The sequence below is a fragment of the Ochotona curzoniae genome, unplaced genomic scaffold (genome assembly GCF_017591425.1).
Source record: "Ochotona curzoniae isolate NIBS_2020 unplaced genomic scaffold, NIBS_Ocur_1.0 contig_2235, whole genome shotgun sequence".
Lineage (NCBI taxonomy): Eukaryota > Metazoa > Chordata > Mammalia > Lagomorpha > Ochotonidae > Ochotona > Ochotona curzoniae.
The window spans coordinates 3,026,080-3,169,825 of NW_024465384.1; the positions used below are offsets into that span (position 1 = coordinate 3,026,080).

At 44.6% G+C, this 143,746-nt stretch overlaps 1 protein-coding gene across 2 annotated transcripts; it reads left to right on the forward strand.

The window, feature by feature from the left end:
• Positions 1 to 6,970: 6,970 nt before the first annotated feature.
• Positions 6,971 to 64,759, forward strand: IPO8 (importin 8). Of its 2 annotated transcripts, XM_040972228.1 has the most exons (25): positions 6,971 to 7,231; positions 10,955 to 11,036; positions 12,715 to 12,871; positions 13,951 to 14,109; positions 14,964 to 15,120; positions 16,454 to 16,543; positions 18,214 to 18,308; positions 18,859 to 18,943; positions 20,970 to 21,104; positions 23,125 to 23,224; positions 25,592 to 25,668; positions 25,984 to 26,100; positions 26,482 to 26,571; positions 29,490 to 29,655; positions 30,566 to 30,726; positions 31,397 to 31,522; positions 35,582 to 35,648; positions 38,698 to 38,823; positions 39,378 to 39,475; positions 42,520 to 42,615; positions 52,942 to 53,162; positions 55,035 to 55,240; positions 59,164 to 59,358; positions 61,971 to 62,087; positions 62,910 to 64,759. In XM_040972228.1, the coding sequence occupies exons 1-25, from the start codon at positions 7,148 to 7,150 to the stop codon at positions 63,005 to 63,007; spliced, it is 3,105 nt and encodes a 1,034-aa protein (XP_040828162.1). In that variant the 5' UTR covers positions 6,971 to 7,147; the 3' UTR covers positions 63,008 to 64,759. The 2 variants fall into 2 exon arrangements, with proteins under 2 accessions (XP_040828162.1, XP_040828163.1); XM_040972229.1 differs by lacking the exon at positions 42,520 to 42,615.
• The last annotated feature ends 78,987 nt before the right edge of the window (positions 64,760 to 143,746 follow it).

A 143,746-nucleotide genomic window follows, 5' to 3' on the forward strand; every position in this document is an offset into this window, starting at 1 on the left:
CCCAAATGGAGCAGAACCAATCCAAAGCCAGAAGCTTTTTCAGCATCTCTCATGCAGGGATAGGGTCTGCTTTCCCAGGCCACAAGAAGGGTGCGGGATGGGAGGTGGAGCAACTGGGACACAAACTTTAGCCCTATGGGATCTTGGCATATGCGAGGCGAGAACTTCAGCCATTAGGCTACTATACTAGGCCCAGTTCACTTGCCTTTTTGATGAACATGTTGAAGGACCCTCATTTATTGTTCTCCAGAAAGAAGTCTGCAGAACTTTCTCAGCTGCTGGTAGGTATTTTGGGGGTTAGGGTTGTTAGTACTTAGGTTGGCAAATTAGATCATGGCTTTTCCTCCAGGATCTTCTGAATGTCATAAAAAGATGGAGGGACAAACCGCGCGGGTTTAAGAAAACTTGATAATCGAGTTCAAATGACATTTCTTGAGTAATTATGATTTCTGTAACATTGGGGCTTTTGTCTTGATTTTTCTTCCCACATGGAATTATTTAAAATATTTCCTACAACTTTTTCCCAGTAAGTGTCAGATAACATGAGATCAACTAAGTGATCAGTCATGCTAAAAGTCATGCTGTAGGAGTGTTCAAATGCTATTTTGCCAAAACTGTACTAGAAATTATTCTTAGACTTAAGAGGATGAACAGACAAGATCTTGTTTTCTGAAACACTATGGGTATTGAAAATAGTTCCGGAAAGTTTTAGTGAGGGTTATCTGCTTAGCTTCCCAGATGAACGTGTGGATAAACTGTGCCTGTATTTGGAGTTTTTTTCCTCCACCTGTGGCCCCAGTGTCCCATTCTACTCCTGACTGTTCCACTTCCTGTACAGCTCCCTGCTTCTACACTGAGAAAGCAGCAGAGGATGGTCCAAGTACTTGGACCTCTGTAACCACATGAGAGAACTAGAGGAAGCTCCTGGTTTTCAGCTTTGGATGAGCCCAGCTCTGGCTCTTGTGGCCATCTGGGGATTAAATCGGCAGATGGAGGATCTCTCCTCCTCTGTCTCTGTAGGTCTGATTTTGCAAGTACAATTAAAAAACAATTTTCTAAAAAACATGGCAAACGATAGTTAACTATGGAGTTGTGAAGAGTGTTTACAATGAAACTTGATACCTAGTAAACATTTAATGGCTTAAATGAGTTTATATTGAGAAGTTCCAACCTTGGCACACACACGTATGGCACAGATAGAAAGGAAATGAGGAATTAACGAAGCAGTGTAAATGTCAGGGAAACAGAACAATCTTTCAAATAACACAAGTAAGGCACTCCCAGGTCAGTTTGCCATGGTTCACACGGGTTGCACTTGGCTCTACAAGCCCAAGCTGCTCCACAGCTGCCCACAGGTAGGAAGCAGCCCCCTGCGGCCTCTTTGCGAAGAACTTGGCTTTTCCTGGGTGGTTGACACTGAAAGGCTGCATAGTTCCTTCTGTGTGCAGTTATGGGGCAGGCGGAGCTGGAGAGCAGATACCGGGATGCTGGTTTCCAGGTCATCCCCGAGGCCTGAGGGCTTTGCCCTCACTCCCCTTCTTCTTTTTTAATATTTTTATTTTGAATTTTGAATTATGTGGTACATTTTTGTATAGGCTGAGACCCCTCCCAAACTCCCACCCTGTCAGATTTTTTTTCCATTTTGTTACAATAGTGTAGTCCTTCATAAGGAATCATAATTCCATCAGTCTCTTATTTAAGTATACCCCGACACTGTTGGTACAGTGTCAGTCCAGCATCCGATCGTCTACACATGTCCAACAGTTTCATTGGGAATCCATCTTTCGTCTGGATGCAGGGATGCATGTTCCATTGTACCCCCACGTCTGTATATAATAGACTGTTACTCCATCACTGTACATTACCTAATAAACCTCACTCCCCTTCTTTCCATCCAGTCTAGGGACCTCTCTCCCGACCCCCTTTGAGGTGACTGAGGGAGCCCTTGTGGCTGTGTGAGCTATTGCTGTCTCTTCCCCACCCCCTGTGATCTGTGGGTTGCACGGGGTTGTTTTTTGCTTACGCAGCTCCATCACAGCTGTAATTTCCTAATTCTCTCACATCCTGTACTATGTTTATATATGATTACTTCCTGTCTGCCAGGTTAGATTCAGCACCTTGGCTAATGACCTGATGTTATGTATGAAAATACGATTTTGTGTTTTATTAGTTGACATAACTGTTGGTATGTACAAATTTTTCCATAGGAATTCTGTGCCCTTCAAGTACTTTAAAAAGTACTTAAAAGTTGAGGTTTGTGGGTCTATTTTCTGTATTTGATTTTGTACCTATTCTGGGGTGTTCATTCGTCTCATTGAAGATGAGGGCGTAATAGCTTTGTCCTCATTTTTTTGGTTTTGGTTAAGGTATAGTTCATCAGTTCCCAGTGTATGCTGATTGCTGTTATAAATTCCCATCATCCACCTTCAATACTTAGACTTACCATGCCTCAGACCTCCAAGTTCATCAGACATTGTTTTAGATATCCCATACCTTGCTCAAGATGAGTTCTGTCATTCCGAGCTTGGATGATGTGACTTTCAGATGCCCACGTGTCAGGTGTAACAGATTCAGCCTCTGAGGAAAAAAAAAAAACAAGTTACTTCTTTGGTGCCACTGTTCAGCATCTCTGTCCCTTGTCTCAGTTCTGTTTCTTTGAGTGGGAGATTTCCTTGTTTTTAATCTTTCTGCCATTTTACAGTGTGTTGAATTAGCATTGAAAATTTGTAGTATATCTTACATGTACCTGTGATCCATAATTGCATTATTTTCTCATTGCTCCAGGACAAGTTTTTTCATCTTTTTTTTTTTAAGATTTATTTTTTTTTAAAGATTTATTTTCATTATTTTTTTTATTGGAAAGGCAGATATACAGAGAGGAGAGACAGAGAGGAAGATCTTCCGTCCGATGATTCACTCCCCAAGTGAGCGCAACGGCTGATACTATGCCGATCTGAAGCCAGGAGCCTCTTCCGGGTCTCCCACACGGGTGCAGGGTCCCAAAGCTTTGGGCCGTCCTCGACTGCCTTCCCGGGCCACAGGCAGGGAGCTGTAAGGGAAGCGGGGCTGCCGGGATTAGAACCGGCGCCCATATGGGATCCCGGGCGTGCAAGGCGAGGACTTAACCACTTGCGCCACCGCGCCGGGCCCTCATCTTTTCTTTTTTAACAGGAGGGGAACTTGGGTCAGTTTTAAGTGGACTTTCTAACACAGACAAATACAACAGCAGAGGGGCTTGGGGTTGGCAAAGGACATCCTCAGACCTTCGCCCAGGGCCGCTGCTGCCCAGCGCCAGTGTCCAAAGATGCTGGAAGTCTGGAGCGTGTTCAGCTTCTGCGCTGGCAGCCTGTGAGGGCTCAGCCGTCTCGGGGGCGGAACCCTCCTGTACCCAGTTGCACGCATGCTCTTGTCTGTCTTCCAGGTGCTCTGCTGTAGAACTCTGCAATACAGTTACTTGGGCACCAGCCACACCTAGAAGTTAACATGGTTTAAAAGATATGAGGCTGCAACACTGGCGTCCATATGGGCACTCATTCATGCCCGCACTGCTCCGTTTGTGAGCCAGCTCCCTGCGAATGGCCTGAGAAAGCAGCTGTAGATGGCCCTTGTGCTTGGGCCCCTGTCACCCATGGGAGAGAGCGGGAAGAAGCCTGTGGCTTCAGCCTGTGGCTTCAGCCTGGCTCAGGCATTGTACAGTCTAGGGAAAGAACTGTGGGATGAGAGTTCCATCTGTCTCCCTCTCTAACTCGCTTCAGAGGTGAGAAATGAGCTGTGCTGATGGGGCTGGGGAGACTCTCAGCTGACATGCAGATCTCAGAGGCCACAGTGGCAGTGTTTGGGATAAAACTTGCTTCCTGCAGTTTGAGCTGTAACACAAGTTACACGTTGCTGGCTCCCAGGGGAGTGCCATCCACCTGTGTGACGCAGTTCCCCTGTGCAGTTCCCCTGTGCAGGCACTTGGCAGCAGTTCATCCCATCCCCGCGTGTCCCTCACCCAGCTCCCTGTTGACCGCGGAAGTTCACTGGGAGCCCCTGTGTGAGAACTCCAAGCATGTCCAGTTCACGTCCAAAGGTCAAGCTCATCTTTGTGCAGGTCTATTTTCCATTTGCTCTGGTGAAGAACTTCATCGGTCATCAGAGCCTGGAACTGTGCAACATTCTTGATTTCTAGTTAATTAATCATAATTCCTGTGATTCCACCTGGGACATATCCCATACCTTTCTCTCCTTCCTGCTGTGAATATCCTGTGTTAGACCCCTTACCCATCATTTGCATTCATCTATTCATTCATGGGTACTTGCACATTGCTTATTCTGTGCCAGGCAACGTGAGACTGTATCTCATTCTGTCTTACTCATCACAGGCTGACTAAGGTCTCTTTTCTCTCCTTTTAATAGCGCTTCTTGAGCATGCTCCATGGTAGAGAGCTTATTTTATGGAGCCCTCATAGCGATGGCTCTCAGAAGCAGAGGAGGGAGGTGAGGTGTCTTTACGGCATGATGTCACAGCACGATGCTAGGAGGAGCTGGTTCATGTTCTCCTCGTGAACAAGATGAGACTGTCGCTACAAGACCACATCCTCACACACACACGGTAATCTAGGCCTCGTAACTGGTAAACCTGAGGGCAGTCAAACTACAGTGTAGGGCAAGCCGCTTCGAAACTTGTCAAGGTGTTTGAGAGCAGGGTCTGTCGTTTGCTCCCTAATCTTCTATTGTTTTGAAAACCCCTAATTTAATAGCATTGCTTTTCTTTTTATCTTATTATTTTTTTAATAGGGAATTCAGCTATACAAAGAGGAGGAAGGAGAGAAAGATCTTCCTTCCACAGGTTCACTCTCCAAGTGGCCACATTGGCTGGAGCTGTGTTGATCCAAAGCCAAGAGCCTAGAGCCTCTTCGGGGTCTCCCTCATGGGTCAGTGTCCCAAAGCTTTGGGCCATCCTGGATTGTTTTCTCAGGCCGTAAGCAGGGACCTGGATGGGAAGCAGGGCCCAATGGGATCCTAGCCTGTGCAAGGGGAGGACTTTAGCTGGTAGATTATTGTACTAGGCCTGATAGTACTGCTTTTGGTAACTTGTCTTCACTGATGTCCAAAGCATAGAAGTTTTTCTGGGGACATTTGTTTATTTTCCTAATAAAAGATGATTGATTGATTGATTTGAAAGAGCTACTGTGGGGTGGGGGTGGTCAGGGAGGACTTCGATCTGCAGGTCAGTCCCCAGATGGCCACAACTTGCAGAGCTGGGAGCTCTGAAGCCGGGAGCCAGGAGCTGCTTCTGGGTCTCCTGTGGCTCCAGAGGCCTAAGGCCTTTGGCCATCCTCTGCTGCCTTCCCAGGCCATCAGCAGGGAGCTGAATGAGAAGCGGAGCAGCTGGGACAAGAATGGGCACCCATCTAGGATGCTGTGGTCCTGATGTTGGATCTTTTTTTTTAAACATTTATTTTTATTGGAAAGGCAGACTTACAGAGAAGAGAGACAGGCAGAGATCTTCCACCCCCTGAGTTACTTCCTAAATGGCTGCCATGTTCAGAGCTGAGCTGATCTGAAGCCAGGAGTTGCTGTGTCTCCCATGCGGGTGCAGGGTCCCAAGGCTGTGGCCATCCTCTACTGCTTTCCCAGGCCACAGGCAGGGAGCTGGATGGGAAGTGGGGCCGCCGGGATTAGAACCGGCACCCATATGGGATGCTGGTGCTTGGAGGCAGAGGCTTAGCCTACTATCCCATGGACCTGACCCCTGGTTCATTTTCTAAGTTGCCAAATGGAAAGTTAACTGATGGAAGAGTTCACCTACCATGTTTTAAAATAATCTGAAGCCAAGAGAGAGGCATTGAACAAAAAGTAAAAGTATGTATCACCCTGTCAGATATCAGAGGGACAGTAGGGAAACTGTCTCATGTGTTTAGTGTCAAAGTGACCAGAGCCAGTTAAGGAAGATTTTTTTTTTTTTTTAATGGGGGAAATGTTTTTAGGCTGAGGTTGACTCACAGGAGGGGGCCGCTGAAGGTGCGGGAAAGGAATGGCGTTTTTCTGGAAAAGGAGGAGAGGGGGACAGCTGGGGTGAGGCGAGGGAAAGCGAGGCAGAAGGAGAAGCAAAGTCGACTGGCGGCAGGTGCTTCTGAAGGGCAAGCTGGTGCTGAGGCCTGGAAGGTGGTGCCGATCAAAGACAGGGGCTTGCTGAGGGTCTATTTGTGTAGTGGGGCTCCAAGGAGGCTTAAGAAGGTACTTGGGGGTGTGGGGGCAGTATGACAGCAGCCAAGGCTGAGCGGTCACCTGAAGAAATGAGTTGGAGAACAGGTGTGAGATGACTGAGAGAAAGGGGAGGGAAGGAAGCAGGTAAGATTTCTTCAAGAGGTCCAGGAGGGAAGAGGAACAGGGTCAGGCTTCCTAAGCCCCAGGAGCTCAGGAGTTTGTACATCAGCTGGGACTGGTGGAGAGTCGAGGACCACTTGCTGGCCGTCTAGTCTTCCAACCGGGCTAGTCCGAAAGCGGCAAATATTACTCCAGCCGCACAGGCTCAGCTGGTGGGGCTTAAGGAGAACCCAGGCCCGCGCAAGAAGTCCCGCTTGGGAAGGAAGAGGCGGGAAGCCATGTTCCGTACAGCACCATGGTGGCCCTCTTTCCCTTACAATGCTGGCGACCGCTCGAGGCAGCTCGGGTTCACTGCGCTCACCCACACACCCAGAAAGAAGGGTTAGGGCTGTGTTCGGCACAACAGCAGGGCGATCACCTTTTGGGGCTTGGAAACGCCGTCCCAGCCCTCCAAGAGGCGATCGTCCTGTTTTCCGTACAGCAGTATGGCGCTCTCCTGCGTTCGCGGGCCCCGCCCCACGCCGGGAGGAAGGGGTAGCCGTAAAGGAAGCGCCGTTTCGTCTTCTGACTACTCCCGCCTCCCACCGGTTGTCGTAAAAGGGTGAATGGAGTGCGAGTTGTGGGGGAGAAAAAGGGAGGCCCGGGGGCACGGAGTCAGAGTGGCGCAGCAAGTGGCTGCAGGTGGCGGCGGCGGCGGCGGCCGGGGAGTGAGGTAGTGCGCGGTGCGCGCCGAGGAGGAGGAGGACGAGGAGGAGGCCAAGGGCGTCGGAAGTCAACCCAAGCTGCATCCCGTCCGGCGGGCTCGGAGGGGCCCGCGGAGCCCCCACCTTAGGACATGGACCTCAACCGGATCATCCAGGCGCTGAAGGGCACCATCGACCCCAAGCTGCGGATTGCGGCCGAGAACGAGCTCAACCAGGTGAGCCGCGGGGCCTGCGGCGACCCCCGGGCGGCCCAGGGGACGGCGCGGGGCTGGGCGGCGGCCCGCGCACCTGTTGGGCACCGGCGCGCGCCGCTGTCCTGGGGGACTCGGCGGGGCCGCAGGGAGCTCGGGGCTCTCCAAGGGACTCCGTGCAACGGCAAGCGTGCTGGGTTCCTGGCGTCGCCCTGGTCCGGCATTCAACACGAGGTCACGGGAAGGCGACCCCGGCGCCGCGGAGCGGAGCTTGGCGCTGACCCAGCCCTGGTCCAGGGCGAGTGTCCGGTGCGTCCCGGGCTGCCGAGCAGGAGAGGGACTCGGAGCTCGCGGAGGTCGCCGGTGCAGACGGCTGTGGCTCGGAGGGTGCCCGCCGGGGACGTGCTCCCGGGGCTGCGCGGGCCTGACCTTGGGTCCCGGGCGCGGGGACAGAAGTCTCAGGCCGCGCGCGACTCCCCGTCTTGCCCTTGTACAGCCCCGCGTCTACCCCGCGGCTTCTCGTGGCCTTACGCCGCATCCGGCGTCAGTGTTTCGTGGGCAGCGGTGCGCTCCTGTCGCCTAGTTTGGGGTGACCTGTGAGTCGAAAGCCCTTATGTTAGGTCGCTTCGCCCCGGAGTGAGCTGCGGTCGGGGTCTCCAGGACCTGTCCTTCCCCACGCCGTGGCCCTCTGCTTCAGGTGGCCGTGGTTCGGGGCCTGCCTGCTTTGCCTGGGAGGTGGGGCGGGGGGCCCTGCCGGGTACCTCTGCTTACATCGGGCAGCTGCAGCTCCCTGCCCAGCGCCCCAGAGGACGCACCCTGATTTGGAGTCCAGCTTTTCTCTCAGGCCCACATGCCTGCTGCTAGGAGCGGATCCTCTCCGGTGTCTGTGGGGAAGTGTAGTCCCGATTTTAGGCTTGTCTGTGGACCACAAGTCCAGTTGGTCGCAACTACCGGCAGTAGGAATGCGGGGCTGGCCCACCAAGTGTCTTGAATTAGCTGTGCTCTGCGTGTCCTAACAGGGTCAGAAAGGCTTTGCGTGCTGTGGCCGAGCTTGGTCAGGCTGTGTGCTGCCCACCCGTGCCTCTGCACGTGTCAGCTGGCAGAGTGGAGTCGGGCCCGGTGGCGTTTGCCTGCTGGTGGGGATGTAAACTGCAGCAGGGGTGAGGGGAGGGAGGCATCTGGAGGGCTGGGTTGTGCAGGGGTGATGAGCCGGGAGCTCTTGGCCATAGTAGAGTTGCTCCAAGTCCTAGCCTGGGAGGCCCTAGGGCCTTTGCTGTGAAATGAGGTTTAGCCTGGCAGGCAAAGAGTTGATTTTCAGAGAACTTGAAGATGCAAACATTCTCAAGAAATCTTCGGTTGGTGGACCAGACTGTGATGGTAGATGTTCAGTGTCCGCAGAGGGAAAGGCAGCAGGTGAACACTTGTGAGGGTGGGGCCGTGGAGGGGCTGTCCACCTTGACCCCTGGTTCTGTGGTGGCCGGGGGGGGGGAGACCAAGCTTCCCAAGGCCTTGAAAGTGCAGTGTCGGAGAGGAGATGCAAGCAGAGTGTTTCATTGAGCCAGGAGAGCTTGCCACGAAGCAGCCCTCAGCTATGTGTGACTTCGTGGTTAGGCATAGGAAGATTTTCCGAGAGTAACAGGTGAATTTTAATGATTGGAACGAGCTGCAGAGGTGTGTGTCTTTGATTTGCTGCAGGATTGAACATGTTGTAAACCAGAGTCATTTTATAATGTGCGTGTGGGAAGTGTGGAGCAGGGACTTGGGGAGTACTTGCGCGCACAGCTGTGGGGCCGAGGGTACCACGGGAGCCGCCGGGTGGTCGCCAGGTGCTTGGGAACTGCCAAGTGCGACAGCTGCTGCGGTGGCCCAGGCAGCTGCCGTGGGGCCACCCTTAGTACCTGTGGGGGCTGGCTCTTTCGCTTGCTCATGCCCAGCTGTGGAGCCAGCGCTGGCTGGCCTGCTTTGTCGCGGCTCCTGTTGTTGTAACCCAGGATTCCTGCCACGAAATGTTGTAGACGTAGCGCGAACAATCGGAAGGGATGCTGGTGGAGTACAGATCCAACTGAAGGTTTGCGTACAGTGTCGGATCTGTTGAGCATAAAGCAAGTATTCTATTTACCAAAGGATGAAGCGGAGTCAGGAATTTATGGAACAGATAGCCAGCAATCAGGGACACATGCAGCCTGCAGAACCACAGGGAGGTGCAAGTTCAAGTGCTGACGACGGGCTGCAGTTTGAGAGGAGTGGTGCTCCATGCTTTGCTTACACATGAGGGTGTATACATTGCCAAGTCCCTCTGGGGTGTGGGGGGGCATTTTGGCACTCTAAAAAGGCACTTGATAAAGTCTGTGGAAAAATGAAGTTAAAAAAACCAGGGGACGGCATGTTTTCCTGTTGTTCACTCGCCCCGGGTGTCCCTTGTTGGATGGCCTGGTTTGAGACCTGGCACCTCTGCTTCCCATCCAGCTTCCTGCCAGTGTGCACCCTGCAAGGCAGCAGTGGGTGCTCGAGTGCCCCGGTCTCTGCCACCCACGGGGGAGACTGGCTGAGTCCGGCTCTCCTGTCGCAGCTCTGACTGCTGCATGAACCGGCAGGCGGGAGGTCTCATCTTTCTGCTCCTTCCCATCTCTGTGCCTTTAAAATGAAATGAAAACGTACAGGTCAAATTCATTTTAATCTTGCCCCAAACTGAAATCCATACCTATATATGTGTATATTTTTGGTCAAGTTTTGTTCATTGGAAAGGAAGATTTACAGAGAGAATGTGAGGCAGAGAGGAAGGTTTTCCATCTATTGGTTCACTCCCCCAAATGGTCACAATGGACAGAGCTGAGCCATTCCCAAGCCAGGAGCTCCTGCCGGGTCTCCCACACATGTACAGGGTCCCAAGGCTTTGGGCCATCCTCTGCTGCTTTCCTAGGCCATAAGCAGAGAGTTGGATTAGAAGTGGAGCAGCTGGGATATGAACTCGTGCCCATATGGATGGATGCTAGGGCTTGCAGGAGAGGATTAGCTAATTGAGCCACTGCACTGGCCTCCCTTGGCACCTTTTGTTTTTTTTTAAATTTCTTTATAATACTTAATATTTTCATGCAAGTTTTGCAGACACCAGGCCTGCATAGTGGCTTAGCAAGCTAATGTTCAGTCTGCAGTGCCAGCATCCCATATGAGTGCCGACATGTGTCTCTGTTGCTCCACTTCCCATCCAGCTTGCTGCTTGTGGCCTGGGAAAGCAGTGGAGGATGGCCCAAGTCCTTGGGACTCTGCACCTGCGAGGGAGATTTGGAGGAGGTTCCTGGCTTCAATTGGCTCAGCTTTAGCCATTGTTGCCATCTGGGGAGTGAATCAGCAGATGGAAGATCTCTCTCTCTTCCTCTTTTTCTCTGTAAATCTGCCTCCCAAATGAACGTGAAGACATCTTTAAACAATTTTTTTGAAGACCTCCTCATTTACATGCGTTTCAGAATTCATTTGGTACCAGAATAAATGTATCTTTTAATTCCATTTTCTGTGCATTTTTTGAAGCACCCTGATATATCAGGAAATCTTTCAAATGTTTCATGATCTCATCAGTTTATTCTAAGGACTTTTTGTACTGGAAATATCTTAGTGATATTTATTTTGCCTTGGAGAGTTTCTCTAGAAGGTTTCCTTGTATTTGGAAGGTGACACGTTTAGTAAAAAGTTCTTACAGTGACTCGTTAATATTATCGCTGTACTTTATGAAACGTTTCTTTGTGATTTCAGTCCTACAAAATCATCAATTTCGCCCCCAGTTTGCTTCGGATCATCGTCTCTGACCACGTGGAATTCCCAGTGCGCCAGGCAGGTGAGTTGCTTTCCTAAGGAACTTTGGTAGATGAAGGTAGAAGGAGGGTGTGCGTTCCTTCCGAGGAACTGCCTGGAAAAGCTGGGCGGCCTACAGGAAGCATTTCTGATGATGTGGGAACTGCCCCAGCCCTGCTCCCGGGAATGGGGCCTGGGTGCTCTGTCCCCTGCTGTTGAGCCCCTCGCCTATAGCCCTCAGTTGCTTTTCCCCATCCGCGCAAACACAGTGCCCATGGCTTCATCTCCTGGCGCTTTGAACTCTGGCGGCTTTCCTTGTGGTGTGACTTGGGGTGCTCCTGAGGTGTCTGAGCATGGAGGTCAGTGGTTGGCTCCCTGCTGGTGCGCCTGGGAAAGCAAAAGAAACTGGCCCAAGTGCTTAGGCCCCTGTGCCCACATGGTAGACCAGTATGAAACTCCTGGCTTCTCTCTTTGTTTCTCCTTTCTCTAAAACACCAACTTTTATATAAATGAATAAGTCTTTAAAAAGAAAATGCAAGAGCAGCAGCTCAAAGGAATGAAGTCAGTGTTTGGTGGGCCGCCGCTTTGCTTACACATGAGTAACACACCTGGGCGTGGAACACAGCCTGCTCTGCTTTCAGTTGCATTTTCCTGTTCTGTTTTTTTTTAAGGATTTGAAAGGCAGAGTTACAGAGAAATGGAGTCATAGCTCCCCTCCCAACACACAGAGGATGGTGGTGGTGGAGGGGGCGGCAGTTTCTATCTGTTGCTTCGCTGTTCCCTCCCCCCCAAATGGTTGCAATATCCAGGACTGGGCCAGGTGAAGCCAGGAGTATGGAGCTCCATCTGGGTCTTCAGCATGGATGCCAGGGGTCCCAAGACCTTGAGCCATCTTCATTGCTTTCCGAGGCTCGTTAGCAGGGAGCTGAGTTGGAAGAAGAGCGATTGGGAATGGAACTGGTGCGCCAGTGTGATATGTGGGCTTTGTCTGTGATGTTTGAACTGCTGTGCCACCTCCCTGCCCCATCCAGCCCGCGAGTGCACCGTGTTTGGTTCAGCCTCAAGCTGGCACACTTGCAGACCTCGCCTTGCCTCTGCCAGTCCTGCGACCTTGGACCACCTTGTTTCTTTCCCAAGTCTTTGCGGCAGTTTGAAGATCATTGAGAAGCAGCAAGCAAATAATTGATTAGGTGCTTTCCTAAATACGGATGGAGAAAGTTTCTTGCTGTTTTTCCAAAAATATTTGAAGGGTGCTGTACATTTCCTTACTAGTTACATTTACTTGTAGTACATACTACAAGGTTTTTAAGTGAAAGTTCCCCAAACAGTCGAAAGTTTAGCTAACTTCAGAATGCTGGTGCGAAATGGTAGCTTTCGACCATCACCCAAAGGGATCCAGCAGCGGGGAAGGTGGGGTTCACCCACTGTCTGCTCAGGGTAGGCCCTGGAGGAGGGTGGTTTGGGGGTCTCCGTCCACCTCCTGTAGTCTCATTGAGGCCACCTGCGGCTCGCTGGAAGGGCACATGGGCAGTCGGCAGATCACTTTCATGCCAGCTCTGGGCTTGAAACATTTCTGCTGAGTTTCTGGCCTTTTGCTCTTCCTACCTTGGCTGCTTCAGCCAGTGAGAGGGAGACCACGCTGCGGTACCAGCCTTCGGTGCCCTGGCTGGCTGGTGGACTCGCAGACCCTGGTCTGAGCCTGCTGCTTTTCTCAAACGTAGCTGCCATCTACCTGAAGAACATGGTGACACAGTACTGGCCAGACCGGGAGCCTCCGCCAGGAGAGGCAGTATTTCCGTTCAACATCCACGAGAACGACCGCCAGCAGATCCGCGACAACATCGTGGAAGGCATCATCCGCTCGCCGGATCTGGTGAGGTGCGCTGTGCTCCGCTGGCGGGCAGGTGGCGGTCCCCGGGGGGCAGCGGCGAAGTGCATGCGTAGGGGTGTTCGGTTCTACCGCCAGGGTCCACAGTGTCTGTGGCATATGATCTCTCTGGAATAGGGTGACCCTCCTGCAAAATACAGAGCAAATAGATGTATGGTTGAACAAGTCTGAGTTCTCATAGGTGAGTCATAGAATGGAGACTAACATGCTGGGAAGTGAAGTTATGTTGCAGTAGGCACTCCTACTCCCAGTGAATCAGAAGCCTATGTGCTGTGTGACTCCCCGAAAGGGCACGATAGTATGGCCTGGAACACGCTGGAAGCAGGAGCCAGGAGCCCCGTCCTGGACTCCTGGTCTCCTGTGGAGTTGGCAGGGGCCTGGGCACTCGGCTCGTTGCTGCTGCCCTCCCAGGAGCATCGGCAGGAGTCTGGCTGGAAGTGGAGCATGTCCTTTGCTTCTCCCCTCTCTCAGTGGGCACAGGAGGGAAAACTGAATCACGTATCTCACTTACCTTCCCTCTGCCCCAGCCCTCTCCATCCTAATCAGAGATCCACATGGGTCTGCAGCCCCTCACCTTTGCATTAAATATTAAAAATGAAGTTAGAACATTAAGATTGAAAAAAAAAAAGTGGAGCAGCAAGGGCTTGAACCTGTGTTTTAATACAGGATGCCAACGTGGCAGGTGGCGGCTTAACTTGCTATGGCACAATTCCCAGCCCCGAGGCTGTTTTTCCATAGGACCACTCTTTCCTGTGCGCCTTCAGTGCATCTGTACACCACAAAGTGAATGGCTTTGAGAGCATGAACCACGTGTGCGATGATGGTCTCAGGGCTGTGTTGCCCTGTGATGCACAGTAGCCGTCTCTGGGTGTGTGCACTCGGGTACTTGCCGGGTGCCAAGATAGCCCGGCAGGTGCTTCGCAGAGCCTTGCCATCATCAGGTGGTGTATGACTGTCATGACACCATGTAGGTAAGCAGGAGCCGGACTAGGATAGCGGAATTCTGTGAAAAATGACATCGGCGTTTACTTAGGTTTCAGACTTTCCTCGCCCCTTTCTGGATTTACAGAATCCAGTTGACCATGTGTCTCCGCGTCATCATCAAACACGACTTTCCGGGTCACTGGCCGGCGGTGGTGGACAAGATAGGCTGTTACCTGCAGTCACAGAGCAGCAGCAGCTGGCTGGGCAGTTTACTGTGTCTGTATCAGCTGGTGAAGACGTACGAGTAAGTGGACCCCTGCGGCTGGAAAGGACAGCCTGCTCCCTCTGTGCCCAAGCTGCGTGGAGGGACTTGTAGGTTTTCTGCAGAAAACATTAGTTTGGGAAATGCAGTGCGGGCTTATTTGTTGCAGTTACATGCAGTAGACTTGCTCGTCTCTAAGGCAGTGATCCCACGCGCTGTGCTTCTCTAGCTTGTTTGTGAACTTACTGCTTCCTGGGAAATGCCCCCTTAGAGCTGCCGCAGCATTAGTGAAGTGAACATTAATGAAGTGCAAGGTGGACATCCTTTGGGGTGCTGTGATGTTCCTTTCCATAAAAGCTGCCCGGGAGGTGGAGGACAGAGCTGCTTAATTGAGTAGATTGGAACTATGTTGAAGGCCTCTGCGTCTGGTCTCAGGATTGGCACTGGCACATGTAAGATTCTTCTAAATTGCTTCGTCTACACGCTGTTAGAAACGTTAAGGTAGCATTTTCAATTTATGGCAGTTAAAGTGACCTAAAAACACCAAGATGTGTAAACTATTTCAACTTCTCGATTTTGGGTGGTACAAGAAATTGTCTTTCTACATTATATTAAACAGTGTGATTATTTTTTAAGCTGTAAGAATAACTTGTGTTTTACCAGAGTTTGAAGTTAATTCCAGAGCAATTCAATTTACGATAGGTGCGGGGTAGTCTTGGCTTCTCCTAGACTGTTCTCCACCTGCTGGAGGGAGTTTGGCGCTGTGCCTAAACAGGAGATAGCCTCCTGAGGTTCATGCCAGCTCCAGCCTGGCAGTGGTAGTTAAGCTCTGCTTGTTCACTGCTCCGAGCTGTTGGCGAGGGAGATGACTTTTCTCTCTTTCCGTCTTCGTGGAGATACAAGAAAGCGGAAGACAGGGAGCCCCTGATAGCAGCCATGCAGATATTTCTGCCTCGGATTCAGCAGCAGATGCTGCAGCTGCTCCCCGATGCCTGCCATTACTCCGTGTTACTGCAGAAGCAGATTCTCAAGATCTTCTATGCGCTTGTGCAGGTGAGTGTCCCTCGCCGGCTAACAGGACGCCAGCAGAGTGTGCAGCACATTCATGTCTCTACAAAGACTCCAGGAGACATGGGGTTGTAGAAATTGACCAAGGCAGAGAGAGAGAGAGAGTGAGTGTGTGTGTGCATGTGCGTGTGCGTGTGTGTTAGACACCAACATTGACACCTTTCATCACTGGTTCATTCCTCTAACGGCTGCAACAACCAAGGCTATGTCAGGCCAAAGCTGGAAGCTGGGAGCTCTTTCTGGGTCTTCCCTGTGGGTGGTAGGGACCCAAGCACCCGGCCCTTGCCTGCTGCCTCCCAGGACATTAGCAGGAAGCTGCATTGGCGGTGGAGGCTGGATTGCCTCTCAGCTATCCTAAGGTGAGGTACAGGTGATCCCAGGCTGTCTTAGTGCCCGGTGCAGGACTCTTCTGCCCAGTGTCTGAGTCCAGGGCAGGGGGATCTCTCGTGGCTCCTAGTCTTAAACTGGCCACAGTGCTCTGAGCATGCCCTGTCTGCTGGACGCGAGCCCTGATTGTTCACAGTGAAGTTACATTGATGGCAGTTTCTCCACATTTGACCCAACGTAAAACTAAGGCAATTTAGTCGTTCGTTTGCCTTGGTTTAGAATGATAATGTTTTTCTTATCCTATTATGGGATTCTAGAATGTAGTTAGACAGAACAGGCATATGTTTGGAATACAGAAACGTTCACTGTTGCACCCTCAGGAGGCTTGGCTGAGTGACTGTGAGCTGGGTGGAGGGGTGCTTGCCGTCTGCCCGAGCCGGGTGAGCCTGTGCTGCTTCCTGGCCAGGCTCTCCCTGTGAGAGGGGCCAGTGTCTGACTGCAGGGACACGGGTCTGCACTGTCAGGATATTTGAACACCTCCTTTTTTTAAAGTCAGAAGGGCCAGTGCTGTGGTGCAGCAGGTCAAGCTGCCACCTGGGACTTCAGCTTCCCATATGAGCACCTGTTTGAGGCCTGGCTGCACTGCTCCTGATCTGTATTCCTCCTCATTCAGCGGGGAAAGCAGTGGAAGAGGGACCAGGTGCGTGTTTCCAAAGATGCCTTTGGAATATGCTTCTGGATCCATTTTAAGTTCAACTTCCAGTTGAACCGTATCAAGTTGGTGTTTTCGTGTGCTTGTGTTAGTTGTTGCATGGGATGGCCCTTGAGAACGTTCACGGGGAAATGGAAGTACAGGCTATTTGTGCTGGTGCAGTAGAGCCTGAGACCTCCGTGCATTTCCATAGCGTTTCTAAAGGCCGCCGCTGCAGGTGGCACCGGGGTGTCCTCGGGAGGGGAGGCGTTACTACGTGGGTTGTTGCCTGTCTTCCAGTATGCACTGCCCCTGCAGCTGGTCAACAACCAGACCATGACCACGTGGATGGAGATCTTCCGCTCAATCATCGACCGCCCGGTGCCTCCCGTAAGCAGTCCTGGGGGGACTAGGGGTGGGATTCCAAGGTTGACTGAGCGATGGGGGCATGTCTGCTGCTTGAAAGAAGAGTTAGGTCTGAAATAAAAGAACTCAAGCTATATACCAGTTTTGAAAGCTGAGGTGCAAGAGTAAAATGCAAAAGCTTTATTTAATCCTACTAGTGGCAAAACACATTTTGCTTTTAATATTTACTAATAAAAATAGGTGTGTGTGTATGTGTGTGTGTCCGTTTGCTGTGATTTGAGGGGCAGACACAGAGGAAGAGGGACCAGGAGATCCTCCGTGTACTGGTTCACTCCCCACATCCCACAGCAATCCCATGGTGACGGCCAGGATCTGCCCTGGCAAGAAGCTGGAGTTATGAGTGGAGCCAAGGGTGAAGCCAGAACACGGCCATCTTAGCTGGCATCCTGCTAGGCCGAGTGCTTGCCCTCAGAAAACCACTTTAAAGCTTGATATTATCCTCTAGCTTTTTTTTTTCTGTGCATTTATGTACAGTAGTATTTTATTTATAAAAATACATGTAGGGGCCAGAGTTGTGGCATAATGAGGATGGCAGCATTCCATTTGGGTGCTGGTTCGAGACCCGGCTGCTCCATTTCTGATCCAACGTCCTGCTAATGCCCCCGGGAAAGTGGTGGAAGATGATCCTAGTACTGGGGGCTCTGCTGCCATACCGGGGACCTGGAAGGGCTCCCGCTCCTGGCTTTGGGCTTGCCCAGCTACGGCCTGTGTGGCAATTTGGAGAGTGAACCAGCAGATGAAGATCTCTGTCTCTTTGTATCTTTCTCTGTGATTTTTGCCTTTGATAGAAATAAATAAATGCCCTTCCTCTCAAAGAAAAAGTAGCTATTTTAAAATTCACTCTTCACTTAAAATTTATATGATTGAGTATTTTATGGTATCTTTTTGATGAATACATTATTTACTGGATAGAGTATTTGAAATTTTTTTGGATGTTTTAATGCTAAGGTTATACTTACACTTTTTTTTGATCATCCATTAGCCTTGCCTTTGGACAAATGCATGGAAGTGTGTGTTCGAGTTTTAAAAAATCTTGCAAAGCGTCTTCCAGAGAGAGCCCTGGTCTGTGCTTTCCTAAGAAGGCCTGAGAGTGCAAATTTAACTTGTTAGATGGTAAAAGATGGTGTTACACTCTGATTTGCAGGGTTTTTTAAAATCTCAAATGAACAGTGTTTTAAAATGTAAGCTTGTGTATAAAAAGGATGTTATTTATTCTGGGCCACAGTGTGGCTTGTGCAGGTGGGGTCCAGGAGGCAGGAATTCATCCAAGGTCTCACACTTGGGCCATCATCATCTGCTACTTCCCAGATGGATCAGCAGGGAGCTGGATCCACAGTGTGGAGTAGCAGAGTTGGAAGCTAGCACTCCCAAAGGTGGGCGTCCAAGGTGGTGGGTGGCTTTGCCTTTTAGGCTACAATGCCCACCCCAGAGCTCATTTTAAAATGTGCAGTATTTTTTGCATTGTGAACAGTTCGGGGAATCTGACAAGAATATATTTGCGTTAACCATCAAAGGTCAAAGTTCGGACCTTCCAGACAGTCTTCTTGGGGTCCCGAGATTCTGTTGGTTGCCTGTTGACTTGCTCATGAAAGTCCTTCAGGCGGAAGTTGTCCCTGGGTGTTTCTGTCCCTCAGGAGACCTTGCAGATTGACGAGGACGACAGACCGGAGCTGGTGTGGTGGAAGTGTAAGAAGTGGGCCCTGCACATCGTGGCGCGTCTCTTTGAACGGTAATGCTCTGCTCATCACCTCTGCTGTCTGACAGTCCTCTTCTCGTTGGGAGCGATGAGGCTGCAGGAGTCCGTACGTGCTCTACAGTATAGATGGCTTGTCCTTAAAGCCACGGCAGAGCAAGTGTAGCCTTCTGTTTAGAAGGTGGGCAGCCTTTCCTGCATCTGCTGTTGTGTGAGAAACGTGGAGAAGCAGTATTGTTCCCTTCATTGCACATATCCAGGAGAAGGCACTTGGCCACTCAGACCCTTCAAGTCACATTTAAAAAATTATTGAAAGCACTACCTTACCAGATGTAACAGTTGTATTCCCAACATTGGCCCTTGATGTACCCTTGGCTTAGTTGATGTAAGCTTCTCTCTGAAGCTTTAAGTATCACACAGAGGCGGAGTACAACTCATTTTGTGGCTTGTGGGAAAAGGTAAAAGTGTTGTTTTTAACTCCCACTGGAATTTCACTGAGGGAGGGATTGCATTTTAACGAGTGAGCATGCTTTGTTTTTAAACATCAGAGTAATTAAATATTTGTTTTTCCTCTTTGTATTTTAAGATACGGAAGCCCAGGAAATGTCACAAAAGAATACTTTGAGTTTTCTGAATTCTTTTTGAAAACCTATGCAGTGGGAATTCAGCAGGTAATCAGCTTATGCTCTTCGAAGTAGAACGATGGTTACTGAAAGTTTCTGTTTCAGCTGCAAGTTTGTTTTGAAGTAGCTTCAGATTGGCTCAGCTCCAGCCATTGCAGCTACTCGGGGAGTGGACCTGCAGATGGAAGATCTTTCTGTCTCTGTAAACTTGCCTTGCCAGTAAAATAAAGAAGTCTTCAAAGTGGTTCCAGACGTACTCACATGTGCAGGGAGCCTGTGCTGGCACCTCCGCCAATCTGACAGAGTGTAGTCAGTTTCAGAATTAGATGTCCTTGGGCAGCTCCGGTAGGGTGGTCCTTCCAGCTTCCGCGTCCTGGCTGCTAACCAGAATTGAGTTGGTTGATGCTGCTGGAGGAGTCACCAGTGTTAGACTGTGTCTTTCTGTTTATTCTCTCTGATCTTTTGAGTTTTTATTGAGTTTCATCTCTTTGGTCTGAGCTTTCTTATTAGAAGATTGATGCAGTGTGGACTGAAGTACTTCGAGAATGGATTGATCTGACGTGTTACGACTGTTAGCTGAGTACTTAACACATTTCTTTTAAAGATTTATTTATGTGGACTGTCTGGGTTTCAGGGAGCAGCAGAGGTTCATTCCCTAAATGGCTGCAAAGGCCAGGGCTGGGGCCTCTGCAAGCCAGGAGCATGCACTCGGTCTCCGTTTCCCACGTGGTGGCAGGGGCCCAAGCTGTTGGGCTGTTTTTGCTGGTTTCCCAGGTGAATCAGCAAGAAGCAGGATCTAAAATGGAGCAGCCAAGACTCCTACTGGCTCTCTGATAGGGGATGCTGAAGTTACAGGTGGCAGGTTAACTTGCTATACATGGCAACCCTGATCCACAAGAATGTATTCTATGGAACTTTGAAAACCATCTGTACAGTGAAAATGAGGGGTTTTTGAGAAACAATGCATGTTGATATTAAATTAAAAAAATTATTTGAAAGGTAGAATTATAGAGAACAGAGACAGAAAGATCTTCCGTCCACTGGTTCACTCCCCAAGTGGCCACAGTGGCCAGAGTTGAGCTGATTCGAAGCCAGGAGCTTCTTCTGTGTCTCCTGCATAGATGCAAGGTCCCGAGGCTTTGGGCCATCCTCTGCTGCTTTTCCAAGCCACAAACAGCTGGATTGTGCAGTGGAGCAACCAGAACTGGAGCTGGCACCCGTATGGGAGGCTGGCACCCTAGGCAGAGGATTACCTTTCTACACATGGTGCCAACTCCTTGAGCTGCTTTCCCAGGTTGTGCATCAACAGGAAGCTAGATCAGAAATAGAATTGCTGGGACTTGAACCTAGGCACTCCAGTATGGAGTGGGATGCTGATGTCTTAAGTGGCAGCTTAACTTGCTGTACCATTGCTCCAATGCCTGCTAGATACATGTTTTTGTTTTTTAAAAGATTTGCTTATTTTTATTGGAAAGCCAGTTTGCAAAGAGGAGAAAGATCCTCCATTCTCTGATTCACTCTCAAGTGTCCGCAAGAGCCAGAGCCAAGCTGATATGAAGCCAGGAGCTTCCTTCAGGTCTCCCACACGGGTGCAGGATCCCAAGGCTTTGGGCCATCCTCTACTGCTTTCCTAGGCCCCAAGTAGGGAGCTGGATGGCAAGTGGGGCAGCTGGGATATGAATCCGCACCCACATGGTATCCCGGTATGTTCAAGGCGAGGATTTAGCCACCAAGCTATTGCACTGAGCCCTAGATACATGTTTTTAATGGGAGTTTTTGTTCATTTTGGAGTGCTAGTAGTGGAATAGAATTTTGGTTTATTCTGAGTAGTTCCGTAAGCTAAGGCCTGCAAATTAACAGTGTGACATTTGTTATTTCAATATGATATATACCTGTTGAGTAACGAAAAGTTGACTGCATTTCATGCTTTCTCATGAATCCCTGATTTCCCCCTAGGTGTGTTGATTTTTGTGCTTGTCAATTCTGAATTTTATATTATACCTGAAATATTACACCAGTCACTTGCCCTGCTGCTTCTTGACCTAAAAATTGTTGATGCTCTTGTGTCCTGTAGGTCCTATTACAAATCTTAGACCAGTACAGACAGAAAGAATACGTAGCTCCTCGCGTTCTTCAGCAGGCGTTCAACTATCTCAACCAGGGAGTGGTCCACTCGGTGACCTGGAAGCAGTTGAAGCCACACATGCAGGTGCGTGTCTGGGAACAGCCCTGGTCTTTTGGCCCACGTGTCCTCAGTGCTCTTCAGTGAGGGTGCCGTCATCTCTCTGGTCTAGAGGACTTGGAGCTGTGAGCATGTGACAGAAGGGGGGCCTTCAGGTCTTCTGAGCTGATGACTTGAGCTCCTCTTTCCTAGAATCTGGCCCCACTTTTTCATCGCTAAAAGCCGAGAAAGCCTGTTACTCTGTTGACTGAAAGCTTGCTAAAACCAAGAAGTATGAGGGAGAAAGCATTCCAGCTAGTCGGTGGGACTGGGCAGAGCATAGAGCCTCAAGCGTGGTGGATATGAGCAAAAAGTATTTACTTAAAGGTAGAATTTAGCGTTGTTTCAAGAGCAGATCAGAATGGAAAAACATATACCAACAGAGTAAGTTCTTACTGCATCTAAATAACTTGGTAATTCGGTGATGTTGGGAGCGTGGTGCAGAGAAGAAATGACAGTGATGGGCTATAGGGACCATAGATAGAATTGTCCTTCCACGTTCATGTTTGTGGAGGAGAAAATTAAATTTTTTTTGCATTAGATTTACTATATCATACATATCAATATCACTTTTATACAGTATCACTTTTATATTCATGATAAAGTTAAATAGAATATAATATCATTTTAGCTCCCCAAAGCTCCCTGACACATTAAACATGTATTTGTTTCTTTAGAAATGCCAAACTGTGGCGTACATTTTAAGCTCAATATATTTCTTAGTATTTATCCCTCAAATATCCATTTTCTCATGTGAATACAAATGAAGTTCCAGTGAGTAAATGGAACTAGCACGTTTAAATAGTCACAAAGCACATCTACATGAAAAAGCCAACAGACATTATCTTTGGACATTTTAGATTCATGAATCGAAGTTGGTTTTATTGGCAAATTTTAAAATTAATTAATTAATTAATTATTAATATTATTATTTTTATTGGAAAGGCTGATATACAGAGAGGAGAGACAGAGAGGAAGATCTTCCGTCCGATGATTCACTCCCCAAGTGAGCGCAATGGCTGATGCTATGCCGATCCGAAGCCAGGAGCCTCTTCCGGGTCTCCCATGTGGGTGCAGGTTCCCAAAGCTTTGGGCCGTCCTCGGCTGCTCTCCCGGGCCACAGGCAGGGAGCTGGAAGGGAAGCGGGGCTGCCGGGATTAGAACCGGTGCCCATATGGGATCCCAGGCGTGCAAGGCGAGGACCTTAACCACTTGCACCACCGCGCCGGGCCCTATTGGCAATTTTTATCACCCTGCATAAGCATACTTGACAGGAAGGGAATCTTCCTAGATGGGTAAAAATGATTCTGGAGTTGGGAGAGTCACAGTAGATGCCAGCCAAAATGACACCATGCCTAACATGATGCAGGTGTCCGGAGGCGACTTCAAAGTTGCATGTCAACAATATGCTATAAAACATTGTTTGTTCTCAGGACTGCGGCATTTAGGCCCTTCAATGGCAGAAGGTACAATTCTAAAAACTTAGTGAAATATTTGTGGGGCTTTCGAATCTTCAAAGTATTAGGACAATATATTTCAGTTCTGAAACTATCTATCTTAGGTGGCAATAAAAAAAAAATGGGGAGATAGCCCAAAAATAGTTTCCCTAAAGTTCTGTATATAACATAGAAAATTGGAGTTTGAAAATGAAAACAAATTGTTGTTGATTCATTTATACTTAGGCCACAATGGAAATGTTACAATTTTCCAAAATAAAAAATAGTGCAGTAAATATAATCTTAGCTTGCTATGGGGGTAGGTATTTAATATTCATGTGTTATATCTTAATATCCTTATTGCTTCAGAGAAAAATGTTGCCACTTGCGGGAGTCCATTTTGAGCACAGCCTCCTCTCGGTCTCTTGCTTGCCACTGATGAAGGCAGATGCAAGAGCAGTTGCCATGACAGCTGGGTGAAAAGCATCCACAGGCGGCTGTGCATCACCACTGCTCTCCCCACGAGGGAGCAGGCCGTACCCACGTGCTGTTCTGTTTTTTCCATGTCTTAGAACATCTCTGAGGATGTGATTTTTTCAGTGATGTGTTACAAAGACGAGGATGAGGAGCTGTGGCAGGAAGATCCCTACGAATACATCAGGATGAAATTTGGTAATGGCCGTGGTTTGGGTCCCCTTCAGTCCCTGCACGTGGCAAATAATGTAACCCGCTGTGTGTGTGTGCAGCAGAGTGTCTGGTGGTTCCGTTTGCAGCGGTCCGTTCTGCATGGCGAACTGTGGAGCTTGCTGTGCTGCTGAAGGCCAGCGGTGGGGTGATGCGTGAGGGTGCTGCTGCCCCCTGGACTGGGTGTTACTGACCTGTGGGGACCCGTTGGCCGGGACACCCGTCTCTAAAGGGGGCCCTCTTCAGCACTGGGAAGTTCCCTTGGAATGTTGCACGTTTTAGGGGCGCCCAGTTCACTCTGCCTCCACACCAGGGACCAGGATTGTCCGAGGCAATAGAATTTCCCGCTGGCAGCCCCGCTGTGTGTGGCCCAGTTCTGCAGGAGTGCCTTCAGCGTGGATCTTCGTGGAAGTTGTTTCACTGGGCATGTTGCTGGAGTCATTCCATTCTGCCTCCCGGTTTGGATGAGTGGATTTGTGGATTATTTGAGCAGTCTGCCTAGCAATATTGATCTGTGTCCCTCTGTCAGCTGCGTGCCTCAGGCTCTTCCGAGAGCAGGCGTGTTGGTCACTGATTTCGTGTTGCTCAGCCCTTTTACATCTCTGCATTCCTCTGCAAGTGCCTGGCTCCGGCATCCTTGACAGGGAATGTCAAGTGACTGCCAACAGCAGCACTGTTGAAGGCACGTTGTGTCCTCATGGGGCTTGCCCTTGTCCAGCAGGTGTCTAGCTACCCGAGCTGGACTTACTGGAATACGGGCTGCGTTGCTGGAGTGTGCTAACAGTGTGTGCTGTTGGTGGTGTTGGTCTCCTCTGGGAGACCAAGTGTGGGAGGAGCCAGTGGACAGGCAGGCCCTCTGCTGTCCGCATCCCTTCTTCCTCTCCAAGTCCTCGCCTTGGTCTTTGTTTTCCTGATCCGACAGTGGTGAGCTTAGTCCTGAAGGCAGTTGTTCGCTGTTTACTTTTCTGTAAAGCTGATGTGTTTCATCATCTATAGCATATTCAGGGTGCTTCAGATGCCGTTGACTTCTTAAAATCAGATAAGAAAGTGTCTCCGTTTTGAGGTAATATAGATAAATAGAGATAAATAGAGTTGTGTGTTGATGGATGGGTCATTTAGGTTTTACTGATTTAAAAGTGAGTGAGTCTGGCTGAAATGCTTTTTCCTTAATCGTTTCCTTTTGTGGGCTAGAACGCAGTGACTGGTTTGATCCATGGATTTTGCTCTTGTGTTACTATTGGGAAGAGCAGTGTGCTCTAGGTTCTTGTCAGTTGTGGCCATTTTTATGAATGAAATGTTTCGAAGTGTGTTCGCTGATATCAATACTGATGTTTTAAAATGTGCTTTTTCTGTTTCCTGTTCCATTTAACCGACATCTTCTCATTTCCCCCAGTAGTAATGTTTTTAGTGCGGTACAGTTGATAGGCGCCTAGACGTCAGTGTGAAGGCTCCTACACGTGCCTTGCTGCTTGGTCTCTTCATCGTTGTGTGGCTGCACGCAGTGGTGTGGTTAGCAGTAAACGGGTAGTGATGACTGTCCAGGGAGGATTCAGTAGGACAAAATGCAGCAGAGAAAATAGGGGTGTGAAACAGTCAGGCACAGTTGGAGCCCAGGTTAGTTGTCTATGTTATTAGGGGTGTATTTTATGTTGTGGTTTGAAGCCTTGATTGAATTTTAATTCTTGTATTTAAATTCTTGTGGTTTAGCAGAGATCTCAGGATTTCAGATTCTCGCCTGAAAGTGCCTGTCGTGAAGCATGTGCCAATTGTCCTGGGAATGAGTGGCATGTTGGGTAGTGTCCTTGGGGTGCTGGATGCCCTCCTGCTTGCAGAGCTGGGTGCCCACCTGAAGCTGTCCCCCTTGCTGTGCCCTCACCCAGGAGGGCTGCAGATCCCAGTAGACTCTGCAGCTCTCACTGGCTGTCTCCATCCCTTCCACTGTTGTTGTTCCTTGCCCGTCCCATCGCGTGAGTGTTCATGGTTTCCAGTCGGTTTGCTCCTCTCACCACGTGGCTGCCATAAAATCATCTCTTTCATCTTGCCATCTCCAGAGCCTAGAGCAGAGCCTGGCAGAGTGAGCTCGGAAGAGGCGCTGGTTGTGTTTTCACAGGGAGCCAGCCCGTTTCTCGTCCCCAGGGAGATCAGGAAGTGGGGAGGGAGGGCCCCCCCATGCACTGATGTCTGCTGGTTCACGGGGGTCACCCAGTGATGGGTTCTGGGCTGTCTCCTGCTGCCAGCCAGTGCTGAGGGGACTGTTACACCTCTTGGTTTACGATGCTAGGTGGCCAGATTTAAAGTGTATAGCAAGTAATTATCTTTTTCTTACTAACATGGTTTAACCTTTTAAAATTGTAGATATTTTTGAAGATTATGCTTCTCCCACCATGGCAGCCCAGACTCTCTTGTACACTGCTGCCAAGAAAAGGAAGGAGGTACGTGTGGTTCTCCTCGGTGTATGCGACTTGCAAGCAGCCAGCGTGGGGCACTGTGACCGAGCTGCAGTGTTGGAACAATCATAGCGTCAGTTGCTGTGTGTCGACTTCAGAACTCTTTTTTTCTGTCCCAGAAAAGAGAAAATGTGAAGTACCCTGTTTGTTTTGTTTTCATAGTTGATGGTAAGACTGCTATTGAGGTAGTACTTTTTTGGACTGAACGCTGCAGACCAGCTGTGTTTTTGAAAATGTGTGCATGTAATGCTGTGGTGAGACAGCACAGGCTCATGGGAATGCGTTGTCCGGTTTCTTCAGGTGCTGCCCAAAATGATGTCATTCTGCTACCAGATCCTCACGGATCCGAACTTTGACCCGAGGAAGAAAGACGGGGCCCTGCATGTGATTGGCTCCCTGGCTGAACTGTTACTGAAGGTCAGTTTGGCTGCAGGTTTAATTAAACTGCCCAGCACAAGCAGAACTTGGGGTCACTTAAAACAGGGACTGCTGCATGGGGGAGCTGACATTGTAACCTCCTTCCTGCCAGTGCTTACTTAAATTAAGAATATTTAAGCCTTTTGTCAACTTTTCCTTTCGAAGTGATTGCTATACAAAATGGTTTTATTCTGCAAAATGTCAGTATCAGGCGGAGCTAAGGTAATAATTTTGGCATGTTGTATACTAAGCTGTGTGTCCAATAATTTTATAAAATTTTAAAATAGAAATACAAGTCATAATAAACCTGCTTGATTAGGAAGTGAATCTTATGTGTGAAAGGACATTGAAAAGTTGAAAATCTAATTTGTTTTTTAACAGAAGAGTTTATTCAAGGACCAAATTGAGTTGTTTCTGCAGAACCACGTGTTTCCGCTGTTGCTGTCTAACCTGGGGTATCTTCGCGCTAGAGTAAGTTTTCCATTGTTTTGCTAGGTGTCATAAAAATCTTCATCTGTGAGATAATCATTGAGTAAATGTTTTGGGATGAATTGGCCTACTACTGCTGGAATGTTCCTTACAATCAAATCACCTGATTAAAGAGCAAGCTGGCAAAGAAAAGGAGCTGGATGGGAGGTGGGACTTCCAGGACATGAGCCAGTGCCCCTATGGGATCCCCGCACTTGCAAGAAGACAGTTGAACCAGTTGAGCCATCGCACTGGGCCTGGATTTGTAGATTTCAGTTCCACCTGGTATCACGTTCCTTATCAGCCTAGCCTCTTGCTGTGTATTGTACAACAGGCAATGTGAGGGAGGATTTTATAGCGCTGCTATGATGTAAATTTACAGTTGACTGTTAGCATCTAAAATGGCAAGAAATCTAGTTTGGCTAAAATCTTTAGATTTTAAGACTGTTAGGCAAATTAATATTTCATGTAATTCTAAGTGTTATTTCTACAATCCACCTATTTTGTGGAGGAATCAAAGTACAAATTTAATCCTAGAGCGTAGAATTTATTTCTGTAAGAACATCAACACAGAGGGCCCATTGTGGTAGCCTAGTGCCTAAAGTCCTCGCCTTGCATGTGCCGGGATCCCACATGGGCACCGGTTCTAATCCTGCAGCTCTACTTCCCATCCAGCTCCCTGCTTGTGGCCTGGGAGGGCAGTCGAGGACAGCCCAAAGCCTTGAGAACCTGCACCTGTGTGGGATACCTGGAGGAAGTTCCTGGATCCTGGCTTTGGATTGGCTTAGCTCCGACTGTTGTGGCCACTTAGGGAGTGAATCAGTGGGTGGAAGATCTTCTCATTGTTTCTTCCTCTCTATGTATCTGACTGCCCCCCGCAAAATAGCATATTAAAAAAAAAATCAACAGAAAATGTCATGTTAACAATAGTATATTAGCATTGTCAGTATACCATTATGCATTTTATAAACACTGGGACAGCTGTCAGCTGACCTGCCAGGCCACCTGAGTGTCCCTGGGCTGAGGCTCCTGCCACTGCCTAAGTGGGGATTCTCTTCCTCAAGTCTCTCGAAACTAAAAATGCCTTCTCTTGTGTTTCATGCACCTAGATGATAAAGGGATGATGCCCCTGTGTTCTAAAAGCTTACCAACAGCTTCAAACTTGAGCATCCAGACAAGATAACCTGAAGAAAAAAATTATCTTCTACGTATGTGAGAAAAAAGTGTTTCATGTAAATGCGAAGCCAGCAAATCAATAGTTTAGAAATAATGAAACTACTTTTTCAAAAGAATGGGGAATTCAAAAGTTAAGAAACTAAATCGAGGAGCAGGTGTTCCGGCTGGTGCCGGACTGCCTGGGTTCGGTACCTGGCTCTGGTCCCCTATTCCAGGCTCCTGTTGGAGGCAGCTGTGAAGGCCTGGATGACTGACAGGGAGACCTGGATTGAACTGGCTGCGTCTGCACGTGGTTCAGTCTGTTCCTCGCCACGGCAGGCATTTCAGGAGTGAGCCAGCAGGTTGGAGTTCTGCCTCCCAAGTAAATAAAAATCTAAAAAGAAAGGAGTAAACATGTTGCTTGTGTTTTTGGCATAGCAGGGAAAGAGGTGCCTGTGACGCTGGCATCCCTGCTGGATGCTTGTTCCAGTCCTGGCTGTTCCACTGTGGATCCGGTTCCCTGCTGACGTGCCTGGACAGCAGCAGATGGCTCAGGTGCGCGGGCTCCTGCCCCACGTGGGAGCCCAGGAGAAGCCTAGGCTGCAGTCCAACCCGACTCTGGCTGATGGGGTCAGTTGGGGGAGTGAACCAGTGTGTAGAAGATCTGGTGTCTCCATTTTTTTTTTTTTCGTAACTATACGTCTCAAATATATAAAAATAAATCTTAAAGAAAAAAGGAAATTGAAGCAATTGTTGGTAAACTTGGTGGTATTTTATTAAGTTTTTTTTTAAGGTTTATATATTTTTCTTTTTATTTTATTTTATTTTATTTTTTTTTTTTAAAGATTTATTTTTATTATTTTTTCATTGGAAAGGCGGATATACAGAGAGAGGAGAGAGAGAGGAAGATCTTCCGTCCGATGATTCACTCCCCAAGTGAGCCGCAACGGGCCGATACTATGCCGATCCGAAGCCAGGAGCCTCTTCCGGGTCTCCCGCACGGGTGCAGGTTCCCAAAGCTTTGGGCCGTCCTCGACTGCTTTCCCAGGCCACAAGCAGGGAGCTGGAAGGGAAGCGGGGCTGCCGGGATTAGAACCGGCGCCCATATGGGATCCCGGGGTTGCAAGGCGAGGACTTAACCACTTGCGCCACCGCGCCGGGCCCAGGTTTATATATTTTTATTGGAAAAGACAGAGAAGGAGAGGTACACACAGAGAGAGAGAGAGAGAGAGAGAGAGAGAATCTTCTGTCCACTGGTTCACTTTCCAAATGACTGCAGTGGCTAGAGCTGAGCTGATGGAAGCCCAGTGCTCCTTCCAGGTCTCACACATGGATGCAGGGTTCCAAGGTTTTGGGCCATCTTTGACTGCTTTCCCAGGCCACAAGCAGGGAGCTAAATGAGAAGTGAAGCAGCCGGGGCATGAACAGGTGCCCACTTGGGATCCTGGCACATGCAAGGTGAGGACTTCAGCCACTAGGCTACTGTGCCAGGCCCAAGGCCAGGGGTTTTCATGGGTCTCCCATGTGAGTGCTGGAGCCCAAGGCCTTGGGCCATCCTCTCCTGCTTTTCCAGGCCATAAGCAGGGAGCTGGATTTGAAGTTCAGTAGACTGCACACAAATTGGTCCCCATAGGGACGGCCAGTGCCCAGGCAGAGGCTCAGCCTGCTTTGTCACTGGACACTGCAAGCAAGCAGTTCCTGTGTGTGTGAGGTCAGTGCAGATTGCCGTATTCTCAGTTGCTTCATATTTTCTTCTCATGATGCAGTCGTGCTGGGTACTCAATGCATTCAGTTCTTTGAAGTTTCACAATGAACTCAACCTAAGAAATGCTGTTGAATTAGCCAAGAAGAGCCTGATTGAAGATAAGGAGATGCCAGTAAAGGTGGAAGCCGCGCTTGCCCTGCAGTCCTTAATTTCTAATCAGATACAAGGTAAAGCGTCTCAAGTGTGTGTATGTTGGAGTCTGAGGGTTCAGGGTTTGGATTTCTCTTCCTTTGCCCCCTCCGAATTTTGTTAGGGCTCATCCTTGCTTAATTCAGAAATCCCTATAATTGTACTTTCCGGAAGTTTTTACACCAGGACCCAAGTTAGTAATTGCTGGACTCCAGAGTAGAATGGGAATCGGGAAGCTAAGTCCACTGCTAATTCTGCTGAAGTGAATTTGCCGTGTGTACTCTGGGAGGCACATGATTCTGCAAGGCTCAAGTTTATACACATGTTTAAAGTTAGGGACCAGATGGCTTCATGATCCTGTCGGTGCCAGGAGTGTGGGATTCTAGCAGTGCTGAAACTCAACAAGTAGTGTCTGTTGCGAACGATGCTACGCGTGCTTGTTAGAAGAATGTTGTGCTCAAATAAACTTTGAAAGTAAACTTGGTTGCTGGGCCTGCGTCACCCGGTACTCCCCTGGAGGATGGATGGTGGAGTGAGTGAACGAGGAAGGGAGCCTGGGCGCCAAGCGGCCGAATCCCGTGCCTGTGGGTGTAGGTCATGTTTGTGAATTTAACTTCTCAGACTTGTCATCACAACTGATGTAGTGTGTTTTCCTCGTCATGCTGGTGGCAGCATAGCTACTCCAATAATGAGAATTTTTCAGTGGGAGTTGTTAGCTTTTTGGACAGGGCAATTACTTCCTGTGCAGAACGACTTTGTCACTCGTGGTGAAATTGACCTAATGGAGGTTGTTATTTGGCACAGCTTTCTAACTTGTTCACCGTACAGCAAGTGCATATATAGCCCGTTATCTAGGTGTTAACACTGCGCCCCTTCAGCTGTGATCACGATTGTTGCTTTGGCTATCTACGAACGGATCATTTTTCTCCGTGTCTCCTCCTGCATTAGCTAAGGAGTACATGAAGCCACAGGTGCGGCCCATTATGCAGGAGCTGCTGCACATTGTCAGGGAGACGGAAAACGATGACGTCACCAACGTGATCCAGAAGATGATCTGTGAATACACCCAGGAGGTGGCCTCCATTGCCGTCGAGATGACCCAGCACTTGGTAAGCCTGAACACACCTGCTCGGCTTCGTATAGAAACTTGGAGTAAATGACATTAAACTCCGGAGCGTGGAGTTCAGCTTTATAACGAACTTACTCCTAAAAAAACAGTTCTGAAGTTCATTAGGCTTGGCAACCTGTAGGACAACCCTCGTCCATGTGTTGGTGGTGATGTGCCTCGACGTGAGCGTTCTGGGTCTTTGCCGTGTGGGATTTGAATCGGGAGGTCTGTTGGGCGTCTTTGATTCTTTGTTCCTTTAGGTCCCCCTTTCCTCGCGTGGAGTGCCGGGCGTGGACTGACCCGCCACTCTCCTTGACCTTGGCACTGCTAGTTTTCCAAATCTGCCCTTGATGTGATATTTTCTATGTGATTCTTGGAGTCTGTCCTCTAAACTTTGTATCACATTTTTCTCTTTACTCTTGATTTCAGCTTTCTAGATTTTGTTATTTCTTGATAAATTAGGAAATGTTAAATATCTGACTCTTAACAGCTAATGTGTGTTTTACTCTATTGAATAGATGAGGAAAATAGCCTACTTAAAACAGGTATTATAAGAGTTGATTCAGCCATCAAAATGTGAAACTTAAATGTGAAATGTTTGTTTCCTTTTTGATAACTTTTATAATGGGGTATGAGTGCTAATTGTTAATACTTTTATTTTGCTTTCACAGGCTGAGATATTTAACAAGGTTCTTCAAAGTGATGAATATGAAGAAGTAGAAGACAAAACAGTAATGGCAATGGGAATTTTACATACCATTGATACTATCCTGACAGTGATGGAATATCATAAGGAGGTGAGCTTTGAGTCTAGTCACAGTGCCAGCCTTGCAGTCCTTTTTTTTTTTTTAATTGGCAAGTCAGATATACAGAGAGGAAGAGAGATGGAGAGGGAGATCGTCTGTCTGGTGATTCACTCCCCAAGTGGATGCAAAAGCTTGAGCTGAGCTGATCTGATCTGAAGCCAGGAGCCAGGATCTCCCACATGATGCAGGGTCTCAAGGCTTTGGGCCGTCCTCAACTATTTTCTCAGGCCACAAGCAGGGAGCTGCATGGGAAGCAGGGCTGCTGGGATTAGAACCGGCGCCCTGATGGGATCCCAGCACGTTCAAGGCGAGGACTTTAGCCACTAGGCCACTGTTCCAGGCCCTGCGGTTCCTTTTTGTGTGATGTAGATTTAGGAAGCAGATGCCAGTTACATAGGTAGCAGTTGATCTGTTTGGCCAATTCTGTGTTCCTTGCATACTATTAGACTACTAGGATCTTAAAACTGGGTTCAATTCTTTTTTGTTATGTTTTTAAATTTATTTGAAAGATTGAGTGACACAGCAGGAAAACAGGATTCTTTATCCTGTGTGCTGGCTCCCTGTGCAAACGCCCGTCAGGACTGGGCCTGACAAAAGCCAGGAACTGAGAACTTACTCCCCCTCTCTCTGGAGTGAGGCATGAATCCAATCACTGGGGCCATTACTGCTGCCGACCACTGTGCACTGACACAAAGGTAGAATTGGGAGCCTCGTGTGATGGCTCAGTGGCTAAGCCCTTGCCTTGCACATGCCGGGATCCTATGTGGGTGCCACTTGGTGTCCCAGCTGCTTCACTTTCCATCCAGCTCCCTGCTTGTGGCCTGGGAAAGCAGTGGAGGATGACTCAGTGGCTTGGGCTCCTGAAACCACATAGGAGACCTGGAAGAAGCTCCTGGAACCTGACTTGGGATGGGCTCAGCTCTGCCATGGCGGCTACTTGGGGAGCGAACCAGTGGATGGAAGATCTTTCTGTATCTTGTTTTTTTTTTTTTTCCTGTGGATTTGCCTATGCATAAAAATAAATACTAAAAACAGAAGAAAAAGGTGGAATTGGGAGTTGGAGCAGGGAATCAAACTTGGGTATTGTAGTGTTGGATGTGGACATTTTTATTGTTGTATTTTTAAAGATTGACTTATTTGAAAGTCACAAGAGTTAAAGAGGGAGGGATAGAGAACTCTTTCATCGGCTGGTTCACTCTTCAAATAGCCACAATGGCCAGAGCTAGGCCGGTGTGGTGATAGGAGCCTGGAGCTTCTTTGAGGTCTCCTGTGTGGGTGCAGAGCCCTAAGGTCTTGAGCTGCTTTCCCCTGCCACAACAGGGATCTGGGTCGGAAGTAGAGAAGCCAGAATCTAACCACTGCCCTCAAAGGATGCTGGCCCTGCAGGCAGAGGATCAGCTTGCCACACTATGGCACCAGCCCCTGGATGTGGACATGTTACCTGCTGTACTTGGCCCCAAATGGTTCGGTATTCTCTCCTGAACAGCTTTTTCTTGCCTGAAAGGATTTAATGTGAGTTTTGTTTTTGTAGTCACAGTTTTATTTTTCTGTCCTACATTGAAATCCTGCGATCCTTGTGGTTAACTGTGAGATATTCCAGCTTAAATGGCAAGTGCATTTAAGGATAGTTCTCTCATCTCCTGTTTAAAGCCTGTATTTGGAGATACAGAAATCACAGTCAGATTTTTCCAACTGTTTTTATAAGGTTGTGAAAATAGGATGAGCTGCATGATTGATTTGAAAATAGTGCTTTCTATTTGTGCTAATTTTGGTCAATGTTCACTAATGTTAAAGAAGGAGGTGACTGTGTTGTGGTTTTTAGGAGAGGAGTGAGTTAACATTGAGAAATGTCGGTCCCATCTGGCTTCCTTAACAACTGATGAACAATGCGAAGGATTTGCCTAAAAGGCTTTACCAAGGTCAAGAATAATTAGAGACAATTATACATGGCATTGGAGCATGTATTCTTTTATTTTGAACTTTGACTTATCAAAAGTAAATTTTGAAGGTAAGATTTCCCTAAAAGGAAAATATTGGGGGCCAGTGTATTGTCATAGCTGGGTAAGCCACTTGTAGCCACACTGGCATTCCATATGAGTACCAGTTCAAGAACCAACTGCTACCCTTCTGAGGCAGCTCCCTGCTAATGTACCTGGGAAGGCACTGGAAGATGACCCAAGTACTTGGGTGCTTCACCCATGTGGGAGACCCAGAAGAAGCTCCGGGCTCCCAGCTGCAGCATGGCACAGTGCTGGTGGCTGTTGCTGCCATCTGGGGAGTACACCAATTGATGGAAGATCTCTCACTGTCAGGAACTCTGCGTTTCAAATAAATACCACAAGTATGTGCATGCATATTCAAATAATTGATGTTTGAAACGCAGTATTGAAAATCTGAAATAGGTATTTAAGCATACCTATCCTAATGGGTGTTAGTATATTGATAATTATATGTGTGTGTCTATATTTGAAAGGCAGAGCAGTGGCTGGGGGAGAAGAGTCTTGGATTCACTGGTTCACTTCCCAAATAGGCACAATGTCTGGGGCTAAGTGATGCTGAAGCCAGGAGCTAGGAACTACATCTTGATCTCCCACATGGGTGGTGGGGCCCAAGTACTTGGACCATCTCCTGTCTTCCCAGATGCATTGACTGGAAGCTGAATTGAAACACAACAATGGGACTCGGTGTGGCCCTCTGACAGGAAGTGCTGGTGTCAGAGCAGTGACCTGTGGTGCCGTGAAGTGGGCCCCCGATAGTCATCTCTTAAACTGGGAAGCTTGGGAACATTAAAACAGTAGTTTAAACTGAGAATTAGAGTATGTTCTTAGGTCAGAATAAGATATCTGCATGAGGGATGTAATCAGGATGGGTTTTGATTTTGATTTATGTAGAAAACGTTTAATGAAAACATGGTTGAAAATGTGCAGGAGTATGATGTCAGTGACATGTCACTTCTTACTCAGCTCTCACGTCATCGGATTCCTCACCCGCGAGGCGGCTGTTCTTACCTGCTGACGTTTCTGTCTGTCCAGAGATTTTTCCATTAACCTACAAGGAAAGAAGTGTATTTTTCTCCTAGGAAAACAACAGTACACCATACACAGTTGTATCTGCCATTTTTTTCCCTCAATAGAGTTTAGTTTTCCTGCCTTTTGTTTTTCCCCCAATAAACTTAACTATTCTTTGTGGTTGTATAATACTTTCTTAGATTGCAGCAATGAATGGGACTTGCTTGTCACATTGTGTGTGTGGTCAGTGGCTTGGTTGGTTTATTGCTCGTGGTGGAGTTGCTGGCCGGGGTGTGTTAGTAACTGGTCCTTTGTGGTGTACTGTGAGGCTTTGTACTTGCATAAATCGGTCAGCAACATGGCACGCTGCCCCTCGCTGCCCCTCGCTGCCCCTCACTGCCATGCCCAGCCGGGAAGGTCACAGGTGTTGGTGTTGTGTTTTGGATCTGGGCTGTTACCAGATTGGAGTGAAGTTGGTAAACTAAGGTCTGTTGGTATTTCTTTTTTATAACCTTTGTTTATTTTCCTGTGGGTCTGTTGATCTCGTGGCAGGGAAGTTTTAATCTTTATCTGTGAAAAATACCACTTGAGAAGATTTAATTATTCATCTTTGGCTTTACATTGTTCCATATAGAGATTTTACATTTTTAACAACTAAAGCTAAAATCTCCTCTTAAATGTTTCCAGATTTTGTTTGTGGGCTTTAAGTCTCTTTCCTTTTTCAGCATTATAAAGCAAGTTAAAAGTTTTTTTTTTTTTAATTCTAGTATTTTCATAGTCTGTTTCTTCACATACTCTGTTATTTTAGGAATTTATTAACATATGAGATAAGGAACTTGGTTAATTTGTAATTCCATTATGGGTTTATGACTTAATCTCCATTATCATTTATCTACTTTTCTAATTTCCTTGTTACCACATGTTTTGTTTTTCGCACCAGGTTTAGAATTAGCTTGTCATGTTTCTCTTGCAGAGAAGTCCTGTGGACATGTTTAATTGCGTATCCTGAATTGTAACCTACAGATGTTGTACTTGTCTTTAGATTCTGCAGCAGCTTGAGAATATCTGTCTGCGCATCATTGATCTGGTTCTACAGAAGCATGTCATTGGTAAGTTCAAAGGCTTCAGGGCTGAAGGTCTTCTTTTTTTTTTTAAATATTTAGTGAATTCCAAAAAGTGCATTTTTTAACTCTTGAAGTGTAGTATGGTGTACAGTTTTGAGAAAGATGAACTTGTGCTCCTTAGATTTTGGATGTATTTAAGTGTTCAGTATCTGCAACTTAAATATCCGTTAGAGAAATTTTGGCCTTAGAAGTTTTAAAGACAAGAGAGCTTGAGATTGTATATTTTGTGTTTTTCTATTTTTAGAAATGAAGAGCTGGTGTGAGGTTTAAGTGATAGCCACTTAGTATGGGACTGAATAAGGTTCACTACTCCTAGCAGACATGTTTCTCAGCAGAATTGTGAATTAACTGTTGCCTGATTCTCTATTGTTGTGCTTGACCTCTGAGTAGAATCAGTGAGTGATATGACAGCTAGAAATTAGAAGCTCTTGGGGAACTTTGTGTGAGGGCTATTTTTTGTAGTATCCGGACATTTGGAAGTTTGTGTCCCCATATCCTATGGGTGTGATGAGGTGCAGGCTGGGCAGATGTCAGGAGGATGCAGGTAAAGAGCTTTCACTTTTCATCCTTTAGGAGTGTGAATGATCTCCGAATAGATGACTAAAATATGGCATGGTATATACATAGTATGTATTTACGGGCATATACGCATGCTTGATGGGATACAATGGTGGAATACTGTTCAACTTTGAGAAGCAAATCTATTACTTGTGAAAAGGTGAACCCGTAGAACATTCTGCTGTGAAATATGCCAGAGACAGAAAGACAAACACTTACCTGCGTGCAATCTTAACAAGTTTAATTCATAGAAAGGCAAGACTGGAAGAGCGGTTACCAGGGCTGGGAGGTGGTAGCGCGTTAGGATAAGGAGATGTTGCTCAAAAAGATGGGTGCTGTTAACAGGCATTTATCATTTTCTTCAAAACAGTTGAGAAAGTAAATTTTAAGGATTCCAGTCATAGAACAATATGTTAATTAGCTTTGCTTGGCTATTTCACAAATATATAGTCTCAGTAGCACATAATCTTTTTACTCATCAACTAAAAAAAATAGCAATTTAAACACATAAGTCTTTGAGCAAGACCGTTGGATGTCAGGACTGGAACAGAGAGCGACGTGAATAGGTGGAGTGGGATTTTTAGAGCGGTGGAGTTTCTGTACGAAGCAGTCACAGCGGAGGTTATCTTGTCATTCATTTGTGAAAACAGACCATGCAGTGCACTGCAGCCACTGCCCAGTGTCAACCATGGCCTGCACTTAACACTGATAGAGTTTCTGAAAGTTCTGTTCTGCTGTTACGTACGTAACATGGTACCTTTGGGTGGGATTTCCTTCTTTTTAAAGGCTCAATAGTATCTGATCATACATCGTGTGTATTTGTGTGTGTTTTTGCACAGTCATCAATCACTTTTTCTATGTCTTGGCTGTCGTGGCCGATGCTACAGTTAACGTAAGTGTGCAGTTTCCTTTACACTGGACATATATCCAGCAGTGAGGTTGCTGGGGCTCAGGGTAGCTCTGTTTTTATCTCAGGAATTTTTATATTGTTTTCCACAGTGGCTGCCCACTACCAACAACTGTGGTTCTACCAATAGCTTTCCTCTGTCCTTCCCCTTTCCGTCATTTGTCTTTTTTTTTTTTTGCGGATGGCCATTCTTCTGGCTGTGAGATTATGTCTCATGGTAGTTTTGTTTTCCAAGTAATTGATTCTTTAGGCTTTCAGAGGTCTCTCGGCATCTGTACTTTCCATAAGGACCCCAGACGGTTCTAGGTTGTCATTGTAAGCACAGTGCAAGAAAGTAATTTTCACACACATCACCAAAGATCAAATCATAAGTCAAGTATTAGGACAATTTCCTTATATTAAAAGATGCCTAAATACAATATGGTTTTTAAAGGGAAGTCATGTGTAGTTTGAAGGTAAACCTGCTCTATCAAAAGCTGTACAACAAGGAGAAACATGTAAGGGAAATCCAAGCGCACACAGACATTCCTCTCACCTGGCAGGCTTCATCAAGCGTCAGAAACCACCCCGTCCCCTTGTCCTCCTCTTGTACAGTATTGTGTATGCACACTCTCTACATCCGGATGAATCCCTGGATTTCATCTCATTTTCTCTGTGACATTCTCCACGAACATAAATCATTGGCTGCTGTTTGGGGGGTTGAACATCCTTCCGGGTGTGCCTTGTCCCTGTGTGCCAAAGAATTAACCCAGTATCTCGGTCTCGTAGTTTCAATGTATATTTTGCTTGATAAGTGACGTTGAGCAATTTTTTAATATACCTTTTGACCATGTGTATTGTCTTTGGACAAATGCCTATTCAGACCCCTTTACCCAGTTTTTAAAATCAAGTCATGTTGTTGCTGTTGAGTTGGAGTTCCTTCTTTGAGTTGTAGTCTTGTATCACATGAATGGTTCACAGTTTTCTTCTTCCGTTCTGTAAGATGTCTCTTCACTCTGTAGCTTCCTTTGCTGTGCAGTAGTGTCTTAGTTTGACATCCTATTAGCCCAGTTTTGTTTTTGCACTTTTGCAGCCATGTCTAGGAAAGTCATTCCCTAGACTAATGTCATGGAACTTGGCCCTTTGTTTTTTCTGGTAATTTCATGATTTCAGGTCTCAGTGTATAGATCACCAATTGATCTTCATTTGATTTTTTTTTGTATATGTTAATGACGTTTCAGTTTTTTTTTCCTTGTACATGTGGATTGCTTGTTTTCCTAGTGTTATTTTAAACACTGAGATGTGTGAGAGATGTGTCATAATCTGTTCTTGCCCACATTTCTGATATAGCTTATGCATAAAACTGTATTTGAAAATGGAAAAAAAATATATATGATTTTCCAACATTAGAGGAACGTTGAACAGAGGGCGGGCCCATGAGAAGCAGGTGCAGAGGGCTGGGCCTGCGGATCCCCAAGAGGGGGCCTTGTCAGGGTGCCAGGCACACGGGCACGGGGTGTGCCAGGCTCATCCTTGCCCTTCGCTTCTGCTCCTTTCTGGCATTCTGACTGTTAATTTCCTCCCTTCCAGAGTTTTATGAAGAAATTCTTTCCCTGGCGTACAGTCTAACCTGCCACACCATCTCCCCTCAGATGTGGCAGCTCCTAGGAATACTGTATGAGATTTTTCATCAGAGCAGCTTTGAATATTTCACAGGTATGGCTTGAACATGGCTGTGTGTCTGTGTCTAGGTTTCTGAACAGGCAGGGTGTGTAACCGCGCTCTCCTTGGATCGAGGGTGGAGCTGCTCTCTGCTCTCTGCTGCTTTCCAGCCATGGGCCTCGAGGCAGAGGAGGGAGGCTGGAGGTCTTGCTGATTGCTGTCTGCAGTTCTCACCCGGAGCGTGTACGTGGATGGCAATGCCATAAGATTCTTAGAATGCCACCGCCTGATAGTCCAGGCACTGTCCTGAGCTCAGCAGTGAGCCCTGCAGACAGTGGTGGTGGGGCAGATGCTCGGGCCACCTGGCGGGAGAGCCAATCACAGGCGAGCAGGTGAGTGCGGGTGGGGATGCTGCCCTGGGCTGGTTCCGCTTGCCCCACGTGGGAGGAGGGCAGCTGAATCATTTCCGTCTCAGGGATGTTGTGCTTGTGGAGGACAGTCATGTGTGGGAGCTGCACAGGCTGCTTTCACAACTGCAGTGGGAGGAATTTATTCCTGCCCTTGTCACTGAAGTCTCACTAGGATTTCAATTTTTTTTTTTTTCCTAGACATGATGCCTCTCCTACATAATTATGTGACCATAGATACAAATACTTTCCTGGCAAATCCAAAAAACTTAGAAATCATTTTCACCATGTGTAGAAAGGTAAGCGTCACACTGGGTCATACCATGTGGGGTTTTACTTCAGACAGTCTCTCACTTGGTTTCTTAGACAGCTAGTCCTCTGTTACTCAGAAGCTCCCTTTCAGCTCTGTAGCTTCCATCATTTTGCGTTTTCACAAACTTGGAGCTTGGGGTTGTTGCAGTTGGGAAGTTGCATGTTGCCTTTTGGGGCCTTGGGGCATGTCAGCCTTGCTGGAGTTTGTGGGGTCCTGGGCTGTTGGAGCAGCTGTCCCTCAGGAGCAGGGATGCGGCGTTGGCATGGTGCGGTGTTGGCATGATGCTCCATTGGCATGCAGCCTGGGCAGGCCTCCCACAGACGGCCACTTCTTAAAGGCTTTATTAATTTGAAAGTCAGAGGGAGAGACAGGCAGGGATTTTGCATGTACATGTTCCCCCCTTTAAATGGCTGCAGCAGACAGGGTCGGATCAAGCCAAAGCCGCAGCCTGGAACCTGTTCCTCATCTCCCACGTGCATGGCAGGAGCCCAAGTACTTGGGTCGTCTTCTGCTGCTGTTTGTTAATCAGTGATGGGATGACAACTTTTTTTTTTGAATGATTGAGTATATTTGAAGTTACCAGATATCTGAAATTTTAAGCATAAAGAATATGAGATAAAAAATACAATAGTGGGTTCAGCATGATAGCCTAGTGCCTAAATCCTCGCTTTGTGTGTGCTGGGATCCCATATGGGCTCCAGTTCATATCCTGGCTGCTCCACTTCCCATCCACCTCCTTACTTTTGGCCTGGAAAAGCAGTGGAGGACTGCCCAAACCCTTGGGACCCTGTACTACGTGGGAGACTCAAAAGAGACTCATGGCTCCTGATTTCAGATGGCTTAGCTCCAGCCATTGTGGCCACTTTGGGAATGAGCCAGTGGATGGAAGATCTTTTTTTCTCTCCTTCTCTCTGTAGATAATAAAAAAAAATTTACAACAGTTGCAAAAAAAAAAAAAAAAAAAAACCACCTTTGCTCAATATATATAATGCATATAAGGGCAACCCTTGAATTTGTGCCCGGACATGATTGTCTGTTTCCACAGGTTACATTTAGCCCTATTTGATCCTATGCTGAAATCTGTTTTTTTAAAAAATTAGTTTATCTGGAAGGCACAGAGACAGGTTTCCTATCTTTGCTTCACTGGTTCACTGCCCGTGTGTTAGAGGGCTTGGGCCTGGGCTAAAGCTGGGAGTTGGGCTGTTTGTTCAGGTTTCTCACTCGGGAGGCAGGAATTTGACTGTTGGAGCCACCACCTTCTCCAGTAATGACTCATTGATAGGCAGCTGGCACCGTCAGCCCGAGTAGCCAACTCACACAGTCTTACGGACATGGTGTCTAAGTGCCAAGGCTGCATGGCCGCCCCTCAGAGCCCTTTAAATGACAAGATCTGCTTTCTTTTATTTTCCTGTTGGAAACTAAAACCAAATCAAACTATCACTAAGAAAAACCCAAGTAAGTGAAATTGTATGAAAAGAGAATGAGTTTCTCCTTATTCTGGCATACAACTTCACGCGGTAGATAGGTGCTGTTAGCGTTGTCGTAGTATCTACTATGGCAGAGTAGGATGGCACCAGGCTGGCAGGTGGCAGAGCTGTGGTCTTGCCGCTCATGCTCGGGAGCTGGACTCTGATCCTTGGTCCTGGAGGGGGAGTGTGCAATGATGCAGGAAGTTTGGTTCTTAGCTCTGTCCACTGTCAGTTTCAAGCTTTTGAAGCTATGCTCTCTCTTCCGTGCTTTTGTGAGTGTGTGCCTTTTAAATACCCTTACTGTTGCCAGGGAGGCCTTTTAGGAGGGGGAGAAGTTAAATTGAGAATGTGTGATCTGTCATCTTCACCTGAATATATTTTTTTGTTTGTTTTTGTAATTCAGTTTTTTTTTTTAAAATCACTGATTTGAAAGACAGAGTTACATAGCGAGAGAGATTTTTGGTCTGCTCTTTTACTGCCTCATGTCTACAATGACTGGAGCTGGGCCAGGCTGCAGCCAGGAGCCAGGAGATCCCTCTGAGTCGGCCATGTGGGAGCAGGTTTAGCGCTTGGGCTGTCCTCTACGGTTTTGCCAGGCATGTAGGCAGGGAGCTGGCTTGGGAGCGGAGCAGCTGGGACTTGAGTGGGTGTATGGGATGTCTGTGCAATGGGGGCTTATTCTGCACCACAGGGCTAGCCCTGCTAGTTACTTTCTTTGCTCTTTCTTTTTTCTTTCCTGGTCCTTTTCATTCTTTGTAAAATTCTTCTCTCACCTTTATTTCTTTATTATTCATTCAGTCCATTTTTTAAAGTGTCTGTGTTTGCTTCTAAGTATGTTAATTTTTCCACCTGTCCTAACTTGTCACACGAGCTTGTTGTGCGGTAGGCTCGCCTCTTCCGGGAATCTTACATAGGGTCTGTCTTGTGAGTGTGCCCACTGTAGACTTGTTTGTGCTGGTGACAGGACAGAATTGAGGGCAGGGAACCATCTGGTTACTTGTTATTGTCATCTGCTGTCAGACTACATAGTTCTCCATGGCTGTAATGCCCATGGGAAGTATTCTTATTTTTTTTACTTCTTTGAGAGACAGAGTTCTCATTGGCTGGTTCAGTCACCCAGTGCCTGCTAGGGCTGACATTGGGCCTGGGCTACACCACGGCCTGACCTCGTGGGAAAGCGTGATCTTACAGTCCGCTTAAGGATATTGAAAGGTGCTTAGTAACAAACAAACAAAAAAGCAAACAAAAAAGGTGCTTTGTTTTCTTTTGATTTCATTTTATTTTGGTTTGATATGTCCTGAGGGAAGCTTCATATGTCTGAAGAGTTAACTCGTATAGGCTGCTTCATTTATCTGAGTCAAGTAAGTGTGGGTTATTTTACCTTTTAAGGTAAATAGAGAGGACAGAAGATCTTTGCTGTCACTTCCTTTGCATGGGAAGGCAAACTTGCGATGCGTACCAAGCTTGGGTTCCTTTGACAGAATTTCTGTGGGCTTCATGTGCGCTCAGCCGCACTCGGTGCCGTGTCATTCACTGCTGGGCTACGCTGTGCTTGCTGCAGGTGCTGTATGGAGATGCGGGAGAAGACGCGGAGTGCCACGCAGCCAAGCTGCTGGAAGTGATCATCCTCCAGTGCAAGGGAAGGGGCATCGATCAGGTGACGCATGGGCGGGGAGCAGCCTGTCTGACATTGACATCTAAAACGCGTCGCCCAGTCGGCGTTCTGTCTACATGACAGTGACAGGAGCCAGGCAGCGTGGACCCTGGAGCTTGCGTCTTAGCTTAGAGAGGATATACATAGAAACTTTGGAGTCACTGAAGGGGCTGGCAGTGAAGAACGGACACACCGGTCTGTCTGCTCCCAACCCAGCGAGTTCTGTGGGGCTCTGTTTCGGTTGGTGCCATTTGCATGCTCCAAGATCAGCTTTCGAATGAGAAATTAAGATACTATGGAAACAAATTTCCCTTCAGACTAAAAAAAAAAGTTCATTTCTATTTCATAATTTTCATTATGATGCATAAGTTTATTAATTGTCAGATAAGTTCAGTTTTTGATAGTACAGTGGTATGATCGGTTACTTACAAAGTTTCGAAGCAACTGAGTAAGAGTTTTGCACTTTGGCCAGCCCTTCGGTATTTTCTGGCCCCCTGTGGTTTTGGTAGTAGGCTTGTTGAACTAGGTCAAGTGCTATCCACTGTGCTCATTTGAAGGTGCCCTCCTGTGGTTCTTAGGGTATTCATGAAGTTGTGCAACTGTTACCGCAGTTGTAGAACATTCTGTCACCTTCCTGCTCTCACCCCAAATCACCACTTCCCCCGTCCAGTAGCAGTCACTGCTCATGTCCTCCAGCCCTAGGTCTCCCCGCTTGTCGTCGGCCCATAGATTGGTCTGTTCTGAACTTTTTTTTGTTAGTGCGATACATGTTCCTTGGCGTCTCGCTTTCATTTAGCATTAGGTTGTCAAGATTACATTTCTATTATGGTATGTATCAGTATTCCATTTCTTTCACTGCCGAGTAGCATCCCATGGTACGGACATACCACATTTATCCATTCATTGCTTGGTGTTCGTCTGGGTTCTTTCGACTTCTTGACTGTAGTAAGCCAGGCTGTTAGGAGTATGTGTGTACGGGTTTTTCTGTTCACATTTTCATTTCCTAGGATTGGAAATCTTGAGTCATTTGATATTGGATAATTGCGCTTAATCGTATGAGGAGCTGTTTCCAAAGTAGCTGCACTGTTTCCGGTTCTTGCTGGAAGTAAATGAGGGTTCATTTTCTCCAGTTCCTCAAACACTGCTTTGTCACAGCCATCCTGGGAGGTGGGAAGCACTGCTTCCTCATGGTTGCTTTCAAAATGTTTATGTATTTGAAAGAGTTAAGAGAAAGGGAGAGATGGAGAGATCTTCTGTTCTCTGGTTCGCTCTGTCCAGGTTTCGATCATGGCCAGAGCTGGCTGGCCCAAAGCCAGGAACCAGGAGCCAGGAGCTTCCTCCAGGTCTCCCGCATGGGTACAGGGTCCCAAGGCTTTGGGCCGTCCTCCGCTGCTTCTCCAGGCCACAAACAGGGCTGGATGGGAAGTGGAGCCGCTGGGACTCCATCCAACACCATACAAGACGCCAGCCCTGTAGGCCAAGACCTAGCCGGTTGTGCCCTAGTACTGTGGCCCCCTCTTTATTTCTTAGCAGAAATAAGGGAATCCAGGAGGTGAAGTGCTGGCATATGCAAAAGAATGTGCTGGAAAGAAAAAATAAACTCTCAACCCAAATCTACCAAAATTATTATTATTTTTTAAGATTTATTTATTTTTATTACAAAGTCAGATATACAGAGAGGAGGAGAAAGAGAGGAAGTCTTTCATCTGATGATTCACTCCCCAAGTGAGCGCAACGGCCGGTGCTGCGCTGATCCAAAGCCAGGAGCCAGGAACCTCCTCCAGGTCTCCCACACAGGTGCAGGGTCCCAAGGCTTTGGGCCATCCTCCACTGCTTTCCCAGGCCACAGGCAGGGAGCTGGATGGGAAAGTGGAACTGCCGGGATTAGAACTGGTGCTCATATGGGATCCTGGTGTGCTCAAGGCGAGGACTTCAGCTGCTAGGCCACAGTGCCGGGCCCTCCAAAATTATTTTTCAAAAATGAAGGGAAGGGGCCAATATTAAGTGTCTTGGGTAAAACTCCTGGACACTGCTTCTTGTCCTGGCTGCATTTCTCGGATGGCTAATTATGCCAAGTGCGGTTTCATGGGCTGATTGGCCTGTTTCGAATGTCTTAAAAAATTGATAGAGGGGTGGGGGAGTGGGGAAAGAGAGCGAGCAAGCGAGAACATGCATGAACGAGCACCCTCATTGCTGGTTCACTGTCTAGATGCTGGCGTTGAGAGCGCACACACTGCAGGCATTCCACGCGGCAGGAGCCGAGTTCCTTGAGCCGCCCTCTGTGTCCGGTCCACGTCGGTAGGAAGCTGGAGTCAGTCTAACCGAGGCTCTGCAGTGCGGGCAGGGCTGTCCTAACTGCTCGCTTGAGCACTTGTTACAATTGCTGGTTTTAATTGTGTTATTGTGTTTTACGACTTGGTTTAATTTTCTCCCAATTTGTGGGTTGTCATTTCATTTTGTCGATGGTACCCTTTAAAAACACAAGTTTTTAAATTTTTTAAATTTTAAGTCTCCATTTTTTTTTAACTGGTTATTGTGGGTGTCAGAAAAAATATCAGTAGATCCAAGCTTATAGATTTGCTTTTCTTCAAAAAGTTTTATAGTTTTTGTTCTTTCATTTTGAGCTCTTATTTGTTGTTTTTTTAGACTTATTTTATTTTATTTATTTATTTTTTTGGAAAGATATGTAAACAGAGGAGGAAAGACAGAAAGATCTTCCATTTACTAATTCACTCCCAATGTGACTGCAACGGCTGGAGCTGTGCTGATCAGGAGCCAGGAGCCAGGAGCTTCTTCTGGGTCTCCCATGCGGGTGCAGGGTCCCAAAGCTTTGGGCTGTCCTCAACTGCTTTCCCAGGCCACAAGCAGGGAGCTGAATGGGAAATGAGGCTGCCGGGATTAGAACCGGCGCCCATATGGGATCCCAGCACGTGCAAGGCAAGGACTTTAACTACTAGGCTACTGTGCTGGGCCCAATTTTGAGGTTTTGTATTTGATAGGAAGGTAGAGTCCACATTCAGTTTTGACTTGTGGATATCATGTTATTCTTTTTATTTGAAAGGCAGATTTACAGAGAGAAATAGATAGACAGGAAGATCTTCCGTCTGCTGGTTCACTCTCTGAGTGACAGCAGTGGCCAGAACTGAGCTGATCTGAAGCCAGGAGCCAGGAGTTTGTTCTAGATCTCCCACGCAGATGCCAGGTTCCAAGGCTTTGGGCCATCCTTGACTGCTTTCTCAGGCCATAAGCCAGGGAACTGGAACGAAAAGTCGAGTGACTGGGATTAGAACCAGTGTCTTTATGGGATTCTGGCTCATGCAAGGCGAGGACTTTAGCTACTAGGCTGCCACACCAGACCTGTGTTACTTCAACAGCATTTGTAAGACTTGGCATTCTTGTCAATTAGTTGACCAGAAATGTAAGTTTTTTTCCCCTGTTTTCTTATTCATTTTGTTTTATTTTCTATGGAGTTAGTGTTGAAATCAGAAAGTTTACGACTAAGCTTTGCCTCTAAGACTTTTCTTCTGTTGAGGTTTTCTGGAATTTCCGTGGGAATGTGGGGGTTAGTCCGTCAATTTCAGTAACCAGCCAGACTCGGGTTTTGATAAATGTCGTACAGAATACATAGATAAGCTCGCCAAGTTTTACTGTGTTGGGAGTATTTAATCCATCTTCCACATCTGCCACTGAAAAAGAGGAAGAATATCTAATCTTTCTATCCCAGAATGTAAGATGTCTTGTCTTTTATTTAGGCTATCTTTAATTTCTTTAATTTCTTTTTTTTATTATATTTTGACAATCTTTACATAGTTAATTAGGGTAAAAAGGTTCAAGGGCTACAGGAAAGTGGGTGAGACTATTATTTTTTCCATATTGTTTCCTTCATGTTTAAAGGGGGGGTATTGAGGGAGGAGGCTCACCCAATTTCCCACCCTCCCCAGGTCCCGGATGTAGGGCATGCTCTGAGGTTCTTGCTCAGGTGGTTTGATATTTCAACAGTTATGAATCGCTGCCAGTCTTGCCACTCCAAGCGCTATGAGTTCTTTGAAGAATCCACTGGTTGCCATAGTCCATCATAGGGTCTCAGTTTTAGGCTATCTTTAATTTGTTTCAGCAATATTTGATTGTCATTATACAATGCAATTTGTTTCTGCTCTTAAGTTGCTTAAAATTCTCTGTAATCATGTTGTAAAAGGTGTTTTTAAAATTTCATTTTCAGGCTTACTGTCGGTGTGCAGGAATGGAGCAGTGTTATTATCCCTGCCTCTTGGCTGAGCTTGGTTTGGTCTTACTGTTTCACTGGATTCCCTAGGGCTTCATGCCAGAGCTTGCATTTGCACATGCAGTTGCACTTACCCAACCTGGGGCTTTTACTCATGGTTTTTTTTTTTTTTCTCTGACTGATGGCCCTGGGTAGCACCTGGCACACAGTGCTGAAGGGCTGTGGGAAGAGGACGCGCCCTGTCCTGTCCTGTCCTGTCTGGGGGGGAAGCTTGTCCACTGCCGTGTGTGCAGGGTGTTTGGAAATGCCCTTTTTGAGATGGAGGAAGTTCTCGCTTGTTGCTAGTTTGTGGAGTCTTTGTCCTGAAGGGCTGTTGAATTTTGTCAGAGAACTGCCTCTGTGTGTGTTGACATGATTTGTTGTGTTGGTCCTTTATTCTACATGTGGGGTATTGCGTTAATTAATCTTTATGTTAACCTTGCATTTCCTGGTAAAAAATCCACTTTATGGTCACAGCAAATGATGTTCCAGATTTATTTCTGGATTAAGTGTGCTGGTGTTTTTAAGCAATGTTTTTTTTGTATTTATGTTCATAAGAGATGCTTGTTTTGTGTTTTTGAGTGGCTTGGTATCAGTGTAATGGTGGCCTCACGGTGCTGTGGGAGTGTTCTCGTGTTTTTGAAGAGTTTGTGAGGGTTGATGTTCTTTGCTAGTTTTTAGTAGTGATACCAGCTAGTCATCTCTTTGTATCTGTTCATATTTTCAGCTTTTAAATCAAATTCAATAGTTTGCATCTTTCCCCGAATCATTAACCCTGTGACTGTCTAACACGTTGGTATCTGGTTGTCCGCGGTATTCCCTTTTGTCTCTGTGAGTGGTCCACAGCGATGCCACTGTTCAGTTCAGGGTTTGAGTGGTCCCCATGCCCACTCCTGCCCCTGCCCAAGGTCAAGCTAAATGTGTGAATTTTTGTTCCTCTTTTCACATTTCTGTTCTCCCAGTTTCATTCGTTTCAGTTCTATTTTTTTTCTCCCCTGCATTTACTGTAGGTTTAGTTTGTTGGTCTTGTTCTCTTGTTCTCAAGTACAAGTTCAGGTTATTGATTTTAGATCTTTCTTATTTAAGCATCTGCAGCTGTAAAATTTGAAGCACTAATTTAGCTAAATATCAGAAGTTATGTGTTTGATTTTTTATGTGTTTAACTTTTATCTCAAACTATCTCCTCATATTCCGTGTGGCTTGTTCTGGTCCTGTTGGTCATTTTCAGGGCTGTTTAATCTTCGCACACTGGGCTCCCTTGCGAGGCCAGAGCCTACGCTGTGTGATGCATCCTTTGGACGTGTTGAGGCTTGCTTGCTGCCTCTGGTGTGGTCTGCCCTGGGAGTGCTCGGCGTGCTCCTGGCAGTGAGGTGCTTTCCCCACGTCCAGGGCGTTAGGTCCAGCTAGTCTGCAGTGTTCGAGCTTGTCCAGTTTCCATGCTGCTCTTCACCTGGTTGTTCTCAGTATTGGAAGTGAGATACTGAAGCCTCCAAAATTTATTACAGATGTACCTATTTCTCTTTTTATTTCTGTCAATTTTAAAGACTCATTATTTATATTTATTGGAAAGTCAGATTCACAGAGTGAAGGAAAGACAGAGAGTAAGATCTTCCATCTGCTGGTTCAATCCCCAAGTAGCCACAATGGCTGGAGCTGAGCTGATCTGATCTGAAACCAGGAGCTAGGAGTCTCTTCTGGGTCTCCCACATGGGTATAAGGGCCCAAGGCCTTGGGCCATTCTCGACTGCTTTCCCAGACCACAAGCAGGGAGCTGAATGGGAAGTGGAGCTGTCGGGATTAGAACCGGCACCCATATGGGATCCTGGCGCTCCCAAGGCAAGGACTTTAGCCATTAGGCCATGCCGCCAGGCCCTCTACTTTTTCATTGTTTAATCCATTCATTCATGTTAAGTGCTGCTATTGTTACACATGAATTTAGCCTGCCATTTTATTTTCTGTGTGTTTTTAATAGCTTTGTATTGTTTTTCCTTTATTGCCTTTTTTTTTTAAAGGATTTATTTTAGTTGAAAGAATTAGAGAGCGGGGAGGGAAGGAAAGACAGTGAGACAAGTCTTGCATCCCCTGGTTCACTCCTCAGCAGGCTGCAACAGCCAGAGTTGGGCTGGTCTGAAACCAGAAGCTTCCTCCAGGTCTGCCATGTATGTGCAGAGAGCCAAGACCCCTGTCATTAGTAGGGACTGAGATCAGAAGTGGAACAGCTGGGACACAAATCAGCGCCTGGAGGCAGAGAGGACTAGCATAGTATGCCAGCCCCCTGGTAATTTTTCTTTATAAAGTTTATTTTATTCATTTGAAGGGCAGTTATAGAGAGAGATGGAGGATTTTTCCATCTGCTGGTTTACCACCCACATAGCTACACCTTGTGGGGCTTGGCCAGGCTGAAGCCAGGATCCAGGAACTTCAGTTTGTCCCCTGTAGGTAGGGGGATTCAAGGACTTGGGTCATCTGCCACTGTTTTCACAGTTCCATTGACAAGGAACTGGATCATCAGGAGAGCATTTGCAACTCAAACTGGTGCCTGATAATGGATGCCAGCATTGTAAGTGGTTGTTTACCCATTCCATGACAGTTCTGGCCTGTTTTTTTTTTTTGTTTTTATAATAGATTTACCTATTTTTATTTGAAAGTCAGATTCACAGAGAGGAGAAAGTGGCTGGTGGTGGGTAGTGGGTGGGAAGAGGGCAGAGATCATCCATCTGCTGGTTCATTTCCCAAATGGCTGCAGTGGTTGGAGTTGGGCTGGCAGAAATCAGGGGTTTCTTCTAGGTCTCTCATTTGGGTGCTGGGGCCTAAGGACTTGAACCATCCTTTGCTGCCCTCCCAGGCCATAAACAGGGAGCTGGATTGGAAGTGGAGCAACTGAGACTAGAATGGATACCCATATGGCTGGTTTGCTCCCTAAACACCTGCAGTGGTTACTGCTAGGCCCAAACTGGGAGCCTAGGACTCGGTCTAGGTCCCAGTGTCAAAGGGATGGATTCAATTACCTGAGCCATCCCCTTTCGCGTCCCAAGGTGCGCGACAGCAGGGAGCTAGAGTTGGATTTAGATCTGGGACTTGAATGTAGGTGCTCTGGTACATGATTTGACCACTGCGTCGGACACCCACTCCTGCTTGTTGACATTTTATTTGTTAAAGAATCTAAGAAAAGGAAAGGTGATCAAATATACATGTATTTCTATGTCTTCTTGTTCATCATTGTTGGTTTTCTTGTTGCTGTGGCTTCAATGCTGGCATGTGGTGTCATTTGCTTCAGTACGACCTTACTCTTGTTTGATATTGTTAATGTCAAGTATGTTACATTTCTATATATTACAGGCCCAGCAATATAGTTACAATGTATTGTTTGGTGCCCTTGCTTTTTGAAACAGTTAAGAGGAGAAAGTCAAAGAAATACTGTTAAATACTGTCTTTGATAAATATCTTTATCAAGGATATCTTTGCAATTATCTTTACTGGTGCTCTTTGATGTACGTGTGTGATACTGTGTTGCCATCTGGATCGCTTCACCTTAATGTGAAAACCTGGAACTTCCTGTAAAGCAGGTCTACTAATAATGAATCCATTTTATTTTCGGTAATCTGAGAATGTGTTTATTTTGCCACTTTTTTTTTTTTTTTTAAGATTTATTTGTTTTTTGAAAGTCAGAGGTGAAAGAGCAGAACAGATAGATCTTCACCTGCTGCCTCGCTTTCCAGATAACTGCCGTGGCCAGTGCCGGGGCAGGCGGAACCCGAGAGCCAAGGCTGGGCTTCTTTCTGTGGGTGGCAGCTACCCGAGGCGCCTGGGCCACCCTCCTCTGCTTTTCCCAGGCTATTAGCTGGGAGAGTTCCCCACTACGTCACAACATTGGCTCCTTGCCTTGAGTTTTGAAAGATAATCTTGCTGGATGTTTGGCTGACTGTTTGTTCCGCAGCACGTCTTCTTAATTGGTGTTCTGAGCTACTGTCATTCTGACTGTTCCACTCACACTGGTTTCCTTTCCCTTCTGAGTTCTTTCCAGCGGTAGATCTGCAGTGTTTCTGGTCCATCTTGAGGTTTCTTTGGACATGGGAGGGTTCTGCTTGGATGTTGCAGCCTTCCCTGTCATGAGGACCTGCTGGCTTGGCTGCCAACCACTTTCTACTAGCCTGGCACCCAAAATCCTTTCAATTTTTATGGGAGTGACCCTACTTTCTGAAGCTTTTTTAGCGGTGTTGTTGGCAAACAAAAACGGTATAACCATTCGTAAACATTCTCAGATTGTTGGAAGGCTCCCTTTTCTTCCCGTTGTTGTATACGCTGAGATACACACACAGGTACAAACGCACAAAATCAAAATGGAATGGCAGAGTCATTAAAATCATTCCTCATTTGTTTGAGTCATTGACTTCATTGTGTGTTCATTTGTAGGGCTTGCTTACCGTGTAACTTTCAGAACAAGCTTGTTCGGGCAGGTGGAGCTTCCAGGGTCCCGTGTCCCCTTGCTTCCCTTCCACATTGTCCATCACAGAGACTGGCGATGTCGCCCCTCTCCCTTCGCGGCTGACGCATCCTGCAGATGGCTGTTCCGGGAAGTGGAGAGAGGCTGTGTTTCTGTTGCTGCTGCCTGGGACCCAGTAGCTTCCTGATTTTTTTTTTTCTTTCCCAACCAGTCAATAATCGATAATCGATTTTGTTTGAATAGAATGTGAGGAGATAATCCTGGGTTTACTTGTTTGTATTCCTGATGACTTTGCACAAAATAGTGAATATATACTAGGATGAAACTTGAGTTTTAAAACCTCGCGCAGAGCTCTTCGGACTCGGTTTCCGTTTCCTTGAGGCTCCATTGCTCTGCAGTTCTCTGTGACAGTGATCGCAAACAACACTTCTGTCCTGTGTGTTTTTTGTTACCAAATCAGAACACAGAATACGCTGAATGGAAATGAGACCGAATCCATCGTTGGAGTTGGACTGAAGTGATCTTAATGTGAAGGGCCTGTGTTTTCTTCCTTGATAATTTTCCTCTTTTTTTTTTTTTTTGGAAGATTTATTTTTAATGGAAAGGCAAGACCGTTTTATAAAGCAAAGGAAAGACAGAAAGATCTTTCACTCACTGGTTCAGTCACCAAGTGACTGCAAGGGCCAGAGCTGAGCCAGTAGCCTCTTCCAGGTGTCCCATGTGGGTGCAGGTTCTCAAGGCTTTGGAGCATCCTCTAGTGCCTTGTCAAGCTGTAACCAGGGCGGTGGATAGGAAGTGGAGCAACCAGGACAATGCCCATGTGGGATCCTGGCGCTTGAAGGGAGAGGATTAGCCTCTTGAGCCATTCTGCCGGGCCTGTATTTTTTCATCATTCACTTTGCTCAAGGGGAATCTGTCTTAACAGACTTTCTGATTGCATCATGTGCACTTTCAGTCCCACCCATTTGCAATTTTGTTTTTTTTAAAGATTTATTTTTACTGCAAAGTCAGATATATAAAGAGAAGAGGAGAGACAGAAATATCCTCCATCTGATGATTCACTTCCCAAGTGACTGCAACTGCTGGTACTGTGCCATCTGAAGCCAGGAGCTAGGAGTTCTTCCAGGTCTCCCACATGGGTGCAGGGTCCCAAGGCTTTGGGCCGCCCTCCACTGCTTTCCCAGGCCACAGGCAGGGATCTGGATGGGAAGCAGGGCTGCCAGGATTAGAACTGGCCCATTCAAGGTGAGAACTTGAGCCGCTGGGCCACCACGCCAGATCCTGCAATTTTATTGGTCAAAGAAAAATCCCATCCTGGTGGCTTCCCTGCAGCATGGAAGTGTTTGCCAGTTGTTGCCGCCATTGGAGTGGAGGTTCTTGAAGATAATTTTCTGCTAACTCTAATCTGCCCCTAAAAGGAAGGGATTTTCAGCACTGCTACAGGACTTCTTTTTGTCTACTTAATGTTCATAGGTATTTTGAGAATTTGTGTCTTTTCAATGATTTGCACCAAAAAATAAGCACGTGTCTTATTAAGATGGTCTTACTTGCTGGTATTCAGCTTCCCCGGGCATGTCGTGCAAGTGCTGGTGGCCAGCTGACTGTGTCTCTTTGTTGTCCCCAGTGCATTCCGCTCTTCGTGCAACTTGTTCTGGAGAGGTTGACACGCGGGGTCAAGACGAGCGAGCTCCGCACCATGTGTCTTCAGGTCGCCATCGCCGCCTTGTACTACAGCCCCGACTTGCTGCTGCACACATTGGAGCGGATGCAGCTGCCTCACCACCCTGGGCCAATCACCGTACAGTTTATAAATCAGTGGATGAGCGATACCGATTATTTTCTTGGGTAAGTGACTTTAGGATTATTACAGTACTTTTCTGTTCCTGGGATGTTTACTTTTTAATCTATGCAGTGTGTGACAGCACGTACAAAGACAATTTTCACTTCCTTGGAATGATTGTGTCTTGCCAACCTAACATTTACATCTTAGAGAATGAAGAGTGCATTTCGGCCATCTGATGCAGTGGAAAGGATGCAGGCTCTGAGGATGAGATGTAGGCCTCCCCACTTGGTGTTGACGTGTGTGTGTCAGTGGATACCTCAGCAACAAGAATCAAGTGTGCACTGGATTCCTGGATTGCCATGCACCTGTCGCGCGGTGCCTCCTCTGTGGAGTCAGGTTCCTGGGAAAGGATCCTGGCTGAGACTCAGTGCTTTGTCCCACGATGCTGACCTCTATGGGAACCTCCAGGCAGCTTGTTCTTGACTGTGAGGTCCGAGGCTTGTTGGCCGTGGTCGTGAGTGTCCTGTAGGAGCTCTGACTTTGCTGGGAGACGCTCTCATCTTCGAGCATGGGAAAAGTGCGATACCAAGATGGGATTATGTGCTCACCTCAGTCACCTGTTAGTGATGAGTAGAATTCAAGCGAGATGGCTTTCCTAATTTGTTTTAAAGCCCTAAATGTAACCCGTATTCTTGTTCAGTGCTGTAAGATACTATTTAAAAGAGTTTGCTGAGGAAAATGGAGTTCCTGCTGAGCTAGGCACGGCTCTGGCAGGCGGGCAGAGGGTGGTGGCCTGGCTCAGGACAGGGTGGGAAGCGGGGACGCTTTCGCAAGCCGATGTTGTGTCTTCTGACTTTTCTGCTCCTGGGAGTCTGGGGTTTGACTTTGAGTAGGTTTGTTATTAAAGTCTTGATGGGAGGATCATGCTTTTAAAAGAAATGGACTTTGAAGTTAATTCTACTAAAGTTGTAGAGAGGAGGGATACGGTCGCAGTTGTTACGCCCCTGTGGGCATTTTCTTAGAGACGGACTGAGCTGTGTGTAGACTGGACCACTGGGCCTGTGCTTTCCTGGGTCCCTTGGAGGCCCACTGTCCTGCCGAGGGCCACTGGCTTCCTCCCTGTCTGCGAGTTAGGGACTTGGTGGAAGGAGGAGACCTGAGGTCACGTGCAGTTTCCATTACAGCCTTCTACTCTGGCTTTGGAAACCTGGATAAAGCAGGAATGGAGACGGTGTGGAGTAATCCTGGGAGCTGTAACGTGGATCAGGAAATGGTCATGAGACTTGACTTACTGCATGTAATCTCTTGGTTCCTGTTTGGAATTTTGAGTGTTACACCAATATGCAGTAGTCTTGGTCACTAATATTTTTTGTATGCAATGTACAGGGACTGTTCACTGGTAAAATATGACCAATATATAATGGCCAAATATTTTCTCTTTACATTTAAATTTTCCTTGTGTTTTACAGCTGGGAACTTGAATAGATTAATTCGTAGGCACTGAAGTCATCTTATTGGATGCTAAATTTCTGGAACCTGTTTGGGCCTCTTAGATTAGCGTAGTCGGCCAGGAGCCCTGTGGGCCAGTGTCATGGCAGAAAAGTCGAAGGTGTCTGAATTTTTCTGTACAATGCTGGTGTTCTTGCTTGCTGAGACCCATTATGCTGACGCTCACGTGCAGTACATAGAGTAGTGGAGAGCTGCTGCTGACATAGGATTTCCCGTGCCACTTGCAGACTGCCCTAGGGTTTAGATGGTAGTCACGGAGTTACAGAATCTGTCTTACGTGAGATTTCACGTAGTGCAGAGTATAGGATAGCTCTGTGAACCTTAGCTTGCACTTCGCATACCCCTTTTTGTGATTTCTAAGGAATTTGTTCTTGTATTTTTCAAGTCTCTCTGTTGAGCTTTTTTTTTTTCGCTTTGTTTTGCAGGCATCATGACCGGAAGATGTGTATAATAGGACTGAGTGTTCTTTTGGAATTGCAAAACCGACCACCTGCAGTAGATGCCGTGGTGGCACAGATCCTCCCCTCAATCCTCTTCCTTTTCCTTGGCCTAAAGCAGGTCTGTGCCACTAGACAAATGTTAAACCAAGAGGATCGTTCAAAAATAGAGAAAGCTGACATGGAAGAGAACGGTAAAGTCTTTGTGTTGCAGTGAATGCTAAAATTGGTTTATGTTTGAGCATGCATTTGCTTTGAATTTTAGTTATTTGTAGCCATTAATCAGATTTATGTTGCTTGACGTGCGCAAAGTTTTTAAAGATTTCACCTTTCTAGGAAAGGTAGATTTATAGAGGAGGAGACACAGAGAGAAAGATCTTCCATTCTCTGCTTCAGTCCCCAAGTGGGCACAACGGCTGGAGCTGAGCTGATCCAAAGCCAGGAGCCAAGAACTTCTTCCGGGTCTCCCATGTGGGTGCAGGGTCCCAAGGCTATACTGCTTTCCCAGGCCCAAAGCAGGGAGCTGGATTGGAAGTGGAGCAGCTGGGACATGAACCCTGCATGGCAAGGCAAGGGTTTAGCCACTGAGCCATCCCGCTAGGCCCAGACCTGATGCACATCTAATGAATATTTTCGATTCATTTGTTATTAATTAGCTGATGTAAGTTACAACTGGTGTCCTTTTTTAATGGCTTATTTATTTTACTTGAAAGTCAGAATTACAGAGAAGGAGAGGCAGAGGGAGAGGTCTTCCATCCTCTGGTTCACTCCCCAAATGGCTGTTACGGCCAGAGCTGGGTTGGTGCAAAGGCAGGAGGAGCCTGGGGCTTCTTCTGGGTCGTCCTTGTAGGTGTAAGGTTCTAGGAACTTGGGCTATCTTCTACTGGTTTCCTGGGACACCAGCATGGAGAGTGATCAGAAGGGGAGCAGCTAGGGCTAGGCACTCATGTGGGATACCTGTGCCACCCACGTTAGCCTGCTCCTCCACCATGCTGGCCCGTTTTGTACTTCTTGACACCTGTAACGCTTCGTGACTTTTTAAATGGCTTAGTGGCTGTTGTTGTACACTGAGAGGTGCATTTGTAATAGCATCAAGTGCTCCTGACTACAGTTGCAACCTCGGGTTTCCTTGTCTGCTGCTTCAGGGAAGCAGCAGCCAGAAGTTCAAGGAGCTGTTAGATGAAGGGCAGAGAATCAGGACAGTCCACTGGTACAGTGTCTGGTATTTTACTTTGTAAAGTTTTATTTTATTTGAAAGGCAAAGTGATAGAGAAAGGGTGGAATGGCACTGTTCATCTGCTGACGCGCTGTGCACGTGGGTCTGGCTGATGCTGACTGCTGGGGACTCTGTCGCCATCTGCCATCTGGGGGATGGGACCCCAAGCCCTGGGCATCAGCAGGAAGCTGGCTTGCAAACATAGGGCAACAGGGATTGAACTGGCTCTGAGAAGAGATGCAAGTGTGTCCTAAATAAGGGTTTAACCCATTGCATAATGAAGAGAATAAACTTTGTTAGAGTCAAGAACATCAGACCTTTATTTTGTTTAATGCTAAGATTATAAAACAAATTACAAGAAGCTCGGGATGTAGCTTTGTTTGTCATCTGATTAAAAACAGATCTGTAACTGAGCGAAGTCAGCATTCTTGCTAGGAAGTGTACAGTTAGTCTGCTGAGTTCTGGGGCAGCACACGGGGTTGAACGCGCCTTCCGCTGTGTCCAGCCACAAAGAATTGTAATGCACCCTCCTCCCCAGGTGAAACGCAGCTTCGTATTCGCTTTTTTTGAATTCTAAGTAGGCCTTTTGAAGTTTAAAAAAAATTTAAAAATAAGACTTTTATTGGAAAGACAAATTTATAGAGAGGAGAGACAAAGATCTTCCACATGCTGGTTCACTCCCCAAGTGGCTGCAACGACTGGAGCTGAGCCGATCCAAAGCCAGGAGCCAGGAACTTCTTCCGGGTCTCCCACACGGGTGCAGGGTCCCAAGGCTTTGGGCCGTCCTTGACTGCTCTCCCAGGCCACAAGCAGGGAGCTGGATGGGAAGCAGAACAGCCAGGATATGAACTGGTGCCCATATGGTAGCTTGGTACTTTAAGCAGAAGGATTAGCCAGTTGGACCACTGTGCCAGCTCCTAGAAATTATTTCTTTTTTCTTTCACAGGAGAGGGACAGGACAAGGAGAAGGGAGAGGGATGAGAGAGACAGAGATAAGCAAGAGACTTTTCTTTCATCCTTCAGCTTGCTCCCCACATGCCCCCAACAGTTGGGTCTGGGCCAGCTAGTAAGCCAGGAGTGTGGAACACTGCTCAGCCTTCCCACATGGGTGGCTGGAGCCTAACACCTTCCTCTTAGTGTGTGCATTAGCAGGAAAGCGGAATTGAGAGTGGAGTGGCTGGGCTTCGTAGTAGAGTCTCCAGTATGGGTGCATTAACTCACTGTGCCTACTGTATACCAGGAGGTGTTAGTGAAAGATGTTGTTTGCTTGCCGTCAATTATAGAATTAGTAATCTTTTAGAAGATTATGATACTCTCTTTTATGTTTTGCTTTACTAACTTAACTCTTTGGCTTTAGAACTAACAGGATTTGAAGGAAGGTTTTTTAGGTAATAGCCCATGCTTTTTTTTTTTTCCCCTCTAAGATTTATTTTTATTGGAAAGGCAGATCTACAGAGAGGAGGAGAGACAGAGAAAAATCTTGCATCTGCTGATTCACTCCCCAAGTGGCTGTAGTGTCTGGGGCTGAGCTGATCTGAAGCCAGGAGCCAGCTGCCTTCTGCAGGTCTCTCACATGGATATAGGCTCCCTTTGGGCCATCCTCCACTGCTTTCCCAGGCCACAAGCAGGGAGCTGGATGGGAAGTAGAGCAGCCGAGACACAAACCGGCACCCATATGGGATCCCAGCACATGCAAAGTGCGGACTTCAGCCGCTAGGCTACTGTGCCAGGCCCAGCCCATGCTTTCTTGTTGATTCATATTACATTGTAGAATGATTGGCTAGCAATGATATATCTTGCTGTTTTTGTAATGATACCTTTGCTATGTATTTTTCCCCATGTATTTGGTTCAGAATGGTGATGTCTTGCCTTCCCCCTGGATTCCGGGAAGAGCCCTCACCTTCAGAGTTTGTGGACCATTTTGGTTTTTTTTTTTTTAATTTTTTTTTTTAATAAAATTTATTTTGACATTCTTTACATAATTAATTAGGGTAAGAAGGTTCAAGGGCTACAGGAAAGCGGATAATACTAGTATGTTTTCCATATTGTTACCTTCATGTTTAAAGGGGGGTATTAAGGGAGGAGGCCCACCCAATTTCCCACCCTCCCCAGGTCCCGGATGTAGGGCATGCTCTGAGGTTCTTGCTCAAGTGGTTTTGACATTGCCACAGTTATGAATCGCTGCCAATCTTGCCACTCCAAGCGCTATGAGGTCTTTGAAAAATCCACTGATTGACATAGTCCATCATAGCTGAGATGGTTGGTTGCCCTGTTCTGTCTTCTCTTTTCTTGTGGACCATTTTGAATGAGCAGTGCCTGGGCTGGGTTTCCTGTAGGCTTTTTTCACTCCTGCTGCTGATCTGACTTCTCTGCCCTCCGTATTCCATCCCGTCCCCAGGACTGGGCTCGCTGCTCCCAGCAGACCAGCGTTGCAAACAGATGCAGAATCCAAGGGGTTAACGCGGTTTTTCACTTTCCTCCTCATGTATCACTTTTTCTCGTTTTTGTGTTTTGCTGTTTTCAGCAGTGACCTTATCACTTAACCCTTTCTGAACAGTTCGTGGTCAGCTTAGTTAATTCTGTGGAGACTTGAATTGCTAACGGGAAGCTGGAGTGACCGAAGACCCATGCACATACTTTCTTTGTGAAAAATTAATTTGGGAATTTGCTATTAGGCACTCACAGTATGACAGTAATATGCAGTTGGGCCTTCGTGGGGCAGGAAATTGCTTTCATTGAGAATACAGCCATTCTTGATCTGCCATATAAAGTCTATCTGTTCATGATTTCAAGTAGAACTTCTGGTTTCTCCATTCCCAGGATATCTTTGTGAGTGTGTTTAAAGCTGTGTCATTCGATCGCGGCGTGTTTTGATCTGTTTTGGAATGATTGTATTCCCAGAGGAGATTTCCAGTGATGAAGAGGAGACGAACGCGAGCACGCAGGCCATGCAGCCGAGCACCGGGCGAGGGGAGGACGAGGACGAGGAGGAGGAGGACTGGGACGACGAGGTCCTGGAGGAGACGGCCCTTGAGAGCTTCAGCACGCCGCTCGAGTGTGTGGACGAGTATCAGTTTTTCACGCAGGCTCTGCTAAGTAAGTCTTTATTTCCTGGATCTTCAGACAGTTTTTGTAAGCTCTGTGCCTCTCTCTTATGAGTTGTTTAGCTGTCTACTCCCAAATTGGTGTGGACTCTTTAAAACCACTTGCTTTTTTTTTTTTTTTTAGTTCTGAAAAGGCCCAGACATGCACACTGGGAAAGCGGTTAGTGTAAGCAGACCAGTTATGGCCCACAGCGGGCACTGCCATCCCCACGAGGCAGCCCGCAAGCCCCAGGTTGTTGCCATGCGCGTGATGCCAGGCAAGAGCATCACGTACAGGGTTCGTTCTCTGAGCTGTCAGTGCAGAGGCGTTGATGCGGGGCAGAATACGGTGCGGCAGGTGCATGTTGCCCGCAAGCTGCGGTCCTGAACCTGTTCGTGTCCTTCTGCGGGAAGGATTGCAGACTAGGTGCAGTGAGAGAGTGACCTTGGGCCCCTAGGTGCTCTCCAATTTTATAGTTACAGGTTTCACAGGAAATGTGTTGGAAGCTAAGGCGTCCAGAACACAAAGGCCCTTCCACCAGTAAGATGAGCTATCCAGAATATAGAAATCAGAGACATAAATGGAATGCTTAAGGAAAAGGAAATAATAAACCAGTGGAAATATTTAGAAAATTAGTATAACTTTAAATATTGGAGTCCATTTTTTTACAAGTAAAATTAAGTTAACCTTATTTTGCTTTTATTTATTTGAAAGCACAACAGGAATATTGCTTTTTCCTCCACTGATTGACCCTGCAAATGCCCTCCTGACCAGGGCTGGCCTGGACTGCAGCCAGGAGTCAGGTGCCCTATCCAGGTCTCCACACAGGCACTCAGGCTCCTAGCTGTTACCTGCTGCTCACCAGGGACAGTGGCTGGCCACTGAACTGTAGCAGAGGTGGGCCTCATCCCAGGCGCTGATGTGTGGGATGTGGTATCCCAAGTGGCTGCTTAACCTGGCATACCACAATACTGTCCAGAGAAAATTTGGAATAGAGAAATCCTATTCTTGTTACTGGTTTTATGCTGATAGTATTTGATTTCTGAGTATATTTTTAATATTTTGCAATTAACATGAGCATCCTAGTGTAGAAAATATTGTTACTAACAAGGCAGTCCTAGCATAATGGCTTTGTTCATTGTTGGAAAGGTAGCATTAGTGAATATGAACACCCTGTGCCTGTGCAGAAATGTGGCTGGACCAGGCAGAGGATGCGGGGAGAGCTACCCGCAAGCTGAGAATGTAGAATGAGAGAGATCGGATACTTCAAGGTGCTATGTGGTTGCTCTGAGTTGCTGGTTTCCACATGTGGCCGTGCAGCGAACTCACTCAGCTAGCTTTCAGATCTTAGCTGGAGCTTCTGAATACGGACCGTATTTATGAAATTCCCTTTAAGGGACTGGTGTTGTGGCTTAGTTGGTTAAGCAGTCGCCTGTTATGCTAGAATCCTATATAGGAGTGCTGGTTTAACGCTTGACTGCCACACTTCTGTTCCAGCCTTCCTGCTGATGCTCCTGGGAAGGCAGCAAAATATGCCCGAGTCGCTGTGCTCCTGCCACAGTGTGTGAGAGCTGGCTGGAGTTCAGCCTGGCCCAGATCGTTGGTTAATCTTAAAAAAAGCTCCTCAAGTAATAGGCTGCCAACTTTGGACCAGTTTAGAGAAGAGCCTCTTAAAATCTCTGTGGAGGAACAGTAGGGCTGGTACAGCAGCCTCGAATTCCAACTGAGCTGGGCTTTGCCCCACTGCCAGGGGAGGGGTGCAAGGCATGACCCTGGGGGTGTGGTAGTGTTTACTGCAGGAGAGCTAAGGGGGCTCAACATGGGAACTATGTATCACGAAATGAGTTGATGAACATTGAGGTGTCAGGGCCCTGGAGTGGGAGGATGCCATTTGAAAGGAGACCCAAAGGTAGAAGTCATGAAAAAAGATAGAGAGGATTGGATGAGGAGAGGGCAAGGTCAAAGGTGTTAGGGCTGTGACTGGCGTGTTGGCGTAACTGGGTAGTTTTTTACCTACTGGCACCAGCATCCCATATGGGCACCAGTTTGAGCCTCAGTTTTTCCACTTCTCATCCAGCTCAATGCTGATGGCCTGGAAAGCCGTGGAAAATGGCTCGAGTCCTTGGGCCCCTGCAACCCACATGGGAGGCCCTGGAAGAAGCTCCTGGCTCTGAGCTTTGGACTGGCCCAGTTCTGGCCATTGTAGCCATTTGGGAGTGAAGCAGCGGGTGGACTATTTTTTGTCTGTCCGTCTCTCTGTCTATAACTCTGACTTTCCAAGTAAAATTAGGATGTTAGGGCTTACAGTGGCTGACTGGGAGGCTAACAGAACTTACGGTAGGGGGGTGGAGAGTGAAGGGACCGCGGGAGGAAATCCAGCATATCTAAGATGCTAGGAGGCCTCGGGAAAAGCCTTACCTGCATGTTGTATCATGTTCCTGCCGTCTTTGGCCACCGGGGAAAGCTCAGCACCAGCTGGGCCTCCGAAATAAAGCTTGGTGGCAGTAAGCCTCGTGGACGACATCATATTGTACTTTGATCAGGCTGCTAAGTTCTCTGAGATCACATTGTCACTGGGCCCTGTCCCCTTTTCCCCCTCATCCACCACACCCGAACCTCGACAGCCGTGCAGCATCGGGACGCTGCCTGGTATCAGCTGCTGACGGCCCCGCTCAGTGAGGACCAGAGGCAGGCGCTGCAGGAGGTGTATTCCCTGGCAGAGCACCGGAGGACAGTGGCAGGTGAGCGCCTGGGGCCCCGTGCCTGGAGTCAGCCCAGCGTGAAGGGCAAGCTGGCCCCTGACTGCCTCCTTTGCAGTTGTTTGAGGCCAGCCCTGCACAATGCAGAGAGCTGCTTTTATTGTCTGGTTGCTCTTCCGGGTTACTCCTCATCCTGCCTTAGTTCTGTGGAGACCTGTGCATTAGTCTGGGTCTCCCCGTGATGCTGCTCTTTCCCGTCCTGCACCTGGTTCACAGCCACAGGTAGAAGAGGTGGTCACGTTGTATTCCCAGTGGCCCCCTGCCCCGGGGATCCTGGAAGTGAAGTTGTCTTATTTGCTGGGCATGATGTGGTAATTGCTGCTGGTTTCCAGCTTGGAAGTTGGCACAGTTGCTTTTGTTGAGGTTGCTATATGTGGTCATTCCTCAGTTACCAGGGGGCAGGAGTTGCGATTGCTAAAATCCCTCAGTAGGAAACATTGGCCTCGGCGGCTGGAGTCCATGCTCTGGCTCTGCTTGCTGCCCGCAGGTTCTGCTGGCACAGGCTCCGTGGCAGTCTCGGGGGATGGGAGGCCTGGGCCCTGCAGCAATGGGCACCACACAGTCAGTGGGATCCAACTTTGAGACTTAATGTCAGTCCCTGATTTTTTTTGTGGCCAGGTTTTCCCTGACAAACACTTTAACTGCTCTCCCTTCCTGGCCTTGGGGGTATTAACTGTTCACATTCAGTTTCATGGAATAACCAGAAGCATGAGTCTCACTCCTTCACTGTTCCATGTGTGCAAAGGTTCAAGTCCATTCACTTTAAATCCTCTTCTGTTTCTCCCTTCTTTTGGAAAATGCTAGAAGCCAAGAAGAACATTGAACAGCAGGGAGGCGTCACGTTTGAGAACAAAGGAGTCTTGTCGGCATTTAACTTCGGGGCCGTGCCCAGCAGCAACTGAGGCAGGGACAACGCAGAACACATGCTGGCCACGATGCCCTGGGCACCAGAGTGTGAGTGCCAAGGGCCGGGAGTCGGGCGCTGCAGCATGGGGCGTCCTGCCTTACTGGGCCGGGCTGCACCGCACCTGGCTTTAGGCAGCACTTTGCCCTCTCCCCCTTGGACCTTCCTCGCCTCACAGTCTGCGTTCTGAGTGGCCACTGCAGTGCGGGACGAGCAGCAGAGTGGCGGGTCGAGGAGGACCCAGTGCAGAGCTGATGCCCCCGTGGTGCTGGCGACCGGCGTGGACTGGGAACTCCCAGGTTCTGGCCGGAAGCTCAGTGGATGTGTGCGGATAACAGTGCCTTCTGTTGTACATGAATTATCAGAGTTCTCTGGTGTGCATTGCAGATGTTTTTTTAAGCCGAAAATGTGTTTCTAGAAACAGTGTGAACTTTGGTTCTATGTCGGTGTGTTCTGCATCAGACCCTGTGAGTTTACTGTAGTCACCACGAACCTGTGGCTCCACAAGCCTCGCGGTCTTCTCTGCTCAGCCCGCCGCCGGAGCGCTCAGGGCTTGCAGCACACGCACTGGCCCTGGGTTTTCAGATGTTTTGTGGCTTTCTTAACAAGTGTCTTAGCTCCCGCCCTCCCCCACTGTATCTCTGCCTTGATGATGATTTTGGGGTTAACCATATGCGTATCAATTCCGTTCATAACCTGGTAAGTGCAGGACTCGGCAGCCTGTGGCCTCGGCCCTTGGGTCACTGGAGGCAGCCATGACTGCAGGTGCATCCTGAATCTGGGACTTCCTGTACCCTGATGAGTTTTCCTAAAGCACATTGAGCTTCCAGGGAAAGGGGCTGCCTGGTAACCTTTGTCCCTGGGAGGGGGCGTGCATCGTCGGTTCCTTGCCATTCCAGCTGTGTCGGACCAGGGTCCAAAGCCTTTTGTAATGATACATTTTTTTTTTCCCTAGCAAAACCCAAACCAATCTGATGTCTTACTTCCTCCCATGAACATTGCCTCCTGCCTCCTTGGTTTCTGTCTTTATTGCAGGTCAGTTCTCAGGGGGTCCATGCGACGGATAGCTGTGTTCTTGGGGAGCTCCTGCCCTCCTGCAGCCTGGGAGACAATGTGGGTGGAGGCCACACCTGTTCCAAACTGGCTCAAGACCCGGATCTGGGCAGCAGCATCTTTGGCCAGCAAAGCGACACTGTCTCTTGCGCATGGCATGTCACTGGGTGTGATGCGGTGTTTCCGTTTTTGTGAAAGGCCTGCAGCTTGACGCGCCCATTTGTGTCTGGAGAAAATTTTTCCCAGGTGCTTCCCTTACTACCAACCATTATAGTCACATTAACACTTTTTAAAATGTTAGGTTAAATAATTCTTAATTAAAGAGGCCGTGCATTTCTTTGAAGGAGCACAGCCCCTTGCTGCCTTGGCCTCCCTTCCCAAGGCCTCGGGGCTGAGTGGGGGAGGCAGAGGGACGTGGCAGTGGGGCATCCGAGAGGGCTGCACAGCTCTGTACTCGTGCCATACACGCCGTGGTCTGGCCTCACGCTGGAGTGAGGCTTCCGATGGAGGTCTCGCTCTGCAGTGCGTGTCTTCGGCAGTGGCACGGGGAAGGAAGCTCTGATGTGTATCCCCTCTCGTGTTTCAGAAGCCAGGTTAGTGGTGTGGTTTGTTACCAGCAGTGCTAACCTGATGACCTTAGAAATGCAGGAACTCATATGAATGTACTGTAAAATAAAGTGTGGGCTGATTCCCAGGAGCCTGGGATTTCCTGTGTGATGTGTTCTTTTGCAATGCGGAGCTTCTCTAAGCAGGTGGTCGGAAGCCATCTGGATGTGTTCCTGACTTCTGGGGACTGCAGCAAGGTGACTTGGTATGGGACAGTGATGGGGGCTGAGCAGCAGCAGTGTGGGGAGTGGTGGGAGCCAGAGGCCACCTGATACCCTGGGTGTGCCACGGGGGAGGACAGGTCCTGGACTCGCACCAGGACCCAGAGGAGAAGCAGAGGTGGCCAAAATGGAGCCACCTGCTCGGGGCTAGCATCACATCATGCGTAGTCAGAACTAACCTGGGACATGCTGGCTTTCTCCTTCTCAGCACTGGCCTTGTATGACAGACCCTTCTCCAGGACCTTGTTAAGCAGTTGAAAATCCCTAAGGTAGAAAACACTTGTTCTAAATTGTCATTTGGATGATACAGTGAGCCATAGCAGAGTTTTCTCTTGGGCAAAGGAAGCTGAAAACTCATCAAGGTACCCAAGAGGAGCTTGTCCCCTGGTGAGCGGGGCTGCAGACAGCGGTAAACAAAGGCTTCTCTAAGACCTGAACAAGCAGAGCGCTGGGCGCCCCGGCCTGTCATGTGGTCGGAGGAAAGGCACATGAGCAACAGGAGACCTGTGGCTGGGTCGGCAGGACAGTGGTGCTAGCAGCGGAGAGAGCCGTTGGGGTTGGGCGGGGGGCTGCACAGGCTCCTAGCAGGGTATGTGAGAGGAAGCCCACCTGGGAGCTGCCCCAACTTGCAAAGGATCTGACACGTAGGTGGGCACTCAAGACTGGGAAATCGAAGATGTCAAGATTGACAGAATTTCCGGATTACTCATGTCGTCAACATTGGTTTTGTAAGATCTGACATAGACGACGATAAGGTGATTTTTGGCAACTGCAGTTTCTTTTAGTGGGTTTCTTTTATAGTTCTGCTTCAATTGGCCGAGGTTTAATTTTACCCATTCCCATGAAAGCAGACCTTTTCAGCACTTGTAGTGTTCACACTCAAGTAAGATAGCTGCACCTTGGGTTCATTTTTCGCCATGCTTCCAGAACCCACTCTCCACATGAAAGTTATTGCGTGAGTCTTAAAGTCACAGGAGCACCTTGCACAGTGCCCAGCGTGTTTCAGAGCAGTCTCCATGATTCTGAATGTGAGTAGCTCCTTCCTGGTCCCAGGGCAACCACCATAGCGCAGAATCAGGAACTCTAGCAAGAAAGACACCCGAGGTCCTGTGCCAGACCATGTGCTGCTCCATCATTACATTCCAAGTTCTGCTCTTGACCAGGTGCTGAAACCCTTCATAATGGGACCGGCTGAACATCGAATGGAAATTCTTTGTCATATATAAGAATTTTCTTTAGGATTGGTTCAGGTCTTCTGGTTTAAATTCTTCTTGGTTCCTGTCTTAAGCCTGGGCCAGCTGTGGGCATTGCAGCCATCTGTGCATCGAGCTAGCAGATGGAAGATCTCTGTTACTCTAGCTCTCAAATTAGTAAGTAAGTAAATCTTTATCCCCCCAAAGCCCAAACATACTACAAAGATGCAATAGCCAAAACAGTATAATACTGACATAAAAGCACGGCACACAGCACCTTTATATCTCACCATGAATAAGCTCTTAAAATGGAATAGGCTTCAATGTAGGAAGTAAAACAGCTATTAGAAGAAGACAAGGAGGGGGAGGGGTGGGGGGAATCCCACTACCTATGAAACTGTGTCTCATAATACAATGTAATCAATTTTAAAAATAAATAATATCAGAAAGTAAAAGTCAAAAAAGAAAATGAGAAGCTCCACAATATTCTCAGCATTGAGTTTTTTTTTTAAAGCTTTATTTTTATTATGTTTTTATTGGAAAGGCGGATATACAGAGAGGAGAGACAGAGAGGAAGATCTTTCGTCCGATGATTCACTCCCCAAGTGAGCACAACGGCCGATGGTATGCCAATCGGAAGCCAGGAGCCTCTTCCAGGTCTCCCACGCGGGTGCAGGGTCCCAAAGCTTTGGGCCGTCTTCGACTGCTTTCCCAGGCCACAAGCAGGGAGCTGGAAGGGAAGCGGGGCTGCCGGGATAGAACTGGTGCCCATATGGGATCCCGGGCGTGCAAGGCGAGGACCTTTAGCCACTTGTGCCACCGTGCCGGGCCCAGCATTGAGTTTTTGGAGATGATCTCAAAAGCTCAGGCACTGGATGCAAAAAGTGACAGACTGAGTTACATCACACTGAAGGGCTTATGCACAGCCAAGGAAATGAGAAGAGGCTGAGAAAATATTTGCAAGCTGTGCAACCAATGAGGGTTAACATTCCCGTTGCAAAGAGGTTTATTATTACTCCAGTTCTGGAGGTGTTCGGTCCAGGGTCCACATCTGGTGGTGGCCTCCATGTGACCTGAGTCCTGATGCCATGCCACGGTGGGGCAAGGATGGTAGGGGGCTGCTCATGCATGACTTTTCCCTTGCAAAGCTGCCAGTCAGGACCCATTCATGGAGTGTCATCGTAAGTACCTAATACAATCTTCAATACATCCCCAAAACCTCACCTTCAAATGCCTGGTAGTTTCTTTTAATTAAAATTTGAAAGGCGAACATCTAATCTCTGGTTCACTTCCCAGATGCCAACAATTACTGGGGTTGGGCCAGCCAGAGTAACCAGCCAGAAGTCCATTGCATGTGGGGGTCAGTGACTCAGTTACTTTAACCGTCACCTATAGTTCCCCCAGCTGTGGTTAGCAGAAAGTTGGATGGAAAGGGAAACGGGCTCAAAATCAGACATTTTGATATGGGGGAGTAAATGTCCCCTGTGGTGGCTTAGCTGCCCCACCACAGCATCAACCCAGTTTTCTCCGTCTTTGTATGATAAACATGTGACTAAGGATTAAATACCTGCATAAATTCCAAGGTAACCCTAGCACTTAATAGATGAAAGAGTCACCCCTGAAGATAAGATACATACGGCTAGCAGGTGTATGAAGAAGTGGGCGATAGCTCAACTGGCCAGTCCTGTAAGCACTGGCACCCCATATGGGCACTAGTGTGTAGCCTTGCTGCTTGACTTTACATTCCACTCCATGCTTATGGCTTGGGAAACAGTGGAGGAGGACCCAAAGTATTGGGGCGCTGCACTCTTGTGAGAAACTTGGAAGATGCGTGTGGCTCCTAGCTTTGGATCAACTCATCTCCTGCTGCCATTTGGGGAGTGAGCCAGCTGATGGAAGATCTTTCTGTAAATCTGACTTTCTAATAAAAAATGAATAAATCTTAAGATAATCATGGTGTAAGACAATACTCTTAGATTTGTATACATTGTGTTGCATACTTAAGAACCTAGAGTTTTTTTGTCTACCAACTTGTGAACCCCAAAGAAACTTGTTAAAGAAGCACTTTACCTTCTCCACGTGCCTGCACCCAAAAGACGTTTAACCTTTCTCAGCCCACAGTTCCTGAGCGAGCAGAGCTCAGCCACTGTCGGGCTATGGTTGGTCCCTCCTGCCCTTTTCTGCTTCTGTTGCCCCCCTCCCTGGGTTTCTTCTGCTGGTGGTTGTGCGTTAGCTGGCTGCTGGATTGTGGGCTGTGGTGGGCGGAGTGCCACCCCCTTCCCACCAGTGTCTTCGTCCTGATTCCTGCTGCCTGTGCCTGCGTTGCCTTCCTCAGAAGGCGGGATTAAGGTTCCAGAGAGAATTCAGTTTGTTAGGTAGCTGACCTTAAATTAGGCATGCGAGGCCCAGGTTATCCAGGTGGACCCAATGGAGTTCGGCGCCTTAAAATTAGGAGAGGGAGGCAGAAAGTCGGAAGGGAGAAAACGTGGGAGAGCCTGCGCCCCCTGTCGGCTGGCGTTTGAGATGCTGGATGGAGGCCTTGAGACAGGCAGGCGGCTTCCAGCGGCTGGGAAGAATGAGGAGTTGGGTTCCTTCCCAAGGGCCTCCATGCTGCCCCGCAGCGCTCTGCCACCGCCTTGCATGAAGCTGGAGCAGCTGAACTTGAGCTTGGAGACGTCTGAACCGGTAAAGTGGTCTATTTGTATATGCTGTAAGCCATTCTGCTGGAATGGTACAGTAACAGTGAAAGAAGAATTGAGGCCTGGGGACTGGGGGTAGGGGGGAGAGAGAGAGAGAAAGAGAGAGAGAGAGAGAGAGAGAGAGAGAGTGTGTATGTGTGTGTTAGATATAGCAGTTTGCGTTTCTTCAACTTTGAAGCATTACTTAGTATTTGGACACAGGAATTGTTACGTTGAGATTGTATTTTGCCATCTAAAGTGATGGTGGAGTTGGACTAGAAACACCTGCTAGGCATTTAAAGTAACTTGCTGTGATGAGTTAAGTTAGAAGATGGGAGAGGAAAGTGACTGCTCCCGACATCTTGTGTGGAGCTGGGCGTCTTGGAGATCTTTTCCCCCAGAACATGGGACTGGGATAAAAAAAAAAAATCATGATGAGGATGGGTCTGTCAGTGACCGGGTGGTGATAGGTGTGAACCGTGTGGAGATCTTTCAGTCAATTGAGAAAAAGCATCTTGGGGTGAATACCCAAGCTAAGACTGGGCTGTGGTTGACAAGCTACTTCTGGTGTCAAGCAAATAATTCTGACACTCTTGATGAAGGCACAACAAACTGCTTTTTGGGGGGGGAGGGGTATGTTTTCTGTTTGGTTATAAATGGGGTGAGATTGAGCCATTTTGGACAGAAGATTGAGATTTCTGATTGTCCTGTGCTTGTGCTCCGTGTGTATACTTGCTTGCACATAAGGCTGACAGGAGCTCCCCACCCAGCACTCTTTACCAGGTGGTTTCCATCACCCCTCGCCGTTCCTAGGCCGGTGTGCAGCATCTTGTGTTGGCGCTCATGTTGACAGGTGTCCAAAGAGACCTGAAGCTGAAGAGAACCCAGCCGCACGCTCTCTTCCAGCGCTTTCCCCCATTTGGCTCTTTCACTCTCTTTCTTTTTCCTGTTTCTCTCTCTTGTTGAGGTGTCAAACTTGAACTTGATGCCTACTCAATGAACTGAGAACATGATCGCTTCTCAGTCCTGGGGCCCACAACCCCAGGTCCATGCAGCTGAGCTGAGTCACGGCTGCTGAGTCAGCTCTCTGCACACGTGTGTCTGGGGCTGGGCTCTGAGCCGACTGCAGGTGTGGCTCGCGGGGCCCGAGGCAGGCAGGGTTCAGGTGAACAAAGGCGTTGCCCAGGGAAAACTCAGCATTTGATTTGATTCTACCCCTGTACAGTGGGGGCCATGGGCCCTGTGCTCCCCTATTGGCCCCGTTGCTCCCCCTTGGGCCCCGTGCTCCCCTGTGGCCCTGTGCTCCCCCATGGGCCCCGTGCTCCCCCATGGGCCCTGTGCTCCCCCATGGGCCCTGTGCTTCCTGCAGGTTTCGATGTTTCTTGATCTTCACTGCCATGTTTTGTTTACTATAGTTTTTAGGAGACATTTAAAAATGAATATTTGAAATTTAATATAGTCATACAACAATTAACCCTGTATTTTCTAAGATCTTGTCTGTATTGCTTTTAAATCTTGGAAGGTAGAGTAACAGAGAGGGAGAGACGGATGCTGTCTGCTAGTTCACTCCCCGAATAGCCACAATGGCCAGAGCTTGGCCTGGCCAAAGCCACGGTCCTGTAGCTTCATCTGAAGCCAGGAGACTCTTCCTGGCCTCCCATATGGGTGCAGGGTCCCAAGGCTTTGGGCCATCCTGGACTGCTTTCCCAGGCCACAAGCAGGGAGCTGGATGGGAAGTGGAGCTGCCGGGATTAGAACCGGCGCCCATATGGGATCCTGGTGCGTTCAAGGCGAGGACTTCTAGCTGCTAGGCCACCATGCGGGGCGTTTTTTGAGACAGACTTCTTTAATTTGTCCTACAGTACTTCGAGAGCCTTACCAAGGTTTTTTAACTGGCTGGGAAAAGTGTGCAGGGTGCTGTCTTCAATCTTTGTGACACCTTACACTGCATCTTCAAATCAACGTAAAAGGCGTTTGATTGTTCTGTTTGGAGATCAGAAAATAGTTTTATTTCTTGATCTAGAACTACTTGGCTCTTGGGTGGTTCATTAAATTGGATTTGCAAACTGCATAGTTGGTAATTTGTCTGTTTTTCTGGACTAACCATTTAGACATTAGCTCAAGTTGTACTTTTAGTTTTTATTTTAAAAAGCAACCTTTGTTTACTTTTTTATTCAGTAGTCTTAGGCACTCCATATAGGTTAAAAAAAATTTAAAAATTATCTGAAAGGTGGAGAGTGAACGAGCAAGCCAGAGATAATCTTCCACATGCTGGTTAATGGTGTGCCTGTGGCAGGCATGGCCCAGGCTGAAGGCAGGAACCCAGAATTCCCTCAGGGATGGCAAGGAATTGCATACTGGACCTGTCACCACTGCATCCCAGGGAGCGTATGAACAGGCCTCTGGATGGGAAGCAGAGCTGGGATTTGAACCCAGGCCGTCTGATAAGGGATGGGCATGTCCCAAGTAGTGTCTCTGAATCACAGTGCCAAACCCCTGCCCACTCAGTTGAATATTGAAAAAGCACATTTTAGTGATAGGTGAGCCCGTTAACTTCTCAGTAGCGTTCCCTCAATTGAGAACGGTTCCCAAAAAGAGCAATGTGATGGGCGTGACCAGCTTGTGCTGCGGCGGAGCTGCTTCTGGGACTCACGGGTTTCCACTTTCCTGGGCCTGCCTCTCTGCCCTCGGGTCCTGCTTTAACCATCTCGTGTTTATATTCAACTCGGAAGGCTAATTGTTACAGACATCTGGGTTTAGAATTGACCGTAGGGCTTGAACACAAGGCTACGGTTGCTGACATAACACAATTACATGGGCTTTTGGCTTGCAGGGCTTTTGTGGAACTGTCACTTAGCGATGGTTATTTGGGGACCTTGTTAATTTTACTCTGCCATGCAGAGATCCGCTAAATTAGAGTAGTGGATTGTGCTGTCAATCGGATGTGACTGAACCGCTAACATTTTGCAGTGGAATGAAGTGCCGTCCAGCTGTGCAAGCTTGGTTGAGAGAATTCCTTAACTCATTAGAGGGCTTTTAAAAATGTAATAAAATGTGTTTCTTTGTGGTGGATCTATTTTCTCATGGCATACTTTTCGTAGGATTGTAAATGTGATCCTTAGGGTCTTTTAACTTGTAGCATTTTAAAGGCAAAAGCTAATCTGGAATTTATAGCTGTGCAAGTGGTCTTTAAAAAGTCATGGAATTAACTATGTGTGGATTTGGGACATTTTTGTCCATTATTCCTTTAAGTCATGTGGCCCTTAGCTTCCCTCTGTTTCTCCTGATATCCTCGGAGTGCGTGCGTTGGCCACAGGATGACAGCCCAGAGTCTCCGTAGGTTCTGTTCATTTTCCTTTGTTACTCAGTCTTGGTCATTCAATGGTCTGATCTTCACTATTTTTTTCTTTCTTGATTCTCAGATCTGCCTTTGACTTCCTCTACTGTTTCTTCATTATTTGCACTGTTTCTTCCTCTACTTTTCTTCATTATTTGCACTTTTCAATTGTAGACTTTTTTTCTGGCTTTTTAAAGTTTTCTATTTATTGATATTTTTGCTTTCTTCTTTTCTTTTTTTTTTTTTTTTGCCTCCATCTTCTTTTAGTTCTTTGTATTTGTTTTGAATGGTTTTTGTAAAAAGAGTTCTGTCCGGTAGATCTGTTACCTGTTTTTTTTCTCAGGGACAATGTATGTTGGTTTATGTTTTGCCTTAGCTGGAACGTCTGTGTGTACCTGGGAATTTTTTGCAGTTATGTGAACTGGATATTTGAGGTATGATCTTAGCATGACCGCCCTGGAGATCAGATATTACTCATCTCCAGGGTTTGCTGTTCGTTGTATGCCATGTGCTGTTAGCTTCAGGTCCATATTTAAGGTCTCTGATCTTTTCTGAGCCAGCGCCCTTCCTTCAGCATGCATGACAATGTACTGAGTTCCCTAGAATGTGCAGTTATTTTTGGGTAACTTTGATGTCTGTTTTCGCTGATTTAGAGAAGTGGGGCTGGCGACAATGGATGCATGTGTGCACACATGGCTGTCCGGTCCTCTGCGTACCTGTGGTCTGAAGCAGGTGTCAGTGATCAGTGCACGGTTCCCAGTGTTTCTGTTCTGGAGGGATGCCGGCTGAGTGAGACAGGAGGCTCTGCAAGGACTAGGGGCCGAGAGGTAGTCAGTCAGACTACGAGCAAGACCGATACACTTTTTCTTGCTGAAAGACCAAGAGGTTCATATTTTTTCAAATCCAGATAATAGAAGACAGGGGGAAAAAACCAGCCAATTTGCTTTTCAATGTTTTCTTACTTAGTTATTTGTCAGAATTTCAGACAGAAGGAGAGTCCGAGACAGAGAGAATGAACAACCAAACGAGAATGAATCTTTTCTATTCACCAAATGTATGTTATAGCCAGGGCTAGGCCAGCCCAAAGCTCAGAGCAGCCAGGAGCCTCGCCCAGGCTTCTCACATGGATACAGAGGCCCAGACATCTTGGCCATTTTCTGTTGCTTTCCAGGTACATGAGGAGGGAACTGGATTGGAAGTGGCGCAGCCAGGACTTGAACCCCTTCCCAGATGGGATGCCTGTGTTGCAGTCGGCTTAACCTCTGTGTTTGCAAAGTTGACTCCAAATGTGCATGCTTTTGATCTCCAAAAAAATCTGTGCAATTATAGATTTTTGATCATTTATAAGAAATTCAGAATGAGAAAGCACAGAGGGAAAGCTTCTATGTGGGAATGAATTATTTATTCTATTTGGATTTTTGGATGCTACGCATGTTCATTCAGGTCTGAGTTTGATCCGGAGTAAGTTCTAAAGTTGCTTTATTGCTCCAAATAAGTAGGAAATGTTTTAGGATTAGGAATGAGAACCCATCTCTAACACTACAGGGTTGTGAAAACTGCTCTCCTCACACACAATCTTTCAAATGGTTAATACGATAATTGCCATTATTATGTTCTAAGTAGTAGAAAAACCAGTTATTATTTTCCAAAGTGCTATGCGCAGCACAAGCGGCTGACTCTAAGGCGAACGCAACTGGAGCCTGTAATTTTCCTGCAGAGCGGATTTTGTGGACTTGAAGAGATGGAAGGCGTCTGTAGGGGATCCCCAGGGATTTCTACAACAATCCATCATTTCCTGCTGGCCTAGCCCTTCGAGAAAACTGTTTCTGAGCTCTGACAAAACCCACTGCTTAGGGAATTGATAAGAAAATGCTTTTCTCTCTTCCCATTTTTTTTTTTTTTGGATAAACTACATGGAACATGAAAATTTCCATCTTAATCACTTTTACGTAAGGTACTAAATTTGGTGATGTTAAGCACGATCATATTGCTGTACAACCAACATCACAACATTTATCAACATTCCTGTCATTTTGCAAAACTGAAACTTTGTATGCATTGGCTAATAACTTCTAGTTTTCTTCCCTTAAGTGGCACATCTTGCTGCATATCCGGTCTGTGATGTTGACTTCTCTCATTGCTTCTATAAATGGAGTAGTACCCTGTCCACCGTTCCGTTAATGATTTGCCTCACTCAGCACACTTCCGAACTATACTGTAGCGTATGTCGTAACTTCCTCTTTTTGAGGCCAGGCAATATCCCTTTTTACATATAGATAACATTTTGCGAATCCAATTCTTTTGTTGATAGATACTTGGGCTGCTTCCAGGTTTTAGTGCTTGTGAATAATGAACATGGAGGCACAAATATCTCTGAGACCTGGTCTTAAATTCTTGTTGGTTTAAACTCACAAATGAAATGGCCAGGTCACATGGTCGTTGTTTTTTTAATGTTTTGAGAAGCTGCTATGCCATTTTCTGTGGTGTTGACGCCGTTTTACCTTTTCACCAACAGTTCGCAATGGTCTAATGTTTTTGTATCTTTGTCAACTTTGGTAATTTTTTGGTTTCTCTAATAGCAACCATCATAATGGGTCTTCAGTGGTACTGCATAGTGCATTGTCATTTCCGTTTTGCATCTCCTTAAACATTGGTGACATTGAACATCTTTCATGTTCTTACAGTATATCGTCTATTTCTCTTTATTGGAGAAATGTCCATTCAAATGTTTTGCCCACTAAGCATCAAGCTGTTTGTTTTTATTGCTGAGTTCCAGAATCCGTTATGTATTTCGGGTATACATTCCTAATCAAATACGGTTTGCAACATACATTACCCTATCTGTGTGTTGCCTTTTAATCTTGTTCCGAGTGTCTATTTTTATTTGTGTTCACTCTGACTTGGTATCATTTTCAAGAAATTGTGGTCAAATTTTATGTCATGGAATTTTGTCTGGGAATTTTTTTTTTTGTCATCATGAAGTCCAAAGTCATTGTCTAAAGTCATTGTCTAAGGCAGGTCAGTACCCTATTCAAGAACGTCTTGTATTATTACATCACTAACGTTGGCCATCTGGCTCAGGCTTAAATACCTGCCTAAGACATTCAATATTTCTAGAAGAAGACAGGCACACTAGTGAAAGAGAGCTTTGAGGCACTGAAAACCCTCTTTTAGGTTGAAATGCTTGTTCCTCTGGTGTCCACTGTCGGTGGCAGTATGAGATTCAGTCTGGTTAGAGGAACATTCATGATTTTCTCTTGGCCACTGTGAATGTCTTCTGGTATATAAAAAAGGATTAGCTGCTTCCCGCTTCAGACTTTTAAGAAGAAACTTGAATAATTTTTTTTGAAGGACTTACTTATTTGAAAGACTGCATTATAGGAGTGGGGAAGGGTGGAACATGCTGTTGAGTAACCAAAGATTAACCAAACATGTCAAGGAAGCCTGATTTCACTGCAGTCCTTCTTAAACATGGAAGGAATAATGTTGTGTCTGAACTCTATGAAACGCTCAGACTATAAGAACTTGGTCAAATGCTTCTTTTTAGCTTTTATTCCCACCATGTATTTTATTTTAGTTGACACAAGGTAACTATTCATAGTTATGGAGCACACTGATTTGTGTGATATATAATGTGTAATTATCAGATCAGGTAATTGGCGTGTATCACTTCAGATCTTTAACATTTAAAATCCTCATTATTAGCTGTACTCACTTCATTATTAGCTGTAGTTTTCTGTGCTGCAGAATAGTGGAAGTTATTCCTCCTATCCATCTGTGCCCTTGTACCCATTCGTTCGTTCTTGGGCCTTGAGAGCGTTTTTATATTCTTTGCATCTATGATATTATCTTTTTTCAGCTTCCTGAAGTGAGGAAAGAGAGATTATGAGAGAGAATCTATGTCTATTTCCTTTTTTTGCTTTCTGAGTTACTTTATTTTTAGTGAATTAAAACTCAGGTAATCTTTTGGTTTCAGAGTCCCCGGAGGTGCTGGAAATGAAGGCAGATGAATAAAAACAGCCTCTAGGAAAATCTACAGAATCAGTAGGATTTATACTTTCAAAAGTTCATGGACAATAGGAATCTAGCATACATTTCAGATTAGTTTTGGGGAAAAAAATTTGTCTTTTAATTTCATTTTCCGTGAAGTTGGTAATGTCCTTTTGCATTATCCCGCAAAGGATATTAAAGACAGCAGTGGAGTGGGGATCACGAGGTAGTGGCTAAAGTGGGACTTCAGCACTAGGAAAGACTTAAGCTCGGTAGTGCCGGAACACTGAACAGAACTTTGAACCCCATAACAGATGCATTATCTTGTATTTATCTAGTGCGGTATAAGGGTTGAGATACTTGTTTATGTAATGTCATCTCATCCTATCAAATATATTAAATTACCTAGTTACCTTAAACCTTTTTGTCTAAGAAATGAAATGATTAGGCAAAATGTGCAAGTTTACAGACTCAGAAGCTGGAGCACAAAGATGTGAAGTCCTTTATCATTGCCAATGGCAGGGATCAGAGCAGGAATGAGAATCAGATCTCTCTGGTCTAGAAGACTTGCCCCCAGGTCACAGCTCAGCTGTGAGTTGCTGGACCAGGTTCACAGTTGCCCAGTGGGATGATGGTTCTTTCTGCTCCAAGTTTTTCCTGCAGGTTTTCTTGGGATTCAAGTCTGATTGGCAGCAGTCAAAGGTGGCTCCTGCCTGTGGGTCCACACCTGGTGGGTGGCAGGCGAGGAAGAAGAGGCATGTAGTAAGTATGAACACGCAAGGCAAAGAGCAAGGGTATCGTCAGCTGAATAAAGAGAAATCGTGGGATGATGAGTTGATTCGAGAGTTTGTTGTTGAAATAAGGCTTATTCTCCTGAGGCCCCAATCTGGTTTTTAATTACTCATTCTGTGTAACTGCTAATCTGTATTATGTTGCTGTTGGGTCAGCAGGTAGGATTATCTGGCAATTTGAAAGGCAAGCATAAAAGCACTTTTCTTAGGCAAGTTGTTTGGCTTAAATTGAATTCATAATTTAATTTATGTTCTAGAAAATTGACCAGCTCTAAATATACCAGAAAATGAAAAATTTCCTTGAGTTTGCCATGTTGAAAATGACAATGGAAATGGAATTATTTCTAGGGGTTAGTCAATAAGAGTGAAATGATGTGCTTCTATTAAACTGAGCATCTTTATTTTAAGTATTTGTAAGTATTCATTACATGCCAATAGTATATGGAGTTCTGTTGAGATCCTCAAAATATTTCTGTTTTCTCTGTCCTCAGAGAGAACGCTGACAAAGCAATAACTGTAAGGAAATATTTTGACATTACAATTTTACATTAATATGTAATTGTCATCATAAAATTAGGGAATCCAATTTTGTTGTTGTTGTTGTTTGAATTTTCTATAGTACCTGTCACAAGAGCGTCATGTTTATCAGCATATTACTTCTGTAAGATGTAAGACCTTGGTGTCTGCCATGGACCAGGACAAAAATAAAATGTCGATTTTGCAGCATTGTTGAGATGCATTGTAAGATTCTGGGTTTCTGTGTCTACAGAGGTCAAACTAAGGTCAGATCACTGCTTGTTCAGTCATCAAGGCCAGCGGCTATACACTGTGGAGTTTTCCAGAGATGTGATTGTAACAGCTGTGCTGAGCCGAATGTCAAGATGGAGAGGGTTGCGTCCCCAAGGCCCGATGTGAGTGGCAGTGGTATGAATTCCCTGCCATGTTCCGTGGATTTGACTTCTGAGGCATTATTTAGGCTACTGACACTTTCTTGACGATAGCACTATCTAGTCAACAGAACTTAATCTCCTACAAAGATTGACTAAAAAAAAACCCTATAGTTGTTAAATCCGAGCTTTCTAGAAATTCATCATGATGAGTTTTATCAGCATCTTTGAACTGTTCAAGGGCAAACACAAAGAAAATGTGTGAGATACTAAAAAAGAAAACTGAGATGTAATGAGGAAGATAGGAAAAGTGAGAAAATAACAAACATTTATTGAGTATCAACTATATGCCAGTATCTTGGATAACACTTGGCATTTTCTGGTTGCATTAATATCAACATTGACTGTGAAAGCATTCTGTGTGTATTCTTTCAGTATTGAAAATTCTCGAAGTCTTGTTTTCAAACAACTGTCTAAGGTATATATGTCCTATTCACATGGAAAATGACCCTTTGTAATTTTTTCACATCTATATCTCTTATGTGTAGAAGACAGAAAAAGCTGGTACTGAGTTACTATCTCAAAGAAACAGTATGACATTGTAGCATGTCCCTGTAGGTGACAAGTTTCTTCTAAAACATTTCAAGGATGCATAATAATTATACATCCTTTTGGGATACAACGTGATGCTTTTGCTTTGATCTAGGCATATATTATGTAATGCTTGAACTGGAGCGATTAGCATGTCCATCAAGCTTACCATCTTCTCATCCCTTTGTGGTGAGTACCAAAACTTCTCTTCTAGCCATTTGGAAATACACCATGCATAGTTAGCGTGTTCACCCTGCTGTGCATTGGAACACTGGGTCCTTGTACCTGGTGACTAACCTCCGCCAATTCCTCCCTCGATCCGGTTCTCACTTTTCTGTTCTCAACTTCTGCAGTATCGACTCTCTTAGATTCCACATGCAAGTAAGATATTGTGACATTTGTGATATTCAATGCCTATCTTAACTTCACTGAGTGATTTCCTTAAGGTCCATCCAGAGTGCCACACATGGCAAGGGTTCCTGCTTTCTGTGGCTGAACATGATTTCATTGTGTATATGCACCATGCTTTCTTCAGTCATTCATCTGTTGATGGGCGTTTGGCTTGATTCATACCTGGCTAACGTGCTACAGTAAACCAGAGAGTGCCATGTCTCTGCACGGATGGCAGTTCCTTTGGGTTTATATCCAGTGGTGAGATTTCTGGGTCCTATCGTAATTCTGGTTTTAATTTTCTGTGGAATATGCATACTGTTTTCTGTAATGGCTATGCTAATTGAAGTCCTCAAAAAATCATGTCTAGAAATTTCTCATTTTAAGTATCCTCATCAGCATTTCTTGTTTTTTGTCACTTTGATAATAGCCGTTCTTTGTTTTTTGCTACAAAATTAGAATGTGTTATTAGAGTTGGATACATGCAAGTGCTCTAATGTAACCAGTGAGCAGACATGGCACCTTGTTTTCTGTGTTCAGTAGATGAGGCTACACAGTTCAAGCACTTTTCTCTTAACATGCCGTGAAAAGTGTGTCTGTGCTGCTGCAGTCTTCATAGGCAGTGAAGAGCTCTCACGGTGCAGCAGTTGTCATGGAATAGAGCTAACGTCTCACTGTGGTTTTGACTTGCATTGTCCTTGTGTTTTCATCAATTTATAGGCCACTTGAATTTCTTTTTTTGAAAAGTATTGTTCGGGACCGGAGCTGTGGCTCAAGAGGCTAATCATCTGTCTTGGCAGTGTTAGCATCCCATACAGGCACTGGTTCTAGTCCCAGCTGCTCCACTTCTTATCCAGTTCCCTGCTAATGGCCTGAGAAAGCAGCAGAGAGTGGCCCGAGTGTTTGCTCCCTGTTGAGGTGTGTGTGTGTGTGTGTGTGTGTACTTACAGATATGGAGAAGGTCTATTTCAGGCTTCTGCATGTGAATATTGAATTTTCTCAGCATTGCTTACTGCTGAAAATGGTCTTTCCACATTGTGTACTTGAAAACTTTGTAAAAACAAAAAAGGTCAGTTGGCTATGAATTTCTGGGTTTCTTTCTAGGCTATTTTATCTCCTCTTGTTTATTTGTCTGTTTTCATTCCTGACCATGCTGTTTGGTAATTATGGTTTTGTGTAGATATTCACATTTTTCGTTTTGGGAAATCCCTCGCCCAGAGGCATTTGAATATGCGACTGCTTGCTAACTCCATGCTTAGCACAAGTTACCCCAAACTCATGCTCAAGTGAACTCCCTAACCAGCAAAGCCAGCTTGTCTGTTGCCTGCTCAGTTGCCGTGTCTGTTTTTGACACCTGTCTCACCCTTATGGCTTTTGTACAGAATAAGTAAGCGCTCCACTGTGCTCCACCTGTTTCTACTCTTGGTTTGATTCATCTTTGTGGAGCTTCCCACATCCCCTTGGCCGTTCATTCATTTTTGGAACCATCCTAATGACCCATGGTCATTGAAACCACAGTGTTGGGGCTTCCTGGTCCTCATCAATCCTCTTTTGCAGGGAAGTTTTGAGTCCATTCAAATGAGGCATTAGCCCAGAAATCTGTTCTTGTAGCTCCACAAGGCGGGTGGGGCAGGATATTGTTACCCACCAGAAAGCAGCTTGGGACCAGGAAGCCACGGCTCTGGCAAGTGCCCTGAGGCCACGACCACCAGCGCTTGCACCAGCAAGTCAGTATGAAACCAGGTGTTCCAGAGAGGTCAGCTTGGCTCTTTGTTCAGCAAAAAAGTGTGCACACGTGTGTACACACACACACACACACACACACACACACACACACACACACACTCATACAAGTACTGGTTAAATGGGAGGCATCTCCTGAAAGTTCATGGGAAACATGGATAATGATAAAGCTGCATAGATTTCAGCACATTTTGCACCCCAATAAATGTTGATTTGTTTTCATTTTTTTTATGAACTTTTTGGAGTACTCTCACTCACACTAAAAAACACAGGACATAAGCTTTTTGGATTTCTCACCATTTTCAAGAATTAAATGATCTTACCAGATTTTTTTTTTCCTCACTTTTACGTTACAGCTGACAGAATTGAATGAATAAACCCCTGACATGCAACCTTACCTACACAACTTGAGTGACCCCCGTGGCACAAGCTCTGAAGGTGCAGCAAAAACTAGTGATTCAGCATAAATCTGGGACGTTTTAAGATGCTCCAGATTGAAACCTTTTTTCTGGTGTAGTATGCCAAGTGCCACTGAGCATCCAACCAGAAAAGGAGAAAGGCTGATAAATAGCTACTTCTGAGAGATGCGGCTTTTATCGTGTGGATAAATTGTGTTAGCAATTCATGTAGGTGTGATTAAGATCCCAACATCATTTCATGTACTTGAGATCATAAACCCCAGTGCCACGCAGCAGTAAAAGGGTTTTTTTTTTTTAAAAAAAAATGGTCTACAAATATTTCATATTTCAAAAACTGTATTTGAAGCCAACTTGGAGCTTTGAAAGCATTTTCCCCCAAAAAGATACGCTAAAGTCAATTCACTCATATTTTCACTTTCAGAAATCAAATATTGTTTTTGGAACACAAGTTTTGCAAAATGTAACTACTGACTTTAATTGTACTTTGCAGCATTTTATTTTGCTAAAGGTAATTTTGCTCCTTTATCCAGATATCTGAAATCTAGCTCAGGGGGATGCAGGCAAATGTGGATTGTTTGTGTAAGAACGGTGCTATGGAAAACACACCAAGCTGAAACCACAGCAGAGAAACTCTTTTGCACTTTATGCAACCAGAGGGAAATGCATCCTCGCCATCTGTGATCATGTCGACGTTTGATGGGAATCGTGTTGGGTGGCAGCTGTCTGCTGCGTCTTTCACATACAGTTGAAGTGAGTAATTTGACATTCTCTTTACCAACGTATCCAGTTTTTTCTTTTTAATTTGGGATTTTCTCAACTCAGCAGGATGTGTTCAGCCTAACACAGGGACAGTTTAAGCAAGAGAGAAATATCACTTTCTTTAATGCTTTAAACACATGTAAGGATCAGCACATAGAAAGGCTCATTGCCTCACTTGATCATCAGCTTGAGTGGTGATAATGTGTTGAAATACAAATATTATCTGTTAGTAAAGACAGCAGGAGCATTAAGCCTTTGACTATAATGTAAATTTAACATTTTATCTCAAAACTTGAGAAATGGATAGAGTGGAAAGAAGGAAGGGAAATATTTTGCTTTTTGAATTGTAGGTATGGGGCCCTGCGTAATAATGTAGTGGTTAAAGTCCTTGCCTTGCATGCACTGGAATCCCATATAGTCGCTGGTGCTAATCCCAGCAGCCCTGCTCCCTATCCAGCTCCCTGCTTGTGGCCTGGGAAAGTAGTTGAGGTCGGCCCAAAATCTTTGGGACCCTGCACCCGCGTGGGAGACCTGGAAGAGCTCCTGGCTTCTGGCTTCGGATTGGCTCAGCTCCAACCGTTGCAGTCACTTGGGGAGTGAACCATTGGATGGAAGATCTTCCTCTCTGTCTCTCCTCCTCTCCGTGTATCTGCCTTTCCAATAAAAATAAATAAATCTTAAAAAAAAAGAACTGTAGGTTTGAACTGTGTTGCACCTGTTCTTTGTATGATTATCGTGTTCACGTGAGACTTGATGACAATTGTGGTCATAATGATGTACTTGTTGTGACCTGAGAATCTAATACGTTAATTAAATGCCTAAGTATCAATACATCACGATAGTCAAAATTAAAAAGGAGTTGCCAAGTAGTGTAAAAGTTACAGATAAATGTGACACGAGCCAAGGACCACAAATGCGAAGGTATATGAGGAGACACAAAGGAAGTGACGTGGCACTCAATGACGACTTCCTGTTTCTGGTCGCTTTTGCTCTTAAACTCCTGGAAGCACAGACTTCCTTCTGTTGCTGGAATCCTTAAGACAGGGTACAGACTGAATCTGCAGAAGAGAAATTGATGTGGGGTGTGTTTTGAAACCTCAGCTTCTGCTGCAGACATGCATGGAGCTGATCCGGTTTTTATTCCTACCCTTGGTGAGGACAGACACCAAAACGCATGAACTTTTTTTTTTTTTAATTAGATTTGCTGTTTAATTAACACAATTTAAAAAAATGGCTCTTACACCTGAGACGAGGAACCATTTACAGGCTGTTATGGTTGTAGTGACGATGATCTTTCTTCTGTTGCTTTTCTAGCGCAGAAATGAGGAAGCATCTAATACTGTGTTGTACCTGTTTGTCACTCTGTGAAGCTGGGGCATAGCCCGTTCTCAGTGCTAACGGAGCCGGAAACTACTGCCTCCCAAAGCACTGATCTTAGTTTCTCAATTAAAACATTTTCTTCATTGCTTGACACAGTGGTGCTGTTACCTGTCGGATCAGTTTTTCACCTTTAACCCCCACAACACTGTGTTTCCTTTCTTTCATTGCCCCCCACCATGTCTGTCTGCCTTTTTAAAAAAGGATTTACTTATTTTTTTTTATTGGAAAGGCAGATTTACAGAGAAGGCAAGACAGAAAGATCTTCCATCCTCTTGTTTACTCCCCAAGTGGCTGTCAACGGCCAGAGCTGAGCTGATCCATTACAATGAATGTGTACTCTTTTTTCTTTATTTTGTTTTAAAATAATGGTTACATGGTGGATCAGGGTGTGAAGGATGGAGGTTTAGAGAAAATTGGGTGTACTCACTGCTTCCAAATTTGCTATTTCTTCTGGGTCTCCCGTGTGGGTACAGGATCCCAAAGTTTTGGACAATCCTCTAGTGCCTTCTCAGGCCACAAGCAGAGAGCTGGACAGGAAGTGGAACAGCTGTCACACGAACAGGTGTCCATATGGGGTCCTGCCTCCTGCAAGGTAATGCTTTGGCCACTAGGACCCACCCATGTCTTTCTTTTCTCTCCATCTCTCACCAACCCTCATCAACCATTATTAAAAAGACCTTGGGCAATCTGTTAAACTCTGTGCACTCCATCTGTAATATGAAAAGGTTAAAAATATTGCTTCAAAGTGAATCTCACAGGATTCTTGATTTTTATTCGCTCCTGGGAGAAAGCACCCGCATGTGCAAAGTTCCTAAATGTCTATTGCTAGACCCATTTTTGTTCACTCCATACTGTCAGGTATTGTTGCAAGGAATGTGGTCTCTTTAATTTTATTTTTTAATCATGATTACAGGGTTGACCAGGGTGTGAAGAATCAAAGTTTAGAGAAAATTGGGTGCACTCATTGCTTCCAAATTTGCTGTTTCTTCTTGTTCCTGAGGGAAGGGGAGAGACAAAGGGGGAAACCACTCATGCCTTTCCACACGTCCCAGTACCCAGGGGTGAGGAACAGCCACCTCACATCACCCCAGAGTCTCCATGTGCACATGTTCCGAGGGTTTTGTCCAAGTGGTTTGGACAGTACTGAAACGCTGCCCTTTTCACCGATCCAAGGATATGCCACCCTCCCGATGTCCATTGGCTCCATTCATCAAGATTCTTTTGGTGTCATTGTTTAACTGGGGTAGTCGTCCAGTTTGATCTGTTCTCCTTCTTCTGCTAATGCACTGCCCATGTTCACTGCTCTACCCTTTTCATTAAGTAGGACATGTTGTTACAGGCAAGTCCAAGTACCCAGGCCAGGCATTCCAAGCCATGTAACTGCAAATAGAAAAATGAAATAAGGGAAAATGAGGAAGATGTAAAACTTTAGCATAAAAGGAAACTCCCCCCAAAGTACCATGACGGCCCTGTTTTGTGTTCATAACAGACTGAAAGATCACAGAGGGACAAGGGTCCAGCAGAAAGGACCAACCGCGACATTAAGACAAGGCCTGCATATTTTGTTTGCACCTCAGATGCTGGGCTGCTGCACAAATTGGTGCCTGCATGAAATGAATTTATTTCTTCTGAAGAATGAGTCAAATCAATTTTTCTTTAAAGCGTGTGCATGCCTGGTATGTAGCCCAAATAACTATACAAATCATTACATGAAGGGGAGATGATGAAAGTCAGAGAAAAGCTGCTCTGTGTCAGGAATCCGAGAGTAAACAGCTGGAGGAAGTGAAGCGAAATTTTCATCTTTGATCTACATCTATGGATCTTAGAATTTCAGGGTCACATTTAAGGAATTGAAGGTTGGTGAAGGATGTATGAATTTGTATTTAAGGAAACAGTCTTAACCATATGCCCTTTTTCTTATATATGTTCACAATATCAAGTATATGAAATAAGAAATTTTCATTAGTGTACCTTGGTGGCTTATCCAGATGAAACCTTTTTGTTGATTAAAAATAGGCTAACCACCATTTCTTAAACATAGAGGAGGTGAAAGGTCTATGTTTATGTTCAATTTAGCTTTCATCTTCAATGAGATGGATCTATGAAGGAATGTAGAAATGGAGCAGAGCCATATTAAAATCAATAACATTCTCACACGTGCAGATGTAGGAAATAAAAGATATGGATAATGTGTCATGTAACTTTGCTGTCCCTATCGAAATTGTACTCTTTTTAAGAGACAGATCATTGGTGGTCCTTTGTAGAGCTGGGCAGATGGGGTCCTTCTTGGTATCGATTTTTAAAAAAGGTTTTCAGGCTTGTCTCCCAGCTAAGAAATGATGTACAGTATCCTTTTTGTGTGCCCAGTATTGCTGCCAAGATTCATCCTAGGGCATTGTACTACACAAATAATACAATACGTCTTCACTTAACTTTGGATTTCAGTTACCCAATGATGCAATACACAGTCTATTCAATATGATATTAACTATTGATTTGTCACATATGGCCTTTATTGCTGAGGTTTGTTCCTTCTATACCTGATCTGTGGAGGGCTTTTTAATTCACGAAGGGGTGTTGAGTATCCTCAAATTCGGTTTTTGTTGGGATAATCTGAGGAGAGCTGGCATTCATTAGCCTTTAAAGGTTTGGTAAAATGTATTGGTGACACTGTCAGGATTTGGAATTTTCTTTGTTGTAAGAGTTTTTGTTACTTGTTCATTCTGGTTCTTTTGTTCAGGTTTCCCATGTCTTCAGAATCCACTTTTAGTGGATTATGTGTGAACATTGGCTTATTCTTGGCTTTCCGCTTTGTTGGCATATTAAGTTCATTAAGTTCTTAACAATCATTTCTGTCTCAAGTGTGATGTCCAGCTTTTCAGCTCTTAATTTTTTTATTTGAATATATTCTTTTTTTACATCTAGTTTGCTGTTAGTTTTTAATCTCTTGATTAGCTCACTGCTTTGTGTTTTATTCTTGTTTGGTCTGCTCTGACCTTTATTAATTCTGTTCTTCTACTAATTTTTTTTTTGCCTTTTACTAATTTTACGCTTGACTTCTTCCTGTTTTTCTGCTTCCTTGACTTGCTGTGATTTTTTATTTGAAATATTTCTCTTTTTCATGTAAGCACCTATTGCTATACATAAATTTTTCTTCTCATACTCCTTTCCTGTATCCAATAGATTTTGGTATGTTGGGCCTTTATTGTTATTAGTTTCGGGGGATGAAGTTTTCCCTTAGTTTCTGAACTCACTGTCTTCAAGAAGATGTTGTTTGCTTTCCATGTATTTGCGCAGCTTCCAAGTCTCTTCATACTTTTGGTTTCTGGTTTTATTGCATTGAGAGTAGAGGAGATGGAGTACATGATCTCAATTTAAAAAATTTTCCGTGACTTAACATATGGCCTGATAGGTGCTCTGTCATAGAGATCATTTTGTGTATTAAGGAGATAAAAGTGTGCTCTGCAGCCACTGGATGAAGTGTCCCATAGGCACCTGCTAGATAGTTTTTCTTCCTGGTACAGTTTGCTTCTGACGCTTCTTAATATTTTGTCTGAATTATCTGCTCAGTGATCAAAGTGGAGTTTTGAAGGCCCTCACTGTTCTGTGAGTAGAGTTCATATCTCCTTTTAGATCCAGTAGTATTTGCTTTATATGATTGTGTGCTCCAGGGCTGAGTGCACATACATTTGCAGTTGTCATTTCCTCTGGTTTAAATGAGTCCTTTAATCATTGTGAAATGGCCTTCTGGGTTTTATAGTTTTCACTTGCATTCTAGTTTATTATTAGTATAGCTACTCCTGCTTGCTTACCATTTCTGTTAGCTAAAGAATTAAAAAAAAAAGATAAAAAAAAGTAATTCAAAAAAGAGTAAGCACAAAGAATAAAAGACTGTTCCCCAAGAGTATAGACAAGGGTCAAAACAATAATCAAATCTCAAAATGTCGATTTTACTCATCTGGATTACATTTTTGTACTCTCTCTTAGCTACCACAGACTAGAGACAATATGTGACATTCGTCTTTTTTTGGACTGGCTCATTTCACTAGGCATGATGGTTTCTAGTGGCATCCATTTTGATGCAAAAGGCAGGATTTCAGTGTTTTCATCGCTGAGTTGTATTCCCATAGTGCACGCATGCACACACACACACACACACACAGACCATGTTTTATTTGTCTAGCCATCAGTTGGTGGACATTTGGGCTGAGTCTATACCTTAGCTATTGTGATTTAAGCTGCTATAAATATGGAAGGTAACTCTCTCATATGCTGATTTCACTTATTTTGGGTAAATTCCCAGGAGTGGGATAGCCAGGGCATGCGGTACATCTATTTTCAGACCTCTGAGGGCTCCCATGCTGTCTTCCATCATGGCTGCCCTAGTTCACATTGCCACAGATGGTGGGTTAGGATGACGTTGTTGCCAGCCCTCACCAGCATTTATTGTTTTTGATTTCTGTATGATAGCTATTGTAACTTGAGTGAGGTGAAACCCCATTGTGGTTTTGTTTGCATTTCCCTGGGGGTTAGGGATCTTGAGCTTTTTGTGTTTTTCATGTGTCTCTTGGCCATTTGAATTTTTTCCTTTGAGAAACAACAGCTCCTCCTGTGCTTTGCCGATTTCTCTTGTTATTAATCTTTTTTGGTGTGGTTGTTTAATGACTTGATAGGTTTTAATTCTACGTTTTCTCTTTTTTGTACCTCGTCTATTCTTGAGTTTACACGTTCATCCTTATTACTCATGAATTCCAATAAGCCTTTTGTGGAACAAGCATCTCATGATACATTCCTTTAGCTTCTACTTTTCTTTCTTTTCTTTTAAAGATGTGTTTGAGAGAGAGAGGGAGAAAAACCTTCCAGGACTTTGACTAAATATACAATCTTTAAAAGTTCTTGTTGGGTTGGTATTGTGGTATACTGAGCTAAGCCTCTGCCTGTAGCACTGACATACCATGTGCGTGTCAGTTCTAGTCTCAGCTGTCCCATGTCCCATCAGGCTGCCTGCCTCTGGCCTGGGAGCATCAGCGAATGACACAGGTCATTGGGTCTCTGAAACCACGTGGGAGACCTGGAAGAAGTTCTTGGCTCCTGGCTTTACCTCAGCTTGGCTCTGCCTGTTGTGGCCATTTAGAGGGTGAATCAGATCATTCTCTCTCTCCTTTTGTAACTCTGCCTTTCATTGTAAAAGTTTTTTTTTTTTATCCCACATTCTGTGTTGGCCTGTAAAGTTCCAGTGAGAAAGGTTCTATAAAGAATGTTGAACTTGTGAGTGTTATTGAAAGACTATACTATTGTAATAATATGGGAGAAAATGGCATGGGGGGCAATGGGGAGGGAGGAAGAGGAGATGGAGGGGGAACCCCTATATCTACAAGATCATATCATGGAAAACAATAACAATAAAAACACAAAGAAAGGAAATACCTGCTATACATCTAACAGGGATCCCCTTCTAAAAACACTGATGTCTTTCTCCTGCGGTATTTAGAATTCTCTCTTGGTCTTGTTCTTTTGACGGTTTGATTATAACATGCCTTGGGGAGGATTTTTTTTCTCATTGGATTTATAAATATTCCTTTGACTTTTTTTAGACCTGAGTGTACACACTTTCCCCAAGGTTTGGAAAATTTTCGACTATTATTTTGTTAAATAGATTTCCTATGAATCTTGCCTTTTCAACTTCTGGAGTATCTTTAACGATAAAGTTTGCTTGCTTGATCATGTGTCATAGTCTTTGTTCTTTTGAGCTATTTTGTTTTCCTTTGTTGGAATGGATGATTTTAAAAGCTCGTCTTCAAACTCAGACACTCTTCCCTGCCAGATCTATTTTGATTTGGCAGCAGTTGATTGTAATTAAGTTTGCTTATTGTTTTTTTTTTTAGCTTAATGGTTTCTGTTTGCTTATTTTTATTATCTTCATGTTTTTGTTTAATATTCCTGATTTGTGTCATGAATTATGCTCCTGATTTCATGTAATTATATTCTCTCATGTCTCATTACATTTCCTTGGAAACATTATTTTAAATTGGAACATATTTTTAGAGGTAGATCTATAGAGAGGAGAGATAGAGAAAAAAAATCTTTCATCTACAGTTAACTCCCCAAATGGCCACCTCGGTGGAGCCCAGCTAATCTGAAGCCAGGAGCCAGGATCCAGGGGCCTTGTCTGGATCTCCCAAGTAGATGCAGGGGTCCAAAGACCTGGGTCATCTTCTGCTGCCCTCCCAGGCCAAAAACAGGGAGCTGGGAATGGAACAACTGGGACATGAACTAGCACCCACCTAGGATGCTAAAGCTGAGTCAGCATGCTGGCCCCATTATTTTGATTTTTTTTTTCTAGGCAGTCACCAGCTTCTGGTTATTTGTTTTTTTTTGGTTGCTTTGGTTAGAAAGTTATCATGTTCCTTTGGAGAGGCATCATGCTAGTAGGTTTTTCCTGTTTTTTTTTTTTTTTTTCCTTTGGGTCCATGGCATAGGATCAGTAGTTGCCTCTAATTTGACAGTGAACAGTCTTCCCCTAGGGATGTGCACCTAGAAGTTGGTTGGGTTTCTTATGTTGGCCTTACTTCTGAGTGGATGCTTCAGTGTTGTTGCTGTGTAGCTTTCCCCTGTAACCAACTCTATAAAGCTGGAGCGTCTCCATGGCCTGAGATGCAGAATTTGCTGGAATGGAGCTCTTGCAGGCGGTGCTGTGAGGTGGGGGTACTAGTCAGTTTCATGGAACTACTGCTATGATGAACATCTCCATCATCCCAAACAGTTTTCTCATTTGTGGAATATGGCAGGTAGCTTTTTAAGTGACAGGTTTTTATGACTTTCACTTTCAACACTGTAATCACCTCAAAAGGAAAAACTAGGTGAGGATAACCTAGGAAGGTGGCCGTTTGCAAGCCGGGGAGAATGGCCTCGGAGAGAACCAATGTGAAAGTATCTTAATCTTGGACTTCTTAGCTTCCGGAAGTGTGAAGACTCATGCCTGTTGTGTAAGGCACCCAGTTTTGCGGTGGCAGCCTTGGCACACAAAGACACAGATGCTGGTTCCTCTTTTTAACAAGAAAAGCCAGCAACAGGACTCAGGGAGTCCATGAGTGTGCTCGCACTGCTCAGCCCAGATGTGGTAAGACAGCTGCAGGATCCTGGCCCTGCCTGGTGCCAATGCCAAGTTCTCAGCCAGCAGACACACAGATCCTCCGTGTACTGCAGCACCAGGATTCTAAATTGCATGTGTGGCTGTAGGCAGTCCTGCTGCAGGCTGCCAGGGAGTCTGTCCTGACTGTTGGCCCTGGGTGTGACAGATGACTAGCTGCAGACTCTCCTGGGGCTGGATTTGATGGGTGTTACTCTGATCCCGGATGCACCTCAATGGCCAGGGAGTGATCTGTATTTACCGGCACGTTAACAAGTGCTTGTTGAGTTTGTAAAACATGGCCCTCCACTGCTGTCATTTTAAAAGTTCTTCATAAATCTAAGTTTCTCTTTTACTTGATAGTGTGGGGGGTTTAATAAGTACTTGCATCATATAGCTATAGTTCTACAGGACTTCAATGCTACAGAAATGTGAGAGTTCTTAAAAAAACTTGTTGGGAGTGCTTAGTACAGGAAAAAACTATGCATGGATTCCAGAATTTTTTGGCATCGATATAAATGTGTCTTATAATTCTATTTTCCCACAAACTTTTTGAAGGGCCTTTAGAATCCTAGAGATTAGCGACTCATTCCAAGCTTCCCTTGGCATAATAGAAAACAAGTGATAAGAGCTTCCAGTTCCTAAGCCCTTACTAACTACCAGGCCCTCCTTCAGTGATTCGTCCTCTGTAGCTTCATTTTGCCTGGTTCTAAAATCAAAAGGCCCGAATTCAGACCTCACTATTTTTTTTTTTTTTACCCAACTGCAGGTTTTTCAGGAAAGTTCACTTTCCTGTACTTGTGTTTCTTCGTCAGTGAAATGAATATAATAGAGACACCTGTGTAAATGAGGTGTTGTGAGAATAAAAGGATTTTATTTTATTTAAAAATTCTATGTATTTATTTGGGAGAAAAAGGGAGAGAAAAAGAGAGAGAAAACAAGTGCTCACCACTCCTAGTTCACTCCCTGGGTGGCCATGAGGGATGGAGGCTGGATCTGGGTTGCCAATCCAGGTGTCCCGTGTGGATTGCAGGAGACAGTTGCTAACCCTCGCTGTCACCCACGTGTGCGGCCAAGGAAGGCAGGAATCGGAGAACCAGGCATCAAACTCAGGCACTCCGACATGCCCAACTCTTAGGCCAGACACTCACTGTGGAATGATTTTAACTGATTATGTAAGTGCCAAGCATATAAAAGTCACTATTTTTGTTGGGCTATTTAAAAAAAAAAAGATTTATCTTTATTGGAAAGACATGTTTACAAAGAGGAGAGAAACAGAGAAAGATCTTCCACATACTGGTTTACTCCCCAAGTGACCACAATAGCCAGAGCTGAGCCAGTCCAAAGCCAGGAGCCAGGTGCTTCTCCTGAGTCTCCCAGGCAAGTGTAGGGTCCCAAGGCTTTGAGCTGTCCTCTGCTGCCTTCCCAGGCCACAGGCAGGGAGCTGGAAAGGAAATGGAGCTGCAGGGGCACAAATTGGTGCCCATGTTCGATCCCGATGTTTGCAAGGTGTGGATTTAGCCACTGAGCCACTGTGTTAGGCCCCTTTGGATCATTTTGATGTCATTTTTCTAATATCATTGTTTGAAAGTAGTTACCTTTTTCTTAAATTTCAAATAGAGTCCACTGTAATTAATGCTTACACTCGATCTTAGCCAAGAGGCCAAGAAGCGATTGCTGTAATTCATGTAAAAATATTTATTTGTTTTACTGAAAATAGGTACATTCAGAGACAGCATGCGGTCTTTCATCTGCTGGTTCACTGTCTCAATGTTTGGAACAGCTAGAGCTGGGCCAATCTGAAGCTTGGAGCCAGGAGCTTCTTGTGGATCTCCCATGTGGGCACCCAACGCCTCTGGTTGTCCTCTGCAGCTTCTCCAAGCCATAAACAGGGAGCTGGATTGGCAGTGGAGCTGCTGGGACATGAACTGGTGCCCATATGGGATGCTGGCCCCACAGACAGAGGCTTAGTGTGCTACTCCACCGTGCTGGTCCCAGTACAGTTCATTTTGAAACACACATGCCAACCTTTCATAGCTCAAATCATTTTAGAAAACATGGGGGATATGTATGAAAATAGTTTTCCTTCTGACATCATAGTGATTTTCAACCCGGTGATGATAGTGCCACACTCATTACAAAAGAACACTGGTGACAAATAGTCTTCCACCCTATCCATTTTCTTCTAAGACACACACTGAGGGAGGAGTCCTAAAGGGCGCTCAGTGTTCAGAATTCACTCGCTTGACATAGGACCAAGCCAGGGGACGGTCATTGCTAAAGATGTGGGTGGTTAGAGGGTGAACATTGAGGTGAGAATGAGCAGCCACTATTGGAACCCCTGGATTAAGGAGAGCAGGCGAGCTTCCTGGAAGTGTTGATTTTTCAGGCGTTAAAGGAGGGACACAAAGAGGACATCTCAGATGCATCTGAGGTCATTTCTTAGCAGTGCCACTTGTCCGTCTGCTTCGAGAGCGTGATCACCTGACAGCGCACACGGCACCATCACTCTCCCTAAAGCATGAATTCAGTGTTTCATGAAACCAGGAGCGAGTGATGGATCCAGCTCCCATCCGATCTCATGCCATCCATCAGATAAGGCTGAATAATACCGCTCACAGTATTGGTGGATTGAAAGATTAATTCAGAAGGGGACAGGGTAGCCAAACAACATTTCCTGTGAATTGACAAGTCACGTGATAAAGTCTACTGGTTGTTTTTTCATGCTAGTGAGCACAGTTAGTATTTGTTGAACGAACGGCTAAAATAAAAATGATGATAAATTAATTTTAAATTATAAATTAAAATTAAAATAATTGATCCAAGTAGGTACTACCTCAGGACACACTTGGTTTAGTTAGCTATAGTCCCATTTGAACCAACATCAGTCACCAAGAAGGGTGCCCTACCTCCCTTTTCAAAATCATGTGATATTGAGATCTTAAAACTTAAAGCATCTTAAAACTCCTATGACCGTCTATGGGGTGGGAGTGGTGCAAGTTTCAACAGAACAAGCACTTTGAAATTTAATTTATCCATTCACTTAATTTGGGAGAAAGAGAGAGTGAGAAAGATCTTCCAGTGCTTAATTTACTCCCTAAATGCCCACGCAACAAGGACTGGGGCCAGGCTGAAGGCAGACTCTCACGTGGGTGGCAGAGCGCAAATACTCGAGCTGTTACCGGCTGCCTCCCGGGTTGTGCATTGTCAGGAAGCTGGAGTAGAAGTGGAATTGGGACTTGAATCACATACCTTGATAAGGTATTCTTTCCTTCTGACCTTCTGTCTGTAGAATAGCCATCATGCATAGGTCTATTAATCACCTGATAGTGGTTCCCCACCCCCTTTTTTTTGGTGCAGTAGAATCATCTGGAAACCTGGAAATTGTGGCACAGTGGGTTAAGCTGCATCCCACAATGCAGAGCAGGTTGGAGTTCTGACTTCTCTGATTCCTACCCAGCCTCCTGCTAATGCACGTGATGAAAGCAGTGGGTACTGGCCTGAGCAATCAGATCCTTGGGAGACCCAGATGGAGTTCCTGACTCCTGGGCCATCCCTTGCGTCAGCAAATGGAAAAATCTCCGTGTGTCTGTTACTCAGCTTTTCCAATCAACCAAGCAATCGAGCAACCAATCAAGAAAAATCCAGTGATAGGGTTATATCCTATACCTGTTAAGCAGAGGGTCGGGGGGTTGGGAGGCAGGCAGCAGGATTTGCAAGGAGAACTCTGGATCATTTCATTGTGTTGACTGTTTGTATCTTATCATGTTGCCTACATGGGAGCCACTGTTTGTGGTTGGTGGACAACCCAACAAGAAACTTTTTTTTTTTTTATTATTACATTGCATCATGCGACACAATTTTACAGGCACTGGGATTCCTCCCTCCCCTCCCCAAAACCCGCTCTCCCCACCCACCCATGGTGGATTCTTCCATCTTGTTGCATTACCACAGGTCAAATTCACCAACAAGAAACTTTAAGAAAGAATCTAAGTTAGAGAATTAAACAGATTAGGACACCACTTGGTGGCAGCAAGCTCCCTATTAACTGCACTGCATACACTCTTCACTGTTGGGCTAGGTGGGCTTTTCTCGTTTTTCTGTCTATTGTTAAGAATCCTTTCCCCCCATTTTTTTTCCACATTCCTAAGCCACATCTCCAATGAAAAAAGAATGGTTTCATTTATTTGGAATCCATGTCAGAAGGCAGGGAAGGAACTTGTTTTGAATCACTCTTAGGTAAACTGAGGCCAGGGTGTCAGAAAGGCACTAGGCACTGACCATGATGATTTGTAGAAACAGAAAATCTGTGATCCCTTTCTAGGAGTTTGCCTAATAAGAAACAGAATTGGAATAAACTGTCATTTCACAAATTACTAGATATGATTCTGAAAGATTGCATATAAACAGGAAAATCTGAAGCTATTGCAAATGTTAATGGACTGAAGACCTAAATAAAAACCTCTGGAGAATTCTTCTCAAAAGGAAAAAAAATCAACCTAGTTTACCACCTTCTAGCTCAGAATTTTGTATCCTAGTCTTGTAATTGGAGATGTGCCTTTATTTCTAAAACATGAATCATCTGTTTTTAAAAATAATATTTTTGTATAGGAATGTGATATTTATTTATTTTTTTTTTTTTGCCTTTAATTTGTGGTCACCCTTTGAGGCAGAATTAATCCAGGGTCAGAGGACCAAAGTCCTTTTCAGGTTTTCCCAGTTATTTTGCTATTCTATGGGAACAAGTCCTTGTGGGCGGGGCTCCTGTAGGAAGAGAGTGCTAATTGGACCTGGTCATTAGGGGTGGGTGGAGTCACAGGGTCAGGGTTAGGCCTGCACAACTGGGCCCAGGGAGGGACTGAGCACCCAGGTGGCTCCATATGGCATTGCACACATCCTTGAGATGTCCGAGTGAGGGGAGACGTGGACTAACATACTGATGGATGATGAGGCCGGTGAAAAGCAGAGAGGCCAGAAGACCACCGAGGACAGGAGCAGCATAAATGGGGGGCTGCAAGAGGAGAGACACTGTCATCTGAAAGAATGTGAGACGGTGTGAGCAGCTTCAGCTGTCAGTCACCACCCTGCATAGGAGAGCACCAGCAAGGATGAGGTGACGGACCAGGAGGGTGGGCAGAGTGAGAGATCTAGTCCAGAGGGAGACATGTCAAGAGAAGAGAAGGCTTGATGAAGATGTCGGTGGTACAACCTTGGAACGAAGGAGACAGAGGAAGCGGAAGAGGATGATAATTGATTGGGAGTGAGATGAGAGGAAGGTTTGCAGATGCACTGGGTGTCTGGGGACTCCGAGGAAGCTGAGGACATTGCCAGAGTTCTAACTGCAGTGAGGCGTGATAGCACCGTGTGAGAACTCCCAGAGAAGCGTACTGTTCACTTATTGGGCAGGCATTATGCAGTCAATGAAGTTTCCCAGATAAGAACTGGGAAATGTTGGAACTATAGTTGTGACACTTAAAATGAAAGAGGAGGGTTAAAATCTAAGAAGGAAAATTTATACTCAATATTTGCATGCACTTTAAAGATAATTGCTGCTAAAAAGGTTAGCAGCAATTTTTATGAAGTTAAAATATTTTAGTACCAAATTTTGCTAATTTTTTTTGAGATACTGTATTTTCAATAAACATGACACCCAAAGGCTTAATGCTCTACTAAATAAAAAATTCAACTGGCAGAAAGCGAAAAGACCACACTTCGGCAGGGACATGGGTAACGGCAATGAACAAGAGTTGCATGGAAAGATGCCAGCACGCAGTCACCAGTGCATGGTGAACTTTCAGATAGTCACAAATCATCAGGCCAGAATAACACACAATCCCTGACAGTTTGCTCAACAAACGGAATCAACAAAGATTCAAAACAGAGTTTGACAAAATACTGTATTTGACAGCAAAACAGATACACGCAAACATCTCTTTCTTTGATTTTTCTAAAAAAAGTGTAGCTCCTATGTATGAAAAACATGCAAAGGTCTTTGTGTGTGCAGCTTATTTCAGCATGATGTCCTCCAGTTGCATTCATTTGGATGCAAATGGTGGGATTTCATTGTTTCAGATGAGTAACATTGCATTATATATATATATATATAATACATATATGTTATATACATTATATATACACACATACATATAAATTTGTGCATTCGTCTGATGCACATCTTGATTGATTCCATATTTTGACTAATGTGAACAATGCTGCTACAAACATGATAGTGCAGGTGTCTCTGATGTGACATGTTCATATCGTCAGGGTAGCTACCCAGTATTCGGATTGCTGGATCATATGCTAAGCCTGTTACTAGGTTTTTAGAAATTCCGTCTTGCTTTCCACAGTGGTTTCGTTACTTTATGTACCCGTCACCAGCGTGTACGGATTCCTCTTAGTCTAAGCCCTCGCCTACGTTCCTTGCTCTCTTACAAAGCAGTTGTTGTGCAGGAGTGGAGAGACCTGTCACTGTCATGTTGAGGTGCATTTCTGCGATTGCCCATGGTACCGGACATTTGTCTTGTATATTTTGGGCTTTTTGTATTTCTTCTTTTGAGAACTTTCTCTTGAGGTCTTTTGCCTGTTTCTCAACTGGGTTTCTTTTTGTGGTTGTCGAGTTTTTGAGTTGTTTATATCTTCTGGGTGCTAGTGCTCTGTTGGATCAGTGGCTTGTAAATATGCTTTTCCCATTCTGTTGGATAAATTTTCAATCTGTCAAAATTCTGTTGTGCAGGTACTTCTGGGAGTCAGGGAATGGGTGGCTTGGGCAACTCTGCTTCTTTTTTCCTCAGTGCAATTTTTCTTGTTATTGAATTAAAACCAGGCACTGGAAGCCTTCCCTCCCTGGGTTTCCATCTTCTGTACTTCATGTGCAGGCAAATTTGCAGGTGAATAGATTCAAGAGGGGGTCCCTGAGGGAGACGATGAGCTGTGCCATTAGCCCCCTTCTTGACAGATGCTCACCAAAAATGCCATTTGCAGTTTGCATAGTAAGCTAAATGTTCAGTTATCATATTCTGACCCTTCAGGCCCATGCGATTAGCCATAAAATGTTTATGCTAATCCTGGCTGCTTCCTGGAAGTACAATGTGTGGACATTTTAGTTTCCCAGCAAACTCAGCAGTAATGAATGTAAATGAAGGATTCCTCCACAGGAAACTCTTCCTTATCTCTCTTTCACAAACTGGGCCTCCGCTCTGCAGAACTGTAATGCATTCATGTGACGTTTCAGTGGAATGGCCATGGAGGAATTCTGAAGTGTTCAGTAGCATCAGAGTCAACAGGGTCCAGTGTGATCAAAGTGCCCCAGTCTATTCTCGGTGCTATAAGATGTTCTCATGGAAATGAGCGGTTCTGATGCAAGCTGGAGCTTTTGGGTTGACAAAGCTTTAAAGTTGACTATCTGTGATAGTCCAGCTGATGTGTAAGGAAGTCTCCACAGTGTCCCAGCATGGAGATGGTGTCAGGGAGGGAGTGGAGTGTGACAGCTATGCTCATGGCTTTCTCTAGGGGCTCTGAGCACCGGACTCATGTCCCAGTCCTCATTTCCATATATTCCAGTTGTCTTAGTTCCAATGGCCTACAAGATACCATATGCAATGTAGCCTGTAAACCCCATGGACCCACGTCTCATGAATGTGCGTGTGGGCTGGGCAGTCTCACTGGAAGATAGACAGTGCCTGCCTGCTTGCTGTGTCATCTCCTGCCTGAAGGGACGGGTGGTCTCGAGGTGGGAGGTGTTAACACACTAATCCTACTTATAGGGCTGTGTCCCCTGAGCTCATCCCCCGCAAAGGCCTCACCTCCTAATGACATCATATTGAGGACTTGTTTTTCTTTTTAAGTATTTCAATGTTAACATTTATATAAAATGAGATTTCTTAATTTTCACAATGCAGATTTAGAAGTATAGGGGTTTCTCTCCCATTCTCCCTGCCTTCTAGGTTGGGCCATCTTCCTCTGCTTTCTCATATGCATTAGCAGGGAGCTAGATTAGAAATGAAGTAACTGGTCCAAATTGGTACCTATATAGGATTTTAGCATTGCAGCTGGTGGTTTAGTCCACATGACCACGACACTGTCCCTGAGCAGATTGCCTCAGAGGAGTGAGCTTGATTTTTCATAGTGAATGCTATATTCCAAACAAAGAAATTTTCAAAGGCAAAAATAACAGTCATGCAAATATCTGTTGAAGATTTTATTTGGTTAGAGAACCAGTTCAAGGCTGTGACTAGTGCAAAGGAGACTTCAGAGCAATGCCATAATGAACTTATAACCAGAAACAAGACTGGTCAGGATTCACACGGGGCTTTGTTTTTCTGTGGACAAGGGTCACTACACACATCAGTTCTCTGGGAGTCTTTCACAGGTTTTCCAAGAAGAATGACCTAGATGATAATGCTTCCAATATGAAACAAACAGAAAAAAGGTTAGAAATAGGGAATACATTTTGTCTAGTACAAATGGGTTTGGTAGCTCTCTCTGTGGCTTCTATCCATTTCCAGGAACAGATGCATTTTCAGGAAGGAGCCTTAAAGCTTGCCGTTGATCTGAATGCTGGTGATTCCTGGTGATGTCCCTGTCGCCTCTCTGTCACTCAGGGATGCCAGCTCCTTCCTGAAATATAGTCTAGCTTTATTGCTTTTGTGAGAAAGATGTAGTTGGGAAGATGCTTTTTCTCAAATCGCAAAAACGTGTTTTAACGTTAAATATGAATGATCTGACAGCATGGCACACACTATGAAAAATGGGATGAGAATCAAAAGCCTAAATCTTCTATAACCAAGGGCAAAGCACTCACTATTATTGAGCCTTGGTTTTCTTACATTTAGAAACTCGTCTAGTAATTCCCGTGTCACAGGCTGTTGGAAAGGGGACTGAAATAATGGCTATATAAGAACACTTTACATCTGGAAGCATTATTCAAATAGTAGGTGTCACACTGGGCTAACCCACTGGATGCAGCTAGCTATCTGCAGGTGGCACAGTCATTAGTTCAGAGCTGCAGACTCTGCGTGTGGTGCAGTGGATGGTCAAATGCAGTGGCAACCTCGGCCCTCAAGCTGTGTCCCTGGCCAAGCCACCCTGTGTCCAGGGCTTCCCTGGCCTCCGTCCCATTCTAGGTAACACACTCATTGTGCAGCTCTGACGGAAGAGTAACAGCCACTCAGAAACCCCCATAATATTACACAAATGTAAGGAGATGCCATAAGTATGGATTAACATCAGGAACTGATTTTACCTGAATGAAATAAAAAAAATACTTCCCCTCTATATTTAATATCCCTCTTTAATATCATTGACTATAAAAAGGAACAACTTTCATGCTTAAAAAATCAGAATAGTTTCCTAAGTTTAATTCACACATACTAATAAAGACAGCACGGAAGCCTAAAAGCAGAGTTCATACCATTTCCTTTACAGGACTTGGCCAAATGGGATGTGTGAGACTCTGCTGTGGTTTGTACGAGGAGTCTCCTTTGGATTCGTGCTGCAGTTGTAACTGAAGGAAATCTCCTGTTTTGCATGGAATGGCATTTGTATCATATCTGTTGTCTTTGGAAAGAATTGTCTGAAAAACAAAGCGTCTGTTTGAATCTTAAAATAAGATTCCAGTGATATGGTGTCTCGAGACCCAGAGAAGCACTGAGAATTTTTGTAGTTTTTCTTTTTTTTGGTCCCCGAGTAGAACATATGGAGATGTAGCAATGATATTGAAAAGCAAGTGGACCATACCAACTTCAAAATAACAGTAAAATAGTAAGTATCATATGATCTTATAATCTAAACAATAATCTAAAAACATAAAAATAATGATTTCTTTTTTCCATCTTTGGATGATTTCGTTTTATTTTAGTAACGAATGTCTTGCTGTAAAAACGATCTAGCTTCCAGAACATCTGCTCTTGTCCAATTTTTGACATTTCTAGTTAATATCAACTTATAGCAATAAATGATCTAATTTTCAAATTTATTTTGAGTTGTAGTTTTTTCTTTAATTAAATGCTATAGGCATATATTTTGTATTTAGTATTTCCTCCAAGTTTTGTGTTCTGACAAGATAGATGAAATCATTCTTAACCACCGCGCGTTATTTTTTTTTTTCAAGATTTATTCTTTAATTTTATTGGAAAGGTGAATATACAGAGAGGAGAGACAGAGAGGAAGATCTTCCGTCCAATGATTCACTCCCCAAGTGAGCGCAACGGGTCGATGCTATGCCAATCCAAAGCCAGGAGCCTCTTCTGGGTCTCCCACGCGGGTGCAGGGTCCCAAAGCTTTGGGCCGTCCTCGACTGCTTTCCCGGCCACAGGCAGGGAGCTGGATGGGAAGCGGGGCTGCCGGGATTAGAACCGGTGCCCATATGGGATCCCGGGCATGCAAGGCGAGGACCTTAACCACTTGCACCACCGCACCGGGCCCGAAACCATTCTTAAACATATATAGTAGTGTGGTATTTTATAATTAGCTGCAATAAATGCTTTCTTATCAAATATATGCACAGAAATACAAAATAATAAGAAGGAAAACATCTTTGTGAGTACCCCAGTAAAACAGATTAAAGGGGAAGTGTTTTACAGATGAATCAGTTGCATTATGGTGATGAGAAAAAGAGGATGCAAGTGGAGCCTTTGGCAAGGTCTTCCCTAAGAACAAAGATGAAGGCCACTGCGCCAGTCACTTTGCAAGGGGACTGCAAAATCCTCATAGGCTCAAGCATAAGTATATATTGGTGCAAGAACGTTTGAAACCCACGCATAACTTTTCTCATAATACATATTTTTATGAAGTTGTTTGAAGACTTCTCACATACATAGATTTTGAATTTTTCACACCAGTATGAACCTTTTAATCCATCTTCTATGATTTGGTGTACACTCCAATATGCCTGCTTATTGGGGCATCTGTGACTTCCATGAGTGGTTCGAGCCAGAAAAGGAACCTCCTAAAGAAGTTCAAGTGCACAGCCAAGAAGATTCCATGTGTAACTGGGGAAATTAGGAATTCTAGAATAATAAACGTTTATGAACAAAAGGCAAATGGTACTTTATCATTACCTTCAAAATAACCTACCAACTTTTGACCTAGAACTCCTAGACAGTATGTTTAAAGAGATGTTTTATCTTTAGTTTTTTTTGTCTTTGTAGATAAAATAGGGTGCTATCCTGATATGACATGGGATGAACACATTTCTGGTGAGATGTTTTGCTTTGTTTAAACAAGGAGCACAGTAGATGTTTTAAGATGCACAAAAATGAGCAATTATATGTTTATACCGTGGTGTCCCGAAGCTTAACAGCATGGAGGTCATTTTACTGTATTGTTAATATTCTACCAAGTAAGAATGTGTATGTAATTACTTTCTCTTACTTTAATTATTTTTACTCCCCGCCCCTTTTGCCATTTGCATTGTTTTCAGTACAGCTCTTGAGTGTAAAAATTCAATCCTTGGTCCCACCAGTGCTTCCCCAGCACCTCCTCCATTGTGGTCATGGCTCCGTGGCCAACATGACTTGTGGTAACACTTATAGAATATGAGGTGCAAAATTCCGTGTAGACCTGTTCTCCATTTACCCTGATCACATTTTCAACACTTAAAGAGAATAACATGCCGAACACCACTGATTGTATTTTATAGTTAGCTGCAAGAGTGAAAGTTGTCACTACTGACTTCAGGTCAGTTTGATGTTTTATTTTTTTTTTTTAACTGCTATTTTGATTATAGGCCCTCAGAGCACCCTCCATCCCATCCACTCAACTTAAAGACTACTGAAAGCATGTCCAGGGAATGCTTTGTTCTGGAAAAGATCCAACAAGACAAAAGAATTTATAAGGAAATTTTGATTGTCATGGGAGGGATTTAGAAAAGGTTCATGGAACTACACATGATATTTTAATTCCTTGACTCTTTTGAAGTACCCTCATACTTGTGCTACTTTTTTGAAAATTCACAGGATGAATTAGTAAATGAATGATTTGGATAGCAAAGGCTACCTAAGTTTGTTGAATCCAGCTGTCAGCATTGCCCAGGTTTTTACATTTCCTGGAAGATTCTCTGGTGAATGCTGCTCTTGACTGACATGGGGCAGAATTGGTTTAGATGACCATCACACCCTCCATAAGCTTGAAAACAACATCCAAGTAAATAACAAATGGGATCCATGGCTGTCAGTTCAATTGACAAGTCAATTTATTTTTGGACCAGTAGGGGTGGGTTTCTACTGAAGGGCCAAGGAAGATGAGTTAGCACAAAAGACCCATGCAAGAGCTTTGGGAGCTCTTTGAAGAGATGTTCTCATCAGAGGCAGTGTGCAGGGCTGGGCCAGGTTCTGCCTCCTCGTGGCAGACACACCTGAGATTTACAAAGGTAGCTCATGGGCCTTCCGTGTCTTCCCCACAGGTTGGCAGCAGTGACCAAAAGACAGGACATCTCAGGTGATATGTCTGGAAGAAGACAAAGGATACTGTAACCTTTGTCTGGTACGAGAGAAGGTGAAAAAAAAACATCTGTGTAGAAAAACATACTCTGCAGTTTTTTCCCCATGAAAGTTCCCAAGTGTCTTAAACTCAAGAACTAGCACTAGGCTGTTTTCACTCCCTGATGTCAACCACAGTGAGGGCTGGGCCAGGAGCGAGGAAATCCATCTAGGTCCTCTACCTGCATGGCGGGAGCCCAAGCAGTTGGGCCATTATCCGTTTCCTTCCTTAGACACAATAGCAGGAAGCTGGAACATAAGCAGAGTAGCTGGGATTCAAAGAGGCACACTGATGTGGGATTTTGGTACCCACTGCACCCTAAGACCAGTCCCTCAGCCAGGACTGAGAGATTTGAAGAGAGCTCTCTGAATGTGAGAGGATGTGGCTGTCTATCCCTTGGCACCCAGGAGTTCGTCCCTCATTCTTGTGTTGGTGCCGAGGAGGGAGACTTAATCTGTTGATGGTGTTTGTAGGTGGGGTTCTAAGAGCTGAGTAGAGTGGATTGGGTCATTAAGATAGAGCCTGTGTGACCAGACCCGCATGGCATGGGCACAGATACATGGCTCCCTGGGCCCGGAACAGTTCAGGTCTCTGCCAAGAACACTGTCAGCAGAGATGAATGGATGGGACCATCTGGGAACTATCACAACCAAGAGGGAGGAACCTTTTCCTGAGCTGGTCAGTTGACTCAGGTGTTTCTTTATGGTCATGAAAGCTGGCTGGTACAGCCTCTGGCAGAAGGCAGGGGTGTCCAGGAGGAGATGTGAGAGTCAATCTTACACTTCACTTCCTTGAGAATAAAAAAGGAGAATATATGTATTGCATGCTTTTCCTTCTTTACCAGGAAAATGGCAGTTTTAAAAAACTTGACTGTTTCCTGGTGATTTTGCTGGGTGTTGAGATAAAACCATTGATGTGAAGACACTAACTGGCCAATGGCAGGATATCAGAGATGGCTCACTAGCATTTATTGTCATGTTCTGATTCTGTTCACAGTGGGATTCTCCACCGGGAAGTGTGGACTTTCCCCATTGCTTAGTGAGAACGAAGGGCTGTAAGTGATTACCTTTCTGTAGCAATTTCTATAGGCCTCACTCGACTATGGGCAAGCACTGTAATATTATTTTTCAAATTTTACTTCTTTCTTTATTATCATCATTTTATGATACTGTTCCATAGGCCCTGGGATTGGCATTATCCTCTCCCCAATTCCCTCTCCCCTTACTGAGTTCCCCTATATCATTACTATAGTATAGTTCTTCATTCATAGTCATAGGTCCATCATTGCGGGCATGGACAAAGGCAGAGTCCAGCATCCTATTGTCAAGATATAGTAAACAGTTTCATAGGGAGTCCAGCTTTGTCTGGAAGTAGAAATGCATACTACATTGTATCCTCACATCAGGATATGTTAGTCTCCATTTCACGGCTACTGTACATTCCCTTAAATAAAAAGCCACAGAACAAAATCACCAACAGGAAGAAAAAAAATAAAAAAAAGAAATGAACAACACCAAGAAGTTAAATAAGATGTTACTGAATGACTAATGTGTCACTGAGAAATGAAAAATAAGGAACCTTCTTGAAGAGAATGATGCTTCTGTATGATTTATGAATCATTGAAGAATTTGATCAGAAGAAGGTGTTTTGAAGAAATGAAACTAACAAAAAAAACCAAAATCCTTGGGATACAGTTTCTGCTGATCTTTGTTGGTGAAATGTGTCTCTTCTAGACAACAAATAGATGAGTTTTGTTTTTTAATCCAGTCTATTAAGCTATGACATTTGATTGATGAGTTTAAGCTGTTTACATTTGTGGTTAATACAAATAGGTTGTAATTTGGTTTTGTCATTTTAGGAATGGGCTGTTCACTGGTTTAGTCTTCTGTTGTCATTTTACTGGGATGCTCTTCCCATTTGCCTTTGGTTTTGGTAGGTGCTATTCCTCTTCTCTGTCAAGAGAATATCTTGAAGTAGCATTTGTAGGGCAGGTTTGGAAGAGGCATATTTTAACTTTCCTGTGGAAAAAAATTTACTTCATTTTCAAAGACAAAGGAAAGCTTTGCTGGATATGTTATCCTGGGCTGACAATTTTATTCTTTTAGAATCTGGAATATGTCGCTCCATTCTCTTCTTGCCTGTGGAGTTTCCTGTGAGAGATCTCCTGTGAGTTTAATGGGCATTCCTTTATGTGTCAGCTGATTTTTTTTCCACGTGCACATTTAAGGATCTTTTCCTTAGATTCAATTGAAGAGAGCTTGACGCACTGTATTATTTATGAAACAGAACTAAGTTTTAGTAAAGGTATTCTTTACTAATCCATAAAATGTAACACTTGGTAGTTTTTGTCAGTTTGGCTTTATAAAACACCTGCTTTCATCCAGTGTGTTCATGCAGGGACAACATCAACTTTGTGTTTTCACTCTTTAATTAAATCTGTGCTTGAACCACATTGGAGGTTGAGGTCTTCAGAAAGGCCAGATTAGAATTATGTCTACTGGAAATAGGAACAGTGTAAGCTGTGTTTGGTTTTCCACAGCAATTGTCAGAACACATTTAAGCATTTCTTGGAATTACTCCTGTAGGTTTCCTTTGGTACAAAAAGCAAAAACTTCTTTGAGCAGCCCGAGACAGGAGTGGGCCAGTGTGGAGGATTCCATGTGAACGGTATGCGGAGGCTCTCACCATTCTGTAATTTTTCCAATAAGATGAATTGCAATATTTGACTGTCTGAGCTTATGTAATATACTCAAGTAATCAACCTTGATTTTCACTTTGAAAGACAAATACAAGGACAGGAAAGACACTGCACTGAGATGAATGGGAAGGGAAGAGCTAGAAAAGAAATTAGTTTTCAAGGAAAGAAATTCTAATTTATTGAGAATTTTTATTGAAAGATCAGAAAGTATATATTTAAGCACTTAAGAAACTTTACTTTTTACCTAAGTAAAAGGCTTTTATTTAAGTCAAATCGAAGTAGACAAGCAAGAAATTATGTACTTTCCTCCTAGTCTTTGTATTTGCTTAAGGGAAAAATGAAATGCAGGAATAAAAGAAAATAATTACAAATGATTTAAAATAATGGTAATGACCTTTTGACATTTATCGTGTATTTCGCAGCATATACTTTCCCGGATATGATCTTTCTGAACTCTCCCAATTTATTGTTTTCTTTAAGGTTTATTTATATATTGGAAAGTTAGAATGACAAAGATAGAGGTAAAGACAGAGGGAGAGAAGGAGGAGAGAGCGAGGGAAAGAGAGAGATTGGTTTATGCTTGACCACAGTGGCCAGGGTTGGGCCAAGCCAAAGCCAGGAAACAGGAAATTCTTCTATGTCTCCCTCAAATGTGCAGGGGTCCAAGCACCTGGTCATCTGCTGCTGCTTTCCAAGGCATATCAGCAGGAGTTGGGGAGAAAGTGGAGCAGCTAGAACTTGAACCAATGCCCATGTGGCATGTCCGCATCCTAGGGGGTGGCTTACACCACAGCATCGGCCCCTTCTTGTTATCTTTAAAAACAAATTTATTGTTTATATGAGAGTACTTAAACTTTATACAGAATGAAATTAGATATGTTTATTATTACAGCAAGAGAAATTCATACCTTACAAAAATCAATGGACGGTTTGAGGTCCAGTGTTGTGGGTTAGAAGATGAAATTGTTGCCTGAGACTTTGGCGTTTTGTATGGGCATGTCCTGGCTCCTGGAATTCTGATCCGACTCCGTGCAGATGGCCCGGGAAAAGCATTGGAGTATGGCCTGAGAGGTTAGGCTTGTGCCACCTGTGTGAGAGACCCGGAAGTTCCTGGTTCCTGGTTTCAACCTGGCTCAGTCCTGGGCACGGTGACCCTTGGGTAGTGAACCAGTAGGTGGAAGATCTTCTCTCTTACTTTGACTTTCAAATAAATAAAATCTTTTTTTAAATGAGCATTTTGAAGACCCCTTATGGCGCTCAAAGTGATGTAACACATTTCCGAAGGGAGCGGAACCATGTTAGGTTTTATCTTTAACAGGAGCAGTTTTCTCTGTGTCCAAAAAAATGAGCATAAAACCTATGATAACTGTGGCAAGATGGAAAGATGATTTTGAATCAATAACCCTAAGAAAAGAAACAAGGCTTGGCTCACCTGGGGTTATATAGAAATTATCAAAATGCAATATGTTCTCACCTCTACTTCAAGCTCCGCCATTCACCAAAAATTTAAAGGCTAAAATCACAGATGAAAAAAGGGAGAAAAGTATAAACCAGGCCACACAGAGATTAGCCCTTGCTGAAATTCATGAAACTGTAGTGTAGGCTTAGATTTTATTCAACTCTTTCCTTGAGACGTTGCACCATCTGTTCAAAAGTCGTGGATGTCAACAATTTTTATTGCTCTTGTCATTTGTAAGTAATTTGGGTCTTAAAGTAAAAATCACATTATGTCCTGCAGTTTGCAATTTGCTTTGAGTGTACACACCCCGCTTTGCTTGCCTGATTTTCGTTCTCACATTCTATTTACTGGAGGTCAACCGTGCAAAGGTCAGATGCTTATTTCCTGTGTCCTGTTAATAAAAAGATCAAAGAGAAAAACATGACTGTTAAAAAATAAAGACCTATAAAACCTGGATATCTTCAAGACTGCAGAAATGCTTCCAGTAAACTCAGCTTCCAAAGGCTGCTCCACCCTGGTAGCCCTGCCCTGCTTGGTGAGTGGAATGCGGATGCCCCAGGAGACCTCCCTCTCCTATTTGCCAACATGACGTGCAGTTAGACCCAAGGCTGAAGGGGCAGGACTGGCATTCTTTAAGAAACGACTGTTCTGATAGTGAGGTTTCACTCTGCCAGTACCAGGGGCTGGGGAATTTACTAAAGAAACTGTCATACGAAGAATGTGGTCAATATAACTTAGCCTTTTCTTTGAGGGGACAACGGATGGGCTACTGCTTTGATGAAGTGCGAAGATGAGTGGATTGGGTGAGGAGTTTTCCATTGCGTGAGCACCGTGACACTTCTCACTGTGTGTGGCTGTGGCTTGTGTCTGTCCTCGAGTTTATTTTCCTGCGGAAATACTAAAGCATTTTGTTTCACCCTGTATTTTGTTAGGTATTTGTAACTTTCATTTTCTCTTCACAAGAGTGCTGTGTAAAGTCATTCAATGCTCACTCACCGTTAGAACCAACATTGGCTGATCTGTGCCCTGAACGTGGAAAAGGTTGTTTTCTTACTGCAAAGTTCAGCAATTTTAGAATGTAAAAATCAACAGAGCCCCACTGGTTTCATCTAGAGCTGTTGCTTTTGCTAATCTGCTTCCCAGTAAAAGAATATGGCCATCTCACCACCTTTAACCTCGTCTTCAGTAATCATGCAAGCACACGAGGCATGGTTCCCTTTGGGATTTTCATTACTTGTGGCCTTTGGGAAATTTTTTTGGTGGCTTTTTGGGAACTGCTGGTCTTGCTAGATATTGATTTATTGATGGCAAATACATGGATGCAGAATACTGTTCTAACAATTGGGAAATAACCCCCCAAACATGCTAGTGTTTCTAAGAATGCTGATTTTTAAAACTAAGCTTTAAGAGTATCCAATAGGGCATGGGGGGGGGGGCAGGGGAGGCAGCATGGTGGTCAGGCAGCATGGTGGCATAGCAAGCTCATCCTCAGCCAGTGGCATTGACATTCCATATGGATCCTGGTTTGAGTCTTGGCTACCCTATTTCCAATGCAGCTCCCTGCTGAAAGCCTGAGAAAACAGTGGGAGATGTCCCAAGTCCCTGGAACTGTGCTCACATGGGAGACCTGGAAAGAATCTGCCTCGCAGCGGCTGATGGGCCGGCTTAGGAAGAGCCCAGCTCTGGCCTTCGCAGTCACTTGGGGAATGAGCCAGTTGGTGGAAGATCTCTTTCTCCTTCCCCATCTCTGCACTTCTGACTTTCAAGTAAAATAAATAAAACTTAAAAAAAGAATATTTTTGTAGGAACTTTAGAAAGCCAAACCTCCATGACTCAAGAGTTTTACATCTTCTAATTCTGTTTTTCTTTTGCATCTCGGACTATGGAGAGCCACGTTGCAGTTCTTAAGACACAGAGATTTTAACATTGGTTATATTGATATTATAAATTTGTTGAATTCCAACAGTAATTTTGTTGACTTCCCCCAGCATTTACATTTTCTTATTTTGCTTTCATTAAATTTAGGTTTGAACTTTAGAGTGGTAATAATGTAATTCTTACATAATAGCAGCTGGCACTTGGTTATTTATTGAAAGAGATTGTAGTTCTGTGAGTCCACAAAGGCTTAGCAGCCAGCACTCATGATTCTCTCCTGTGGGTCAGGAGAGTTCTTCACATGCATTAATTCCTTTAGTCCTTTCAATCTTGTTACCAAATTATTGTGGTGAAATTGATGAACTGAGAGGTGATGATTTTCATACAGCAAAGAAGGGCCAGGATTTCCACCTGAATCTTTGGATTCCATCATTACTCTCTTACTTGAAGAAAATGATAGTAGAAGTATGGACTGCAGAAGGAAATTACCTGGACTTCTTGTTGATTAGAATGAAGGAAAGTGACCACATGAGAAAGCTGGGAGGGGCTGTGTGCCTGGGAATTGGAGAGCAAGATTAGCTTGGAACAGAAGAGGAAACTGAAGCATAACTTTGGCCAAAACATCATGTGCGCCTATGCTGTGGCTGTTTCTGCCACTCTTTGAAGCACATGTGTTGAGATCTGTGAATGATGGACATTTGATGGACATGGTTCCTTATAGTCTGCCCTTGGGTGTTATATCATTATGGCTCATTTGGGAATGATGTACCCTTTGGGGCTTCCTACATGCTCAGGGGAGAAGTGTATTTGAAGGCTTGCTTTTGGACTCTGCCTGTATAGCTCCTGTGTTGACGTTAGGATGCTTGGGTCTGTCTTGTGGGCAGCCAGACTACCTTGAGCAGGGCCAGGTCTCATGGTCCCTGTGTCTCAGTGCTTAGCTCATAGTGACGATGGGTCCTACAGCTGTATCAAAGGTTTGCACTTCTTTGTTTTGTCTCATATTATTCTCAGTCTTGCTCATTTCTAGATGAAAGCCAGAATGGCTGAGGAACCTGCTCAGAGTTATATGCTCAGACCACGAATGTTAGAATTCTAAGCAGTATGTTAAACTCTTCCAAACACACTTAGCATAGGCAGATGTATGGCTTCCAGGCCTTGAGAACCTTAGCAGGGGAGGCCTTTCAAAGTTCATGGGAGAACACATGTTATGGAAAAACTATTGATGCATTTCAAAATATTACACTATCATAAACATCTCTTTATTTAGTTTTTCACAGATTCTTTGAAATGTTTTCATCTATGCAAAGCCTTAAATCTCTCAGATCTATTTTAACTTTTAAAAAGATAATAGGACTAGTTTCTGAAAATATTGATTCTTTCTCTTTGTATATTGAGAAAAAAATCTTTTAAGTGTCTCCCCAGGTCCCTGAGACCCTAGTCTCTTTGATCATAAAAGTGTAATGGCTCATTTTACCAACCAAATCTCAATACACTTTAGTCACAAGAACAACACTTCCCTAGACAAGGGGTCAAGGCCAGGCAGTTCCATTTGAGTTGCTGGTCTCAGCTGGGAGGACTTGTTCTCCAATCTGCTATCTTTGATTTAAGCTATTTCCTATCCAAAGTCTCAGTTCCCAAGTGTGGTTAAGACATGCCTACTGTTTAGGGAAGGGCATGTCACAGAACAGAATTGTGGTGGGGTTCTTAATAAAAGTTCTGACAACTCGTTGGGGGAAAAGGCATTTAAGAAAACAGTTGCATCACAGAATGCAAAGACTGACCCTGGGCGAAAGGGGGTCAGACAGAGTTTGTCCCAAGTGCTATGGGAAGTTGATGATCTGAGTTTAGCACAATTCTACTCCTGACTGTGTTACCTCCTGTCCCCAATATTATTGGTGGCATTGGAATCTCTTTGTGGGAAGTAAGAATGCTTGACCTAAGATTGACACCCATGGCAGATTCTCAGGAGCTTCAGGATTATTAGTGTTGTTAATATTATTATCATTAGGTGTCATGCTGCTGAGTAGACCTCCAGAACAATTTTATTTGCCTAACTGAAACCTAGTGACTTAACTATCATCCTACTCTTTGACTTTTTCAACCAGCTCCTTAGCAATCAATTTTCTCCTCTTGGTTTCTAAGGTGAGTTTGACTATTTTAGGCTCACCCTATCAGTGAGATGATTCAGTGCAGATCTTTCCGTGTCTGACACAGTGCCTTCAGGGTCCATCTATGTGGTCACAAATGAGACTGTTACCTTCATTTTAAAGACTCAATTCTGCCATCCTCCTTCTCTGAACATTTACCTCCTCCTCTTAGCCATCAAAGCCACACTTCAAATCATCTAAAAGCTCCCAGGATTCTGTTGTTGGGTTGACTTTAAGGTCCCTGCTCTAAGTAGGACTTTTACAAATGTTGAACAAAATAACATGAAACTTTAAGGGCACTTTTGGTTTGTTGAGGTTTACTTAAGTTGAAGAACTTCCTAGACCAAAGCGAATTCCCTCACTTAAATCACCATGGCCTGTGGAGCCCTTAGATGTACACGTGCTTGGCACATTGTCAGATGATGAGGCTTAACTAGGCCTTGTGGCTGTTGGTCTGTAGTGGCTCAGACGCTGAATCTGGATACGGGTTCAAGGCTGCCTCATGGAGGGAGTGAGGAGTCAGTGATTCTGTGTGGTGGAGATGCCTTGGTCAGACTTAACCTGGAGGCTGCTGGCTTCTGTGAGCCCTGACAAAGTAGATCCTTGTGATTTCTTCATCTTGCAGACTTGACAGAGGCAGGCATTTGGCTTAGAAGGTGGATGATATTCAGGAAACCCACGTCCCTTATGGCGGCTCTGTTTGCCTGTGGCTCCTGGTCCCAGCTTTCAGCTCAGGTGTACATGGTGCAGGGGGTGGGGTGGGGAGCCTTGGGGGCAGTGGCGTCCAGTAGGTTGGGTCTCTGTGTAGGTTGGCGTCCAGTGGGGTCCAGTAGGTTGAGTCTCTGCTTCTGGCCTGAGTTCCTGCTTTGCAGCTTCACCTTGGCCTAGCTCTGGCTCTTGCTGGCACTGGGGAGAAAACACACACTCTGCCTCTCAAATATATGTTACACTTTTCATATAAACATTGTAGATAACTGCCACTTAGGACTTCACATTCTTCAAACTTCTGAAACCCTTTAAAGAGCTCTTTTTCAACTTCCTGTGGTTGGATCTGAAGAACTCCTCATACTCATTATGGGTACACACAGACCACAGGCATTTTTTGCAGAATTCTGTTTGCAGTGAAACCCAGACAACCAGGTCACCCATTGACCTTCTAAGAAGCTATCTTAAGTTCTAATTTACCTTGGGCTATGAAATACTTATCTCATTGATTTCCTATGAGCTCTAATGTTTATGACACATTTCTAGCTGTGAGAGACAATGCAGCCTAGCTGTAAACTAGTGTCTAGATTTTATGCCAGAAAGACAAATGGTTGAAGGTCTTCAGATCTGTGCTCAGTCACCAGCCTCCTGTGGCTATTGAGCATCTGAACTGTGGTTAATTTGAATTGAGATATATTCTGAGTATAAAAGTCAAAACTAAACACAATAGAAGAAGTACTGTAAAATATCTCACCAATACTTAAAAAATGGTTTCGTGTTAGAGTAATCTTTTATATATGTATAACTAAATAAATAGATTTTACACGTTTTTATTTTTTAACGTGGCTACTAAAATTTTTGAAATCATGCAGGTGGTTTGTATTTTGTCTCTATGGGACAGCAGTGTTTTGGATCTTGATTTCTTCATCTGGTAATTGGGGATAATGACAGTAATTACCTGGAATGGTGGCTGTGCTAATGACAACATCTGGTGTGTAATATTCAACAAATGATAATGAAACATAGTGCAAAACTGTGATGGGTTTTGTCCTGGGTATTTAATGCCGGGGTACAGAGCCAGTGTGGTGTTGATGTGTTGTAAGTTACGTGTGTGTGGTGTCAGCAATCCAATGTACTTGGAGTATGCTGGTGTTCCGAGCACACTATGTATTGTTAGAACACTAGAACTGAAGCATCCAAGTCACATCCTCAAGAGGAAGGGTCCACACAGAGGGACCACAGGATCAGCAAGGCCATGGCGGGAATTACCAAAGAGAAATACTCAACATGTATCTACATAAAAATGTGCATACAAATGCTCATGACGGGGCCATTCATGATCGCTATTGTGTCAGAGATGTGGGTCATGGCAGACATTCCTATCCAAAAGGACATGTTAAGGAGAGAAAGAAATATAACAGACTTATTTAACAAAGCTTTGTGTCTTGCATGAGTCTCCAGACAGGTTGATCTGAAACTCTAGGAAAAGCTGATTTTTTGGGTTACATTTGATGGAGGAAGTAGATGGCTATGCAGAAACATGATGGACAGAAGAAGCCCACACAGTGATGGGCAGGGATGGTGCTAAGCTGGGGAGGAGAGCAGTGGGGCTATTTGCATTCTCCAGACCTTCCTTCCCCCAAGGCACAAGGCAAGACTTACACCCATGAGGACCCTCAAGGTAGAGCATGTCAGCCAGCCTCCTGGGTGTGACGCTTCAATTGGGGGATAGAAACTCTAGTTTTTCCAGATACTGTGCATTTTCCTGATATGTAAGAGGGAAGATTAAAAAGAAAAGAAAGCAAACAGCAGCAACAACAAAATGTGTGTATCAGCGTTGCTGGAAAACTCTGAGAATGTTGGTTTGTACCTTTATCAAACCAATGGTTAAGAATGATGTATTACTATAATTTTACTGCTCTCTGATTACTTTAAAAGCTACTGCAGGGCCCGGCGCGGTGGCGCAAGTGGTTAAAGGTCCTCGCCTTGCACGCCCGGGATCCCATATGGGCGCCGGTTCTAATCCTGGCAGCCCCGCTTCCCTTCCAGCTCCCTGCCTGTGGCCTGGGAAAGCAGTCGAGGACGGCCCAAAGCTTTGGGAACCTGTACCCGTGTGGGAGACCCAGAAGAGGCTCCTGGCTTTGGATCGGCATAGTATCGGCCGTTGCGCTCACTTGGGGAGTGAATCATCGGACGGAAGATCTTCCTCTCTGTCTCTCCTCTCTGTATATCCGCCTTTCCAATAAAAAAATAATAAAAATAAATCTTTAAAAAAAAAAAGCTACTGCATAAGGTGAAATGGTCATTTTCCCACTCAATTTTTGTTATAGCTCTTGTCTATATTTCTAGTCAGGTAGGGTTATTTTATTTATTTATTTATTTATTTATGTATTTATGTATTTATGTATTTATTACTTGTTGCTCTTCTGTCTGCTGGGTTACTCCCCAAACGGTCACAATGGTTAGAGCTGCACTGACCCAAAGCCAGGAGCTTGTTCTGTCTCCCATGTGCATGATGGGTCGAGGGGTCTGGGCCATCCTCTACTGCTTTCCCAAGGTATAAGCAGGGAGGTGGATGGGAAAGGGGGGAGCAAGCTGTGATTAGAACTGGTGCCTACATGGGATGCTAGCACCCCAATCTTTTACTGTAAATCTAAAAGACATTATCTCAAACAGGGGAGGCTGAAGGAAGACAAAGAGAGGGAGAGGAGGAGGAAGAGAATATCATATTGTATCTATGAACTATTTTGCATCTGTTACAAACCAATTAAAATTAAAGGCATTAAAATAAAAACTATTTCTAATTTCCATGAGCCAATGGAAATAGAGGAACTCTCATTTCTCTGACAAGTCTTGAAGGGGAAAAATAATGAAAATGGTGAGAGAAGACTGGTTTCTGAGGCCCTCTCAGTATCCTTCAGCCCAAATTACTCTGCATAGGGAGATGCTTGGTATTTGGGATGTTGGCATTCTATGTTGAAGTGCCTGGTTTAAGTCCTGGATTCATGTCTGATTTTAGTTTCCCACTAATGCCTGCCCTGGGAAGCAGCAGGTGATGGTCTCTGTGAAGACTTGGGTGTGAGTTCTGGATTTCTAGCTTTGATCTGGTTCAGCCCAGGCTATTGTGTGTATTTGACAGAGTTAACCAGCAGATGAAAGATCTTTCTCTGCCCACCTGTCGCTGTCTGTCTTTCAAATAAAAGTTAAGGCAAAAACAAGATGAAGCAAAACAAATTTAGAAAATAGCCACAGGGTATATGCATGCCAAGGTGCCGGAAGATCCCTCAAGTGATGGCTGGATAAATGGAATATGGTATGTCCGCACAGTGAGATATTATTCCACCATACAATGGACCAAGAAATTATACATGCTACAATATGAAGGAACCTTGCTCAGGGAAAGAAACAACTCAAAATAAAGACCTTGAGTGTTATATTCACGTAAAATTTCAGATGAGACAAGTTCTTTTTTGTTAAATTTAATTTTTTCAATAGTGATTACATGGTTGATCAGGGTGGGAAGGAATGAGATTTAGGGAAAGTTGGGTGAACTCATTGTTCCCAAATTTGCTATTTCTTCTTGTTTCCAGAGGGACTTGGGTCACCTGGTCTGGGTCTTGGGACCTGTCTGTGAGGCTGTCCCTGGGACCCATGAACCAGGCACCCACCTCACAGGCTGGCCTCAGGATCTGGCCCAGGAGACCCAAGCCCCATTGGATTCCTCACCCTCATGGCTCATGAAAATAGCACCCACATCACAGACAGGCCCCAAGACCCAGACTAGGTGACCCGAGTCCCTCTGGATCCCTCACCCTGGGGGCTTATGAACTTGGCTCTCATCTAGTAGGCAGGAGATGAGGAGAGAGAGAGAAGTCATTTAGTGGTGGCCTAGGCCTGGATGTGCTTGAAAGTCAATGGGGAATGTGCTGTGTTTGCTGGGACTTGGGGAGTGATCCTGGAGTTAGTGGATTAACATGATAGGTTGCATGACTCTGTGTCTACACTAAAAAAACCCTCATTGCTTTGCATACTTTGGGTGAAGTGTATGGCAATAAGTGAAAAAGCCATCATTATAAAAAGCTTCTACTACTACTTGTTAGGATGACTACTATCCGAAAAGCAAAAGGTAGCAAATATTGTCATTGATGTAGATGTTGGATTGATGTTGGAACATTTTTGTGTTGTTGACGTGAATGTAAGATGGTGAAGTTGCAGTTCTTCAACAGCTTAAAAGTAGGAGCAGCATGGGATCCACCAGTTCTGCTACTGGGCATGTTCCCCAAAGAGCTGAAGGTGGCACCCCAAAGCCACATTTGTGTACCTGTGTTTGTTGCAGCTTCATTACCGGTAATCCAAAAAAGCAACTCAGGTGTCTCCCACCTGATGACAGGACGCAATGGTGTGTGTACATGCAGTGAAATAGGATTCAGTCTACAAATGGAAGCTCTGCCATGTGCTGAAACCTAGAAGAAACTTGGGACATTACACAAAGTTAAGTGAGCTGTCACAAAAGGACAAATAATTTGTGCGCGACCCAGAGTAGACAAACTCATAGAGATGGAAACTAGATTGGCAGTTGCCAGGAGCTGCATGGAGGAGAAAAGTGAGGAGTTCCTGTTTTTTTGGACCCAGAATTTCAATTTTGCAAATTGAAAAGAGTTCCACTTTGAGAGATAACAATGATATGTTTCATGCTGTTGAATTACACATTTAAAAGTGGCTGAGATGGTCGATTTTATATTATGTGTAGTATATGACAATGGGCATTTAAAAAAAAAGAATCAGTTTACAATTTCAGATTTTAAATAATTAAATTTAAAGTCATAATTAGTTTTAAAAACCATTAATATGATCTGTAGATACAATTCTGGGAACATACTGCTATTTCCTTATACCTTCAGATTCAACAGGAAAGAGGAAGCTGCTGAAGGATGCACAGACCAGCACTTGGAACCGAGTGGCCTGGATTCTTGCTTGTCTCTGCGGAGGCTGTGGTCATGGGCGGTCATCCAAGCCTGCTGAGCCTTGCTTTCTTCATCGACACAACCGGCTCTTTCCAGGTACCTGCGTCTCATGGGATTGTGGGGAGAGAACTGGGAATGAATTTTTTTGCCATCAGTCAGCAAAATGTGGACGGTCATCCTCAGACATAGAGTTGTGTTTAGATATGCTTTTAGTGTCTGCTTGTGAAGTCAGTTGTCAACGAAGCAGGGGATCTGTGAATGCTCTTAAATCCATTTATCAGAACTATGTGGTAGAGAGCAGTTATTTGCTTTACGCGATGATTTTCTGTCTTAACAATTCCCCTGTGGCATCATATTTCTTTAAATTTTTTTTTGTATGTATACATAATTTTACCAGGAACAAAAATTATGAGAGGAGTTCAGTTGTGGAAACACACGCACACACATATCCATAGCTTTTTTTTTTTTCTGATGATGTAGACGCACAGTCTAAAATCACAAGTATTTATAGAATTCTCCCATTATATGCACTTCTGCAATGTTTATTATAGTGAAATGAAAGAGTATACAGAGTGTAATCTTCCAGGAATATTGGAGAATTTGTCATTCAAAAGTCTTTTTTTGGCGAGTTTATTTTTTATTTATTTGAAACAGTTAAGAGAGAGAGACATAGATCTCTCTTATCCGCTGATTCACTCCTTAAATGGCCCCATTGGTCAGAGCTGTGCCAGTCCAAAGCTAGGAGCCCTGTGCTTCTTGCAGGTTCCCCAAGTGGGTGCAGGGGCCTAAATCCTTGGGCCCTGTGCTGCTGCTTTTCCAGATGCGTTAGCAGGGGACTGAATCAGAAGTGGAGCAGCCAGGACTCGAACTGGTATCCACATGGGAGGCCAATGTCAAAAGTGGCAGCTGTGCTATAGCTCTGACCCCTCAGGAATCTTTTACGTTTAATCTGTGTGGAGGCTGATATCTGTGTATCCCCTGGAGACTTGGCCGTCACAGTTTGGAGTGCTGCTAGTTGCTGATTCCTTTAACCAGGCCTGGCTGGCTTGCATCCTCTTAGCCCAGTGCAAGGAGTCACCTTCAGGTTTGCCATCTTACTCTCAGAGACTCCATGCTCCAAGCCTAGTGGATCTCTAGTCTCAATTCACTTCCACAGGGTTACAAAAGCAATCTTCCGTACAGCCCACCCCCATTTAGAATTGAGTTCATGCCATTTCCCTCCTGCTATAAACTAGTATCTTCTTTTGAGACATAGGTGTTTGTCACTGTCCATTTCTCCATTTCCCTGTGTTAACACACACCTGATTGCACAGGTACAAGCCTGGCCACGTGGCCAGTGTTCTGTCAGTCTCCTCAGTGGTCGTTCATTGAGAATCTCCCATGAGCAAATCACCTTGCGTATTTGACATGATGTCTTTTATTTATTCTGGGAAATTTTCAGCAATTATTTTTTTAAAATACAGATCCTCCATGAGTTATAATGGAATTACTCCTCAGTAAACTCATCACAAGTTAAAAAACACCTTAAGTTCCTGAGTCTGCTGAAGCTATTCATCTTTTTACATTATTTATTACCTTTCCACTCTATCTTGTTATTTTTAATGATTACACCATTATGTTATAATTCTGTGTTATACAATCAGAATATTACAATTATATGATCCTATATTATCTAATTATGACATTGTTTTCTCTTTTGGATACCAGACATATTTCTTCTTGTATAGCAAGTGAGGTTTGTAAATAAATAATTTTCAATTTTGTGTTAGGTATTGCATGTAATGGGACAGTAGATGTTAAGATAAGTAATGTTTTGCTCCTTGACAGTCCTGGTCCTTCTTGTAGCAGCTGGCTAGTGGAGGAGCTGAGTGGCTCTGATATGCCTGCGCCTGGCTTTTCTGAAGATTCATCTGAATTAGTTCATCGCTGATTTCAAATGTTGCAGATGTGGTATGAGCTCCTGTAGGACTCCAGAGTTATGCTTTATATCTAAATAAACTTTCAAACGTCAGGAGGTGAGTCAGAGTTGAGCTGTCTGCACAGTTAGGGAGTTGGATCTGAGCCATGTCCACCCACGTCTTCTACAATGAGGGAGATCATATTATCCTGGAAATGACAGCGATTTCACTCAGTGTGTCTGCCTCTCATGAAATATTTTGTATTTCTTTTTTTTAGTGGTCTGTTTTTTTTTTATCAGTGATTATGTAGCATACTACAGATCTGGGGGCATAGATAGAGATTTTTCTCTATGGTTTGATTCATTGAAATTGTAATCTGCAAATTATTCCATGAGTAGCTTCTAAATATTATTCAAATTCCAGCTTGTTTTTCTCCTAGTTAATGGCAGGTTTTTTCCCTTCTACTGCACCAGGGGTAAGACTTGCTGGAGGTATTTTCCTACTTATGAAATGCTTTTAATTTTCTTTTGGAGTTTCAACCACATAGAGTCCTTGCAGCCTCGGCTCTCTGATTTGAGAAATGTCTGATTTTGTTGCTTATATGATCTTTAGTGTCTGCTCAGTTAGGGTATGTTTGGCAGTCTCTCGGGATGTTCTATATGCTAACTAGCAACAGCATCCTCTATTTGATCTTTGAAAATGTTTACTCTTTTTCTTGTGCCATTGTTATGAACCAACTCTGGGAAGAAGCCAGAGATTGGGTTGGTGCTTCTAGTGGCCACGCCAGGGATGCGTGACACATAGTGAAAACCAACAAGCACTGCAGAAAGTTTGTGGAAAAATGGAGTTTGGTGTTAAGATTTAAATTTATTTTTGAACAAACAAGAAATCCACGGACAGTTTTTGTCTCATTCGTTTTCCTCAAGCTTTTGGAAAACGCCTTCATGCAGTCATGTGTCCCTATGTGCCTGAGTGGTGGTTGGGCGGGGGCAGCTGCTCTTCTGGCCTCCGCAGTGTTTTGTTGCATGAGAACGTCGCACAAAGTGGACTTGGTTCTCGCTGCTCTCAGACTGCAGGGATTTGAGTCTTAGCAAAACGTTTGGCCTCGCTGTATCCCCACGTGTTCTCTGCCGTGTCCTTTAAATCACAAAGCAGTTGAACTTTAGCAGTAGGTCGTCTTAGAAATTATACGCCTAGTGGCGCTGTAATTTCTGAGTTTTCCCACATTATCTGTTATTTCAGTTTTTACTGATGTAGTTTGCATGCTTTACTGGTTTTAAATGGACAATTTGCTTATTTTTAGCTAATCTATTAATTTGTGAAACCATCACCACATCTCTTTTGGAACAATTCTGTCATCCTGGAAGTATATACCATTTTTTAAAAAACCTCTTTATCTGTCAAAGGATGCCTCAGTGCACCAAAATTTTATATTGCAAAATTAAGGGACTTCCAGAGGTGAGAAGTCTGAATAGGTGAGAATCTTAATAACCAATAGGTATTAGTAACCACACGCATTTTTTTTCCACATAAGGATATCAGTAAATAAAACTACTTGCCTGTGTAGAAGGACTTGAGTAACCTAACTGGCCAGTTTAGATGGAGTGTGTCCCTTTGCTGGCAGTCTGATGTTAGCCTTGAACTCAGGTTAGAGCTTGGGTTTCCACCCCGTGTTCCAGTCTCACCTTCTGCCTTTGTGTGAGCAGGTGGACTTTTGGCCTGTTCTCATGACTACATCCTTCGCAGTAAGGCCGCTTGTGCTCTTGTCCAAGGAGAGACTGTGTCTGCCTTTGCTTTTGCCACCCTCCTTAGTGGCACGCCAATGGAGGTTGTACACTGGTGCTCCAAGAGCCCTCCCAGTATCAGATCTGGACCCTTCAGAAAGACTGGCCTCTCAGCAGGTGAATACACCTGGCCTTCCCTCCTGGGCATATCCTGCTGTCTCTAAGCAGACATAAGAACTGTGTCCCAGGATGAGAAACCTTGCATAAACAGTTAAGGCAAGCACCTATGTGCTGTCTCCAACATTACTTTGAATTACAAGACACATTGCAGAGGCTAATGAAATCTGAGAAAATACAAAACCTGTGCCAGAAGTGTAAAGGATAAAAAAATGCTGTAATAAGGAGGTATCAAATAAAGATATTCATAATTATTGGCTTATGCCCTCAATATTGCCAAAGGAGTATATTCATGAAACATCTGCCTTTGTTATTTTAGAAGAGAAAGAACATTCTGTTAATAATAAATTGGAACAGGATTCTATCTCCGAATTTATGAACTGTATTCATTTAGCTTAGTGAAAACCCAATGACACCATTTTCCTTTTACTTGCTGTTTGTTCACAGATCAGTTAAAAATCTGTCATGGACCATAAGACCCCAGTTCTCATTCCAGCAACACTGTGGGGGGAAGGCCGCCCTCTCAATTTGCAGTTCAGGAAGTGGAAACTTGGTGCTTTTCAATTATTTTGCAAGGCAATCAGCTAATTCAGAGTTCTTGTGACTACATTTGCAATATTAAGGCTCTCATAACACTACATGCCCTTCCAACTGGTGATAACATCAGCCATAACTAGACCCAGTCTCCACTCCCAGTGCTCCTCCCTGGTGACCCCGAAGGCCCAGGGATGTGCAGGCAGAGGTAGCGTCACCAGGTGGGACCCAGGCTTTGGGGTTGTCTTCTTTTGCTTTTTTTTTTTTGGGAAAGTACAAGATTTCCACAAGGAGGTAATTGTGATATGCAGCAATGTCTCTGTTCAGTGTGATTTTACAGCAATAATCATTAAAAGTCATTGAACATTTACATCATCCACAACAATGTGTTAATACTTTATATGATTACTCATATAACTTTGCTATTTCAATGAAAGTGTTACTATCACTCCATTTCTAAAAGAATTATTTTAAAAGGCAGAGCTCTGTAGAGGAAAGAAGAGATAGAAATATCTTTGTTCTGCTGGTTCTCTCTGTAAGGAGCTGCAAGAGCTGCGCTGGTCTAGAATTCCATCCAGTTCTACACAAATGCAGGGTCTTCACTGCTCTCCTAGGCTTGGGGAGTAGAGCAGTCTTCTGATGCGGGATGACGGCATTGCAGGTGGTGGCTTGACCTACTGAGCAGCCTCCGTTTTAACTGGAGGTGATAACAGGATGGGGTCATTTTCCCAGCTGGTGTCTGAGATAAATTCAATCCCAGAACTTCCTCCCTTAGGGGCTGGCAGGGAACCATTACAAGTGTATGTGGTGAGTGAATACCAGTGACCCCTGTATCATATACAGAGAAGAGCTCAGTAAAAACTTGATTTAATAAATGATAAAATAATAGTGTGTAAAGTGAAAGTCTGTGGGCTTATGGAAGTTCTGCGTGAAGTTAGCAGTGATAGCCACACGTTGACTTGAGGGCAGATCCTATTGTGGGTTGGATGTTTCTGTGGCCTGGGGGCTAGAAAAATAGGCTTATTATTTCACAAATGCTCGGAAACTATCTACTAAAGTAAGAAAGCCTTTACGATTCTCCCTGATTTTGCCTTCCAAATAAGTAAATGCTTTAAAAGAAAGAATATGTTTACTTATTCAAGTAATCTGGTCATATATGTTAAATTAAGTCCTCATTTAATCTAGTATAAGTGTAATAAAATTATTCAAGGGTCATGACATATATATTACAAAGATCAACTTCGTTTCCTGAGAATTCACAAGGATAGAAATTTAAGGCACGAATAGAAATTTTGTATTATTTCTCCTAAATGTTTATTGAGCAATTGTGCCAAAGCCTGATAAAGCATATGCTACAGTGACTTCATCCTTAATCAATTGAAACCAAATCCTGAAATGTTTCCAGAACGCCATGAGATGCTTGGTTTTTCATGGATCAATTTTTTAGTCCATTCCTAATTAAGTCGCATGTTCTGATTATCGCTAGTTCAAAATCCTAAACATAATTTCCAAGTAATGTTTTAGGTTATGATAATTGCCTATCAAAATGGCTTTCTCTTTTACCGTTCAGGAGGATGAATAAAAGCGTCTCCAACCTCACCAACCCTGTCAACAGCTCCAAGGGTCAGCTCAGAGTCTGGCTCGGTGGTGATGGGCTAGGCAGCTTATGGAAGAACAGCAACAGTGCGATCCATCATGGCAGAGGAATCCGGCTCTGGGGGCAGAACATGACACGGGAGCACCTGCTGTCCCTATTCTCTCAGGGCATGGGCCCATCATAAAGACACTCAGCTACAGACACAAATTTACATATGTGAACACCCAGATGGCACTGCTGTGGCAAGAGAGGTTTGGCGGATCATAGAGAGATGAGAAAACCCGAAGCTTCTCGCAAGAAGCTGTCATTTCTGCATCTGGCCGTGTCTCTGGTTTATGTCTACACCACCACGACACCACGTGGTAGGTGTGTTAGGACAGCCCTCCTGGCTGGGAGCTGGGGCCACCTGTTGTGTCTCTAGTCCAGTCATTCTTGTAAGACACAGTTGCTGTTCTCTACCCAGCAAGATCAAGCCATACTGGGGTGAGGCGTGCCTGCCGGAGCACACGTGCTTGGCTGGCATGGCTGAATCACTTTCTGGCTCCCAGCAGCAATCAAATCCACAGCTCACATGTAAACGAGGAATGTAAACACCTGGTAGACAAAACCAGATGTGGCCACTCTATTCTCAGGCGATTTAGCACTCGCCTTGCTAATACCGAACTTTATTCCCCGGGAGTACCATTGACGGATCGGGAAAGAGGAAGTAAGATCAGAGAGACTGTAAAACTGCGGGTCGTGATCTTTGCTTTTTTTCTGGCATTTGTTACTGACTGCTGTGTAGAAGATGGCGCATTTGCTTCATAATCTGAAATCAATAGGAAAGGAACTCCAAGGCACCCAGGATTTCGTTCGCCTGGCAAAGAGACAAGATTTTAGAGCTTTGTTTCTGGAAGGTAGCCACATGTGCATCGTACTTCATTAAACGGAACTGGTGAAAGATTTCTGGCTGATTTTAATGACATATACAAAGAGCAGTAAATCCAGTGAACTCGTATTTTAGCAGCTAAAAAAAGAAGAACTTACTTGCACTGAAGAGCCCAGAGAAGCTACTAAGAAATTTGATTCCTGACGCCCGTCCTGTATCCAAGCAGAACAAAATGCCTTTAATCATCGAAATATGTTGCATCTCTTCGAACAAGACCTAATTCCTTATTTCTGAGGAAGGGGGTGATAAAAGTGTGATGGATTATTTGCTTCTTAAGAAGTGGTTGAAAAGCTATTTTTAAAGATAACTCACTAGGAAGCCTTCACCTCCTTCATAATCAAGTGCACATTCAAATAATCTACCCCCACCATGTAAAAGGGCAACTGTAATTGTCCGATACAGTGTTCCAATGGATAGAAAAAGAAGCCCTGTGTTTCAGTGTAGCACAGGGTGGGTTTTTGGTGAAGTGGTGATTTCTCGGGACACTCACATTCCGTGGCAGAGTGTCTGGGTTTGACTCCTGGCTGCACTTAGGATTTCAGCTCCGTGCCAATGCACGACGTGGGAGACTGCAGGTGATGGAGTAGCTGGGTTGCCGCAGTCCATGTGGGAGGATTGGATTGAATTACTGGACTTAGATTTCAGCCCAGCACAAACCTGGCTGTTGCAGGCATTTGAGGAGTGGAGCAGTATGTGAGATCTCCCTCTCTCTTTCTCTCTCTCTCTCATTTTGCCTTCCAAATAAGTAAATGATTATATACATATTTAAGAATGAAACCAAGCACCTGTGTTAGTGTGAATATAGTGGATGCTGACATACACGTGTGTTAAGGCAGGAGAAAACATCTATAAAGGGACTGCTTCTCATGAAATGTATCAAACTGAATTTAAAAATATTACTGAGAGAGGAGACTTGCTGGGACCCATTTGAAGCTTGCAAGTGGCATCAAGACACAAAAAACTCAATACACTGATCTTTAAAAAAAAAATCTGTGAAGTTGGTAAAAATAAATGTGTTTGATTGAAAGAGGAGTAAAGTTAGTTTTCCTGAAATATTTGGTCTTATATTATTACTAAAAAGTAACTTGTCCAATGTGGCCTCTGGCTTTCTTTTTTTATATAGATAGATTTATGTAGAATCCAGTGGCCAAAGTTTCTGATGTTAGAAGGTCTTGTGATACATTTGAATGACTCAGGTTTTCCAGTGTTTCTTCTTATTGAGTGAATTTTTAGTAACAAGTGTGAGTCTTGGTGCTAGAAATGAACCTTGGCCAGTCTGGCTTCTTAAAGGTTGCCAAGTCCATTGTCAACATCGGTGGTTCCTGGTATTTACTGCCAGATGGGATGCAACCTTGAAAGTAGGTTTTGGATAAGATGTAGCTGTAAGTACAGATATTTATTAGCAATCAAGTACAAAGCATTTTTGGAACCATCTGCCCCTGTAAGCTCAAGAAGTCCCTAACTTGGTCTCCTGGCCCTGCTCTCCAGCCTTGCAAAGAAGAGACTTTCTTAGGACAAGATCACGTTCCTGCAAGGCAGAACAGCCTCCCTTCTGGTCATGTTGGTTCCAGGCAGTGGATGCTATGCGAGGACCAATGAGATGGGTCTCAGCTTAGGCTGCTGGGCTTAGCCAGAGTCTGCATGTTCTTCAAGGACGATGATGCTTTTCAGCATTCCTGGCCAGTTCTCTGTGCTGGCTGTTGCTTATTTTACCAGAATCAAATCCTGTGCTGACAACACCCCCGTGACCGAAGAACAAATTTCTGGTATGGGTTTGACAACAGTGTTGTAAATTCTTGTGTGAAGGAGCCTCGAGAAGATGGACTGAGCACAGTAAGTGCTTACCACATTCTCACTACAATTAGCCTGGCGTGAATGCAACATAGTAGTGACAGCGAGGTGTTTCAAAGGGGGGGGCGGTCCCCACAGACGCTAGATCGCTCCTTCGGACAGCTTGTTCCTCCTACTCGCATCTGTGCCTCGTTCTTTCCCCCAGAGCCGTATGTTGAATTCCACTGTTTCTGCTGCTGAAAGATTCACTGCAGAGCTTCAATGCTTAGCAGAGAAACAAGCAAAACTGTGCAGTTGTAAAGAGTTAGGAAAGATGTCCAGTGAGTGATTCCCGCCCCGCCTCCCCCATGAGGATGCTTCAAAAAGTTTAAGACAAATAGAGGACCAGTTTGTTTTGGAAATGGAGACTTTTCAGACTGATGCGGTCTTTAATTATTTTTTTTTTCTTTACATGCCTTTTGCAGGATGTCTTAAATAACGAAATCACCTTTGAAATTATTATCCAGGTTGAGCATCTTGAGCAAATCTTGTCCCTTTGCCAGTCTCTCAGCCATGGTTGTTGTTAGGCCAAAGCCATAATGCATGATTCTAATTACAGGCCTCTCACTGGTACTGACAAGTGATGTTGGGTCACTTAGAAGGCGGGAGACACATGAGAGTTTCATGAATCTTTCAAAAAATATTTTATTTTGGGGTCTGACACGGTAACCTAGTGGCTAAAGTCTTTGCCTTGCACACACTGGGTTGCCATATGGGTGCCAGTTCTAATCCCAGCTGCCCTACTTCCCATCCAGTTCCCTGTGTGTGGCCTAGGAAAGCAGTCAAGGACGGCCCAAAGCCTTGGGACCCTGCGCCCATGTGGTAGACTTGGAGGAGGCTCCTGGCTCCTGGCTTCAGATCGGCTCAGCTCTGGCTGTTGCAACCACTTGGGCAGTGAACCAGCAGATGGAAAATGTTCCTCTCTGTCTCTCCTCCTCTCTGTATATCTCACTTTTCAATAAAAATAATTTTAAAAGCCTTTAAAAATTAATTTTTTTAGTTTCGATGCAGATCCATAGGCTCTGGTGTTTCCCCCCTCCCTTCCCTAAATCCTCTCCCTACCGTTGTTTCCCCCTATATTAGTACAGTGGTACAGCCCTTCATAAACTGACCCAAGTCCATCATTCTGCTATGGAAGTATATCCTGACACTGTTGGCATGGACAATGGTAGAGAGTCCAGCATCCTATTGTCAAGATATAGTCAAGTTTCATTGGGAGTCCATCTTTGATTTGGAAGTAGAGATGCATACTGCCTTGCGTCTTCACATCTGAATACGATTGTCTCTGTTCAACAGGTAGTGTACATTCCCCTTAAATGAAAAGCCGTGAAACAAAATCAACAACAGCAAGAAAAATAGGAAATGTATAGCAACATGGAGTCAATCATGCTACGAATGATTAACGTGTCTTGAAGAAATCAAAAATAAAATTAAAAACCTTAAAGAAAATGATGCCGCTATACGACCTCTGAGTGAGTGAGGAAATGAATAAGAAAAAAATCCCTGATTTTAAGGCATGAAAATAAAAGCAAAAATATCAAAACTCATGAGACGTAGCAAAAGCAGTATTGAGAGTTATTAATCCTTTTTTAAAGATTTATTTTTATTATTTTTTTATTGGAAAGGCGGATATACAGAGAGGAGAGACAGAGAGGAAGATCTTCTGTCCGATGATTCACTCCCCAAGTGAGCGCAACGGCCGATGCTATGCCGATCTGAAGCCAGGAGCCTCTTCTGGGTCTCCCACGCGGGTGCAGGTTCCCAAAGCTTTGGGCTGTCCTCGACTGCTTTCCCGGGCCACAGGCAGGGAGCTGGAAGGGAAGCGGGGCTGCCGGGATTAGAACCGACGCCCATATGGGATCCTGGGCGTGCAAGGCGAGGACCTTAACCACTTGCGCCACCACACCGATCCCCACCACTCCTCTTTGGATGGGCATCTGGGTTGTTTCCATGTCTCTGCTATTGTAGATTGTGCTGCTGTGATACATCGATAAATACAGATTTATAGATCAGTTGCTCAAATTTCATTTTTTGGAATATATTTCTAGAAGTTGAATAGCTGGGCCGTATGGCAGATCAAGTTTCAGTTCTGTTAGCACTCTCATACTGACTGCCATCGAGGAAGAGTCCTAGCCTATACTCCCACCAGCAGTGATGGAGGGTACCTTTCCCACATCCTCACCAGCAGCTGTTCTTAGAGTTCTCAATGTGGGCCCATCGCACTAGTTAGGTAGAACGTCAATATGGTTTTCATTTCTATATCCCTGACAGGTAGGGACCCCGAGCATTTGTTCATATGCCTATTTGCCATCTGAATTTGTTCTTTTGAAAAATGTCTGCTCGTTTCCTGCTCCCATTTCTTCACAGGTTGGTTTGTTTTGCAGTGGTTGAGTTCCTGAAGCTCTTTGTAAATTGTGGCTGTTAGCCCCCTATCGGTTGTGTAGTGTACAGCGATCTGTTCTGTTGGTTGCTTTATCAGCGTGCTGCTTGTTTCCTTTGCCTGCAGTGCTTTTGGTGACTTTCCTAAGAAGTCTTTCCCCGCTCCTATATCATATGCTGTGCTTCCTATGTTTTTCTTTAATAATTTGATGATTTCTGGGTGCAGATTTAGGTCCTTGATCCATTTAGAGCTGACTTTTGTATAAGGTGACAGGTGGAGCGGGGAGGGTCTTGCTTCTTACCTCTGCTGGCTAATACTTAATTCGATTTCTTAACAGATCCAGTGTGATTTGTAGATCCAGTGCTGAGGACATGGTGATAGCCCTTTCTTCCCTCCCATCTTCCTTCCTTTTCATTTTCTTACTTTTTGTAAACATAATTGTTGAGGTAACAAATTTTGAATTTACCTTACAGTAAGAAGGCTTATTATTTTCCCAAATAGCAAGTTTAGCAAATCAGAAGCAAAATTTTTTTAGTTTAAGGTAAATACAAAGACAAATAATAAACGAATGGAAAAGTTACTATTTTATTCTTATATAGTAACTTTTAAAGTAATTGCAGATTATTAAAACTGCAGTAGTATAATAGTACAATCACCTTAGCCATTGATTTGAAAAAAGGCGAAAAACAAAGTTTTACAAAGATATATTTGCAGCAATACTGATATACACAGATATTTCTTTTTTCTTATTTATTTATTTATTTTTTAAGATTTAGTGTTTTATTTGAAAGGCAGCATTACAGGGAGAGAAAAGAGAGATCTTTATTCCTCTGATTCACTTCCCAAATGGCTTCAACGGCCAGAGCTGGGCTTGTCTGTAGCTGAGAGCCAGGAGTTTCCTCCACATCTTCTATGTGGGTGCAGTGACCTGCAGACCTGAACCATCTTCTGCCGCTTTCCCAGGGCGTTAGCAGGGCACTGGATTGGAGGAGGGGCAGTGGGTCTCAAATCAGGACCTGCATGTGATGCCGGTGCCTTTAGATAAAGGCTTAGCCTCTACACCACGACACTTATCCCCCATTTGTTTGTTTCTAAAGTTTAGCTCCCACATAGAAGGGTAGATATGTTCTATGTTTCTTTCTTGGCCTGATTAATGCACTCAATATGATATCCTCCAGTTGCGGCCATTTTGCTGCAAATGGTATCATTTCATTCTTTTTTTATGTAACTGAATAATATTCCCTTGTGTATGTAATACCCCACATTTTGTTTATCCATTCATCTGATGATGGACACCTTCCTTGATTCCAGATTTTGGGTTTTCTGAACATCGCTGCTACAAGCACGGTGGGTCTCTTTGATCCACTGCGTTTGCGCCCGTATGCCCTATGTATACCCACCGTGTTGGGTATATATCCAGTAGCTGGATTGCTGGATCATATGGCAAGCATATTTCTGGTATTTAAAGAAATCTCTGCAATGATCTTCACAGATGCTGCACTAATTACACTCATAGCAACAGTTCACAAGTGCAATCCATTTTCTTTTTTCTACATTCTTGCCAGCATTTCTTACTCTGTGTCTTTTGCACTTGAATCTTTCCAGCAGGGGGGAGGTGATGATTTGGTTGTGATTTGTATTTGGACACGGACATGTTAACCAGTGTCTTAACTCCTAGACTGATAACCTGTCCTTGCTGGAAGATTTGTAAGCAAGGGAGCTACGAAGCCAAAGTGTTATTCTGGCTGCCATACTACGGATAGTCTGTGGGGGCGAGGCAGAGAGTCAAGGGATACCAGCAAGGAGATAGCGCGGTGTTGGACATAGATGGTAGTGAGAAGTGGCCAGACTTAGGACAAGAAGTGGTAAGATCAGACACGATGTAGTGATGACTAGGTACGGGGGAGAGATGTCAAACATTCTAGTTTAAGCAAGAGGTGGCCAAGCCTTTCCATCAGCCAGAGGAGAAAACAGTGGTTGGAGCCAGGCTGTGAGGGCACGGCTGAAGTGTGGTTCTAACCACACGATGACTCAGATGCACCTGACGGTCAGGTGAAGGCATCTACTGACACCCTTCCATTTCTTCTGGAACCCTTTAATTTCTTTTTTAACTTTTTTTGGAAAAGATTTTATTTTGTTTATTTGTATTGGAAAAACAGATATAAACAAATAGAGAGATAAAGATCTTCCATCCATTGGTTCACCCCTTAAGTGGCTGCCATAGCTGGAGCTGACCTGATTTGAAGCCAGGAGCTAGTAGCTTCTTCTGAGTCTCACATGTGAGCACAGGGGCCTGAGGCTTTGGGCCGTCCTCCACTGCTTTCCCAGGCCACAAGCAGGGAACTGGATGGAAAGTGGAGCAGCCGGACATAAACTGGTGTCCATATGTGATCCTGGTGCATGCAAGGTGAAGATTTAGTCACTAGGCTATCGTGCTGGACCCTACCCTATAATCCTTTCTTACACAATTTCAGGAAAAGGGTAGGAGGAACTGTATCCCCACAGGAAAGCATAGTCCATCCCCTGGCCCTTTCCCTCCCAGTCCAGCTTCCTACTAACGAAGGCATGACCCCAAAGGCGGCAGCCAAGTCCCTGCCGTGCTTGCGACAATTCAGGGTAGAATTGTAGGTGCCTCATTCTGGTTTGATTCAACCCTGGCTGTTTCAGTCTTTAGGGAGTAAACCAGTGGATGGAAGATCTCTCTCCATCTGTCTGTCTCTCTCTTGATCTTTCAAATCAAATGGGAATATATAAATTTAGAAAGAAACCTTAGGAATTGTTTACATCTGTTCCCAGAGGTTTATGGACTTTCCCGTAGTCTTTCTGTGTGGTGAACTGCTTTTATCCGATTTCCCCCCATATTAAACTTTCCACATTTTTCTTAGGATAGCAAAAAAAAAAAAAAAGAAATGTGTTTCTCCAAATATTTAGTTCATGCTCTGAATAGAAACAGGAAGGGCAGAATGGCCTCAGATATTACAAGAACATCTTTTGACCTTGAAAGTGGTTTTCAAATATTCATAAATGTGGCAGTGCTGAATGATAATAAGTTCCTTGTGTAAGAATGTGGAGCATCAAGTTAAGAAAAATAACATTGCCTTGAAAAATCAATTCTACATTTAAAATGTGATTATTTTGACCACGATGTCATATTCGGGATTAGGAAATCTTGTTGACAGTCGCAGCAAAAAAACATTTGAGCAAGCCTAGGGAAATCAAGAAAGAAGCAGACATGTGTCTGTGACCTCTTTCTACAATGTAATTGTGAAAGTCTTCTGTCCACAACTTCATTGACTCATTAAGGAGCATGAACACACATTGGAGAAGCAGCCTTGGGAAGCCATTTTGTTGTAACTTGGACTCTTATGGATGTATTTGTCCCATGAGGGCAGGGCAAGGATTAAATTATTAGATATTATAGAAAACCCCACCAGGCCTTGGAGCAATGGTCAGCAGGTGCCGTGCTCCGGGAACGGGCCAGTTGAAGTGGTACGTGGCCTGTGGGGAGGGACTGGTGCAGGATTCCAGCCCAGAACAAGCAGGATGGCAGGCCTGGGAGCTCCTCTCCGAGTGCCTCTGGAGAAAACCTGTTTCTTTCTGGTGTTGCTTTTGTTTCAGCCCCACCTTGGAAGGGCGTGGGAAATCCGGCAATAGCAGCGTTTTGTGAATTGCTGCTCATTTTTTGCTGTTTCCAAATTTCTTTGAAAATATCCCAAATGTTCTTCTCCTGTGGTTTGCATGTTCGGTTCATGACAGCAGTGTCTGACTTTAAGTCAGTCATGTGCTGCTGCCATTCTTTGTTTGAGCATAACCCAAAAGGCTTATGAATATACTGGGTTATGAATATACCTTTGAATATACTGAGTTCTCAATCTATCTGTTGGAATTGAACATCAAAAAGAAGGTGACCCGTATTAGCACCCTTGCAGTGGGCTAATTTCTCCACGTGGGACCTGCCACGTTTATGTGCGTGGATCGTACTTTCTCTTAAAACAATGTTAGTATCGCTCTGCTCCTTATGGGTGCCTGCCTTTAGTGATTCTTTGTGTGAGACAAGAGCCTGGAAGAAGTTTTCTACATGTTTGCTAGAACCGGAAGGAAGGGAGGAAGGACTAGGTGAACGTTAGGAAGGGAAAAGTTGCCTTCTGGCACCAAGTAAGTCTCAGCGTTCTGAGCCAGGGAGCTAGTTTTGTTTGTGAAGGCAGTGTCCACAAATCACTCTGTGAAGATGGATATGTCCAGAGACCTTGAGGCAACTGAGCAGCCCTTGCAGAAATGTCTGCTAGCACCAGCTCAGGCTCACCTCCTTGCAGCTCAGGCTCACTGCCTGCAGCTCAGGAGTGCCCGCTTGGCTGCTGGCACATCCTGACCTTAACAACTCTTCCCTCCTGATCTCCTGTCTAAATCCCACCTCCCCTGCCTAAGGAAGGTGCTGAAGCAAAAGTCCCAGAAACCACTCTGGTGGTCCTCAGTCAGTGCTAATTAGACCCACAGCTCTTCTCTCTGGAGATGGCGCAGCCGGTAAACAAAGAGGAAGGAATTCTTTGTGGGGATGGCTTGGTTCATCCTCAGGGTTTGCCCTGCACAGAAATCTCTGCTGAAATGCCAGGAAGGCCGAGGCACAGCTGGCAGAATGTGCAGGTTCGTTGAGCCCTCCCTTTGTTCAGTCGCCTGCCCTTGCCGAGCCCCCCTCCCAGGCATGGTGTGGGGTCAACCATTGCTACCAACTGAAATCACCCCAAGATGTCGGGAACATTTCATGGTGGTTCACACAGACACAGGAGCACTTGTAACTACCAGTTACCCAGGCACTGGGGGTTATGCTGAAGGTGAATACAAACATGGCTACTCGTTTTGTTACTGCTGATTTGTAAGGTGTCTCTTTTGTTATTGTTTTGTTTGTGCTTACAATGTTTTATGACAAGAAGGGATTCTGCAGTCAAAGGGTTTTAAGTTGGTTTCGGTTCAAAGGAGCGCGCACTGCTCAGCGTCTGTTCACAGCCAACATCCACCAAGCACTGAGGGAACTACATTTACCAGCAATTGCAGTGAGGCTGTGAAGGAGGAATGTCTTTCCTTTCCACTGGAGACCTGGAGGTCTGACACGCTAACCTCACAGCCTTTTATTCATGGTCAGCACCTACTAATTCTTGTTATTTCCATCAAATGCCAGAGGCCTTCTACTGAGGAAGGAAAGGGAGGTTTTTGGGGCACATGTTCCTGGAGGCAAGAAGTCAACGTGGCATGATACAGATGTTGGTGCTGGTCAGGTTCTCATGGGAGATGCCAGAGCAGGTGCAGAGGATGGGTTGCTTGGCAAGCCAGGGAGACGGGAGTGACGGGGCCCATATATGTGCTTTCACAACAGCCTTCCCATGAGAGTTGACTTCCGGGGCATGCCCCCAGTGACCTTAGCCCACACGTACAGATTCCTACAACCTGTTCTAGCATCCTTTTCCAACTCCGTGATGGGTCAGTTACACATGCAAAATTCTCAAGTGAGTACTTTGGTCTTTTATTTTTTTTTTCTCCCAAACATGTTATAGACTTCCAACATTACATCTTTAATTTTTCCCTATTCTTTTCTGGAATGATATTTCCCTAGTCTTGATTCATTTAGATTCTATTTTTTTTTCATGTTTTGGGGCAAGCTCATAGTGTATCTCAATTAAAAAAGCGTTCCTGCAGCTTGTTTCATAAAGCTAAATTGTGGAATTAGCTCAGATGTCCATCAACAGATGGCCGGATAGGGAAAATGTGGAATAGATGTGTTGTGTAATACTACCTCGCCATAAAAAGAAATAGATCTTATCTGTTGCAATACACTGAATGTAACTGGAAAGCATCATCCTTAGTGAAAGAACCCAGCCTAAAAAATACAGATATGATATGTTTTCTCTGATATGTGGTTGCTAATATAGAAAGCACAAAATAATGTAAGAATTAAATGGTCACTTTGGGATATGACCATCATTTTTTTAGACCATGTTTACACTGCAGTGGAAACATCTTTCTTTTTCACTGGAATAATAGTATGATTATTGGCAAACTAAGCCTGTGAGTGAAGAGTAGATTAAAGCTGTGACTGTAAAATACAGAAGAGGTGCAGGGAAGCGTGGGGGAAGCACAGGGACGTGCAGTTGTTTTGTTGGAACTGTACCTATGGGGCATATGAAATCTGTCCTCTTTATATTAACAAAAAGAAGGAATTAACCACTAAAAAAACAAAAGAAGAAGGTAATAGTGTTGGGGAAAGCTACTAGAAGTGAGGATTGTATAAATCTTAATAAAATCTACAGAGAGAGAAAAAGAACAGCTTCCGTGCTAAGCACTGAATCAGTCTAATTTCAGCAATTGAGAAAACTGCTTTCCATTCTGACCCAAAGCACATTCTGCTTGTGACATTCACTTGGCATTTCTGTTCTCACCCTTGCATTTTGATATATTGCCATCTTCACCTTTGTGCTGAGGTTTATTATTTTATTTTCACGTCTTGTCATACCTAGGGAAGATTCACACGAAACCCACCTCTTCACAGCGTTGTATCCTCAAAGACAAGGGGCCACAAACAATGCACTGTTATTTCAGTTTTTATCCATTTGCAAGTGAACACAGAGAGAGGGAGAAAGAAAAAAAAAAAAGAAGCCCCATTGGCTATTTTCATTCCCCAAGCCAGCTTGAGCCGAGTCTGGTAGAAGCCAGGAGCTAGAACCACATACCAGATCCGTTATGTGGGTGGCAGGGATCCACCTGCTGGAACCATCTCTCTTCCTCCCCACACATACATTCGCAGGAAGCTGGGATCAGGAGCATAAGTGCAACCTTGAGTTTAGATACTCTATTACAGAATGCAGGCATGTCATGTGGCATCCTAACCGCTGTGCCAGATGCCCGCTTGCGTACTTTGTTTTGGTCATTGTTGATGAAGAGGATATTATCTCAAACGTCATGTGCTACTTAGGCTGTTTCACTTTTTAAAGTCTCATTGAGTGGCTACTGTGTAGTGCAGTTTCTTCTGGTCCCTAGAGTTAGAGCTGAACACAGCCAGGAGTTACTCTCATGGGGCTTGTATTCTCACTGAAGGAGACAGAAATAAACACACGAAATACAATGTGTCAGATGCCAGTTGATGCTGCAGGAAGCTTATAACAGGCTAGGGAGGGTTACAGAATACAGGCTTATCCTGCTGGGTAACGAAACTTTTCATTGTTTGTCAACCTCTTCCCATCTCCTGGGCCCTATTATCTTCCAAGGCTCTAGTGACCATCATTCTGTTCCCTGCTTCTACAAGATAAGTCTTTGGAGTTTACATATAAAGTAACTTCAAAAGTTCATGGAAAAAATGAAATTTAGAGAGTTTTTATGTGGATGCAATAATTGAAATTCATGGAAATTTTTGTATAATGCACATTTCCTGAGGACTTTCTGATGATCCCAGTATATGGTGTAGGTTTCTGGTCTGTTACACAGCAGGATGTCAATAATAACCAGCTAGAGGAAAATACTGACTATTTCTACCCAAAGAAGCAGCCATAATGTTTGAAAATGGATGCACTAATTACTCTGATTTGGTATTTATGCAATATATGCCTGTGTCAAAAGATCACACTGTACCCCATATATAGTCATTACGTGTTAATTAAACATAAAATGAAATAAAGGCAGGTAGTGAGAAGTTGAGGAGAGATGTTTTAGATAGGTTTGGCTTCTCAAAAGTTGACATCAGGGGACTTTTGGAAGTGAGCGAATGAGTCAGCTAGCTCTGGCTGGGAAGAGTGTTTTAGAGGAGGGTGGACCATCGTGCAAAGAGGAAGATCCTCTCTTGTGTTTTGAATGAGTCTTATATTCTGAGTGAGGCACAGCCTTCTGGGGACCTTGAGCAGAAAGTGACATTATGTGACTTCATTGTAAAAGCATGACTAACCTTGAATGGCGTCAGGGTGACAAAGAGGCAAGGATGGAAGAAAGCAGTGGTCACGCGCTTAGAATGACATCAGCTTGGACAGTAGTGGGAAGCCTGGCAGAAGGGGTCAGAATGGGACATATTCTGGGCATTTTTTTAAAAAGCTGGAGTCAACTGAATTTGTTATTGAATAAGTATGCATGATGTACCAGGAGCAAGAGTCAGAATGACAGCAAGTTTTTTTTTTTTTTTGTCTCAAGGGGGTTAAAGAATGTGATTTTTATTTATCAAGTTTTGAGGAGAAGCTTGTATTCATGGTGGTGGTGGGAAAACTAAGATTGGATTTAGCATGTGAGTGAAAGAATGGAGCAAGTCCAACTTTATTTTCTATTGGGCATTCTAAAACATGGTGCAATTCCAATAGATTTCATGATCCTTTTTTTTAGAATTGGCCATTCTGAAGTGACCTGTATGTTGCCAAAGTCACTCGACTTTATGATTCAGCTAATGCCTTTCACCTTGCTGTCCAGTTCACTGACCACATCTATGTTAGTTGAATGGTCTTTCCTATTGTACTGTGTATCCACAATGTAGTTCATATGTTTCCAGAGTGAATAATTTTACAGTAGTATGGCAGGTGGACCGTAAGGTGGCCCCCAGGATTTCTGCTTTCTGATCATACCCTCGTGCAATTCCTCTTCCTTGAAAGGACAGGAGTCGAACTTGCTTCCAGCCATAAGTCTATTGCAGGACTTATGGTTGATCACTGTTGGGATTACAATAGGAGGGCACACTTCAAAAGTTCATAGATAACAGAATTTAAAAAATCAAGTTTACTTTGATTCAGAAAGAGAATTAAAATCTATAAGAGCTCTTTAAAAAGTTAACAAAAAGTTAGACGATGAACAAACCAGGCATAGATTTCAAGTTGTTTTTTCATCAAAATACATTTGTTTCAGTTTTTAAATGAACACTATGAAGGATCCTCCAAAGTCAGGATCTTGTAAGTGCTGGTAGACAGATGCCAGAGACCTTCTCCATTGCAGAGATTTTTAAAGAAGTTAAACTTCCAGGAGGTGCTCCATCCCAGGCATAAGGTCACGTGCTGAGAACGTGTGGGAGGCTCCAGTTGCGGTAGTGATGGCCAGACAAGCAGGAGCTGAGTCAGATAGAGTCAGCAGCAAGGAGCTGAGTTCTACCGAGCAGTGATAAGAGTTGGCAGCAGATCTGTCTCTAGTCGAACCTGCAGATGAAAACCCACCGAGTGTAGCCTTGGGAAGAACAGCTAAGCTTGGCCTCGACTTTTAGAGCCACGGAATCTGTGAGATAATAACCTTGCTAACTTTGTGGTAGTTTGCTACAGAGCAACTGAAATCGAATAGTGACCCGCATTCCCCTTTTGCTTTCCTGGTGGACTTGAGTGTTCTGTTGACAGTTTCTGTTTTGCTCTGTCAGATGCTTGCACATTCTTGGTGAACAGGCCTCAGAGAACCTGGGTGTGAGTGGACTGCAGACTGATCCGGGGCGAGACTGAGAGCAGCTGCTCCTCCCTAGGATGTGTGGAGTCACCGCTCGCAGTGAGGAGTCTCCTTTGCTGCACTGTAACCCTCCGTTTTTCTCCATGCTGTCATCGGTGGCTACAGATCTGTTATAGTGTGGACCTGAGAATTTAACTGATTTTTCAAGTGCAAGAGCTGTAGCCTAAGGTTTGTATTGCTCGTCAGTGGATTGATGGAGGAGAAGATGGGTGGATGAATGAGGACGGAAGGCCACATGTTAGGAAAAGAGAAACCTGCTGGGGATGCTCTGCTGCTTCTTATCCATACACAAAGGACACGCCCTGGATCCGTCTCCAGCCCACTGGTACCCAGGTTCTCAGTGGTTATTATCAGGCAAATACATTCTTTCCTTTCACTCTGAAGAGCTCCTGCAGTTCTCCACAGACAAGTATGTCTCTTGATTGCAAAAACAATACTAAGAATAACTGCCAGTCTCAGGATGCCCTGTGAGCAGGTAATGAAAGACCACTGCTAACTCCATCACTCACACTAAGATTCAGTGATGTTTCTTCTTGATTGCAAGGAAGCTGTGTTAGAGGTCACGGGAAGTAGAGAACTATGAAAAGCAGAATCGATGGTCCTAATTCTTTTAAATAATCAAAATTAGACAGAATATTTTTTCCTGATTCATGTGGTTATTTATTGCTAACACACATGCCTGCTTGACCACACATGTCTTCAGGAGTTTCAAAGGCAAACTCAAGTGCAATTTCAGGTTATTGTTCTCCTAGGTTATAAACATTAACTGGTGGCAGAAGAAAACAGACTAGTCAGCCTTCAATCCTCGAATACTTTTTAATCTTTGCTGTGCGTATGTCCAACAGAATGATTATCTTACAACTGTTAAGAGCAAATTAGTTTGTTTTCAAGTTCGTTACTGACAAAGGATTTCATTCAGTGCTGACTGTCTAAATGTGCCTGTGAAAGACAGGGGAGTAAATCTAGCCCTGGTGCAGGGGCGTGTAGTCCTAGGAAGTGATGGACATGCGTGGAATACCTAAAAGCCTCTAGCCACCACAGACTCTCCAATAGTAAGGGCTGCTGCGTTTCTCAGAGATACACACGGAGGATTTATTCTGATAAATAATGGACTATTGCTCAAGGCAAAAGTGTCTTACAAAAATAGAAAAAAAAAATCGATCCCTAACCTCATTTGGTATTTATTTTCACAGAATGACCAAGCCTCAAATTCTCAATCTTGACTTCTGAATCTGAACAAAATTTTGATAAAATTCAAAGTTTGGAGTCTTGTTTTCCTGTGTTCCAATTCAGTGCTGAAATGGCCTAAGAGGTGTTGCCACTTGGAATGGTGCCTCATTTACTTTTCAAACACACAGGCTTTATGTTTATTTTAGTAAGTGTAAAAATATCCAGCTGCAGATTTTCCAATTCGGCCCCTGGAAGGTGGAGTTTGGGGTGGTAAAAATAGTGCACCTGTTATTTTTATTTTAATTGCTATTTTGTTTCTTATGTATGCTATTCTATAGTTTTATAAAATATGGTTTAAGTGTAGGTAGAAAACAGTGAATAAATATTAAGGATAATTTTACTCTCTAAGCCCTTTATTTTAGCCTTGCAGAGTGAGTCCTCTTTTTTTTTTCCTTTGATATTAATACTATGTGTGCATTGTGTTATTTAAAGAAACAAACACAACTTTAAAAAAAGTTTCCATCTGTATGGAATTATTTGTTGAGATGGTTTAAACTCAGTAAGAGCACTCTTGAGTGTGTGTTTGCCCTAGCAGTTGAGACACCAGTAAGCGTGTCCATGCCTTACAGCAGAGTGCCTGAGTTTTCAACTTGCCTATGACCTGCTTCCTACAAATTCCAACTCTGGAGTAATGATGATTATCCAAGTAATTGGGTTCCTACCTGCCAAATGGGAGACATTGGTTGAGTCCTTGGCTCCTGACTGTGGCCTAGCCCATCCCAAGCACTGCAGGCATTTGGAAGGGTGAGTGAGCACACAGGAGTTCTCTCTTTTCTCAACCTGTGTCTCTCCCTCTCTGTAATAAGTAAGTCTAAAAAAGATGTACTGCTGTTCCTGAAATAGCTGTCTCTGCAGCCCCAAATGAACAAAATTAACCAGAAGAGAAAATAAAATAATAAAACAGTTCCTTAATATTGTAGCATCAGACTCGTTTACCAAAAATGATGCTCCCTTTTAAAATATATTCCTTCTAACTGGAAACTAATAGACACCCCTTACCTTCTAGTTCATTGGAATTCAGATCAGTCTTGCTAATGAACTGTTCTCAGTGTTACTGGACAAGCTGGCGTAGCAGTACAATTTTTCAACCAATTTAAGCAGAAAAGAAGCCATTTGGAAGTAATTCAAAAACTAATTATGTTTGGGAAAGGGGGTGGCAATTTTAATCAGTAATGAAAATATTTCTTTTTAACTCATTGACTTATATGCTGTGCTACTTTGCAAACAACTCTCCTGTTTATTTTTGCAAGATGTTCAGTTTTGCAGAAGCTCAGTATCAAATATCTCTGTCCTGTGAGATCTCTCTCCCTCTCTCTCTTTTAAAGTACGAGCAAAACCAAAATGAATGTAATTCACTGGTTTTCTTTTAAGAATTCTACCAAAGGGAGGGTATATTCTACAGGAAAATGGGATGCAGAACATTGAAAACCAGACATTCACATCCACTGTTGAGCCGTGTGTCTTCTTTGTTCTGCATCGTAAGAGGTTACATAGCAGCAAGGAAGGGATTGGCATATCAACTGGCATTTGTGTGACTCTGTACATTCAAACTTTCATTTTCATCCGGAAAATTAAACATAGGTTTAAATTCATTCTGTACAAAGAAAGCTCCAGTAGGTCCGCTTTTCACCTAAAAAAATATCCGAAGGCTGAAATGGTGAACGTTTTGCATCATGCTTAACACGCCCCTTGGGAGACCCACCTCCCACATGGGAGTGTCTGGGTTTGAGTCCTGACTCCATGTCCAATTTTCATTTGTTTAAATGCTAATAACCCTGGGAGGAAGCAGGTGCTGGCTTAGTGTTTTGGAGCCCTGCTACCCAAGTGGAAGACCTGGTCTCTCTCTCTCTGTCTCTGTGTTTTTTTTTCCTTCAGATTAATCATAAATATGATTTTCCTTGGCCTAGAAGCATGCCTATGATAAAGTGTAGGGAAATTGACTTCCTTGCCCCAGAAATCTGGCAGCACAAGTTCATTTAATGGGAGAATGGCACAACTCAGAGACAAAGGTTCTTTCTTTCTTTTTTTTTTTCACTTACATGAACTGTCGTTGCGTGCTAAGAGGCTCATCCATCCCTTCCATAACTGGCCTCTCTTGGGAAGGCCATGTTACCTTGAAAAGTTGGTGCCACTTTGACCGAATTCTGCATTCCTTTTTTTTTTTTCTTCCCCCATCCTTCCTGCCCAACCTATTATAGATAAGATCGTGTCTGTTGAAGGTCTTTGCTCAATCCTGCTTGTAAAAGAACCAATGGTATTAGAAGCACATCACATTTCTGAACATTTATCTTCTGATACTCTTAGCAGTCTAATGTTAAAATGAATAAATAAACTCAATCACTTTGGAGATCTTGGCTCAGAGAGTCAAGCGGCCGAATAGAAGCAGTTGAGGCTGTTCTTGGAGCCAAGGCTTGTAGCCAGCCAACTCCTGCCCGGGGTGGCTATCACTTGTAAAATTTGCAAAATGAAATGAGAATGTGGAGATTATTATTCAAAAATACAGGAAGTAAATGTATCTAGAAGTACTAAATTATAAAGCTTTTCTTTAAACATACGGTTACTTGTAAAATACAGTATTAGAGGTTGTGCTACACAAATAATAATATAAATAATACAAAAGCAGTTTTGGTGTTATCATTTAATAAACTGCAAAAATGCTTAAGATCCCTCTGTCCTGCCAGCTCCTTTCTTTCTGGCAGCGGATGGACAACATTGTGGTGTCTGGATGTTCCACTGTTTATTTAGCCATTCACCTGCTTAAGGGCGTTTCGGTGGTTTGTGAGTTTTGGCGATTAGGAATAAGGCTGTTATAAGCATGAAGGGTCAGGTTTCCGTGTGCACTTAAGCTTTCAGTGTCTTTCGGTAAATGCCAAGGATTGTGACTGATGGGTCACGTGGTAAGAGGATGTCTGGTTCTATAGGAGTTGCTCAGCTGTCTTCCTAAGGGCCTGTATTATTAGTTTCTTGGTTTTCTTATCTTCTTACATGTTGATATAATCTTCCCCCCTTTTTTTTGTGCTGGATAAAAAACTTGTTTCAGCAACTTCAATCAAAACAGTTGAAAGCATTACAGGTTGCTTAGATTATTTCTGAGAGCTCTATTCCATTCCACTGCTGTGTGTTATTGGGCCAGTGCCATGCTGCGTTGGTTGGAATCTCTCTGTGGCTGTCTTGAGATCGGGCGTTATGATGCCCAAAGCAGTGTTGATTTTTTCTGAGGATTGTTTGGTCTACCAGGGAACCGTGTGCTTCCCTGTGGACTTAGGAATGATTTTCTAGTTCAGAAAAGAAGATCAGATATTTTGAGAACAATTGAATTGAATCTTTAAATTGATTTTGGTAGCATGGGCATTTTAAGAATATTACTTCCTTTAATAAATGAATGTGGGTAAACTTTTAAATTTTTTTTGTCTTTAATTTTTTACAGTAATTAAAAAAATATTCTGCCTGTGTATTAACTACCACAAATCAGGAGACTTAAATGGCATCATATATCTATGCCACATTTTTTTAACCAAGTGTCTTCCATTTCTTTCATCTGTATTTATATTATCATTTTCACTGGAAGGGCCTTTTAATCCTTGATTAAATTTTTTTTCTTAATCTTTTTCATAACCATTATGAATAGGACTGCTTTTGTAACTTTTAAAGCAAGTTTATGGTGTATGAAAATGGTATTAATTTTTGTATGTTGCTTTCATATCTCGCAACTTTTGTTAACTCACTGGTGACTTATAACAGTCTATGGTGACATCTTGAGATGTCGTCTGCAGATGGGGGTAGTTCAACTTCCTTCTCTCCAATTTGTATGCTTTTAATTTTTTTTTTCTGTTATCTAGTTTCTGTAGGTAAGAAGTTCAATGTGGTGTTGAATATGAGGGATTGGAGTGGATATCCACGACTAGTTCTAGTTCAGAGATGAAGTGTTTTTACCTTTAGATAATCCAAAGACTGAACTGGAACTAGGGGCAGACTAAGTGAGGCCAGGCTACAAAACCTCTGGCAAATGCCAAGGTGAGATGGGCCATGCCAGACTGGGCCACAGCACCCACCAGCACATGTGAGATCTGGGGAAAGTGGCGAGGGTGTGAGCCCAGTGGGGGAGACCTAGGGATTCCCCTGCTGGGCCATTGTTCCTGCTGATAAATGTGAGAGCTGGGACAGGGGACAGACCAGGCTGGGCAGCGCTACAGCACCTGCTGGCCTGCGTGTGAACTGGGAGAGGCAGACTGGGCTGTTTCCACTGGTGCAGGGATGACCTAGAGGAAGGGCAGGTCAGTTGGTTTTTGCCACAGCAACAGCTGGCAAGTGCTTGAAAATCGTCTTTTACCCCCCTTTGTTTAAGGATTATTCATTTTTCACTCATCTCTTTTATTTTGAGTTTGCTTGGGCCAGAAAGTACCAACATTTGGAATCCCAACTTTGGGAACATTTAGAATGACATGTTTGTCTGGTGAGTTGGGGCTATCTCCCAGATAGGGAGACAATGTTAAATTTATGATACGTGAGAGCTTCACCTTTCTTTAAAAGGTTGGTTTAGTAGCATGAAGGGTTAAACCTATCTCACTGGCATCTCCTATTTGGGCACTGGTCCAAGTCCCAGGTGCTCTTCCTCTGATCCAGGTTCCTGATAATGCAGCTGGGAAGGCTTTGGGGCAGAAGATGGCCCAAATAGTTGGGGCCTTGGCCTGGACCAGCCCTAGCCATTATGGCTATACAGAGCATGAACAAGTGCTTGCAAGACCTGTATCTCTGTGTGTCTCTCCCTGTCTGCCACTCTATCTTTCAAACAAAGAAAATCTTTAAAACTAAATAATAAAAGGTAGAAGAAGTGCCTCGTGTGGATGTGTGTCACCCACTTGGTCTTCAGCTGTCCTCAGTGTTGGCCCGATGGGTTCCAGAAAACCATAATTAGAGACAGAAAGAGAAAAATGACTAGTTTTCAAAAGTGAGACTAGAAAGTATTAATTCATGAAGTAGGTTGTTTTCATGTTCTGGAAAGGCAAGTCACAGAGACCTAATCAGGTTCCATGCCTTCCTTGGCACTCCAGTGTACGAATGCTGTGCACACTGCACTTTGGGCTCCAGTGTCCAGAATCACATTGCCCCCACAGAGTGCATGGCAAACTCTGCATGGCAAAGGACATGCTATTGCTAACATGAATGTGATGTATTGAAGAGATCTGAAGCTCCTCTTTTTGAGGACTCCATCCAGGACTTCCATGTGAATGGCAGGAACACAAGTACTTGCATCATTATCTGCTGCCTCCCAGGTGCATAGGCAGGAAGCTGGATCAGAAGCTCAGAGTAGCCAGGGCTCAAACCAGGTGCTCCAGTGTGGGATGTGACAACTTAACCTGCTGTGCCGCAATACCCATCCTGCAGTTTTTGTAGCCTACTGGTCCAGGTTCTCATCTCTGACACTTGAATAATTGATTTTTTTCCCATTTCTTCAGCAGCATAATAGTCATTCAGTTTTATGTTATTTAAGTTCATGGCATTG

Excerpts from the sequence above, each read along its gene's own strand:
- IPO8 (XM_040972228.1), top strand. The coding sequence starts at position 7,148 with ATGGACCTCAACCGGATCATCCAGGCGCTGAAGGGCACCATCGACCCC. Across the intron at positions 18,309-18,858 it reads GTGGCGCGTCTCTTTGAACG|ATACGGAAGCCCAGGAAATG; the intron begins GTAATGCTCTGC and ends TTGTATTTTAAG. Across the intron at positions 25,669-25,983 it reads CTGCCAAGAAAAGGAAGGAG|GTGCTGCCCAAAATGATGTC; the intron begins GTACGTGTGGTT and ends CGGTTTCTTCAG.